General features: G+C 42.1%; 3 protein-coding genes across 6 annotated transcripts; all 3 read left to right on the top strand.

Annotated features, from left to right (window-relative positions):
* The first annotated feature begins 12347 nt into the window (after positions 1-12347).
* On the top strand, positions 12348-13064 carry sox14 (SRY-box transcription factor 14). The gene has a single exon (XM_070832545.1). The coding sequence runs from the start codon at positions 12348-12350 to the stop codon at positions 13062-13064; it is 717 nt and encodes a 238-aa protein (XP_070688646.1).
* Positions 13065-56945: 43881 nt separating this feature from the next.
* Positions 56946-60800, top strand: LOC139203057 (claudin-18-like). Its single transcript, XM_070832692.1, has 5 exons — positions 56946-57260; positions 59483-59647; positions 59739-59877; positions 59954-60067; positions 60616-60800. Exons 1-5 carry the CDS (start codon positions 57041-57043, stop codon positions 60755-60757), a joined length of 780 nt encoding a protein of 259 aa, XP_070688793.1. The 5' UTR covers positions 56946-57040; the 3' UTR covers positions 60758-60800.
* A 3784-nt stretch (positions 60801-64584) lies between these two features.
* Positions 64585-117513, top strand: LOC139202767 (LIM domain transcription factor LMO4). 4 transcript variants are annotated; one of them, XM_070832338.1, is made up of 7 exons: positions 64585-64933; positions 67207-67445; positions 70504-70589; positions 70990-71128; positions 71232-71329; positions 72738-72895; positions 73049-74236. In XM_070832338.1, exons 1-7 carry the CDS (start codon positions 64810-64812, stop codon positions 73273-73275), a joined length of 1071 nt encoding a protein of 356 aa, XP_070688439.1. In that variant the 5' UTR covers positions 64585-64809; the 3' UTR covers positions 73276-74236. The 4 variants fall into 4 exon arrangements, with proteins under 4 accessions (XP_070688439.1, XP_070688440.1, XP_070688442.1 ...); XM_070832339.1 differs by lacking the exons at positions 72738-72895; positions 73049-74236 and having other exon boundaries at positions 71232-71333; XM_070832341.1 differs by lacking the exons at positions 64585-64933; positions 70504-70589; positions 70990-71128; ... (1 more) ...; positions 72738-72895; positions 73049-74236 and adding exons at positions 108466-108706; positions 113386-113482; positions 114156-114311; positions 116545-117513 and having other exon boundaries at positions 67387-67445.
* Positions 117514-144179: the final 26666 nt, after the last annotated feature.

The following is a 144179-nucleotide window of genomic DNA, read 5'->3' as shown; positions in this document are numbered from 1 at the left end:
TCCGTTTGGTTGTAGCTGTTAGGCATCTGTTGGTTTCCATTAATGCTACTATAGTATTAAAATCCACTTGTAGAAACTTGAAACTTGCTCAAGATATTTGATCAACCATAGTGAATAGCCCAACTGTTGTAAGACTTCTACAAAACTCTGCCTTCGTGGCTCTTGGGAAGAAAAATGCATTCATGAAAATAAATATATATTCATAAAAATCTATGGCATGCCTTGAAAAAAAAACCCTACACCATTTTGGCTTTGCCCTTTGCAGTGATTCTTGAATTAGAGTCAGGTCAACCTGTGAAGTGTTTGGTATCAGCATCCTCACATTGAGGTGTAATACCACTCACCTGGACATTGTTACTGTGTTTCACTTCAAACCTTTTCAGCCACCTCATTTTTGTTCCATGAAAATATGCTTTAAGAACATTTGAGAATGGAATGCATTGCATAGACAGGTTATTGATTTTCTTGGGGTTGTCGAACGATCATTTTGAATGCTCAAGGATGTCCTGTAATAACATTATAATGGCATTCTTACAATTACTGATTGTAAGAGGCTTCTGGACATGGAAACGGACAGGGTTTGCTAAACTTTTCAATCAGCAAAGTAGTTGGTGAGCTTGTAAAGTTCTGCCTCTTCAACACTGAGGCAACGAAAATGTGTTAAGCTCTCCGAAAAGGTATGACTGATCTCACAAAGTATGTTGTAGCTAACAAGTGTTAGCAGCTACTGTAGTAATTCTGGTGAATTACCATCACTATGAAATTATCTGGACTAATGTTGGACAGAAGAAGAGTTTTGGTGGTTAGCACTGTTGCCTCACAGCAACAAGGTTAGAACCTGGGCTCTTTCTGTGTGGAGTCTGCATGTTCTTCCCACGTGGGGGGGCATGCAGGTTAGGTTAATTGGTGACTCTAAATTGCCTGTAGGTGTTAGTGTGTGTGGTTGTCTGTCTCTATGTGTTGGCCTCTCACTCAAAGTCAGCTGGGATTGCCTCCAGCCTCCCGCAACCCTGACGGATAAGCGGTATAGATAATGGACGGATGGATGGATGAATGTTGGACAGAAGGAGAGTTTTAAAAGTGACAATAAGACAGTGAAAGCAGCAAGTTTGGTGTAAGATGTGAAACGGGAAAGGGAAAAAGCTGAATCCCCCCCACAGTGTAGTTGCTGCCAATTGAGACCTCGCAGCTCATTTCACCCTGGGGCCCACAAACAGGTTACTCCGGCTTGAAAAGGGTAGAAACAACTATGTACCTCCACTGATACATACAGACCCAACAGTCACTTCCTTTCTTCTGGCAGAACTCTGTTTCTGAAGTGTTCTTGGCAGCTTGGCAAAAAAGCTGAATGATAAATGAATCTACTCATCCAATGACAAGAAGCCAAATAAAATCTTTTACAGTTTGATCATAGAAAAGACAAGTGGGTTTGGTTGATTTTCCTGCAGGCGCTTCTGAGCCCCTGGTCAGTCACTAGCCAACAGCAGGTGTAGTAGCATCAGTGCCTTAGATGATACAGCTTATACAGAGGATAAAAACTCCCAAGGCACAATTAGAAAATGAAACCACAAAGAACAAATAAATAAATGATAAATAACCAATTAGTAGAACTACAGTGAATAGTTGGTTAAAAGTGGAACTGAAGGGACTCCAATCACGACTTAGAGCTTTACATAAAATCATCTGTTTGCGTCCACAAAAGCTGGACTCGCAGAACGTACAGCTGCAGTGCACCTAAGGTACTGAATCATTTCACCCAACCGTGCTCATCCTATTGCAGCTACTGTCTGACTAACTAGATGGTAAATTATCGAAACTCCAGCAGCAGCAGTCCACGCTGCTCACACGGGGGCCGAGTCAGAGACGGGCGATATCAACCATCTTATCCAAGATTGCTTGATTCAAAAATGGGTGTTTTTCGATTGAGAATAAAAACCAGCCTCCTCATTAACATGAGACGTCATCTACATCAAAGTCACTTCCTCTGACTCCGCCACTTGAAAGAGTCTGGTTGGGACCAGGGTGCAATCCACTGCCCGGGAAAGGCCCTTTGTGCATCATGGTAATAGAGAACAAAGAAGGCCAAAACCTTATGCTATTAAAATAGATTCACCAAAACCAATTGTAGTATATTAGCTTGGAAATGACACAGAGGAACTGACGAGGGTTTTTAGTGGCAGATGGAGTTTCCCCATACCATGAAATTTGTATACTTGGCTACTAAGAAAACAATTCTTGCTGGTACGTTGAGCAGCCTTCCTGTTTTCACTGAGAAAGTGACACTGGGAGAGTGAGAGAGTGTGAAGCCTCTTTAATTGCCTTCGGTCACCCACAACGTTGAACCGGAGCGCCACGCAGCTTAGCAAAGGAACCGGGCAGAGGGCCTGATAGATATTTTATCGCCCAAGTTAACGGTTAATGAATTCCCAAAGTGAAATCTGTCACTTCAAAAATAAAGAGGAAGGCAAATTAAAGGGAGATAGAGAGAGACAGGGGAAGAAAGGGACTGGAGAGGGTGACACAGTTTTAAAATGCCCTATCTTTTGGCCATCCCCGGTTTTTCAATGGAATAAAGAAAACTCAGCCTCTTTCTTCTCATCTTTTCTTCCCCCACTTCTTTTTTTTCTCCCTCCCATCCTCCTATCTCTCACTCCGCTTTTCTCTGAAAAAATTCTCATGAATGATTTATATGTGTCTTGTTATCAGCAACGATTTCTATAGACCCCAACGCATTCACCAAGACATTTGTGGCGTAATTGTTAATTTTAATGCCATAATGGCTTCAGATGGGAGCCCTGATTAGACATTTATTACACAATTAAATGAAACATACTCAAGAATCACAAAAGCCTTCCGTAATTATTTCAGGCCATTAATAAAATGGGCATTAAATTATATTGGACACAAAAGAGAAGTGAAATAGATTTCCATTAGAGCAATAGAGGCAGAGAGGGGTAATAGATCCTGCCTGAATTCACTCTGAAATTAATTGTTGCCCAGCCTATTTCCACACACAGTGGAATAAATGAATGAGAAAAGAGAGGAAGAGAAGAACGAGTTGGTGGCCGTGAGAGTTGGGGGGTGGTGGGGGTGGGGGGGTTACATTAAGAGCCTCTGATAAAAACCTTTTGTTTGACGTACTACAATGGACCCTCAATTCAAGAGAGAGAGGAAGAGTCAGACCAATTTCAATCTTAGTCCACCCCTCCAGAGTTCTCAGTCGAGGTTATATCCTCTTTTCAAGTTTGGTTTGCTTTTGAATAAACAGCTATCAAAGATCTACCTGCCAAAGCATATATCTAAATGTGGCACCTAGTGGAAAGCACCATGTGGGTCATAACGCCGGCCGGAGACAACTGCTGTTTAAAAAGAAAAAGTGGAACAAATGCATATGACAGGAAATCAATCTTTCCTTTCATTAGTAAATGACCTGCCGGCTCCAAGGCAGATTCTTTGACTGTCTTTGACACCAAGTCACCTTCCAGTGACTCCAGTGCACTACAGTACAATGTATGTACAGTAATGCACACTAATCTGTACCTGATACTCTCTGTTCAGCACAAAATGAAAATTGGTAGCGTGACTGTGTGTAATAAACAAAAATCTAAGCTTTACGTTGATGCTCTTTTCACATTTTTGTGAAGTATCTTGAATGTAATGTGAAGTCAAGAAAAAAAAGGAGCACTCACAATGGAAAAATTAACCGAATTTATTTTCCCATCTCTGAATGGTAAGATTACGACAGTTAAAACACATCAAAGCCCAACGTATAGCAAAGACTTTCTGAAACCATTTCCATTGGGAACTCTAAATTGAACTGTCTTTTGAACTAGCCGTCTCTTGAGATCTTCTGTAAAAGTGTAAAAGAAATGGAAACTGATATCTCACAAGGCTAGAAAAGATCATTCAACAGAAATTAATTAATCATTCACTGATACAGATTTGTAGAATTGTATTTTCCCTCTCTCCACCAGTCTGTCTGGCTTCAAAAGCTTTTACATTCTTTAACAGGCTCTTTTTCATAAATTCACATTAGAGTTGTCTCCGGTTTTTGATTTTACAATACCTACAGTCCAGCTCGGATTTCACAAGCAGCAGTTTGTCCAACAAAGCTCTCCCTGCTTCAGAATTCAGGAGGCAAATTCTGTAAACAAAACAGACAGAAAAGGTACAAGAGGCAGTTGATTGATATGTATAATTCTGAGACATTCATGAGTAGCACTGTGGAATATTGATTTTCAGTTTTGCTATAGAATTCATCACCTGACTCACGGGAGCCTTGCACCATGTCTTGAGGCTCAGGTCGCTGGTGGGCCTATGGTGAGAGATTAAAAAAGGAGAGGTTGTGGAAAAAGAAAGCTATTAACAATTGGATGTTTGGATGTTTTTGTATCTAGTTGTATTGGGATTTTTGACCCATCCAAATAAACTTAAATTTGGCTCATTTTTGACTCTCATGTTGGTCTCACGGGGCAGCTGGCCAACAAGATGTGCTCTCCCAGTAAAAGCCATACTTGTTTTACCTCTGGTGCCTACTCTGTAATGTATCCCCCTCAATCCAATTAATCAAAACATTATATTTCACAATGTTCTGTGCTATATTTATTAAAAAGTATTTTTCCTATAATTAAAAAGGACTGTCAGAGCCTCAGTGTCAATGCTGGGCACGCACTCCAACAGACAAATTAAGGTCCACTGATGAGATATAGCTTCCGGCTATAATGAGAGGTAATGAGTGAGTATAAATGTGTCATAGGTGTTATCATGGATATTTTACTCAAAAAAGACAAGCTGTGATTTAATTTGAGAATTTCCCCAAATACAGAATCTAGTGCAACGGTGAATAACATCACAGCTAGCTGGTGTCAGAGGTGAGTCCTGCACATCACAGTGGTTGGCATCAATATTACCTCAAGCTTTGTGTGGCATTTAGAAAGTGGAACTTCTTTAAAATCACGTTTTTTTTTAATTTACAAGTTCAAACAGATTAATGCATGAATAAAATCTAATTTTAAAAAATAAAGATGAAAATTAAATTGAACGCAAACGATGAGCCAAGTTCTGTGTTAACATGAAACTGGACTCATCATGTAATCAAGATTTTGAGAGAGGTGCGTTCCTCACATTAGCAAGAATCACATATTCCCCTCAGATAAGCCCTTTTCTGTTGGTGTGTCTCCATGGGCTTACTGCCACCACTTAAACAACCATTTGTGAGCTCAGGAAGGACAAATGAGGACTCTAATATTTTGATAATCCTTTCACATCTTGTATATATTAAGGTACTATGGCACCTTAGGTAAAGTTAAGGGTCTTGGCACAGTCATGACAGGAACTCGTCTCTTCAGGTGTATTTCATACAAGCATCCTGATGTCCAGAGGTTATTCGGGTTGACTCCAATGGAAGTTGGTAGTAGTTCTGCATCCAAGATAGGCAAGCAAGCATCTGAGAGCACTCTTTGGGATCACTGGACAAGCTGGTGCTGCAGATGTTTGCCACAGCAGGGTGCTCTCAGCACACAGTGGACAGTGTAGGCTGGCTGATGAGGTGTGGGGGCAGTGTTGGAGTTCAACCAGATGATAGCAGGAGAACTCAAAAGGACAAACATTTGCCCCTTTGAAATATTCGGCTAATGGAGGAACACAGGAGGAAGATGTAAGAGTTCTCAGATCCCACAGCTGAATACTCCAAGCGGGAGGAAGGTATCCTCAAGGTCCTATTTGGCTACTGGAGCGGGAGGTTTGATTGGTGGAAGAGTTGGCAGAAGACTTGACAGAGCCGATACATGAACTGGGGGCCCATGTTGCATACACTGTCCTGAAGACAACGGTTCATTTTGAAGATGTGGCTGATCATGAGCTGGAGAGACTCTAGGGTGCTGGAGAAACTGGGCAGCCTTGGAGGAGATGATAATGGCACAAAACCAGTGTGGGACCATCATGGCTTCACATCAGGCAGAGGCAGAAGATGGTTTTGTCTCCATCGATTGCCACCAGGACGTTTGCTTTAAGGAATACATGCAACGGACGGAAGGATGACAGGTGAGGTTGGAGAAGTGGGCACGTTAGATGGTTTGTCCATGTGTGGATGAGGTGGGACTTGAAGGCTCGGTTCTGCAAATCCGAGTGGCTGATTTTAACGTTTTGAGTAGCAGAACTGAGGAAAAGAAGGAAGGTACGTGGGTGGGGCTTCTGGACCAAGAGAGACTGTTGGTAGAAGAGGACTCCTCATTCCACACTGGAGGATTCACCTCCAAGCATAAGACAATGAGGTGTTTAGGTGAACCAGTTACAGTGCATCATATACTCTTTCTGCCTCTCTGAGGCATCACGGGGTGCAGCAACAGAGACTGCCCTCAGAAAACACATAACCATTACAGAGACAGTGGTGACATGGAAGTTATGTCTCTAGTCCTTGAAATTAATCCTTTACATGAGACACTGCACTGCTGTCATAGCTGCTGGACATGCTGAGCTCCACTAAGCGATTAAGATGTCATTCATCAAGACAAAAAAATGTGTTGATCACACTCTCATCAGCCAGCCTGCTGTGGTTTTGGTGCCTACAGAAGTGAAAAGGACCCAAAATTAGACGAAGAATCATTCTTTAAGAAGAGCTAGGTCTTCTTGTACATGGTAGCTTAGTATGAGAGTGTTTCTACCAGAGGTGGGAGGTTATCCAACTTTTCTTATCACGTTCAACCTGTAAAGTTTGTTCTCCTATTTGTTTTCAATGAAGTATTGTGGCTAGAGGCCACAAGTGGACGAAGCAGCGCTCACAGACCGAAGCAACCATTCTGCATTGACTGACGGCAAACTTGTACTGTGTATGGCATAAAACTGCTCTGAAATAAATCCATTTCTATGAAAAAAAAAATATGAATGCGTATTCATTACATAATGCATATACACATGCATCACCGTTTACAGTTTTTTTTTTATTCTGAATATACATTCCATGTTTTTGTTTAATTGTAGTTCAGCCTCTCGTCTATGCTCTGTAAATGTTATCTAGTGAGTCACAGTCTCATGTGAAAGGCTCCAATCCCCCTGCAAGGAAGGCCAGCTCTAAATGAGTTTTTTTTCCCTCTTAATGAAGGTCAGGAGAGAGTCACATCTTTCCTTTTGTGATAATTTATCCCTATCTCCTGTTATCTCTTTTGCCCCTTTAATCCTAATTGTATTGTATAATTGTGTGATGTGGACCTCGTGGTCTTTGAAGTATTGCCCCTATCCTTTCATTATTACCTGATGCTTGAACCTTTGTTCATTTTTTTCTGCTGTACTATCCAGTGTTGCACAATAAAAGTGAGGACAGCTTAAGTTTAGTCATTTTAAAAGATTTTGTTCAGGTCTGATTTTATTTTGCTGAGAAAAAAATGTCACCTTACAGATATGATACATATATATCTATATGTATGTATATTTTCTGTAACATATGCCCCGTGGTGGCAGTACGTGTCACACAGTGCTCACTGCTGTTTTGATTGCTTCTCAGTGTCAGTGAATGGTATTTGTAAGGGGATCATGTAAAAAGGTCTACAGTATTCTGTGCTGGAAAAGACTTTGGAAATATTTCCATGTCTGTGAAAGAAAGCCTTTGTGTGAATGATATGGCATGAATAATTATCAACAATTCCAGCACACAGATGATTTTCTTCTTTTTTTTTTATCATTTCCAGGGACATGGTGACATCCTTGTGAAATGCAGACAAAGGCCTTGACCATGAACGCTCAGTATCTTACTGAGAAAACATAAACAAGGCAGATAGGATACATCACGTAAACATGGCTGAAAAAAGAAAAATGCAAAAAAATGAGAAATACGTACTGTAGCTCTTAAATGGCTCCATTTTCAAATTGAACATTTTCTTGTAGAGGGATCTGAGCGGTGACATGTGAGGGCGCTGGCACTATTCTGCTCAATGTGTGAAGTACAATGAACTTTATGTCGCGCCTTGAAAACTACATCATAGTTGTTGGGTTTTTTTTTTATTACACATCAGAAATCAGACTTGGTGACGATGAACACTGTGTCTGTCTGCGTCTGTGTTTGTACGCCGCATTTTTTTGGCTGTTCTAAGTTCATTCCGAGTTAGTTACAAGTGAAGATGCTGCAGAGTCATTTGAGAATTTCAAGGGGAGCGCTTGTCTCCATAGTCAAGACTGCACTGTTTAGAGTAGGTTCAGTGTGTGGAATTATTGAAGCAAAACTGTAAATAGCACTTGCTAAATGCTGGCACAGCATTGCCTTTAGAGCTGCCCTTCAACCTGAAGGCACATGGTTCAAGCACCTCTTTAAAAAAGCGATCTCACTGAGTTTGTTGTTGCTTTGATTTGTGTGCGTGTGTGTGTGCACGCACGTGTGTGTGTGTGTTTTCTTTTCACATCATTTGTTTCCTGTATTATCTCCATTAGTCCACAGTCTCCTAATCAAAAAGTCATCCATCTATCATAACAGTGCATCTTGTAAGGATTAATTAGGTAGAACAACATGCTATAATATGTTCTGCGTTGACAGGACGCTGTGCTTATTTGCACTGACTCCCTTGCTGATGCTAAAGTAAGGGACAGACAGTTGGGCATATTTTGACAACATAAAATGTGGTTTACGATCATTTATGCTGCTGTAATTTATTAGTTCCAAATGTGGTTTTAGAGCAGTTCTTCCACACTATGAAGAAAAATAGGCTTAAAAACATTCTGTGGAAAAAAAAAAAGTTAGGAAAGTTGTAGACCATGTGGGTTGTCTCAGTTTCTAATATTTTATTTTTACAGAGAACCATCACTAAATAGGATGGAAATACAATAAAAGGCATTGAAATGTCAACCCTAGCTTTTAAGAGTTTTTGAGGGAGGACGCAAGTGTGCAGTAAAGAAAACCTCTTACTGCTTCAGCACCATGGACAGTTACGGTAGGGGAGCTTACCTCAATGCTCTCCACGGGGGCCCAAGTTGGCTAATAGGCTCTCTGTGTGTCAGGCCGCTCCCCATTCACTTTTTTAGGCGAGATGGATGGACATGTGTCCTTAGATAATCCTAGTTTTGTATGTGTGTGTGTGTGGTGTGTGTGTGTGTGTGTGTGTGTGTGTGTGTGTGTGTGTTGGGGGTTGTGGTGGTGGGTGGGTGGGTGTTATTTTGCGCGCGCCTGTGCCAGTCTGTGTGTGCGCATTTTGTTTTAGATGTTTAAACAATCAGTAATTGTGACCTCTGACTCTTTAGAATGTAAAATAAACTTTGGCCAGTCCGTCATTTGATAATTATTAATGGTGACAGCTCTGACTGGCCCGTTTCTTTTACATGAACAGTCTTTTCTACACCAAATAAATCACCTATAAGCTCTGCACACACACACACAGAATATATTAGTTTATATTCTCCTTCTTAGACATTTTTTTTTACCTCAGTGTATGTTGTGACAAGCAGATCTTTTTCTCATTTCCAAAAGCCTGAAGTTTGCAGCTGGAGAGAAGTTTTCACGCGGTGACGCGCACCCGCAGCTATTTAATTTCTAAACTGTCGTTTCACCTTTTTCTTAATCTCAGACAGTGGACTGTGTCAGGCGCACTAACGATCATATTTGAGGAAAAAAACTGCGATGGAAAATAATAATAATAATAATAATAATCATCATCATGGCGATCCTTGACAAATTAAAACCTATTGCATTTCTCATTATCCCGTTAAATTGTCGAGGGAAGTTTCGGGCGTGCATTTATTAGACAATCCGTTTTTGAATAAGAAACATAGTTGACTTCTCCCTCGTGAGTGGGAGGCTCAGCCCCTAAAATAATTTCCTGTTATCTAATTCATTGATCTCCAAATGAAGCCCGGGCTGGCGGAGGTATGGCAGCCTGAACACTACATGTCAAATTGCATCTGCTCACTGAAAGATAGCACAACACAATTTAAAAGTTGAAAATAGGCTGAAATATGCGGTCCGTACTACCTCGTGGCTGCCGATGAACATCACAGGCTGCCGATTGGGAGGATTTGAGGAGCTTTTTCTCTTTGCGGGCATCCGGTCGGCGCGTGTGTTGAAAAAAGTCGGGGGCGTCCTCAGCTGTGGGCTGCATTGTTCTGCGGGTCGGGGTGAGGAGGATTTTTCTCCCCGAAACGGACCATTTTTGAACGATAATTTCAGGGTTTGTAAAGAAAGATGTGATGGAAATCTCGTTTGCCGCTTGACGCATGCGTATGTGGGGAGACGGAGAGCGGAGAGAGAGCGTGAGAAAGAGACACAGATGGTGCTGAAATATGGAATATCCAAAACCAAACTCCATCTTCTCCTGTTTTGGGGGTAAAAAAATAGAATAAAATAAAATGACTTCGGCCTGCGTAAGATAGTATTTCCCCTGCTTGTACTGGATAATCCCCTTAGTGTTAGCACTGAAAATATGGGCCCCATAAATGCATTTAAATTCAGGGCTTTTTTCCTCACCACATTTCTGAGGTGTAGTTTTTAAATTTAAATAATTTATTTGCCAGATTATTGGAGATGTCGGTGTGACAGTGTTGACATGCTAAAGAAAACAAACCATCTTTAAACTGGTGTTGACACACACACACACACACACACACACACACACAGTAGTGTTTGCAGTAGGACAGTATCCGCGTGTGGGTGTGGGCGCGCATGCATGTAGAGCCATATAGGCCGAAGACAACCTTAAATAAATCTACTTAGCGGTGTAACTAACCAGAGTGGACTCCTAAGGACTGTATCTCCAATCACAGCCCCGTGGACTGTGTGAAAAAAAGCAGCTGTCTGCGTTTGGTTTAATAATCACAGCTGAAGGAATCATATATCACGCGCATTAGCCCGAGGGCCATTAGGAAATGGTCCTCATTGAAATTTGCATTTTAAAACGATCACTCCGCGCCTCCTTAAAACCACACTGTCAAATTGATGTGAGCTAATGCAACAATTATAGAGTCACAATGGCGCTTTCCTAAACGTTTACAGTTGATGTAATATTTTCCTGCTGTTTGTAATTCTGTCACTACGCCGTCCGTGGGGCGCGCGGGTTGACGTGTGTGTGTGTGCTCGCGCGTGTCTGTGGCGGGCCTTCTTCCTCCAGAGGAAACGCTACTTTTTGGATGGTAGTTGTGGCGCACTTTAGAAAAGGTTCCACCTACTGGGACAGTGACGCTGAATTTGACACGCTTTCGTCCTCCCAGCTGGAGAACCTTCACGCCGGGGGCCTCGTGACCCCCAGAGCGACTGCGGGACAGGGGCTGAGGTCCTGCCGAAGGGTCCCTGAGCAAGACAGCAGGTACAGAGGGGCCGCCATCTTTGTTTTTGATATTCACGGGGAGGAAGGAGAATTTCTTTTAGAATGGGCCTGTATTTATTATTACTATTGTTACTTATAATTATTACTGCACATTCCCTCACTAAAATGAAGAAATGGGCACAAACAGCAGCTCTATGAAGTCTCATCCACCTTTGTGATTTGGGGACAAACCCCTGAAAAGAGCTCCCCTGTATTTCTGTGTGAAGCTCTTCAGAGCAGTTCCCTCTCTGGGTTGGTTTTAACTGGAAAAGAGGTTGAAGGTCCATGTTTGTTGCGATTCATTACATTAAATGGAATCAGGGAGGGATCCTGAGTATTACTACTACACCCCCCCCGTTCCGCCCCCCCTCCCAATGCAGACACACACACACACACACACACACACACACCCCTCTTTCCTTATTTTTTTTTCTTCTTGCCTACCACCAGCCGCTCTTTGTTTATGTTGTAATGTACATATATTTTTGGTGAAGGTATTATAATAGCCGGTCTTCGTGCTGATTGGGCGCTCAGGTTGGTGAGTGAACGCCCTGCAGATTATGTCAGATTGCGTGCAGAAACCAAACCAGCCCAGCCTTTGAACTTCACCGCTTTTGGCTCGTATTCACGCTCTTCCGCTCATTTCCAAGCCAGGTGCTTGACGACAAACCTCAGAGAGAGAGAGAGGAAGAGGGTGTCGCAGAAAAAATAACACTTTTACGACTCCTGCAAACTGACTGCGGAACATTGCTTTCACCTTTGAGGATTTTTTTTTTTTAACGTGTGTGCATCCTGCATGTATTTTTCTCCTGTATTGCCCGCCGCAGGTCTGACACAGAGTTGTAACCGGACTTGAACGAGCGCGCATCAGTGTTTTAAGTCGGGAAAAAGCAAACCGGGCGCTGGATTTTTATTTGATTCTGTTTTCTTGTTGCTGTTTTCGAGATTCCGAACATCCCAGACGTGGCATGACTGGTATCTGGCATCTAGACAGGTGAATAGTTTCCCTTCCTTCCGATCAGAACTTTTCCTCGTCTTTAACATTGGGGATAAAAGCACACTTTTTAAAACATGTCAAAGCCTGCCGATCACATCAAGAGACCCATGAACGCGTTCATGGTCTGGTCCCGGGGCCAGAGGAGGAAAATGGCACAGGAGAATCCCAAAATGCACAACTCGGAGATCAGCAAAAGACTGGGCGCCGAGTGGAAGCTGCTTTCCGAGTCCGAGAAGAGACCTTACATCGACGAGGCCAAGAGGCTGCGGGCTCAGCACATGAAGGAGCACCCCGACTACAAGTACAGACCCAGGCGCAAGCCCAAGAACCTGCTCAAGAAGGACAGGTACGTTTTCCCTTTGCCTTACCTCGGGGACACCGATCACTTGAAGGGACTTCCCATGTCGGCCGCGGACTCTCTTTTGACCTCCTCGGAGAAAGCCAGAGCGTTCCTGCCGCCGACGTCCGCCCCTTACTCCTTCCTCGACCCGAGCCAGTTCAGCTCCAGCGCCATCCAGAAGATGACAGAGATGCCCCACACGTTGAGCACCAGCACTTTGCCGTACGCGTCCTCGTTGGGATACCAGAACGGCGCGTTCGGCACCCTTGGGTGCCCCAGTCAGCACACCCACACCCACCCGTCGCCCACAAACCCGGGCTATGTCGTCCCGTGTAACTGCACAGCCTGGTCAGCGTCAAGTTTACAGCCCCCGGTGGCCTACATACTTTTTCCAGGTATGACCAAGACTGGGATAGACCCATATTCATCCGCACACGCCACTGCCATGTAACCCTCAAGACTCTGTTCTTTTTTAATTCACTTGAATACTGAAATGCATGTAAATATATTACGGACAGCGCGCCCCATTAAAAAGGCATGAACAGTATTAACTGCCTTGGACTTGTTATGGCAAAAAAAAAAAAAGAAAAAAAAACTTTTGCAGAAATCCAACAAGTTCCTGGCCTGAGCAGAGGAGCTGGTTTGGTGTAAAGGACGGTGCCCTGTGAACTGTAAGAAATGTAAATGTTATAACGTTTATGGCAACCAGAAAAAGGGAGGCCTTTAACTTTATTTATTGTGTACATTTCAATGCTGATATGCTGATTTGTGTTGATTATCGATAGGGTACTCTTTTATTTTGAAAAATTGGCTTGCACAATTAGCATTCTTATTTCCTGTATAGGCCTAAGTAGTCGACATTTTGGCACTCGTAATTTTATGATGTTCTGGATAGGGTCAAAATCAGGACCTATAGGCTGGATTATATACGGGTCATATTGTTTATATTTATCAAAAACTGGCACATAAAACTAGACGGTCTATTTAAGAACAAGAAAAAAAATCCTTTACATCCAAATGTTTTATTTTGCATTTTTCCTGTGGTTCAGTGCTAATATAGTCACACGCGTCATTTATTTTTGGTTTTTTTGTTATTTGAGGAAAATTTCTATTTGAATTCAAGGAGTTACATGTGTATTATCATCCAAGATGGTAATTTAAAACCTGTCATGTTATGGAAAGGATAATGTATCTAGAAGGTTGATACCTCCTGCTCTTTGTTCAATTGCTGAGCAAAGGCGTTTCGAATAAAGACAATCTGTCTTCAACGCTACTATTTTCTGTATTTGGAGGTGACTGGGTGCTCCAGGTGACACAGATAGTCAAACACATGGGTGGGTGCTGCGGGGAGGTGAAGCCAGGCGGAATCGAGGCCTAATTCATCCTTTTTCTAAAGTTCAAATAGGGAATATTCTCACTTAATAAATGCTTGGAACAGAAATAAGAATTCACTAAAAAACATTATTGATTTTAGCCCCTTATTGGATTCAAAAAAAGAAAGACTTTCTCCCACTGAAAATGTTAGACCCAACTTGACCCCACACTAATCGATGCAGCTGATCGGCTGCAGACTGAGCACGAACAAACTCTCCTCGCACTAGAACAACGGCATCAAAATCAATCCTCTTTTTCCTCCAATCGATCCCTCTCTGTCCGCCGTGGCTCTCTGAAGCTGTCAAACTCCTCCGCGCTGCAGCTCCTCAGCCGGGCCTGGCTGCCTGCTGCTTTTTATTTCCTATTTTTCCCGACTGTGGTGTGAAACAGGTTGCAGACGTGTTCACGGCGAAGGTGTGTTTGTGACACTGGGATGAACCGGTTGTGATCTTTTGATGTTTGACAGCTCAGGAGAGGCCTCCCCGGAGGGATTCCGCCCGTCCGACTTGTCTGACTGCTTAATCACTCCTAGCAGCCTTCTTCTTAATTATAGCCTCAACTAATGGAACCATCTCAGTGTGCGCTGATTTTTCTTTCTTCTTACTGCACCTTGCTGGCTGGCTGTGGAGCAGCCACCACCGCAGACCAGTGCGGTTTAAATATCTCTGCGTGTGTGTTTACTTTTCAAAAAGAAAAAAAAAAAAGTAGTGCTGCAGCCAAAAAGCTCAAACTTATTATCATCAAGTGCTTCACACGTGTTTAAACCTGCAGAAGCCCTGACTCATTAAGACAGTGGATGAAAACAGCTTCCAGGAGGAATTCCACAAGCATTTAAAGACTGAAACGCGCTTTTTTTTTTTCTTTTCTTTTTCTGTCTTTCTTTCTCTCTCCCTCCGCTCACACACTTCACGGAGAGCCTGGCCGCGGTGTGTATGGAGGCAGCACACACACACACACACACACACACACCCTCACATTAGACCACTGTAGTATTAATTAAAAAATGTCATTCCACATCCAAATTGTTTACTTATCTGCCAGGAACATATGCCGGCAGAAGTTAAAGATTCACGATTCTGCACTATTGCCCAAGGTGCAATTCAATCCTGGGGAGGGCAGGGGGAGGGAGAGGGGAGGAGGACGGAGGAGGCAGATTTTTATGACAGACTTGGTCCTTATCTGGAGCTGTAAATTAGGGTGATACTTCACTGAACCGAATGTGAAGTTTTACATCAAACCCCTAAAGCATCCTAATTCAACTTTGAAATTAGACAATTATAATTACTCTCAGGAGGACGTGGAAATTCTTTTTTTTCTGTGATGAAAATGAGGCGAATAACCTTCCTCTCTCTCTCTCTCCTTAAACACACACACACATATTTATATATGTGTGCCTATATGGCTGTTGTTTTAAATCACTGCTAAAATTATTTACCTTCACATTTCCTATATTTTATTAAAGCTGCTCCAACTTTGTCCGATTCACTCACTACCTGTAATTATCCAACTTAGTCACGGGAATTGACTGTGGTTGCAACGCCCTGAAATAAATAACCCTAACGATAAAAACGGCATCACAGAGGTATAATGGGAGGGAAATTATGATTTGAAATTATAGGAGGTGGGGGTTTAAATCTCTCTTTAACCCCCCACCCCTTTCCCAACCCCCCCTTGACGTTTTTATTGGAGCACAACAGAGAGAATTCAATCTGCCTTATCTCTCCAGGACTCCTTTTCAGCGCGAGATCAGAGAAAAAGGAGAGGATAATTGTTCTTTATTTTATTTAATTTAACGCGACAGCCGGCGCTTTCAGGTCATTTATATGCTTCATTTAGTGATAAAAGTCAACGAGGAGGGGGACACCGAGAGAAGCACGCGCCTTTACTTTACCCCTCCGCAACACTCAGAGAGCCAAAAAAAAAAAAAAAAAAGGAAAACTGATGAAACAAAAATATCGGGAGGAAGAGGAGGAGGAGGAGGAGGGGGGCATTTTTAATTAAAAGCCATGGGTCATTTACATTATTGTCTTTTAATGTTACCCTGAAATCATCTTCAGTAAATGGAGTTTGATAAGTGGCTGTTGAGAATGTGGATTTGTATTAAGGCGGACTAATTTCCTAAATCAAAAGGAGAAAGTCCCCTCGAGGAGAGTTTGAAGAAAAAAAACCACACAATTGATGCTGCTGCTGCTGATGGTGATGATGATGATGATGATGGTGGTGGTGATGGTGTCACTGTTGTTGCTGCTCCTGATGATGGCGGGGAGGAAAAGGGACGATTATATGCTAAACACAGGCTCGCTTATCAAAGATGCATTCACTTTGGCTCGAGCCAACGCCAGATTTATATATATACTGAGAAATTATTATTTTTTGGGTGGGGGGGGGATAAAAACTGATCTCATTTCAGCATATTAAATATTGTCTCCGAAAGACCAAAAAAAAAATCATCACTGGCTAAATCCTGGTCTATCTAAAATTGAATCTGGGATACCATTTTGACGGGAGAAAAAGTGAAACCGTACAGTTGTGTTGTTTGAAGACGCGGGGGCTTGAATTTGGGGGTCCCTGAATTCTCATTTGAAAGAAATGAAATCGTGAACGAGCTGATAAAGAAGAAAGGGAACGGATGAGCTGAGAGAAAAGGAATCACGCCACGGTTGTTTAATGTGCTGTGCCAGACGGAAAAGTGATTTACACCCAGACTTTATTCCCCCCCGACACACAGAAAGACGCTGCAGGTCTTTTTTATTTACCTTCGGGCGCTCTCACGCACGCACGTGGGCCTGCACGGTCCGTCCCGTGGAGCTGATCGCTTCATCGGCGGGACACCGTGACACACTCCACGGAGAGGCGCGCGGCTGCGCCCGTCTGCTGCAGGTTGCGCACCGGACAGCGCGCGGAGGAGTTCACTCTGCGCTTGTTTCAGCACTCTGAGCGACGGCCTCTGTCTCCTGCAATTTAACTTGAACTTTCTAAAACAAGTCCCGACTGTGCACGTGGGCAGCTTCCCGGGCCCTGAACCCCACAGACAGATGTGTGGTGCTGATGCTGATGTTTGCCATCAGCTTTAACAGGGCACAAATCAATCCGAGGTCTGACACACTTCTCTGATATTTAAATCTTTTTATTTCCTCACATTTAAAGTAACAGCTTGAAGAAAATACCACCAAATGTTATTTATTTCATTCTATTTTACTGAAGCAGACAGGCCTGTAATTAAAGACAGATATTAAATATAATTTCACCCCCAGGTGTGCTCTGTCAGCACGGAGATAAAGAACTGCTTGTCGCTTTGATTTTGATTTTGTTACTTTGCCACATATTGTTGGAAAAATCCCACATCCTCTAAACTAGTGTTGTGACCCCTTAAAATAAGGCAGTGTCTGCCTCTTTTATCTGCTCATAATATTAGTTTAATTTTTTTGAAGACACAAAGAGGTCAAAATTATCCTGTAGGATTGAACAAAAGTCATAAAAAAGCTGAATTATTTTGTACAGCATGACAAAGTATTTCCTCCCTATTTATCTTAACTATCTTGGGACCTTCTGATTTATCTTGTGAGCCCTTGGAGGGGTCCCGACCCCCAGGTTGGGACCCAGTGTTCTAATCACACGCCCTACATGTCTTAAACATTTAGACAAGATTAACATTTTATTTCTACGCCACCTAGCTGCCTCATTATGCAGCCCTGCTTTCTACTTTTTGAGGCACACACAGTATTTCAGAGTGAGGAGCTGCTGATTCAGAGCTGCTGTGTGATCACTCTCCCCTCCACAAGTGACCAGAGGCCACTTATCAGTCTGCTGGATTTCCTCATGCATATGGATCATTATGCACATCCTGCCTGCTCAGACACCTTCCATACATTAAGCTGCATGTCATAATTTACAGTAGGTGTGGGCGTGGGGGACGTCACACACGTGCGTCCGTGTACAGCGCATACTTTTGACTTATCGTGCTGTGTCTTTGTTGTTCGTGCACTCTCTGAATTTTCATGCGGCATAAACTTTCCATACATCACATCATGCGGATGAATGAGTTTTTGTCGCTGTCTTTGCTCATTAATACTCCTGATGCTTCTTGACTCATCAAGTTTTTTTTGCTACATGTATAAGTCCTCTGCTGCATTTGTGTCTTTGATTAAAAAAAAGACATTTGCAAAATTCTCAGTTTAGGTATGAGCTCCTAAACTCACTATGGTCAGTGATCCTTTAAATTAACTTCTCATCTGAGTTGAAGCTTCAGTCTAATAAGCTTCTTGTTGGCATTAAATTTTGTTTTGTGGTATTAGCTGCACCAGCCCTGCAGACCTGCACACATTCAGTACTATTATTTGAATTTCTTTATGATAAAGAGGCATTTTACTTGGGGAAACGATAATGATGAAGTGTGCTGCAGACATCAAGAGGTGTGATACAAAACTTCATATGACCACCGACCATCATCCATTTCTCTCAAATAAAGTTGCTTTTCTCAAAAAATCTATTGTTTTCTTCATGGGATATATTTTGGATATTGTTTAGACATTTGGGACGAGCACCTGATCAGCGCTGGGTGTGACGTGTGATTCATCTCTGTGGGTGTTTGGACCGAGGAGAGTTCCTCACACATTACGTTAACTGGGGCTGGAATCACTGGGATGCTGATTGAGCCTCTGTGCTGTATGAGCTCATGTGCTCTCTGATCACAGGCTCCCTCTTCAACCAAATCATCTCTTTAGGAAATCTTGACAAAAACCCTCTGAATGATTCATCATAGCAGAATCAGATACAACATGGTGGTGTGGCGAAGACAAAGATGGATAGAACTTGAGTGAATCCCTCCTTTTATGGCCACAGTGGAAACTCTGCCTTGCACTCACATGCACAGAAATGTTACTTGAACTGGAGCCAGTGCGCAGGGCCGTAGCTGCCACTGAGGACATAGTGATCTCGGCCCTGTTTCTGTGAGTTCAACGAGTTAGTTCAATGGCATGAAGAGGAGTTTATATTCTGTGTTTTTAAGGTGGATTCTGGTGTTGTTTTTAGATTAAATGCTCTATAATGTGACTCACTGACCAAATACATTAAAATAAAAGGGATTTACATTTTTTCACATAAACTAATGACAGACGCTAAATTGAACAATTATGTTATTTAGTAAATAATGTGAAATTTTGTGGGGGTTTTTTCTATTCAGAAGATTTCACAGAGTTTGGTTGGTGGCTAAGTTTTCATAGGTGGTCGGCCCTGACATTACAATCAGGCCATAGAATAAAGGAGTGAATGTGACATCACTTCAGCTGACATACTACAAAGAAGGTAAATAGATAACACACACATTCTCAATTCAATTCATTTATTTTATTTGATAATAAAACTACTAAATGTACCAGTGTTGGCCTAAAGGCTGTTGTCCCTCAGCCAGTAGTTAAGATAGCTACTGAAGAAAAAGACACACAAGTAATATAAGAACAGTAGAAAATAAGACACAAAGCAGCTGAAGCAGTAAAAGGCTTAGAGGAATGTGGCAGCATCACGCAGAGTCAGACTCCTTCTGATATCAAGCTGTCAGACACACACTTATGAAGGGTGGATGCAGAGGTGCACACACACACACACACACACACACACACACAAGAGCCACACACAGAACTACCTGGCTGATTTAGCGCCTTCAGCGACTCAGGTTGAGGGCAGCACTGGCAGTCCAAGCCAATGGAATCCCTTGGTAAAGAGGATGCTAATCGTAGCTTCTTGTGCCTGAGCATGTCTTCCTGGGCCAAATGAGATTAGAGGGAGTGGGATATGGCGAAGCGACGTGCGTGGGGTTCTGGAGGTGAAAGGTAAAGGCACTTATCAGGAGGGTTCCCCTCGGGGTCCTCGACGGCTGACTCAATCAAAACCCTGCACGCACTTCTCACTGGATTAGACTAATCAGGAAGGAGCAGGGGATGTATAGACCACTTATCTGAAAAAAAACATTGGGCTCTCTTTCCCTTTGAAAAGACCCTACAGAAATGTTTGTTAATTTTATTTATTACAGGATGCTTGTCGTCGTGGCAATCTTCCATGGAATCATTAAAAAGGGCTCTTCCACTCACTGAAGGCACGCACTGTTTACATGCTGCAAAGATAGAGGAGCCTTTGATGTTCCAAATTTCCCCCGTTCACTCATTGTCATTATTATTTATATATTTACTTAGATTTTTTTCTTAATTTATTTTCTCCATTTGTGTCTCTCGTGCCACAACAGATCAGACTGATGGAAGGTAGTCAACATAACAAAGACCCTGAAAGGTATATGAATATTTATTACCGAGACGACTTCAGAGCCAGACAGGCCGTTAGCAGTCAAAGGAATAGTGAGAAGATAACAGCAATTTTCACACTTATGATTACCTTCAAATTAATCTCTATTTCTTGAAGGAATATGGGGTAGTTGACTAGCATATCTTTCATTTCTCGATTAAAAAAGTTATTTAATCCAAGTTTCAGCTACTTGTTTGACAAAATAATCCAAAAACAATTGTAATTTTTAATGGGAGCACATGTGGAAAAGGGCAAAGTACTGGAAAAAATAATCAGGCTAATTTCTTTTTAACACCCAAAACTGTTATTGAAGGGAGACCGTTTCATATATCGGTTATGATTCCATAGTTTATCATTTACTGTTTGGCTACATGCGGCTTCTCAATGTATTCCGGTATTTTAAAGTAAGACTATGTAACTTTAGAGAGGAGAAATAACACATTATCACCCAAGCTGAGTTCAATCCACCCACAGCTTTACTTGGTCTGGTATGACCAGTAGCTAACGACGGCTAATGTTTAGCTAATGTTAGCAAACCTTCAGACAGATACGGCTGAGTAACTACCATTAGAGTCACTTCTGTGTGACTCTTTTCCACTCGTACTACCATTGGGCTATATAACTGTATTTGCCATCTATGGAAACAGTGACCACTGTTTAGCAAAATGTCTCAGCTTTAAAGTTCTAAACCGTTTATGTAAGCAAGCATTTATAGATATATATCAATCTAAATACATAGAACCATATTTAGTCATCATGTACTGTTGATAGTAACAGCTCAGTGAGTCTACTATATGTCTTATATATTAAGAATCAAATGTTTTGTGGCTGGATTATGTTTTCTAGTAACATAATGAGGAAACGCTGTTAACTAATGTATCAGTAAAATTTATACTGACAGCATATTTTCTGCCAAAGTATCTGATCTGGCGATATAATATCCATCTGTAGCAGCATTAGTAAACCTTGTTACGTTCAGGCACTCACAGCACTTAAAGTTAGGGAGACATCATGGTCTTGGATTCATGTAAGAAAAAATGTGGTGACTTTAAGCCACGTGTCCATCAACATTGAACTGAAACCACAGTCGTGAAACACAAAAGCAGCATTTTATAGACGGAAAAAAAAACTGATGCTGTAGCAGAATATTAAACATTACAATTAAATAAAAGGAAAGAGCCCTTCAGTAGCACTGGCCATGCTACTGTACTGTATGTAGCTTGTGGCTGTCCTTGCCTTTTTATGCCGTCCCCATGAATATACGTTATCAAGGCCTGACATGCCCTGAACTGAGCAGCTACAGAATCTGATGAAAGCAAAAGAACGGCCTTGAGTGCCTTACAGCCGTGGTTAATAATCTCTCTGATTGTTTTAAAATATCTTAAATATAATAGGCCTGAATTTGCTTGCCGTTTAGATGATTTGCAGGAAACCTTGTAAGCCAGCAACACAGTAATCTTTGTGTCTGCTGTATTGATTTACCTTGGCACAGGAACAGGAGTCTGAATGAGAGGTGCCCCCTTTACTCTCCATTCAGTCTATACAACACAAAATGATGTGCACTGTACAACACTGTTATCACCACAAAGCAGTACAGTGTTGATTATGCCAACTAATTACGCTGGCAAATACTTGAGGAAGCGCAGAGCAGCAGATGAATAAGATATCAGCCTTGTAGAGAGGCTTGATTCACCGTATTGTTGAATAATGTAAGATTCAGGTTCCTCCCAGTTCCTGACATGATAGTGAGCTTCACACGAGAGATGCTTGGTTAATTTCACATTGTTTCGATTGCCACATTGTTTTTAGAGGCCAAATCGTCACATTGCAACCTTCAAAGCTTATATAACACACGTGTCGTGCTAAATATGAATTCATATACTGCGCGTTGTCGTGCTGTCACTGAGCTGTGATACACACATGAGGCAGCTCCTTCACATGCAGATAATAAGATATAACTCAGTAGAGAATCTCTTACCTATAGTGTATCATAACAAAGATAGCTGTACTTCTCGTGAGGAAAAACAATCTACTTTTGAAATGAGAATGCGTTTCTTTAATGAAAATGCTGGTGCTAATAGTGAACACGTTCCCCCTTTAGATAAAGCAGAACTCATCCGGGTCGATCGCTGACAAATCCAGTATGTCACTTGCATTGGTGAGACACGTTATTGCAGCATGTTCTGTCAAAATGAGAACAGCAGTGTCATAAATGTTGTGTGTGACAAATGGAAGAACAAAAACATGCAGTGTTGTGCCAAATCAGTGTAAGTATGAATATTTCACAGTGATGTGATGAGATGCAACACTGGTATCGCTGATACCTGCAGCATGCACGGCGTACTGGTGGGCACACTGGGTGACACGAGCACACGGACGACGAGGGCATCGTAGGAACGTGAGCTAACCTGTGAATGCATACAAGAGCAACAAGCGAGCGGACATCACAAATAATGATATTAAGACTGAAAAGCTATTAAATGTGCTCACTAGTTATCTGTGACAGCTGTCACAGCACTTTCTACAAACAGGATTCTAGATGGCAAGGGGCACTTTCCACCAAAAGGGGCTTTGTAGCCTCACTTCTCCCTCCCGTTATGTTAGAGTCCATCTCAGTTTGGAGTGGCCCTCAGAAAAGAGGGCTTCAAGGGACAGAGGGAAAATAACCAGCACAGACTGTGAAACCCCACATGTGATAAAAGCACACCAACAGCTGGTGGAAAGGAAACCAGGTGGAAAAGCGACTTTTTTTTCTTCTTCATGTTGATCACATCAAGCTTAATGTTGCAATCTTCACCTGCTAAGCAATGCAGGATGGTGCTACGAGCAGGTGGCCCACATTATGAGATATGTTCTTCATAATCCAAAAGAGCACATGACAGATACGTTTCTCCAGTGCACCTTGCATGTAAACAAGGCTGCACAACCAGCTGGGCAAGGCAGGCAGCTGCCCCCTGGCCCAAGATACTGCAACAGTGAGATACAACATAACTACAACATTGCAATATGACTCCAGTATTTTAAAATCTGGACTTTTTTTTAAATACATTTTTACATATTGTGGATTGGAAATGACTGGGAGGTACAAAAGTCATGGAATCTGCCCAGAAGATCAGCTTAGCCGGCAGCCACAAACAGGCTACAATGGCTGTAATGTAATCCTTTGGGGCAATCTAAGTAGGTCTACTGAAAGTACTAACTAACCTGTTAAAGCACCACAGTCAAAGCAACTAGACCAGCAACTCCCCTGGTAAAATTAATATTTTTGTCAATGGAGTCTGGTGGCTTTGAACCAAGCATTATAACAAGTGTTTCTGGTTAAGTAAATCTGTAGGGATCCTTTCTGTATTGTCATTTAGAATAACAATCTGAGCTTGTCAATGGCAAAAACAGCCACTTTTAGTGGACACAGTTCGATGACATAACAGCAATTATAGCTTATTTGAAGGCTTCAAATGTGATCTTGTGGACCAATTCTGAACCTTTTTGTACGTACCAGTCATTTCAAACCCCAAATATGTAAAATAAAAATAAGGCCCAGGTGTAATAATATCAGAATGCAGTTTGAAAACACGCAAGAGCCTTGGTGACTCAGGGACTACTTGAAACCAGGACTGTAGCAGCAAGCTCATTGATTAAAGAGTAAATAAAGGAAAATAACAGTCCTCTGGTAACAATGTCACTGTCACTATATTTGTCCTGTATCTGTAACTTTTGTACCACAAAGCATGTGTTCTGTTGTTCCTTGCTGTGTAAGTGTTTCATACTGTACAGTCAGGACTTTCTCGTCATGTGTAGCACTTGTTTTCATCCCGCTACCATATGTGAGGAGCTTCCCTACCGCATGACGAGCATTTAGTCTGAACTGCCTGAGCTGAACTCGCTGTAACTCGGGCTTCAGGGGTCGGAAACGAGGGACTTGCAGGGCTACCGTGAGAATATAATGAATGGAGGAAAAAATGTTTGAGATCCTATGTGCATAAAGTTCAGGCTCAGACTCCCTGTTTGAAATGAAATAGGCCAAATAACCTGAATTCACAGCCAGGTTAGATAAAATATTTTGAGTTTATGGCAGAAATTCATCCTGTGGTTCTGTGATGTCTTACACATATTGGAAATTTTGATAAGTGAGAGTATGCATTCAGACACTTTCAATATGCAGTAGGAATATAGCTAAAGCCCAAAGTGTTGGTGACTTTTTAAGAGGCTGCAGTGGCCACAGCAGCACATCATCTGGGGGTATTATACGGGCCTCTTTTGTCTCTCTGGAAAATGTCAAGGCGTAATTGATATATTTCTCACTGCGCCCTTTATCTTTGTGCCATGTTTCAGGTTCTATGATCTGGGTTCACGCTGACCTTTACCAGTGCACTCTTTTCTCTCGCTTTTTTTTCCCTAGGCCTCACTGAAAATAGCTCAATAGGATTTCAATGGGGTGTCTTTCATTTGAGACAATCTTCTCTTCCCTTTCCTACCCGCAGCCCCTTTGACGGTGGCTATTTATTTTGAGATCCAACTTTTCAGCATGTTGTTTGATCTGAGATTTACTCCAGACGCTTTGTCCACTGAAGTCTGGAAAAAAAAAAAACGCCCTGCTCCTCGGCAGTGACGGAGGAGATGTGCTGGTGCCACTGTCCTCGGCTCTTCATCTCGCTAAATGTGGTGTTATCGCTCCGAACAAAGCTGAAATGGATTAAATAGAGCTTTGTTTTCAATAATGAATGAATCAGCTCTCAGTAAAAGTAGCGCAGTTAAAAAGTAAATGTGCAAAACATGAGAGCGTTTTGGCTCAGACACAGTCCAATCCACAAGGTCAAAAAGGCCAGAAATGATGTTCACTTGTCCCTGATGTCTATTATTTCTTCCTTTTTGTTTGTGGTAAATTGCCTCGCCGTTCCTGCTGTTTTCACCTGGATATGTCATTTTAATTAGTCTCTTCCACTGCCTTTACAACCACCTGACCAAGGACTTGAAACGGAAACTATATTTACTCCATGGTGCTGAGCTCGTCCATTGTTCACTAGGTTAATAGAGTTACACAGAAAAACACTGGCCTTCATGAGCCCGGTAGTATCACACTCACTCACTGATGTGTTTTTCAAGTTCTGCAAAGACTCAATTAAACAAGGCAATTACCCTCCACAACTGCAACTCTAACATCTCTGCTGTGGTTCAAACACAACCTGTGACAGCAGGCATGAACTTAGCTGTGTCTTAACTAAAAATGACTAGATCTTAATTTACATGAACAATAGGGTAGAGATGCATATTGTAGACTGGTTTTAAATTTGAACATTTTGTCTGATATGTTTTAGTGGCAACATGCCAGTATTTGGTTTGACTTGGACACATGGCGGTATTTATCTGTATCTGTAGGATTTATGCACTGAATCTGTGACCTGAAAGCAACATCACAACATCTGGCAGGTCCATGGATGAATTCATTTGAGACTCAGAAGGCTGTCAATCAATTTCCAAACAGAAAGAAAACCTTTGGTTTACTAATTGGCCAACCTTATATGAGACAAGCGGCAACTCAATCATTAGTCCTCATTTTGGGATCATAAATGTGTTTGAACCAGCATTCTGATTAAAGTGAGGAAACTTTCATTAGCCTGTCGGCATCCCCACCATGAATCTCCTCCGTGAAATCCAAATTGTAGCAACCACTTTTTACTGTATATGTGCACAGAGTTATACTTATATACTATACTAGACCCTGGCCATTTTCATACACAGTGTCTGACACATTGTGTAAGAACAGAAGGCCTAAAGACAACAAACAAGCTTTCCATACCATCAGTCAGTGCTGTCCTCGGCAGAATGAGTTTAACCGATTGAAGGTGCCGGTTTGACAGCATCTTTTATTGGCATTGTTATCACAGGCATGTTGAACTAACTGAAAAATAGGTAGCTAAAACAAAGAACAGGACACAGTAGCATGTTTGAGTTATATACCATGACCAAGACCATGCTGACTTGATCTGCATTGTTTAAGCTGACGCAGCTCCATCTACGACTCTAAAAGAAGATAGAAAAGACAAACAGGGAACTGTAGATGAGACAAATATAAATGGATCCGTCTCCTGGATGCTTTAGCATGCCATAGGTTAGGGGTAAATATTAAATGAATATGGACGACAATGAGATAACATACCACCTGCCACAGTCAGACACACTCTCATCACATTATGTCAACTCAGTTAGCTACACAGACTAATTTTATCGACACAAACTGTGGAGATCATGTACATTTACAATTAAAGGTTTATGTTTTGGTAAATGTGCTTTTTTCCAGTATCGAGTTAGCTTAGCTTAGCATAAAACATTATGGGGACATTCCTGCTGTGTCCACTCGTTACCTGGCAACTTCTCAGTGATGACAAGACTCTATGCCCAAGTGGTGCTGGTAGAAATGTTTTTTGTAAACTTCGGACAGCCAGGCTAGCTGTTTGCCCTTGTTTCCATCCTTTATGCTAAGCTAAGTTAAGCTAACCAGCTGCTGGCTGTAGCTCCATATTTAACACAAAAAGATGAGAGTGGTGTCAAACTGCTCATCTAACTCGGCAAGAAAACAATTAAGCTCATTTCCCAAAACTGCTACTTTTCTGTAACAAGTAATCTACATCACAGTCACCACTATCCTCGTCCCTCGCAGTAACGTTAATAGTAAGTTAGTGGAAAGCTCGCAGTTCAGTGATGCTGAATGCTCACTTGCTCCTTGTCCTCTCCCCTCCCTCCCAGCCCTTATCTCTTTGTCATCCTCACAGACTTTAGCTGTCCTGGATTCTCTCTACTGCAGCATTTCTTCTGCTCTGGTGACCTTTAGCTCAGGTCACCAGAAATTCCTTATTCAGGCAGCAGATAGGGAGCTTCAGCTCGCTCTTCTCTTTGTGGGGAAAAAAATCTACAGAGGTTGTGGCTGATATACCAGTAAGTCTGTAATGTTGTTCAATAAGCATATTCTCAACAGAGCAAGGTGAGGATATTTGGGAGTGAGTTGTTAAATCTGCGTATGAGATAAACTAATGTGCTGTTTAGGCATAAAGACTTGCTGAATAAGAATATGGTCTGGTCTAAGATCCTTGGATATGTTGCACATATTGATATTTGAACCCTCTTAGATGTTACAGTATAATTGTTAGCTTCAATACAGGTGCAACTATTTAAGGTTGAAATGAATGCCAGAGAATGTTAGAGAAAGTTAAATGACAAATGCATCATCACAAGCACCAGCAGTCACAGGATTAAGACCCTCAACATACAATGGCCTGTTTTCAATGCAGAGATAAAAAGTTGGGAAACTAACATTTTCTTTGGGGGTGCAGAGCGCGGTGCAGGCATCTCTACCTGGAGCTGGACCCCTCCTTTTTGTGGCCCATTACTGTGGCCTGTGCAAGATGAATGGAAGAGGTTAGTAACAGGATATAAACAAACATTTCTGCTACTCAAAATTATGTTTATTTGTTGTGTTGAAATCTTTGGCTTTTACCTGCCAACCCCCCTTTTCTCTCCAAAGAATCTGAGAAGAAATCTGAGAAGGAAAAATCCGTCTTTGGTGGAAACAGCTGAACCAGAAGTTATTAGTTAGGATTAAGTGTCAGTATATTCTGATATTAGGATTCGGTAAGTAGACGATGAGTGAATGAACAATTACACATACACGATCAGTTTAGATGAAGCGATGTGATACAAAGCTCCAGAACACTGAAGTGAGATTGTTTTCTCACCTCTGAGGTTCAACCTTTAACCTTTTTAAGACGTCCTGAATGTGCTCAGAGGAAATGGAAATTTGGACATCTATGAAACCATGACAACTGAGCAAAATCTGATGATGAAGATCATGGTTAATGATTGAGAGCTCCGACCAAATGGACCAGTAAGAAGGTTTTGACTATTCCCATTTATCATCAGCCAGCATTGTATACTGTAGCAAGTTATAAGAATACTAAAAAATCCAATGTTCATTTACTGACTTTTTCACACATGCATAACCTATTGACTAGTTATGGCCTTTTGTACGATGCCAACTTTGTCTGTTAAACAACACCAGATGTTATTTTTCCAATTTTACTTCCATTTTTTAAATACATTTTGTGTCTGCCAGCTGCCTATTATGTGTCGAACTCAAACATCCTGACCATATTTTTAGGTAACATGTAGAATATTCAAGGTAAATCTATACTGTGCGGTTAAAAGTATTGTCATTTGTTTGTATATTGATTTCGCAGCAGCAAAAATGGATATCGGCTGAATGAAATTAGATTCAGTAAGCAACACTGACAGATTCTTGTTCTAAGACGTGTGCAACTGTTGTCATTTCCACAAGGACTCATTGTGTGGTTGAATTTGTAATCCCTTTTGAAATGCAAAAATGTGCTTTATATATGATATGGTTGAATGCATCCAATTATGGCCTTTAGTTTTTAAATGATTTGCTCTTGAACCGTATTCCAGGCAAGTGTTCCTCACTAAAATTCTTATTTTCTTTATTCATACACAAATTGTGGAATGAAGAGAAAACTATACAGACTATACAGACCAAATATGGGCTTTCATAACTTAAGTGAAAATCACCCAACCTCACACAAGTGTTGGGCTGATGGCCTTGCAGTAGTGTGTCATTAGCATTCATTATAGTCCTATAAGCCAGAGTAATTACAGGCCCAAGTGCAGGGAGGAATAGCAGTTTACACTGCTAGTAATTTGATTTGCATCTACGCTAATAACTTCTTTTGTGTGTGTTTATGTGCCGTGTCAGAACACAAGTGCCATTTGGCTGCAGGCTGTATGAGGCAAAAAAAAGCCTTTTAAATTCTAAGATTGAGTTGCCTTTGCTTTCAGCACTCGAAGCTCTCAATCTGCTAAAGCGTTCAGATTAGCGTGATCACAGAAGAAGTGATACTGCATTTTTCTGAGAGTCGTTTTGATGGGTTTTGAAGGAAATGTGGGGCAGTGAAGGAACAGAAAAGCAGGCGAGCAGCTCAACGTTTTACAGTGCAGTTTTTTTTTGTGCAGCCTTCAAAATGTGTCTTTATTCTAATTGAAAAGTAAGGTGAAATGGTATCCCAGTTTCACATTTACACATGGTTTATGACCTGTTTAGAACATCATGGATTATCTAATTATTTCCATATAAAAGCATAACCCTGCACATGCATTTCTTTCACAAAGAGTTAGGTGTTTCTTTGTATCAAAACTGCTTCCTTTATCACGCCGTTGAAGGCCATTAAAGTAAGCGCCAGTGTTGCCACAAGTTGCAGTGCTTGCATCCTGTTGTGCAAGTGCACCAGCAGGCCCTGAGGGAACTAATACCTGTGGTGTCTGGACAGTGCCTTGAAAGGAGCCAGGCTCCCTCTTCTGATGACTGACTGAGAATAGAGAAGCATTCCCCAAAGCTGATGAGGTCACAGGGTTAAGACTATGCCTTTGTTGCGGGACAATGACATCCTATTTACCTGGCGGGGTCCTGCTTTCTTCTCCATGCAACTGTGACCTCGGTGTGAAAGGCAGACCTTTGTCTCCCTGACAAATAGAGGCTCAACGTTCAGATTCGCTTGGTTACACCTCAGTGGCCAGTGGCTGTGAGGCCTGCGGGCTCCTTATGTGCTCACAATGTTAGACTCTGCTGAAGATATACCTGGATTTTGGATCAGCTTTGCAGGTTCATGCCCTGAAGCCCATGTATACATTTATCATCTTAAAGATCTTTTTAATGGTGCTGAAATGCCAAAAACTACAGATAGACAGTCTATTGTACGGACCGTAAGTGTTCAACCAATCAATGGATCAGTTGGGTATGTCTTATGTAAAAGGTGTCGTTCATATTGATGCACCCACAGAGAAATATCACCCAACTTTGGAGTTCCCCTCAAGTCTTTGTGGCTTTGTAGCATCTTTAAACACGTTGTTTTGGTTTAACTCGCTCTCATTAGTGTCATTTCCACTCAAAGCAGGGAGATGATTTTAGCAAAAAAGATGGGATAAACCCTACTTGATGTTACCTTTTCATCGAACGTAGTGAAGGATTTAGTGGATAAACAGCCAGATATTTTCCTTAGGAGTTGGTGGAGACCAAAAGCAGAGCTAATAGAGAGTGAATGTTGTTCACCTGATCGCTAACATGTTATAATCATGCTAATATGATTTGTTAATGCAGGTTTGTTCATTTGGTTATCGATTTGTACATGCCAAATGTATGTTACTTAGCCACATAAAACCACACAGAGCGTTACCTTGTGAGTAATACAGTAGCAGTGCGTATGGATTATAGTTGCCATAAAAGTAGTAGTATAGTTGTTTTTTTTGGATCAAGCTCATTCATTTCTCACTTGTCTTCTTCGTTCAGACCTAACAATGTGCTTCGGCACGGAAATATTACAGAGCCTAAAGTGGCTCTAGCTGCTGTTTCACTGTGACTTTAAGGCTATCATTGTACCTACGTCTTCATGTGCTTACTTTTTTTGGCAGCTCCTCAAACAGGCTTCATCATTAATTCTTATCCCAAATGAATTCTTTCATAAAGCTTTCGATCATTCTTCCGATTAAAAGTATTTGAGCAATATTGGCTTGTTTACCAGCTGGTAGTGATAGAATCTCATGGCACCGTCCCAATTGCTTTTTTATTCCGAGAGCCAGTGAAATTGCAAGTGAGCCTGTGAAGAGTCTTAACTTGTTAAATAGGGCGATGCCATGACCATCAATTCATCCAGCCACTTTGCCTTCATGCACTGCTAATGTATCAGCTCTGTCGAGGCTGGGACAGAGGGGAAGAAGCTGTTCACTCTCAAACTGAGGAGCACCACCACCCTCTACTTTCTGTTTTTATCTGGTCTTTTAGCCTAAATTCTGACTGATCTCAATACGGTTTGATAAGCAAGTTTAAACCAAGAGCTGAGCTGGTTTCCAACCCTGGATGGTCATCTGAGGACGTCAGTTATGAAAGCCACCTGATAGCTGGCCCCCGGAGCCCTTCCTCTTCCGTTTACCCGCTCTCCTAATCCGCTGCTAATGGTTAGCAATGGAGGCCCAGAGGAAGATTCAACCGTTGGTGTGTGGAAATCCCTGCTGGAGTGGGAGTGTCGCGCTTGAGGAAGTGCTCAGCGAAGCGCGCCGGAGACAGCGACGGGACCCTCATGCCATGTGCACCAAAATGCTCAAGGTGACCCGGCAACACAAATTTACCAACCACACACTCACATACACACACAGAGACACACTTCTGATTGTGATCACAGGCAAAAGCTGTGCTGTAAAGAAGGGATCTTCTTTTCAGAAAATGTTCCAAATCTGGCACATTGTTGAAGGTGAATTTAATTTGTTGTGCCCTCTCGGTTGTTGTAGCCCTTATGAGTTCTCATGTATTCTGAAATGAGGACATCGGAGACAAGAATCAACTTTCAGTGTGACTTGGCAGTGAGACGGAGGCAGAACCCAGAAACAGGAACAGAAACAGAAGGCCTGGAAGGAGCCTTCAGTATCACACCTACTGAAAGCTGCTCCAGGCATTTAGGGCAATTGTAGAGAAGTGGTGGCAGAGATGTGATATATACGATAGGACATAGACTGCTAATTAAATGTTTCAGTGTTGCAGCCGTGTAATTTCCTTCATCAGCTGATAAGGGACTTAAATGTTTGTTTTCACGTGTTCCTTGCAGTGCTTTGGCCTCAGCTCTGTTAGCCCTTGATGGATGTCTTTATGTCATTATTTTACAGGGTAACTTTTCATACAGAATTATGAGAGACTCTAAGGGACCCAGCAGAGGCCGTGTTGTTTCACCTCATTGTTTTAGCCTCGGGGCCCAAGGTCACGTCTAGATGCCATTTGTTAGCGTCGGTGTAAGTGTTGGAGGTCTGAACTCTGACCCCGCTTATGTCTGAGTGGGATGCTGGTGTCAGTGCTGAACAATGGCAGGGTGACAGGACAGACTGATACGGTGTTGTCGAGGACGTTGCCACAGGCCTTTCGGCTTACATTGGGCCAGCAGTGCTGTGAATGCGGTGAAACACCGATCTGAAGCTGTCTTTTAGGTCAACCCTTGCTTGCCAATTTCATCTGTTTTTAATTGTTTGACATGGAAATTTCAAACAAAGCTATTGTTCAATCACGCCTTATTATCCCAGCATAATAAAATTAACTCTCTGTTTCGGCTGAGTGCTACAAGGAGAAATACTGTGCTGTCTGTAAATGTTTGTGTGTGTGAGCTTGTGTGTGTGTGTGTGTGTGTGAATGCGTGGGATAGAGTTGATTTGCATGGCATAAACTTATGTGAGCTTTATTTAGACATGTGTGCGCTCACAAAAATACCAATTTGGGATTTTATTCTTCTCCAGTAAAGTATGTTTCACACTGTCCTCCTCAGACCAAAATGAATGTCAGAATGGGGGGAAAGAGAGAGGTGCTAATCTCAATGAAGAGAAGGGTAAAAAGAGGATTGATATTAATATCAAATCAGGGCATGTGTGGGAGAGGCAGCGTAGCGCGAAATGCTCAATCTAAACCACGGGGACGTCGGTCGGGGAAGCACTAAATGTGGACTGACCTCCTTAACCCATCCACCAGGATCCTTTTTGCTGTAATAAATAATAGAGGATTGGTTGGGTCAAGCAAAGCACCAGTGGGTGCCCTCTCCCCCCACGTGCGGGGTCCATTGGCTGATCACCCCCTGAGGACACAATGCACAATGTGTCCCAGAAGCCTCAATCAATTATTGATGCTTGATGAGAGAGGAGCCAAGACAATCTCTTAACTTCTAACTTCTTGGTGATATGAAAGTGAGATTGAATGGTCCCAGGTACACGGCACACCCTCCAGGTTAATTGTGGTTAAGCATCATTTGTGTGCACGCAGCATGATTGCTGCCCAGCACAGCTGAGATGAGACTGACCCCAAAATGGGCGCTTTGAAATTGGTTCTGAGTACAGATTTTGTCTGGAGTCCTATTAAAATTGTGAATTTATTTGAGTTCAATCTAGGAAGTGTGCATGCTTGTGCTAAAATACCTCAGCATACCTGCAAGTATTCCTTTTTTTCTCCTTCCCTTCTCTCTCCAGCCGCCGTGTTCACTACTTCATCCCAGAAGCCAGCCGCTGCCTGATACAGATGCTGAGCAAACATGTACAGATCAAAAACAACTCCCATATAGTCTCACATTTCAGCCTAAATGCATGTAGTGTCCTAAACAGAGATTATCTGGGCAGCTGATCTTGATTGTCTTCCCCTTTTCGCTCCCAGGTGGCGGAGCGAGGTCCACATGTTTGCACAGGCACAGCAGCAGTCCCTTGGGGGCAATGCTACTGCAGCTAAACTCTCTGATGCCTCTGATTGCACATCACTCAGTGTGTGTGTGTGTGTGTATGTATGTGTGTGTGTTTATCTATCAATGCATACAACACACGGACACATAGACACACTGACGGTGCAGTTGATAGACTATATCACACCCTATTATGCCACAAAAAGATTGAGATAGCACCTGTTTCTACGATGCTAATCTCCTTCGTGGAAACACACTTTTACCTGAAACTCGTGAGATAATCAAACACGAGACTTCTTAATCTGGCTATTAGATATAATAGATATAATATTATGATGAAGTAATGAACAATAAAATTGCATTAGTGTCTTTGTGCTGGGAAAGCTGACTGATTTGCCATCACTTGGATCCATGACAGTTGTTTATTGATGCCTTGGGGCCAGACGACAAAATGATGAATAGAGAGGAAGTAATCAGAAGCACTCTTGAGATGCACCACAGATAGGCTCTCTCCACAGGCTCTGCTGCTGCAACATATAACAATTAGACTGCTGGATGATTTTATTAATAGTGTTATTCCCATTAAAATGTATCCTGTCAAGGAAAAAAATAACTCAGATTGGCCTGAATTTGCCTGCTTTCTTCAGTGCACAACACTGAAAACAATGTAGGAAAACCAGTTTATTTCCACTTAGCAAATTGCTATTTATTCTACTTCCTATTTTTCCATCTTTTATCTGGATGTCTCCTGCAGTCGTGGTTTATGTGGGGCTATTGGTGCCCAAGGTTAAACACATTACGTCTGCGTTCATCCAGCACTTTGCTCAGCTTTACACAATTAAAGAGAATTAAAGTCTGTTTTTTCCCCAAACATAATTACATGGTATGAAATGAGTCATAGTGCAGTGTTAGAGACTCGACAATGGTGGAGGAAAAACTTGTTCATCCGATTGTGACTGCCAGAACATTGCCCCGTGGAGACAGGAGGGAAACAAACATACACACACACATGCAGACAAAAAAAATCCAAATTCATATCCTCATTCTTTCATTCTTTTATTTGAATACAGATGTATTCACTCCTGTGTCAGTCAGTCTTTTAAAAATGCTCGTCTTGACTTTTTTACAGTAAAGCTGTATTGGGGCGTGCTGAAAGCCAAATATTTCGTCTTATTGTGACAAAGTGGCAGACTAAACTCTGCCCCCCCTCCCCACCCCTCCGCCAACTCTTCTTTTCTCGGGTAAATAGAAACACAAGGACACAAAGTGTGTTACTGTGTGTGTGTGTGTGTGTGTGTGTGTGTGTGTGTGTGTGTGGTAGGGTAGGGTAGGGTGGGGGGACAGCGAGAGGTTGCTCGCCCTGTGGGAGGATTTGCCCGAGAAGAAATTTAGCAATCAGGAATGAATCAAATAGATAATAAGTGTTTAAGAATCTGTGAACCCTATGGAGCGTGTTCCCTTCCTCTTTTATCTGATGCAACTATCGGTTGTCTTGTCTTTATCAGCTTACAGTATGGGATGCCACACAGCAGCAGCAGCAGCAGCAGCAGCAGCAGCACATGTGGAGGGTGGTGGTGGGAGGGGGGGGAGAAAAGCTTGGCTGCAGTGCCCTCTTGTGGCGGCCTGTGGCACTTCTTGTGTGGAAACTTGGGAGAAGTCTTCAAAGGGGAGTCGTGCCTAAAGTTGCGCTCAGCATGAGGCACTAACACAAACCAGTAATGACCTGCACTGTCGAGCTCTGCTACGGCAAAGAAACACCCATTTAAAGAGCGCGTTCTCTTCAGGGATCCCCACACGATGCTCAGACAGGACGAGCCACAAACAACACGAGTTTTACTGCTCAAGTTTCAAGTCTCTCTCAGAGCCAGAGCCCCGCGCCTCGTTTGGATCCCCCTTTTGTCCACCGGCTGCCCAAATGAGCCTCTCTCCCTGCCACGGGGATGAGAAGACAGGAGACAGGATTATGCGATGACTTGTGTTCGCCGATGATGAACAAGCCCTCGTTAGCGAGCACTTTAATGTGCGGACAGATAGCGCGCTCATTAGCTCTAGTAATGACCACTTCACAGTGTAGTGCTGCTCTAATTGCATGTTTTGTTCTCTCCGAGGCGGAGGGGAGCATCTCTCTCCTTCCCTTCCAAGAAGTGTGATGGGGCAGGGGGGGGGGGGGCTGTCGCTCTCTAACTTGGTGCCTTTTCTCCTCCTCTGCCTCAGCCCATCTATCACAGTTTTTTTTTTTTTTTTTTTTGGGGGTGGGGGGGGGGACGTGGTGCATTTGTGGTCACCGCTCCGTCTGAATGAGGCGCAGCAGATTAGAAGCTCCGAAAATCATGTCGACTAAATGGAACAGATGAGACTGGATGAAAACCCCGGTATTGTCCCTGTAGCTAGGGCAACAGAGGGCCCAACTCAATTGTACTTGTGTCGATTAATTCAGTTATGCGGCAGTAATAATTTTTGAAGATATTGAACGATACCGCGGAGCACTAGAAATAAGAAAAACTTAAGATCTCACCTTTTGATGCAGGAAAAATATGAGTAGCTTCCAGCATCAAAAGCCCTAATCACATCATATTTTCCGAACATAAAAGGCTCTCTACTTTTCCCATTTTATTTCCTCTGCTGTAGTGATATGTCATGTCAATCGTTATATTATGCACAAGTGCTGTCTTTTTTATTGTGAATTCCAGATCGGGGGGGACATTTGATATGGAGGCTCAGAGGATTCTGATGCCCTTCTATTTTCCTTGATTTCGTTACCAGTGGGACATTTTTGCCTCCACATTCTTTCATGTCCCTCCCTTCTCTGAAAGTAAGTTGTTTATTCTCCATGATGACTATCTCTGGCTCAAAAAATATCTTCTGAAAAGACTTCTGAGCAAATCTGTCCAGGCTTGGTCCCTTTTTAAATCTAAAGCTTGGGTAGAAGCCTACAATGGCTTAGAGTCCTTGGAGGAGGCAGCTTTCTTTTACTCTCTTTCTCCGTTCCCAGTCATCTTTGTGATACTTGTGAACACACAGCTTTATGACAAGGAGCTAACTTAAATCAATTTAAAACAGCTTTTGAAATGCCTTTCGATATGCCATTGTGTTTACTTGAAAAAGAATGAAAAGAAAATCTGAATTGTAACATCTGTCATATTGGGTGCCCCCCTCCCGTGCAGCTTTCGTCACACACACAATGAGGTATTGATCGATTCAAGTCCATTTAGGTTTTGAAATAAATATATATATATATAAAAAAAAAAAAAAAAAAAAGAAACGCATAATCTATCCGGGCTAGAAAGCAGAGAAAGCAGGGAGAAAGAATCGGAGGGCCTGCAGGCAAACAAACGCATTAAAGACATCCAGAGCACAGAGGCAGCCAAGCTATGCTAAGCCAGCAGGATGATTCATTTAAGCACATCTCTCGTCTCTGTAAGCGCCACAGTCATTGTTGCTCAGCTGTGTACACTGCAGTGAACAGCAGCTTTAAGTGGAGGAGAACTGCGGTGGTCATTCTTTGGAACAACAGTAAAAACTGTCAAAGTTTGCTGAATAAAGAGCTGCTCGCTCAGTTCATCTGGTTACTGTATTTCAGACCTAGGCTTGAGTGATTTTTCTCCCAGAGAGGATCAAGTGCCACTTGAAATCATAGGAGGCACTGACCATGAAAAAGACCTTAGCCTCATGTTCCACATTATATCTCATAGACCATCAGCCTGGCGCACAATGCGAGACCCTTCAAGTGACATCTTAGTACGAACCGAGCGGGAGAATTGCGCTGCAATACCTCTTTGCAGAAGCCAACCTGAGCTACAAGCAAATCCTTTTAATCCAGTACAGTATACTTAAGGACTGACCATTGGTAAACCCCAGAGAAGAGAGAAGTATTAATAAGCTGTCACAAGGCTTACTCATTCTGTGATTTCCACAGACACTTAACTGCCATGGTGAGAGGCAGGGGAGGGCTCGGGGATGAGTGCTCACCCCTGATCTTTACCCCTCTTAAAGCAGTAGGGAAAATGGAGGCAGGCAGGGGATTATGGAGTGCAGTAATTGTGGAGAGGTGTTGGAGTCAGGATGCAGCGTTTCTGCTGGATTAAGACAAGAAGACAGGCTAATCTTGGATTGGGAGAGGAGACACAAGGGTCGGAGTTGTTCTGGAGCCCCGAGGCCGTTTGGAAAGCTTAAGTGGCAAAAAAAAAAAAAGGGGGACTGCTTATCCATACCTCTCTTGTGCTGCGAGACGGCCGTCCTCAAAATCATCTTTTAGCATATGAAATGCCCCCATATGTTGTCATTTAGTATGACAGAGGCAGACTGGCGCTGAAGTCTAATTTCCTTGCTTCTAATGTTGCTAATGCAAAGGAAAGGATGAGATTTTGGAGAATGGTCACTTTCTTTCTCTGCGTTTCATGCTGCTGCTGACATTCAGCAGCCCTTGATGCTTATTAGCAATAATAATAATGATGGAAAATGCTGGCAAATTGCATTTTTTTCCCCTACTTTATTTCCCCTCTTTGCCTTCGCCTCGATGCCTTTGTGCCGCCACAGTCCCCGGTGCTCCCTCACTCCAGTTTGTTGTTGTGCTTCCATTGTCTCCCTGAGGGGAGGTGACCCCGTGTCTGTTGGTTGTATCAGCAGCCCTGCATTGTACTCAGGGGGGGATTTAGACTCTCAAAGCATCTTCCCGCTGCAGCTTTCCCAGCAAACACCCAAAGTGGTATCTCGCCTTTTCTCTCGCTCAGACATTAATCTTGCTCTACCCTTCTACATCAAAAATGCTTGTATTGTCAGGGAGCGCTAATGTTTGCCTCCTATTCACTATATATACACATATATGTATTTTTGTGTCTGAGGGAATCAGTCGAATGCATTGTTCCCAAATCATTGTAATATCTATTTAGAGTGGCAACAGCACTGGCTGCCGATGCTCAGTATTCATGGAGCATAAACCAGCCTTAAGACTTAGAAAAGCTGAAAGGGCTTATCCCTATATTCTTAAACTCCCCTCTTTTATGTTGGTCTTAGGCATTAAGGATAGGATTGTGAATAGCAATTGTTCAACTGCTGCACTGAGAGTGAGTGTGTATACGTGGGTGGGGGTGTTTTATTCCCTGGCAAAATCCTTTCCCTTTCTCCCATTTTTTTCAACTGTAAATATTAACTGTGTTCTTAACTCTTAACGGTGTATGGGACAGAGTAATGTGCTTTTAAGGATATATTATGTGAAAGATTTTCCACTGCATACACTGCTGCTTGAAATAAGAAAAGGCTATTTTCTGGAGCCTGAAAACAAATTTGCTACGGCAGAAGAAAAAGAAGAAGAAGGGGAAGAAAAAAATAGATAGAACTTTGCAGTATCAAGTCGTCAGCAAACAATGAGGGAGAGATCTCAAGGGGGCTGGGCGAATCTTTCAAAAATGATTGCATCCTGCTTTTATTTTCTTTCTCTCTTTCTTTCTTCCTCTTTTTTTTGTTCCGCCGCTGTGTTTCAAATCCGTGCTTGGTCTTTCTTCAGAAAGTGTGTAGTGCTAATGCATTTCAAAAGCCCTTTTTCAAAGCACAATAGAATATCGCCATAGAAGTTTAGTGGTTCCGCTAAAGAAAGTGGCTCAGTCATTGAGAGCTGTACTCCATTGTGCCAGAGCCTAAGACATTCTTGCTGAAAAGTCGCCATCATTTTTCCGTTTTCATAGCTGGGGCTGGAGTTAAAAGGTTGTCGAAAAAGCTTACATATTGCTGTGTTGCCTTATGACCTGTTATAATAATTACCGTTGTTAATCTAATTGTGTGGGGCATTACTGTGCGGCAGAATGAGATCTGGCATATAAAGAAGAAGCAAAGAAACACAGATTTCAAGTTAAGTTGTGCCCAAGGCTGAATCAGTGTCCTGAGGGCCGAGTTATTTCTCAAAACTTGACTTAATCTACCTTAGCATAGCTTGTGTAAACATGTTTCATTTAGGTGTAAGAGAAACTCTGAGGAAACCATGACTTGTACTGTAAAGTGCAGTCAAGTGTGTACAATGAAAATAGAGAGTGGCACTATGGGGATTGTGACAGCTGCTGCCACTCCTGTTGATATCAAATAAGACCTTCTGAAACCTTAAGGATGAGTTAGCATGAAACAAATTGCTCCTAATTGTCAGGAGGATAAATTGTGACTGTGAGCGTTTGTAATTCTGTCAGCTACCATTCACCCCCTCATCTCCATTCATCTGGGCCCAAGCTCTTTAATTGAGAGGGTCTGGACTGGCTGAGTGAATTGGTAATAGAAATAAGGACCCAGTGTGGATATTTTAATCAGCATTGACTTCTGTACTGGGGCAGAAATGAGCCAGCGTGCCATGGAGCGGCAGCCCATCCATCTCCAGAGCCTCAGGTGGAGATGGAGGAGTGGCCTCTCCATTGGATGTGACAGTCACTCAGGGGTGCTAATGGCTCAGCACTCACTGCTGATAGTTACTGGGATTTATGTTCCCCATCAAAAACAATAAAGTTACCCCTCTGATTCAGCACGGGCAGCCCTCAGGGAGCTACTCGCGGTGAGACACAAGCGGTTACTGATGTGCTAATGCTACCCAGTGGTGTAACGTTTCTACGCACAAAGCATGTAGTTGGCACATAAAATATGATGCATTGTTACAGATTCAAGTACCCAACAGTACATGAAGTAGTTTTGTTAAAATAATGCATCGGTAATAATATTCCAATAATAGAATATATGATATTTTATCTCCTAACTGAACCATTCTGCAGGATAATAAAGTTCTTACTTGACTCTGAACATTTCACTGGTGCAACTGAACAGTTTTGGGAAATACACATATTTGCTCTCTTGATGAAAAGAATGATAACACTCTCACGGTCGTATGCAAAATATGAAGCTAAGGCAGTTAGCCTAGCTTAGCATAAAGACTGGGAACAGGGGATAACAGGTAGCCCAGCTGTGTCCAAAGTGACAGTAAAAACAGTATCTCCAACATCAGCAAGCTCACATGTTATTGTCATGGCAAAAGCCAAAGTGTAAGAATGACAGTTCTGAGGTGATGACATGACTGCAGGGAGCCAAGGAATAAGTACACACTGTAAACCACAGCATGTTTCACCTTTCTACTCTTGTATTAAACAAACTAGACAGTATGTGTTAATTAGTGAGCTTTATAGGTCCTGATGCTTGGTTTTTACCATTAGGCTGAGTCAGGGGAGCTGTTTATCAGTGCCATGTCATTGTATCAATGGTCCATTATTTCAAAACTCCAGTAGTCTGAAAAATATCCCATTGGACACTGAGCCCATTTGTCCAACAGCCCATCATGTAGCCATCAACCCCACAGCAACCATACAGCAGCGTAGCCTTACCGTGCAGCCTACATCTAAGCAGTTGGATGGGCAAGCTGCATGATTTTATTCTGACACTAGAAATTTGTCTGTAATAGTAAAAGTGTTTGAAATGTCACTTGTTTCTAAGGCCAGAACGATTCTATTCTATTCTATTCTATTCTATTAAGGACACCCGCCCCAACATTCAGCACCATGGACAGGGCCTGCAGGGACAGTGTGGATTTTCTGAGCCACGGCCTTCGGAGCAGGGGCCATTTGTTTCTGGGACAACAGACGTTTTTCGGAATATTGGGTTTATGGAATAATTGGGCCATCGGACGTTAATGGACAGACATGAGTGGTATTCTCATCTAACTCTGTACAGGTATATTTCCAAATATTAAACTGTGATATTAGTACTTTTACTGTAGTGCTGGATCCGAGTTCTTCCTCTACTACTGCGAGCTCGGTTTTGGTTTGGTGGCACTGACGGCCGGATGTGTGATGCTAATCATTCATTCCATGTCTGCAACAGTATTACACATGACAGCTGAAGCTTTTGTCCATATATAAACACATAGTCTAGTAGTTCATAAATAGGCCGACAGGGCTATTTATAAAATTGGACAACGGGGAACAGATCAGAATAGATGTCTATTTATTTAGCTCGGGGATATTTGGTGTGGCCTTCACATGCTAACTTCTACATATTCTAATTTGTCCTTGTCATGTTTATCATTAATCTTTGGCCCTGGTTTGCTTGAGACATAGTGATTTGTTGAGATGTCCCCTGGGAGAACTAAAAACATTCTCCAATATGATAATGGCATTATGCCCGCCTCAGTGAAAATGTGTCATATAAATTATACATTATCAGTGACTACATGCATCGTATGGTGATATGACAGTCCTCATTCTACGGAAAAACACTTGGATGTGTCACTTATAATGCATTTTCACGGTCCCTGGGCTCCAGTTAGGTCACCTATCAAAGCTCAAGAGCGGTCTTTGATTATAAATCATGTGTACAGTTCATATTTATTCATTGAAGAATCTACAGGACTCTGTACTGGCAACTGACAATGCAAAAAACATAAAATAATACACTTCAAGATTGACTTAGTTGTTTTTTATCAAACAGTATACAGGATTTCGATTGCTTTAAAAGGGGTGCACACTCATAATTTTACCATTATGCGGTGGACAAATTGATAACAAGTATGCATTAAGTTTTGGGGGTTGTTGGTAACAAAAACATGATCCTGTTTGACGTGATATTAGCTTCCTTTTCATTAATCATTCATTTGACAGATGCATAAACTGTGTTAGGCTGTCGCTTGACAAAACTCATCAATCAAATGATACAGTACAGCACACTTGATATTATTGGGCATTATTCACCATTGTCCTTCAGTGACTACACTTTTTGAACACTGTGGGCCTATATATCAATCACGCGCATTATTAACGATTGATTATTTTAACCAGGCGGAATCACAAGATTAAGAAGAAATGATTAATCATGAGAATTTTCTTGTTGTTGTTGTCTGATGCACTTTTTTTTTTTTTCTTGTTGTCGTCAGTGTTTTTGCATTAAAAAAAAAAAAAGCCACGAGGCTGATGTCTGGGTGAATCAGTGGACTTTTAGGCCTCATTTTGGTGCAGCAGGGAAGAAAAGGAAAGTAGAGACATGCTGCTGGCAGAGATGAATTAGAGCTGTGGAAAAGCACTCTGATACTAGCAGGTGACATTTCTCGCCCTGCCTCTCTGTTCCCTCTCTCTTCCATTTTCTCTCCACCAAAGAAGGGAACAGAGGGTAAAAAGGGCTGCATTGTGCAAAATGGGACAAAGTATAAAACATATTCAAAGAAAGTATGAAATTCCCCAACTTCAGAAAGCCATTTAGATCATCCGTCCAAGTGACGTAAGGGAAAATAATATACTTGACCCTTTTGTCTGTGCACTTTGAGAAGTTTGTTATAATGGCAAGCCCTGTAATAATTCACTGTACCTCATGTATATTAAGTAGAAATTCACTGGCTTTTATGATAAATTGCCAGGGTAACGCCAGGACACCTCTTTTGCATTTCAATGCGAGAGAGTGTCAGATTCTTATTTCATTACCAGGCGACACATTAGCTGATGGATTTTAATTTTCTTTTTTCTTTTTTTTTTTTTCAAGCAAGAATCCACAGAGACTGGGTGGAAACAGAAAGGGTTTGAATACGAGGATAGGTGGGAAATGAAATAAATAAATACAAATCAGTGTCAAGAAGCCTTTATTGCAATTTTGAGGTCATCACCGGAAAAAAAAAAGAGGAAAGTCAGTTTATGTTCCTTTGCATACCTTTGCGGATTGCCTGTCCACAGTGTGAAATGATGTATCCCCAGTATCACTGGTGGAGCTCTCTTGCTGAGTGGACAGAAAATCACAGTTTAATTCATATTGTGATAAAAATCTGGATGTGGTTGAATCTAAGACATGCTGAGCAGGGCAATGTGGTGCAGACGTGAGAGCGTAGCCTTTTCAGAGCGTCACACAGCAGGGTGCTGAGCTGCTCCTCTCTGCCTTCACCACGAAGCTGAAACTCTGCTGAGGGATTCTTTCCGCTCGGCTACAGGGAGACAAGCACAAAACACAGGTGCCAAAAGCAATTATCAAATTACCTAAGCCTTTCTTGTTCCTGTTTAATCTGTTTGTAGTAAATCCAGCTAATAATACATAAGGGTATTAAATGTGGCCCTCTATAGGGGTAATAATTACAGGAGCTTGAGTGTTCAATGAAAGGAAAAGAATGAACAAAACTAGGTCAGTGTGAAAACTCTCCTGTAACATAACTTTTTTTTTTCCCAGGTCTTGGCCTTTCTGGTGTTTGGAGGAATTTTGCTGGCAGAGGAAAGTAAATGAGAACTGCTTTAAAACTCTATCGGCATGTGTGTCCTTAAATAAGGCACATAACCTTCAGTGGGTCTATTTGCATTGCAGTAAATAGTAGTGTTCTGGCCTTATGCAGTAGCTTCCAGCATTTGTATGGCTCTTTATTAGGGACTGGCTACAGTATGCACACATACAGTCTGTATGGGCAGCATATGAATTCCTAATCATCATATATCTAAAGTTGCTTCTCTGTATTCAAAAGTATGAAGTAAGGTCTCACTCATATGTGAGAAATTCAAATGAATTTTTGAATTAGAAATCTATTTTGAAAGAACAGTCTCAGCACTTACTAGCTGTTCCCGAGCTTTTGATCATACAACATGATCTTCGCCAGCAAATGAGGTTTGTCATTCTTTTTTTTCCCTTTTGTTTTACCAAGCTTTATTAAATTCTTGGCCTCTTAATATCACCTCACATACTGACCAGGATTGGAACGCACCAGCTCTTTGTGAAACTGTTGGTTCGTAGTTAGTACATTCTTGGTAACTACTAGCTAGTGTCAAACTAGTAATCAGGCTGCACCATTAAAACTTAAGAAATGTCTTAAAGACTCAAGTCTTAACTAGCCAAATCTGAGTCACTAGCTAACTGAAGGGGGCCTATTTAAAAGAATGTAATCTACCATAAAAACAGCTACGTCACTGTAGCATCACGAGCTGTAACATAACTGTAGCGGTTTATTAAACTTAACTGCCAAACAGTTTATTAATGCACACATGAAGGAATTTGTGTTTCAGAATTAGAAATATTCATGTGGCTTACAATGACAGCAAAACATCGGATTATGCTAACCTAGCCAACGCTATTTAGGCCAAAGTTATTGCCATAATGTTTTGTCATTTGAGGTGTGTTATTTGTGTGAACTGTAAATTAAAGTGTCAGACGTGTCGACCAGATTTCATAGTACTAAGTCTTCAATGTCAGTGGACAGCTGCCAAGCTAATGTTCAGTGAGCTCGGTTAGCAACCGCTGTAGCTGATGGTGACTGGGTGTAAATATTTGGTAACATTTATTCTCTAGTTTTTGTGGTGCACCCTGTCTTAATTCAGTGATGTGTGAATTTCCATTTGAACATTTATATTATAACTTGGTTAAGTTTGGTGCAGCTGGCTCCAGGTGCCACAGTTTATTATTTTTAACTGGGTTAGTCCAGTGGGCCCCCATCAGCTCCATGTATTTGGCTGTTGGTGTTTGGCCCAAACCAGCTCTGTATGTTGAATATTTCCACAGACGAGCAGCACTGTAGCCTTTCTGCCTCCCACATCAGACTATATTCACACTCGGTGACAACGAGAACCTCCCTCCTTTCATACCCAGTCCACCGTCTGTGGAGCGCGTTCCTACCATCCATTGTCACCACATTAACCGTAGGCTAGCATAAAAGTAATTGGAAACTGATGCAAGCCAAAGCTTCAATTAATGCACCACCAAAGTCCCCGTTCTGTGTAATCGGCAATAATGGTTTCATGTTTGGGAGGGCGTTTGGTCACTCGCATTCAGCACTCACCTCCTGACAGAGACTGTTAAACCCTGCTCAAAATCCCCACTCCACAGTAATCTCCATTTCAGTCATTTTCCTTCTTTTTCCATCTCTGATGACAGCTCCAGTGTCTTCGCATTGCTTGCAGTCAGATCGTGCGCCCGAGTGAACAGGAGGTGTAATTGACTACTGACAACTCAGCGACAGGATTCTTAATTATTACTCTAGGGTATGGTGGCTGGCTGGCCTGGGTTCAGCTCTCTTACTGAGTATGCTAACAGAGTCATTTTCCTATTCTCTGTGAATATTGAAATGCAGTTTTGTTCGCTACATTTCCGCGTCAGACCCCGAGACTTTGAATTTAGGGGATGATTGCAAATGAAATGCATGTGCTGTCAGTTTAATGCTGCACAGATTCTGCAGAAGTGCACTGCAGGCTACAGAAGTGGGTCTCTGGCACTACAACTGTATCAATTACTGACCCTATCAGTGCTGCTACCACCCAGTGTATTAACAAGATATTACAGTTCTCCTTTGTGAGAACTCCTAGTCTGATATACATGTCTGATTAGAGACTGTTATTTAAAAATATATCAGTTTTAGGCTTCAAACGTGAGACTACGCCGTACCTTTTTGCTTCCTTTGCCTTTGTGTGTCAATACTTCATCTGCCCTTACTGTGATAAGACGTTACACTGACGCTCCTGCTGCTGCTAGTGCTCCACAAGAACATAATTCCTCTGGTCCTTGCCTGTTTGTGCCTGCACTGGGCCTGCTCGGTGTGATAGAGCAGAGTAAAGCGGGTGAGCATCGCTTTGTGCTGCAGTCTGTATCTTTTGTGCGGGTGGATATGGAAGAGGGCGTGAAACAATTGGACAAAATGGCCCTAATGTGCTTAAAGAATCTTCTGTCTTTAATCAAAGCTCACACACATGCACCACAAAGGCAGACAGAGCAAACCCAATTCTCCGCTGCTTCTGCTGAGTGACTGTTCCTCTCCTGGCTTCAGTGCTTCTCTTCTTTGTGCTGGAAATCAGGATCAGGTTGGCTTTATGGGGTTTTTTTTTTTTTTTTTCATCTGTCATTCTCACAGATTCATTGCCTCATCTCTTAAGGAAGGGACAACAGGGATTTGGCTTGAAGACCAGACAGCAAACTGTAACTTTGTATATGTGTTGTCGTGATTATATTGCACTGTTTGATAGCTTGATCCACCAGGAAGTCATAAAATGCCGGCCAACTATTTCACATATTCATCATGTCCCCAAACAGTAGCTGGAAAGAAAAGGAAATCCAGCCGTAATTAAAAGTCAGCTGACCTTTAGCTGAAACCTCTCCTCCAAACAGTGACTGTCCGGTCATAGCTTAGCAATGGTAACTGAGCGCTGAAGGCTGTCCAGCTTAGGATTTGTCCATGTGGTCGTTTGAAAGTTAGTGTGAACCTTTCTAAAACCAAACGCACAAGAGAAAAAGAGTAAGAAATGGATAAAACGTTGTATTTGTCTGCTTTTAAACCATTAGCATGTCTGGCTAAGTAGCCTACTATCGACAGAAGCAGGTGCTACCGCCAAGGCCAAAGAACTTTTCATTAACATTAGATAAGATTAGTTTGCAGGGTTACAGTTTATTGTATTAAAAATACCATTTGTGACCAACACATGGGCTCTTTGTATTTCCCCACAGTGTGGAAGCCGGTCCTGGATGCCCTCAGACTTTAAGCCAATGCTAGCGTTCATCTTGTTATTGGATCGGGGGAAGTCTGTCCTCCAGCAACCCCAGACAACATTACATGAGGTACCATTATGTTTCCCAGTCATCATCCTTTTTTTCTTGAAACGTTAACATACGATTTGAGAAGGTGCAAATGTGTAAAGTATATAGCAAAACATCACGCTAATACGGAATAACAGTCCAAGCTTTAGCCTCAAACTTTTCACCTTTTTTCTGTAGCAATCAAGTGCATAAGTAAGACTTGTTTTAAAATGAGTCAACTAAGATGATTGAAAAGTCAGTCAAAGACAGCGTTTTAGCAAATCCTGGGGCTGTCATAGCTAGCTAGCTAGCTTATAGCTGATCAAATCTTCTAGCAACAGTTAGTGCTTTTATAGTCTAAGTCTGTCGGAGATGAAAAATGACTAAGAGGTAAGTAATTGTCATTACAACGTGCACATTGACTTTTAAATGTGTTCAACCTTTGTTTATGATCATCGGGCACAGTTCATGTGGTTACAGTGATTACCAGATGGCCCTGTGACACCACATTTATTCCCGCCACTGCCTATCCGGCACAGTTAAGAGATCAAGAGAGTGATCAGAAATGGCAGCTCATCTCATCTGTAATTTGATGATGAAATAGATGGGTGTGAAAGGAAAAAAAGAGCATACCTGGGAGCGTAAAAAGCATGATGGTTGCTTCATGACCGCTCCTCTTGCCCTTAGTGTAACATTCAGGGGAAGAGTGTCCCTTTGTTATCGCCCCCCTCTCCCTGGCAATTATCACAAACTCCACTTCCCCTGCCCTCCGGAGCCCAGAGAACTGAGCGGCCGGAGTGGGAGAATAGCTACATTTATAATTTTTTTCTTCTCTTTCCATAGATTAATTTTCTAGGAAGCCCTGTCACTGCTGTACAGGAAAGCGGAGAGAGAGGAATGGAGTGTAAAAGGGGGGGAGATGGGGGGGCGGGTGGGTGGAGAGATTGGGGCTACAGTGCACAAGCCTTCTCGCTTTTTCGTTTTCGTTTTTTTTTTTTTTTTTTTCCCTTCCTTGACAGATCATTTTCCATGCAGGGGTATCAGGGGGTCTGGCCGATAATTGGCATGCAGATTGCAGCTGATGGCGTCCCGCAACAGAAGAAAAGAACTGGCTAGTTAGAATAATGAGCCAGCCTGCCTGATGGATGGGCGAGGGAGGAGGTCATACAAAATGTTTCAGACACAATTCGTAACCCCCCCCCCCCCCCACCTCCTCCTCCCCCCCAGCTGCACTGCTACCTGCACCTCCCATTTTTATTTTTCTATTTTTCACAAAGCCCTGATATTTCATTATTTCCCCCTCTCTCTACCCTTCTAGGGCAATGAAAGCGTCCCATCTTCCTCTTTCTTCCTCTCTCCTTTATTTTTTTTTCCCCCTCCGTCCGAGCCCAGGCGTGAACACACTTCCACTGTGCTGTGCGGAGTCGTCTGCGTATGTAGGTAGCGCACGGTGACAGTACAGTTTTGGGTACGCTGAGTCTCTAAAATGTCACAATTCATTAGGAGCCCGACACCCTTAAGAGACTTCAGTGTTTTAATTACAGCAAAGGAGTTAATTACTGGCCTCTCAATGGATTTCTGTTTCTCACCCTCTGCTCGCTCGGAGAGTCCAAGTTTCAAATACAGGAAGTAGGCCTGAATCTAAGACTCTGACATGCTCACAAATGTAAGGAACAGACTTTTGTGTTGTAAACTTGTAATAGGATTTGCAGGTGGGATGAGGATGGATCCATCTTGCTTTTACTTTGTTTAGTTGTTAGTCTCACTGTACTCAACTGTAAAGTAGTTAACTGTACATACTTATGTATATATATATATATATATATATGTGTGTGTGTGTGTGTGTGTGTGTGTGTGCATTTCTTATGTATGTATTTCTCTACACATGTATACTTACTTCTGTGAAGTATGCTGCTGCTGCACTTTTATTTAATTTTTAATTTTAGTTCTTTCTATTCTGTTATTTCTCTATATTGTAAACTGCAGCTGGACGGAGTCCAGGAAAAAGTTCCCCACGGGGAAAATAAGGTATATCTTATCTTATCTTAACTAAACATGATCTCTTATTGGTTGATAAAGACCACTGATTGAGATTTATGGGGGACTTTAAACACAGCACCCTCTGTAAGAATTAGATCCCAGGCATGTTTCACCTCTCCACCACCCTCAGTGTTGCATTTTATTGTGAAATCCTCTAATCCTTGCAGCTTTACAGATAATTAACCCAGACTGTCATTTTACCCTGCACATCACCACGCTTTTGATCTGCCTCCCAGGTCAGGTAGCTGGGTAAACAGAGGAATTATAACAGCCTGTAAGTGTCATTAAGCAGCTCGTCGTGCTTGAGAGGATCAAGCACTTTTGCTTGTTTTGTTTGTTTCTCTGCCACATTTTGCTTTGTTTTGCTGACTGATCTCTGCCTGCACCACCCAGCAGTGCACTGGGGTGAAAGTATGGAGTCAAAGTCAGAGTGCAGGTGTGAGCAAACCACAGGTGTGTTACTACAGTGATCACGGAATGAATATGTCTCAATACATCAATCAATCAATCAATCAATATACTTTATTAATCCCAAAGGGGAAATTCCGTAATTCCATGCAAATTCCATGCAATGCTTTTTATGAAAATACTTTACTTTTACTTTTAGAGATAAATATAATACTTTTGACTTCTTTGCATTTTATTTAACAGCCATAGGTACATTGCAGATTAATTATATTTTGAAAAAAAAACCATATAATGATATATAATATGATGCATTGTTACAGATGAAACTACCCATTAGCTTCACATGACGCATAAACAACATTAAAATGCTGCCTGCACCACTTACTGCATAAGTAGTTTAAAGTTAATTCTGCTTCTTTCACATTGGTAAAATTTGTGCAAGACTATTAGATGTATTGGGTTATTTTTACAGAGAGGTACAGTAGTGCTACTTCACTAAACCAATTAGATATCTCTTTCACCACTGATGATCATTTATTGTATATCTTCTTGCTACTGAATCACAGTAGATGATATAGTTTTTAAAATTACAGGAGATTTTCTGACAATAATTATCTGACCAAAAGTGTTTTGTGTATCTGATTCATTTATTATTGTTACTTAATTACTACATACTGATTATTGGAAAGAGTAAATTGCAACCAACAGATCTGATCCGGTCCTTATTTTTTAGAGCAAAATATTTTTGCCCTAAAAATAGAATGTGTTCATTCTATGAACATGAAATGAAGATGGTGTATAAACACGTACCTGTGCTGTCCTGTGTGGTTTGGGTTTCCACGTTGCACTGAAGAGTGTTTTGTATGACTTTACTGACGCAAACTAAGGTGGCAACTCCACCAACAGTCAGTTATAATATAATCTGACTATTAGTAGAAGTCAAATCAGCAGACTTACTCCTGATGATGGAATATGCACACCAGTGGATTGCAACTCAGTTCAACCATTTGCAATCGATTCAGTACAACTTTATTTACCCCTCCTGTTTATTCCTTCAACCCAAATGCATGCAGCAGCTTGTCACATAGGTCAAACACACACACACACACGCACACACACACACACACACGCACACGTAATAGAAATTAAAAAAAAAACAAAACTACAATCATAGGCTTAAAAACTATTTGTAGAATTGGTAAGAAATGTATCAATGAATCAGAATCAATCTCCAAGTCCACTTTGACACCTCCCATTTAAACTCAACAAATAGAAAGTCAATTGATTTAATACTTCGTTATTTTGTTTTCTACGATGTATTTGGAGCCGTCTCTCATCGGTATATTTTTATTTTTGGCCACTGTAAGTAACTTTTCTATTTCCATCATGCATTGCATCATGGGACAATAAGGTCCATGAACAGCACACAGTTTATTCCCAATAGACTTTTGAGTATACTTAATGTTGTCGGTGTGAATGCAACACTTACACTTGCTTGCGCTTGTGTAGAATTGCTACACAGTATGGAATTGGGAACACAGCTACAGGTTGGTTCTTTCAAACTGGTTTCTAAATGTTCTCAGGCTGGCAAACTGCTTCACAACATGGCAGTTTTAGAAATGCCTAATACTGGCTAGTGATCGTCAGTGGTGCACTGAGCGCGAGCAGCTCCTGACTGCGGATGAACCAAAAAGTTTGACGCTGGAAAGAACGAAAAAAATCTCGTCAATGTTTGACCAAGTTCTGCGGCTGCAGCAGCTCCCCCAGCAGCTCTGCAAGCTTAATCTCACTTGCACCCTCATCAACACAACACAGAAGGGAACAAATTTACTGTTTCATCCTCATTCTTCCATGCACGCTAAGGAGCTGTATACAGTACACACCAGATCAAAGCCTTAATTGAAAAATAATTATAGGTACTTAATCATAGAAAGCACTGGGCTAATTGAAGTGAAAACAAGGAGGCAAACGCAGACCCTCAGAATCGTGGCAGAAAGAGGATATTGTAAAAGCTTCTTCTTCAATCCCCATTGTCTTCCAGATTAAATAGGAGAGGGCTATTAGCAGAGTTAATTGGCTCTCTAATTTAGATCTCGCCCCACTGAAAGCATAACGGATGCGAGCCTGTCGACCAATGATGTGTGCACTCTGTCACACTGTCCTGCTGGACTGTGATTGGTTAATTGCTCAGGGATTTTTGAAGTTTTCTCTCATTCTTCAAATGTAACAGATTTGTGGTGGTGGTGGTGGTGGGCGGGGGGGGGGGGGGGGCTTCGTGTCCCTGGCTGCACAGGTAGAGTTCATTGTTTGGAGGTTTGAAGTGGGTGAGAGTGAGACTCATTTACCACAACTCAGCTCTGCCTTCTGGCTCACATTAAAGCCGGTTTTGTCTTTTTTCAAACCAAATGCAATAACAGTGTAACGCTAATTCAGACTGATTTCTGTCACATGCACCCTTGTGCACAGGAGGAAATGCGCACTGAAGTCCTGACTGTCCTCCTACTGACCTGCTCGCATTTTGTGGAACTTCCTGATGCCCACAGAGAAATGGCACATTCACTCCAGGCCTCGCTACGTGAAAGGCCTCCTTATCACACTCCCAGCAAGTTTGCACCCTGCTGCGACAGGCGGCCATGTTCTCTGCACTCACTCTGCCCTCTAGTGTCCACCACGCAGCAGTGCACCGGCTGCTGAATAGAAATCCATTTAGACACCCAAAAGGTGGAAGAAAGTAAATGGGCCATTTTTCTACCATTTTCCGAGACAGCCTTTCATCATTTCAGCACATCTCTTTCTAGTGTTTTCTTATTGTCGCCTGAGTGGTAATGGAGCTCTTGACTGGAGTTCAAGATAGAAGTTGCTGTGGAAATTATCTTTCAAGGTCTGTCAACTTTTTTTCTTTCTTTTTTTTTCAACCAAAGTCAGAGAAAATGAGAGGAGACTATTCCACACGCCTTCCTATATGACAAAGGGAGGACTCATTATCAAGTTTTCACCTTTGATATACGGTTTTCCCTTTTTGTTTCCTCTGAATTAGCTTTAAAGCTGCTCCATTCATTATTTTCAGCTATACAAGACTCTAGATTGGTTGGTTGGTGCACTACTTTGCTCGAAACCTGGGTATTTTCACAGTGACTGGATGGATTTGCATGAATTTCTGTACAGACATTCATGGTCCCCAGATGATGAATTCTAATAACTGCTTATCCCCTGACGTGTCCTCCTGTGCCAGTCAACATGTATGTTTTTTAGTTAAGTTTCTTAACAAATGTTGGACAGATTTCAATGAAATTAGCTGCACCCATTTATTCCCCCTTCAGAATAAATCTTTCTCCTGACTTTCCATGTGGCTTCACTGAGCCACTACTGTGGCTATAGACTTACAGCCCTGTTATAATAAAAATGGATGAAAAGTCTGTGAGAAGGGCTTCTTGTAATGACAAACCCACAGATAATTATTACCTGAATGCAGCTACAGAGCCACATGTGTCCTGACTGCTACGCCCTGCAGGGCGGGGGTTACATAACCCTTAGAGACAGCTGATGGCGGCAGTGTTAGCACTTTTCAGAAGTAACTTTGCTAGTTTGTCACCTTGGATTGTAAGTATGAAATCAGTGAAAAAGCACATAACCCCACTCAGTAAAACACTAATGCTGTAGTCTGCTTGTTACCCTGCCATGTTTCTTGGTTCTTTCACTTCATAGATTTGAAAAAATACTGCCACATTTTCAAATATGAAAATGAATATTAGAATAGTAAATATTATTCTATTTTATTATTTTATTTAACACAGATGACAAACACCATTTTTAGTCATCTGAAACAATGTTTTTTATAAAAAAAAAACTAATTTCAGATGTAGTTTGACTGCATACAAAGTCAATGGAAAGATACAATCGGATAGAAACGGGCTAGAGGCTGAACATGAACACACACAGTTGACGTGTCTGTTGCTAGCTAGTCTACAGCTAATGAACAGTTGGCACACTGGATAAATGATGACACAAGCCAGCGGTCAGTTCAGAAAATTCCCTCTGAACACACTTTACAATAACGACCACCAAACCCACGGTGGGGGGGTCTCTGAAGTAACATCTAATAATAGCTTGTCAGTTGGCAGTAAACATGCTATGCCCCCGTCGGCCATGTGACCCTGTCCTTGCATATTGTGCCAGTGTGCTTGGAGTTGCTGGAGACCAAAACGGAGCCAAAAGAGTGAGTATTGGACTAATATCAGGTGGACACAAACTGATCTGCTTGACATGTCGATAAGGTAAGTGTTTGCTAATACATTCACCGTGTCATTTTCATAAGATGATAATATGTTAGTGTTGTTTACAGCTTGTTGTGCTGCCCTCAAGTGGCCAGAAAATGAATCATGCAGGGTTAATGTTGCTAAAGTTTCATATTCTGCATCAGACTCCACGTGTTAATATGGCTGCACCACTTTTCCAAAGGAAATGTGCCAGATTTTTTATACATTTTAATCCCCAGAATAAAGAGATTTGATTTAAACAATGTTTGGGTGCAAAGCATGAGTTTGTATTGACTGGCCTGTCACTTGTTAAGAGGGTAGTACAGCACTCAGCGCTGATTTACTGCTTCTTAAATTTGAAAAAATGTATTTGAGAAAAGTAAAACCGACATCTTTCCAGTGACTAGATCTTATTATTAGAGCTACTTGGCAAATACTTGTGTGTGAAGTAGCTTCTCTTTTCATGTGTATTTGTAAGGGCAGCTCATGATAAGTAAACAGGAGCTCCTACTGATGCTGGAAAAGTTGTTTGCTCAAGGTTCAGCCTGGTGGGGGACAAATGGCTTTGCGCAGCAGACAGCAGAAATCATTAGCACAGCACGCAGAATGTTAATGTTAATGTTATTTCTATAGACAGTGATCAAATCAGGTCGCCTGTGTGAGTGTGTGGGAGAGAGAGTAGTGTGTGCTTCACTGGGTGGGTCATTCCAACTACTTTCACAATACTTTCATCCGTGATTTATTGTGCAGAGATTGACCTGAGAGGCCAAGTCTGCCTTTAGACATATTTATTTAACCTTATTCACAGCTCATGCAGATTTTCCTCTCAGCAGCATGATTCACTATTCAGCTGTTGTTACTATCAAGGTGTACATACATTTATGTATCATTCTCAAATGGTTAAATAATGATTTGATAATTAGTGTCTTTAATGTGAAATAAGAAAGCTTAATGTGTGAATAATTTGTCTCTGGCAACGCTTCTTTTTCAATACTTCTTTTCAGAAACATTGCTAACTTCATTAGGATGGAATGAAAAAAAAATAGGTGCTCATAATTAACAGTTACATAAATAGGTTATTGGTCGTGTATAAAAGGCAAGAGCACTAAAGGAAGAAGGAAAAATATCCAGACCTATAACAACAACTCCTACGCACGTCTTGAGACACTTGACATTGACTCTTGAGTTTGCGAAACGTACAATTCCGTATGATTATTTTTTTTCAAATAATACAGGCTGTGTTTTCCTCTGAGCAGGGCCCCAACCCAGTTTCGATTAAGTCCCGGTGTCTCACATGTTCTCCACATATCAGCCACAGGCAAATTGGTTTCAGTTCACTACAATCATATCAGTGTTTGCTTTGGCCTGACTGGCTGCTGGTGCCACAACGATACAGAGCACCCACCCCAACAACGGTGTCAACTAGTATCGCTGAACACAGCCTGATATGTACTGTACGACTATATTCAGTCTGATGTTGAGCTTCAAAACAACACAATTTCAGTTCAAACCACAAATTTGTGACACTGAAATGACTTTTGTACTCTAATGAGAGTTTATCACTATTTAATGTATCACGATGCTGCAAACAAAGATATTAATGGCATGAACTAAACCAACTGAGCTAATAAAGGCACACATTTTTGTGGTTTCAAGCTCATATTAAGGCCTCATTTTAGTGTGTTTTCCATATATCTTATCCTGGAAGGTTACCGCGGACCTATATGGGATCAAATATTTACATGTCTGAGTATCCTGGCTTGCTATTGCCCCATCGCTGCCCAGTCCATTGCATTAAGGTTTCCCATCATTAAGCCAGAACTCAACCAAGATGCTGCAAACAGGATACAGTATGTTGGATGTACATGGCAGAAAATGAGACTGAATGTTTTACGTGAGGGGATAAAGAGACACAAATGGAAACATCAGATATTCATGACTGAATAAAGTAGGAAAAATGATTTTGTTGTTAAAGGTATAGTTTGACATTTTGAGGACACTTTCTGGAGGAGAGCTCAATAAAAAGATTGATTTTCTTCTCATATCTGTCCGTTACATGTAGAGCTACAGCCTGCTCTTTGTTAGCGTAGCTTAGCACAAACAGCAGAAACAAGGGGTCCTGGTCCTGTCTTAGGGTAATAAAATCTGCCTACCTCCAACTCTAACGCTCACATTCATGTCATCTCATTTGTTTAACCTCTAAAGACCTGGCGTACACATGCGTGGACATCACATTTTGGGTTATATTACCATAGTAGTTCATTCTGCTTAGCTGGGGCCGTATGGACATGTATGTGGGCAAAATTGTTGATATTTCATATTGATTTTTGCACCGTGATTTTCAAAACATGTTCAAAATGTGTTTTGTATGTGTTATAAATACATGCAAAAGCAGTCAGGAAAAAAAAACTGCTATGTTCAGGGTGGAAATAAAGAGTTTTGCACAAAGGTGACTTTATTGTGTTTTCTGGTAATTAAGACCGATAATTATTAAGACCGTTAATTTTTCTCTAAAACTACACCATGTAAAAAGATGATGCTTAGGTTTTATACTTATCAGGGTCCAATAAGCCCAAATAGCAAAGAGAAATAAAAAATGCATATCAAGCAAGAGCTCGGGTCTTAAGAGGTTAATATGTTTAATTCACGCAAAAACAGAAGAAACGGCAAAACGTTTGTCTCCATACTTCAGTTTTCGCACAGGTTGAACAAATGGCATGGAACCAGGCTAGCTTTTTATAAAAAATAAGCTAAACACATGACCATGTCCTCCTGTCACAATGATATTATGATATATTGACATATGACATAATGATGTTATCCTAAAGTCCTGATTGATTATAAGTTAGTTTTCAAGCCCTTTAAATTTGGCGGCTCAAATTTAAAAACAGTTTGAATTAAATCTGAAATTGTAATCTGGGACATTTCTATAGAAATCTGCCAGCCGTACACATTAGCAGCAGCTGTACAGTCTGTCCAGACTCAGGTGATGGTCGGACTGATGACGGCTGCTTGATGTTGGTGGCGGCCAACTGAATTCTATTTTTTTTGACACTATTTGCATTAAAAAAAACTTTAAAGTGACTGTATTTAGCAGCTAGAGTACCACATCATGTTCACCCTTCACCATTTTATTGACAGTCATACGCTCCACCCAGCTTCTTCTGTGTTGACTGGCCTGTGTGCAAACAAGCAGGGTCACTGGCCCTGAGTACTTTTTGACTTCACACCAGCTCATATCATATTCAAACACACAGCCGCAGGTCTGAGGAGCGGCCGGTAGCTTTTGGGTCCAGTGTGAGCGTTTGAGAAAAGAGAGCAGGATGGCGGCCACTATCTGTCAGGTGATGGGCTTCATGCTGAGTTTGATAGGGGTGGCGGGAATAATTGCAGCGACGGGAATGGACCAGTGGGGGACCCAGGACCTTTTTGACAACCCTGTGACGGCCGTGTACTCGTACTCGGGCCTGTGGAGGTCGTGTGTCCGGCAGAGCTCCGGATTCACCGAGTGCCGACCGTATTTTACCATTCTGGGACTGCCAGGTATGTCTTCATGTGTACGTAACACGGACCAAAACTCTTCAGGGAAACACAAAAGAAAACACATTTTAACTCTTCAGAGTCTCGGACCGCCCGTCGGCGTCAAAGACACAAACACAAAGAAAGCGAGCTAAACAGTTTTAATGGGAAACACAAAGGTAAAATGAAAAGTAGTAAAAAACGGCCATTTTACCCCCAAGACTCTGGAGGGTTAAAAAAATCAATGATTTATTCGTTGAGCGCAGAAAATCACCAAATTGAACCATGTTGTTAAATCTACAGAATTTATAGCAAACAGGTCAACGTGGCTGCATTTTTCTGTTCTAATATTATCAAAATATGATTAGAAAATCATTATCGAGTTGCTTGTTCACGTTAAACGGGGAAATTGGTTGATTGTTGCGGGAGAAATTAAAATAAGCCGTTCGTTCGTCAAGTTGACATTGGTCAAAAACGAATGAACTGAGAGGAGTAATTTGTGGAACCATCTCAGTTCTGTTTCCTTACAATGATGGAAAACTAATGCTGAAAGGTCAAACCACACCCTTTGTTGCTAAGGGGGTGGGGTGGGGTGGGGGGGGTTTCTCATCACCACCGTTTCCTGAAACTGGGACAAAAGCCCATGAAAATTTTAGGTAAACATCTGATAAGACCTGTTCCTCATCCAGGCGTACATAGTGATAAGTGGGAGCTCAGGCGCTGCCATTTCATGACTCCGTGACATTGGCGGTTACTTGGTTTGAGCGGGACATCTAAAATGGCCGCCTCAATGTTTCAGTTAATAGGATTCATGTTGTCCGCGTTGGGGCAATTCTTAATATCAGCTGCAACAGCAATGGACATGCTTGCAAGACCGATCTTTTACAGTCGTAACAAATGTTTACACCTATTCTGGGCTGTGGAAGTCGTGTGTAGGGACAGCGTACGGTGCAGCACAGTGCAGGCCTTATTTCACCATACTAGGACTGCCAGGTAAGAGAATTACACTCACAGAGAAAAAGACGTTTATCGAATATTTCTCCACATGTTGGATTAAGGAGAACGTTTTCCAAAGGGCCCTGCAAGGTATTTTAGAATATTTGGGAGGTTTTAGGGCAGATTTCCTCAATTCCCCCCCCCTCCTCTCCCTCCCCTGCACGAAAATGCAGACGACTGCAGAAAAGATGGTGTCTCTCCGGAATCAAATGGAAATTTGATGAGACATCCAAAGCTTAGCTGAGCAAGCACAAGCTTTACTGGAGTGTCACACAATGTAAAGTACATTTCCACACTCTGTACTTAACAGCTGAATGTAGTGTAGAGCATATTGTATATAAGGTCTTAAAGGCTTAAGTCTAGAATAATACAGGTACAATATCTGCGGCCATTGAAGGATGGCATTTAGGTCAATGTCTTTACACACTTGTTCTTCTATTGCTGCTGCTGAAGAGAAAAAAAAACATTACAATTTTTTACATTGACTCTTTTTTTACTTTAAGTGCAAACAAATGCAGTGATGGATGAGCTCTGTCAGCTCTTTTAGCAATTTAGTCGTTTACTTTTATCTTTGCATTGGTGTTCTTGTTCGCATGTATCAGGATCTGTGTGTCTGAGGGTGGATGCGTGCACAGCCTATGTACCTGTAAGGCTCCCTGAACTGCAGTTGTATTAACGGTGCTTTGCAAACCATAACTGGTGGAAATACAGAAGCTGCTGCTGTATCATGTGATTTTTGTAGTAGATGAAAATATTAATTAAAGAAATAATTTGTAGCACTGTGTGATTTGCAGCACATCGGCAGTAGAGGAAGAAGTCCTCGGATCAAATAATAGTCGTGAAAGCAGTGAAAAAACACTCCTGCAGGTCCTGCACAGAATTATCAGGAGAAGAACTGTGTTTTATTACTGCGTTTAATCACTGTGATGCATTAACGTGAAGACAGAACTGCTGCAGATGGAGCTTCGTATTCTGTTGGGTAGTTTTGTGTATTAAAACGCATCATGATAGAAAATCCTAACCAGCAACGTAACTATTAACGAAAGCTGTCAAATAAATGTAACAGAGCAAATATATTTTCTTCTGTAATGCGGCACAGCTGACGTATAAAGCAGAATAACAAATACTCAAGGAAAAGTGAGTCCAAGCACGTCGAAGGTTCGGCCCTTCTGTTCTCCTCTGGCTGTACGTTGTGACGGCATGACGTGATGAAACATGTTGTTGAGTCTCTGTGTGACTTTGACTTCCAGCTCTGCTCCAAGCCGTGCGGGCCTTGATGATCGTTGCTATTGTTCTCGGAGCCATCGGCTGCCTGATTGCAATATTTGCGCTCAAGTGCTTGAAAATGGGGAACATGGAGGACAACATCAAAGCCACAATGACTCTGACATCGGGGATCATGTTCCTTCTTGCAGGTACAGTGACCGCTTTGTTTCACCAAACATTGGGTCTGGTTCTGTTATCACAGCTCAGCCGCTTCACACCATGTCCATTGTTCGTTTTTAGGTGTCTGTGGTATTGCCGGGGTGTCGGCCTTCGCCAACCTGATTGTGCAAAGCTTTCGGTTCACTACGTATGCTGATGGTGGGTTCGGCATGATGGGAGGAGGGGGTGTTGGTGGACTCACAGGGACTCTGACACCAAGGTAAAGTCAAAACACAATAATGTTTGTCTTCCACAGTATTCTGCGATGGGTTACTACAATCACTGTCTTCTGTCAGGTACACCTTTGGCCCGGCTCTTTTCGTGGGATGGATCGGCGCAGCTATCCTGGTCATTGGAGGCATCATGATGTGTCTGGCCTGCCGTGGAATGGCTTCAGACAGTAAGCAACGGTACGTTCCACCACGGAGGGAAGCACTAACTAACCTGTGACCGTTAACTGGACCGGTGGGGAACCAACAAAAATGTCCAGCAAGCAGGCGCCTGTAATCTACGGGTGCAGACTGAGAGGTCACTGCTGTAAAGCGAAAGCACTTAAAGACAGAAATCTTGACAAAAGCTGAAGAACGATAGAAAGCCCCCCCCCCCCCGGATGTATTTTGTTATGCTGTGGGGCAGTAAAAATCTTAGTTCCTTTGAAATTTAAGGACACATGCTCAGCAAAATGTAAATGCGAGTCCTTTAGTGTGTTTTCTTCTCTGCATATATAATGCACAGTTGCAAATGCTTACGAGGCTGCCGGCAAAAAGGTTCACAACAGGCCTCAAGTTATTCTCCTGGTCACACTTGTCCCTCTGTAATGTGTTTTCTGTCATATTGTTTTTGTCTCTTTGATTCGGGACGTGATTGGAGTTCTAATGGATGTTAGAATTCACTCCAGCAGCTCGAAACACTAAAGACTTTTTGTTCTTTCATTTAAATCTCTTCTGATGTTGCTCAGGTACGATGGGATGGCCTACAAAGCCGCCTCTCAGCACACTATCTACAGGTCTGACACCAGACCCCGCACGGCCTACAATGACTCCTACAAAGCCCACAGTATGGATGGAAGGCAGTCCAACCAGAGGTTCGACTACGTGTAGAATCAGATACCTCCCTTTGATATCCTGCTGCTCTGTGATGATCCGTGACTTCCTCACCATCTTTTGCCAGCTTTAATGGGCAGACTTTTTTGCCCTTATATTTCTCTTCACTTTAGTTTGGCAGAACTGCTAAGATATTATTTTTTTTATCATTTTTTCACAACGTCATATAATCCTAATTATCGAAGGCCGTTTAGTGATTTGTATCGTGTCATTGTTTTGTTTTTGTGTCAAATAAAGAACGTGTGATTCCTATTTGGTGTCATTCAAACTTTACCACCAGAACATTTCACATCAAAATCGACTCATTGACAAGATGGAGATTTATGCATCACATGATTAAACTTTCATCTAACTCTCATCCAGAGATCAGCTTTTACTAAATATCTACACCCAGTAATTTCCAGCTGTAGCTGTGTAGCCATATGTGTACATCCGTGCATGAATGGGTGAATGTGAAGGTAATAATATTAAGATTTTCTTATATAATTCAAGTGTATGACAGATATTTTTCACAGAAACATTATTTATTAGTTTTTTTTAAATGATAAAATATCCTTAGTTTCGTTACTTAAACCAAACTGACTGAAAACTGAATTTTAATCAGAAATAAAATTCATAAACCAACTAAGTCCAGAAATAAAAGATCAGCACTGACATTTGGTTTCACGTGGGATGTGGACACTGATCTCTTGTATGAAAGTCCTGCATCTCATGGAAATAGAAGCCGTCAGGCTACAGAAATCTGTTTAAGGCATCTTTGGCTCCTTTATTTTTGCAGCTGTGTTGCTACAGCTCAAGCCTTTGTTTCTCACTTTTAATGGTTCAACACAATTTACTAAAGTTTGAAACTAGCCAGTTGTTCCTAAGAACCTGAGTAGGACTGAACACAGTAACTTAGAGAAGGATTTAGGAATAGCGCCTGCAACCCCTTCAATAATAATAAGACTGTGTAATGTTTCCTAGCTGACAGAGACGTCCATCCACTGCTTGGCAGAAAAAGGTAATTTAATTTGTATGTGTCCTGTCATAAAAGAGAGGATCAGAACGTGTGAAACAAATAACCATATTGATTATTGTGTTGTTGTTTATCCTATTAGTGTTATCAATAGAAAATGCAGGTGTCATCAGTTTATCCATAGCCGTTACCTGTTATCTCCAGCCCTGCAGCACCATATGATAAATACAATAATTCTCACATTGTTTCAGGGTAATTGAATAAAGTAAATGGTTCCCTTCAGACAGACACTGCGTCTTTAATGTAAGCCTTGTTCATTGGTCAGACGCCGCGCTCTCTGTGTATCTGGGATAGCGAGGCAGCGCGGCCCCTGTTGCTCCTTTGGGATGTGTCTTTATGTCCCAGGGAGCGGGCAGAAAAGGGTTTAGATGATTTGCATGAAATCACATTTCTTGAGAATACAATTAATGGCAGTAATAAGTAGGTGGTAACATTTAATCACACCAAAAGCGAGTCATTAATTGTTTTAATTAAATCGTAGCAAAGTAGTGGCTCTGCGTTAAGACAATGTGACAGACCTTTTTAAGCTGCTTTCTCAGAGCCTCCTCTGTGTTTGACGAGGCCTGACTTGGCCTGCAGTGAACACACTCTAATATCTCCTGTCTGGCTCTGCTGCACTGGATTATCAAAGGACAGTCCTGTAGACATTTTCTAATGCGTCACAAATAAACACATCACAAATCTGATTATGACTTCTTGTCCTCTTATGGACGTGAGCTGGTCCACGTGGGGGGGATGTATGAGGACGGATCAATGAGGAAAGTCCAGATACAAGTCCAGATGTTAATGATGAACAGCTGCTAAATATTTGTTTGCTTAAATCTAAACCTGTTGTCAAGTATACGTCGTCGTAGTTAGTCCTCTTTTAACTTTTTAACTCTTTAATGATCTCCCAGAAATTAAACTATAGGATTATTATTATCTTATTACTGTTTATCTGTGGCGAGATGGAGCAAAAAACAGATGAACCATCATGATGTGTAATTGTTTCAACACATGTTGGACTGATCTTTACCACGGCCAAACCTCGGGGCTGTGACCTCTTAGACTTTATGACCTGAGTCAGTTCCACTCACCTCAGATGAAAAACAGTCCTTTCTTTCTCGGTGAGGAAGTTTGGAACATGTAGTCAGCTGGTTGATCCTCATCATAGAACTCTGGCCCCGCCTACTGGCTGAGAGATGCATCACTGCCCTGTTAGTTAGTGGCTCAGTCCTCCTGTAGGAAGAGCTGCACAGAGCCCAGAGAAATATACTGAGGTCACTCACTTACACTTGGTTAGCCTGATGATGACTAGCCCTCACCTGTATAAAGTTGACAGGTAGAGTCTGTTCCCTGGCTGAAATAAACTCAGACATCAACCAGATAACATAACATATCTGAAGTGATAAGGTTTGATTCTATTGCAGTAACAGACTAAAAGTGATTTATGGAAAAACAGAAGACAACACACAGCACTCTGACTGGGTCGAGGGTTCGATGTGTACCAGAAGGGAGACGAGAGGCCTAAACAAAGTGAAGGTTCTGCTTCTTATCAGGTAAATACACAAAGATAAATCTAGAAATGCTGTGCCAATCAAAACTAAAGCTTTGTGTGCAATAAAACTATATTATCAGACCCACAGTTAGTTGCATGTTTAATTTGTATTCAAACATTTAAATTAATTCTCTCCTTCTGAAATGTTTGGAGCGTTTGCAGACTTGCTAAATACACACACACACACACATTACATACATACACACCTCTGACACCACGCTGTAGGATTCAGGCTCACACCGCTGATGATCAGAGGCAGGGGCCAAGAGGAGAACTTGTGGTCACCTGATACATCCCCAATTTTCTGACAATGTGGTCGGGTATCTAAACACACTTCCCTCTGCGCCATAGGTGAGGAAGCAGACTAAAGAGACGACAACACACCTGTAATCAGTTGTGGAGATGGTGGAGTTCAGCCTTCTCTTCTTCCTCTCACTGGTCTGCTCACAGATGAAAAATGCTCAGCCACATTAATGTCAATAAATTCAGAGGAATGGAATTTCCGGACACCACAGTTAGATAGATTGATGTATTGATTGACTGACTGATTGAGTTACATTTGTCATTTCCTCTGGTCTGTGCCTGCTGACCACCAGACTGTGCTGTTAGACAGGAATGATTTATATAAACATCATTATTTAAGGCTCGGGCTTGTTGAATGCCAACACTGTATTTAATTGGAAAGAGTCCTTCAAATCAGCGCTGTAACGTACTGGGAGACTGAGAGCATGCTCTGCATTCTAATAAATACACAGATGGAGAAATGAGGAAAGGTTAATGGGGCCGGATATTGATGGATGTTATAATACAGATGAAATAAGGAGCGAGCTAACATTATTTGTTTATTTTTATTTATTCTTAAATCTATGTTTTATATTTTAGATGGTGTTATTTTCTCATTTTTTCATCCATTTCATCAGAGTGCCGTTGCGCGCACACTCCGGCCCACTAGGTGGCGGTAAGCACATTTAACATTAGTTTGTGATCCTCCGGTAAAGAAGAAGAAGAAGAAAGAAGAAGAAGAAGAAGAAGAAGTGATGATGCTACTTGCTGCATCAATCCTCTTCACAACTCTGTTTCTCGCCGTGTTGACCGTTTCTCTTCCCTCTGCCTTGTGTCGGGTTGAATTAAATGGAGTGTCATGGACTCGGTAAAAGAAGACAGAGCCGTGTTAACGAGGCCCGGTGAAGACTGCTGTCTCCATCCGTGAAGGCGACGTTAGCATGAGCTCTAAGTGGCTTTATAATGACAGTTAGCAGAGGAGCTAGCTAAGCTATCGGTGGCTTGTTTGGCTGACAGTCAGTTAACCCTTTAGGCTGCTGAGCACCAACTAATGGCGCCGAACAACTAACTGAGTCTAGTTTGACTTGCCTCAAGTGACTCAACCTGTGTCCGTAGCTGGGCAGCGGAGGCTTTGCTGGGTTAGCCTTTAGCACTGGGTGTGAGACTTGTCACTGCAGTCAGCTGTGTCCGCGGCATGATTCATCTGGCTGTTTGATGGGGCTTTTAAGGATCATGATGCCGCCCAAGTTCCAGCTTTTGGCTGTTTTGGCGTTTGGAGTGGCCATGCTCTTTATTGAGAACCAGATCCAGAAACTGGACGAGTCCAGAGCCAGACTAGGTAAGACCAAAACCAGGGTGCCTAACCTAGTTAGCTAAGATTATGAATATTGTGGCTGCGTTCATGCAAAGTGTGAATGTTTCAGCTCCAGTAAAGAAGGAGCAGTCTGAGCCCTCACTGCACAGACAGGACGCAGTTAGTTGAGGGAAGCCACCAAGGGTTAACACAAATGCTAGTAGATTATTTAAATGACTCTTGATTGAGTTTTTTCAGTTACATTCCCCTCTGCAACTGTTTTGACAGATAAATTCAGCCATCTATTTTTAACATGAATCTTTTTGGTTTTCCTCCTAATACATCATCATCAACACGCTCAAAACTTTATAAAAATATATATAAAATACTCAAAGAACTAATGTCAGAGAGCAAATGAGTGCTTGTGAGAGCCTTTATGAATACTAATGTAAAGTACTGTATAAACTTGTATGAATATTCTACTCTTTGCTGTCCAAATGTCATTTACATGTGAAAACTGAATGCATTCAGCATGTCTGTTCAGGTTTGAAGGATTTTTGGATGAAGATGCAGGTCCGTCCACACAGGCCTAGTAAACCCACAGTCCTGCAGTGAATTACGGGGACTGGCTTCAAACCGAAAATCCCTGGAATCCTAGAGGTGGACTATAAGTCAGACCTGTAGCGCTTCTTCTAAATCCTATGAGTCACAAATGGTTCACTATGGACTGGGAAGAATTGTTTACTTGTGGCCAAATTTCCTTTTAGTGAATTCAGCTTCTCCCTTTAAATGAATCCCACGGGTCTCCTGCTGCCTCAAGACTGCCAGCTGTCCCACTCCATCTCCACGGGTTTAGACTGAGGCGGACAAACCAGGGCAAGTCTGCAAATAAGAGCGCCGGACCTGAACCACTGACCGACATTTGAATATTGAACATGGAAACATCTGCGGCAACAGTGTCGGCTCCAAATGGAATCATTTTAGAGATGAGCTGATGTTGGCGTAATACTGGCATGCTGCACAACAGGAAAAACAGTCCAGCACACACTTGCTGTTGGCCGATAATAGAAATAGATTGCTTTACACTCAGCACTGTGTCGTCCTTTTGGAGTAAAATGTTTGCGTTTGCTGTGGAAAGATGAGGGGTTGATGAAGGATCATGGAGGCCGACACATAGACACACGGGAGACCCAGATGGCTTACGTTGTAGTAAAGTTTACTGATCAGGAGAAGTGACATCAGCAGAGCAGCAGTTCATACAAGCAGTGCCAACATCAATTCTGAGGATCCTCTGCTTCCGTTAGGTATATATTGTCCAGATTACAGACCAATCCGAAGACAGCTAGTCTGCTCAGTATTGTCAACAATAAACAGAACTCAACCTTGACTAGTACAGAGAGCTCCAGCATATCTTGTAGTGTCTGTCCGTCTGAAAGCCATATTAGGGCAAGATAAGGCCTTAACATGGAGACAGGACTCAGACCTGTGGAGGGTAAAGTGACCTGCACTTGAACCTATGGCATCATTTAGGGTGTCGTCAGCTTATGGCTGACAGGAGACATCTTCTCTAGGGGAAAGGACAATTTTCCCTCACAAATCCCTCCTTTTTGATCGTAAGATCAAAATTTCCTTAACTGCGTTGAACCAAATTTACTGTACAGTGACTTGAAGAAGAGGAAAATTAAAAATCGGCTGACATGGTGCCGACACATGGCTTCTCTCTCCTCGCGGTGTCACGCTCTGAAGGTCTGCCACGGCAGCAGGATGCCTGCGTTGCATCGAGCGACACACAGCTGGTCCAAGAGATACTCGCAAGGCCATTCCTGTAATTGGTTTTAATTAAGATTGCAGTGGAGAAAAGAAGTGGGAGAAAACACTTTTAATTATGCCTCCTGTCAATATTATCATCAAAAGCTTAATTACTTGTTTCGATGTTGTTGTGTTTTGAAGGCCTATGTTGTTTTTCTTAATTAAGGCATGCTAACAAGCTTCGCTGGCCTTAATTTTGAAACTACTTGTTCATTTATAGAACAGATGTACCCTGGTCTTTGTCTTTATTGTTGTGTTGGTGGCCTCACACCTGCTGTGTGTGCTGCCAAATGAGAACAACAACAAGCATCAACTAACTTTGGTTCATTAAAATCCAGGCAGCAGAGAGTGCCAGCCACTCCATAATCATATAAATTGAAGATTATATTGATTCAGTGTAGAAACACTTGCCACAAACAAAGGAGACAATCAAAGGTTGCTGTGTTTGATGTCTTTTCAGAGGCGAGTGTCTGATCGTTAATTTTAAAAGGCCTATTTTCCGCCCACAGAGCGTACCATTGCCAGACACGAGGTGGCTGAAGTTGAGCAGCGTCACAGTGAAGATGTTGGACGGGAATCGTCACCACTGGCGGGAGAAGATGACACGGTCATCATCTACAACAGAGTGCCCAAGACGGCCAGCACGTCCTTCACTAACATCGCCTATGACCTGTGTGGGAAGAACCGCTTCCACGTCCTGCACATCAACACAACCAAGAACAACCCAGTCATGTCTTTACAGGACCAGGTAAGACCAGCCGCCATTATTAGCTCTGCCGAGGAGGTCGGCATTTTGATGCTGTTTGTCTGTCAGCAGGATCACGGAAAAACTGCTGGCCCCATTCTAATGAAGCTTGTTGTAGGAGCGTAGAATGAGCTGAGGAAGAAGTGGTTATATTGTCTATGGCAAAGCGAATGGTGTGATGTGTCTAAACATACAACAAAGCATTACTTCAGCATCATTTTAATGGTTCTGCAAATAATCCAGACATTGGACGTGGTTGCGCCTGCAGATTTACATATGATAGTAGACTGGACTCTCCTGGTAGTGAGAACTGAATCTACATCATGTGGATGTCAAACATTCAAACCCATTCAAGACTCAAAAGTCAGAATTCATTCCAGCAGTTAAACTAGTTTCACTGCATTTACTTCACTGTCTTGTACAGAGTTTGGCAAAGCTGCCGGACAGAAACCGATCAGCATATTTCTGTCATAATAGTAATAACGCTGTGTTTATTACAGCAAAGAAGCAAAGACAGAAGAGTCCTTTGTTGGCACAACACATGCTCAGCTTACGACAGGCTTGTGGGCACTTTGATCGTCACAATTGGAAATCTGGAATTAAAAAGTAGGCCACTGTTGTGGCCAGAGTTGCGCTGGTGGTTGTAACATGAAACATTCTCACATGAAAGTGCCTTTTAATTCTCTGAAAGCTTACAGAGGCTTTGAGTTAAATCTGTTAACGGCCTCACCTCACATCTGTGCAGTGTCGCCCTCCACCAGCAGTGTTTGCTAGTTAAGTTCTATTTCTGTGATGTTCTCAATAGCATCTGCTTATTGTTCAAATCTGTCAGCGGCCTGTGCAGAAGAATGGACCCGTTGGTAGACACGTCTCGCATGTGTTGCTGCTTGTCTTCCATAACTAGAAAGTTCACCACAGACGCTCAGTGATGCTCTGCCAGGCCCACGCTGCACCCACAGTGACTTACTTGCCTCCAGTCTGGTGTGCAGCAGTGGAACACAGGGTCATTTGGGGTGACTTCATGTGATGCACTTGGCCTCTGAGGAACATTTCCTTTCCCCAAAACAAGTGGACTGCTGTGCGTGTAAAAATGGCTACAAGACCAACACTGATCATCCATTATGTATCTGAGCCTCAGAGTTTTCATCTCATGTTTCATTTGAAATCCAGTCCTGCTGCAGATGGACAACACGATGGTAGACACATAACCAGGGCCGACCGGCCTTACAGGCTGAATATGCCAATAATGTTGTCTGGAGGTCACTCTCAAAACGAGCGGAGGCTGAATCCCACACGTTTTGGGAAAGGTTTAGGAGAGCCGAGGCAGATCTGTTGGGCTCCCAGTGCACACGCCGGTTCTAAGGAGGCCTTCTTGTTCCGCTGATTCCTCTCCTTTCAGTGCCCATGCAGGAGGAGGGGTCGCTGTCATTCTGCTGCCTTCAGAACGGTTCCCAACAATGATCAAGCTGCGATTGGGGAAACCATGGCAACTTCCATGGCCCAGAGAGGCATGTTCATCAGACCGCATGGTTCTCTTATATTGTGTCTGGGTATTTACAGGATATTGACATGAGTCGTTGAGAGCCCATTAAGCATTATTAAATCCCTCCAGTCACTCTGGCAGCTCCACTTAAAGGACATTAGAAAGCTCTTTTCTGTGCACTGAAAAATGTAAAATATTCTGCTCAAGGCCGTTGGAAAACCATCTTACTGGAGGAATTACAGACAATATCTGCGTATAATAGAATGTTAGTTGCTTTCATGTTGTCACATCAGCAGCATTCACTCTTCCCTGCGCTGGCTGAGCTTCGTGGTCGTTGTCGTTTTGAATTGTATGACAGCATCAGCCGGGTTCTTTTTCTGCCAACATGCCTGTCAGATGGGTTTTGTGTACGTTTCATGCAGGGATCACGCCCACTTTACAGATTGCAGGAATGTTTTTGCCACTTTGTGGTTGCACAATATCAAAAGGTTGTCCTCATAAAACAAACAGTTAATACGTATAGTTAAACTATACATATATATATATATATATATATATATATACACTTTACAGTTTTCTTTTATAGTTCTTGGCTCCAGGCAAACGAAGGAGGCCCCCTGATGAAAAGTGATGATATTTTGGTTGGAGATTTGTGGGCTGGGTGTGTTTATAAGCCCTTGTTTTCCTTCTGATGAACTGGATGTAAGAAACCACACACTTGGTGGTACTAGTTAAGGGACCCATAACGAGTTGGGGTTAGTCAGCAGTTAGTGTCTTTCTCTCCTATAGACACTGTGCATGTTTTAAGGGCTCAGGACACATCGTGGAAATGCCTCAGAGTTGTACTAGTATTATTTTTGGCTGCTGGTGCTAGCGCCAAGGTAATATCCTGTCTGCCATCTCACAACTTCAGCATTAAAACGTCCTGTGAATTGAGGTAGCGTGATTTTAGTTTTCTGTACTAGCAAGATTTTCTGACTAAAGCCCTCTGAACATTGACCTCTTACTGTGCTGCCACCGTAAGCCAGATGAAAGATGCTCTGAGTTGAAAAGAAACTGGATACACTCATCCCAGGCGCCCTCGCTTGTTACCGTACGCTCAGTTTTTTTGGCCAGTCCACCCTGCCTCTCTGATGGACGTTGTTGTATGCAGGTTGACGGAGGCACCACTCCGAGCTTAAAAGGAATTTCTACCTCAGACATCATCTCTTACTAGGTATCAGCACTAGAGCCTAGTTTGATCGGCTAACACGTCTGAGCTAAACTCAGCCTGGCTGTCTTTTGAGCTGCTAAACACAACGAGCAGCCTCTTAATAACGGTCCACTGTTGTTTCCGTGCCAAGAATTCTCACTAAAACTATCCAACAATGCGGACTGCAAACACTCACTACCTTAAAACGACCGCACGACGTGTCAGGTTGGAACATCTTAAGAGCAGAGAAGAAATAGAAATGCACCAGTCCTCAGCAAAGCCAGCCACTCTTACTCCCAGTGTTGTTTTGTTGTTGCTCTGTTTTTTTCCATTTGCTTGAGTTTCCCTGCTGCTCTGTAATTAGTTTCCATTATCTTTGGCTACAGGTGCGCTTTGTCAGGAATGTCACCTCATGGAGAGAGATGAAGCCCGGCTTCTACCACGGCCATGTAGCTTATCTGGACTTCTCAAAGTAAAGCCCTTCATTTCCTGTAATACCATTAATATCCAGATTAGTTACAAACAGTTAGCAGAGCAGATAACAGGAGGTCATGTATTGATTGCTAACGTGTGCTTTAGTGTTGATTAATAGCATTGTTGTCCTTATCTCCCCTGGCACTATCCATCCCCTGATCTCAGGTAATTATCCTAATGGTGCAAGTGTTCCTCAGTAAGAGAGAGCCCCTGTTAACTTCTCCCCGGTGCAGCAGATGGAAAAGCTAATTCTTTAGTGCAGTAAACACTGTTAGTTAGGTGTAGAAATGTGGCAGCTCCATGATCTGATGTCTGTGGGATTTGAAACCTGTCCGCAAAAGTCTGTTTGATGCTAATAAAACCATTAAAAACATGCCCACCCCTTTCTTTTTGTCTAGATATGGAGCGACGGGAAAGCCGACGTACATTAATGTGGTGCGGGACCCCATAGAGCGCCTGGTGTCGTACTACTACTTCTTACGTTTTGGAGACGACTACAGACCTGGACTACGACGGAGGAAACAAGGGGACAAAAAGGTCTTTATTTCTAGCTCGTGTCATCTCTAATAAGTGTTTCGGTTCAAGGACTGTTGCTTGTCCACGCACGTGTATGACAGCAAGTGACTGCGTTGTCTTTCAGACCTTTGATGAGTGCGTGTCATCGGGGGGGTCTGATTGTGCTCCGGAGAAACTCTGGCTGCAGATCCCCTTCTTCTGCGGCCACCACTCAGAGTGCTGGTGAGTGGGCTGCACCATCCTGCTAAATGTTTCCGATCACTAGAGCAGCAGCCTGTGAACGTGTAAGCAGGTGACTGTTGATTCCATGTCATTACGTTTACTTTTGGCCAAAGATGGTTTTATGGAAGGACAAACATCACTCTGTATCGTGTTTTAATGTTTGAAAATGAAGGAACGGCAGAAACAACACAGGTAGCAGGTAGTCCAGTGTAAATGACAGACTGCTGGGATGTCTTAGCTAAACTTTTTACCATCGCTTCAGGTTTCTCACCTTCTTCTAGAGTGCATCGTATGAGACTGTTAGACTCAGTGACAACAAAAGAGACCTCTCCCTTTATTCCACACATTCTTCTTCCTTGTCAAAATCCAGTGCCTACATTAATCCAAAATTCAACTCGACCACCAACACACTTGGATGTGTTCTATAGGTGGAGATATTCAGAGCTGTGATGTTAGCACAAGCAACCAACTGTGCAGAACCACATGCAGGTTGCTCGTATAAGTGTGGCTGTTGCGAATAAATAATTGTTATTGATTATGATTAGATTTGAATTACAGTGAGTAATGTTAAGTACAGCCCTGGCTTTTCTTCAAACCAACAATAACTGATATTGTTGTGGCCACTTGGGGGCAGCGGAAGCAAGTCTTGAACACAACATAGCCACAACGTCACCTTTTGTTTTACTGAACTTGTCGCAGGCAGTTATTTATCTACACGCCCAGCAGTTACAGAGCCACGTTGGCATTCATTTGGAGTCGTCGTCCTGGCCAATATTCACTCTCTTTTAGCTTAGTTTTTGGTCTCTGCCAACTCCTGAGGGAAATACGTGGCTCATTAGCTGCTAAATGTTCCACTTTGTCCACCCACCAGCCTCTAACGGTGTCTGTCGGCTGTTTGGTTGTGTTCAGTGGGATTTTAGAGCTTCTCCTCGCTGCTGAAACGGCAGTAAAGCAGAGGGGAGCTGCAGATTCAGGCGATGGTTCTCTGTAGGTTCATCACCACGAACGAGCCCTTTAACACTGCCACGTTGTTATAATAGAAATAACAATTATAGCTGCTTTAACTGACTGGTTTTAAAAAAGATCCTAGAAACGCTGTCCACTAAAAGCAACAGCATCATCAGATTCTATGAATGTAGAAACAAGACAAGTCTGGGATAATGTTTGGTACAATCATGTTTAATGTAGACCACAAATATAGAAACTGAAAATAATTACAGCAGGAAATCTGGAAACTTCCAATCCTGGTCTTGACCTGGAAAATCATAATTGGATATTTTCCTTGAACAGTTCAGCCCCACAGAACACAGAGAAATTCCATCAGTGAAACTACATTAGGGCAGACAGCAGAAACACCAAGTGACTGATCTCACTTTGGTCGATGATTTATCTGCCGTGTTGTGTGCAGGAATGCGGGCAGCAGGTGGGCTCTGGAACAGGCCAAGTACAACCTGGTGAATGAGTACCTGCTGGTTGGAGTAACCGAGGAGCTGGAGGACTTCATAATGATCCTGGAGGCAGCACTGCCGCGCTTCTTCAAGGGGGCCACAGATCTCTACAGAACAGGTGCACACATGGGCTCGCTGTCAGCCTGTCCAGTTCAGCTTTTTTATTGAATATTGTTGCTGTTGTGTTGTGTAGTGAAATCGTCACGCGGTCCGCAGTGACCCTGCGCTGTCTAGACCGACAGACTCATTAAACCTTTACATGCTCCTCCAGGAAAGAAGTCCCATCTGCGAAAGACCACCGAAAAGAAGCCCCCCACCAAAGAGACGATAGCCAAGCTGCAGCAGTCCGACATCTGGAAAATCGAAAACGAGTTTTACGAGTTTGCACTGGAACAGTTTCAGTTTGTGCGTGCCCACGCCGTCAGGGAAAAGGACGGAGAACTTTATGTCCTGGCTCAGAGCTTCTTCTATGAGAAGATCTACCCCAAAGTGAACTGAGCGCGTGGCCAGAAGAGGGCGAACAAGGGCTGCACGGGGACATTTACTATGACTCTATTAGAAGTCACGTACGCTGGGAGGAAAAGACAAGAGTTCACCAGGTGATGCTGGTGAAGCTTTCTTCCAGGACTCGTATTCTGACCCTGTTACACTACAGAAAATCCCTTTCAGATGGTACAGCAGAATCTCTACAAGGAATGTGTATTTTTTTTTTTTTTTTTTGCTGGTGCAGCTGTTGAGAGAACTTAATATGGATAAACTGTCAGCCTGAGCAGCGAGAAAGAATCCAGCCCCACATAGAGGGTGTAATCATCACGTCACCCAAACACAAGCAGCCTTTGATTTACAAAGCTCTGTGTTGGTCCAGACAGCTGATCAGCTCCATGTTGTATTATTAGTTTTTTATGTACACTACATTGTAGGGTCACAAATTCCTGTTTACAAGTTACAGAAGATAAAACTTAAAACCAGTACAAACCTGAGCTGCATCTGTACATACCGTGTTAACATGCAGTGACCTTTTTTTTGGACCAAGTGGTAGCAAAAGAAAATAGATTGGACCATAGCATCCTTTGGTGCGTGACTAGTAGTTTTTTATCCCGCTGAGATTTTCTCAATTTTTTAGACCTGTTTAACACATCATACCAGTATTTTATCACAGAGATAGTTGAGGTGCATCTTTCATATAACTCGTGGCTGCTGTTTTAGCCTGTGATGGAGCACAGGTGGAGCAGTGGGGAGGTACTAATCAAAAACAAAGCAAATGTTCTGAGCACAGGGTTTACCAGAGCTTGGACTTGGTTACAGGGTGTTTTCCAGCAGGAAGAGACGGGCCAGAGGAGGAACTGACAGTGCCTTTATTACAGTATTTTTTTTCTAGCATTCATTTTCCAGTGATCCCACAATCACTTTTGCTCTTTTTGTGTTCTCCTCTGTACTGTGATTCCTGTTTCTCCTCTGTCTGCACAGAATAAATGCAAATTTCTGTCTCGTTTCATTCTCATTTTGTGTTTGCGTCATTTTATTCATGGTGATACTGATGAGCAGGAAGTAGCTTTGGACATTGATGTGTTGTGTGAGTTATCACTGTGAGGCAGTTTTAAAGGCAACACTGCTGCCACTCTGTGTGCTGTTTTTAAATACTGAATAACTGTTTCGGGATCTGTTAACAGAGACACACATTGGTCAAAACTGTAGCAGCAGAGACTTTTAGTCCCTAGTATGTAATATGGACCGTATATAAAGATAATCAAGCTCCAAAATCCCTGGTTCCTACATTTCCCATAATGCAACTCCATAGCGTCTTTTGTCAGACCCTCCCTGCCTGAAGTTGGCTCCACCACATGGTTGTTCAGCATGAATATTACACATTAATATTCATGTCCAAACACAGCTATGGCAGAACCTCCACAGATGGCTGTCACTTAATTATACAAGATCTTAGACGAGACTGACAAGAAGCCAATATTAAACATACCGTGTGTGTTTTTATTGATCATTTTGAGGAATATGTTCCATAAACTTATCAGACAGAACCTTTCAAAGTAATCACATATGTATTTTACATACAGCAGGCCTATAGTCTTCTAGATAAATCAATGTACTTTCTTTACTATTTTGGTCCCTGACATTTGATCATAGTAAGAACACTGTATGGGTCATCTTATGCTAGCAGCTTTGTGTGTGTGCACCAACATTAGCTAAATGCTAATGTCAGCATGCTACAGTAACATGCTGATGCCAAGCAGATGTGATGTTGAATATATCGATCTGAATTTAGCATGTTAGCATGCTAATATTTGCCGTGTACTTAACTGATGGAAACATCAGAAATCAACAGATTTGGACTTACTGAAATTTTGACCTGATGATGGAGCTAGATGAAAACTTAAAGGATCACCATGGTGATTTTAGTTCATTCTGAGGGGGCATGAAACTATAAACAGTTGCTTTAACATTTCACTCAAAACCACAAATTCAGAGAATCAATAAAACCGACAGGATTCATCCTCTTGGGATCATGAATGTCTGTGTTCACCCATTCGCTTTCTTTTATTATCATTTTATTAGTATTTTTGCTTTGTTGGGATAAAACATCCTGAATGTTAGTCCTTAAATGGGTCAGTCTCCACACACCTATACTTCCCATAACTGTTTTCATAAGCTGAGTTTGAACTGCCTTTAATTTGAACTGCACTACTCTGATCGGGGATGTTTCAGTGGAGGCTGAATAATTTTAACCTTTTGACTCAGTTCTTTAAAGTTGACTATGTCTAGCTAGGAGATTTTATTTCATACAGTACATGGGGGTGACGACTGCTCCCTTATGTGAACGATCGGTCTTGTTTTTGCACCCTTTGTGGATCTCTTGCAGTAATTTACATGAGCCCAGTCACTCTTGACTCCATTTCTCGTCTTTTGGCTCCATAATTAAAGAATAATTGCCTCGCTATATCTTACTCAACAGGGAGTACTTAACCACTGAAACCGTGAAATAACAGACTGGGACGGGACGATCTGCTGAAGTCAGCAGTATTACCGACTCTTGCCTCCTCTCTGATGGGAGAATAGACAGGAGGGAGGGAGAGTGTCTGCAGGGAGAAGCGCTTGCATGCTCCACCAGCCCACAGCCTGTTCTTGTGTCTACACAGAGACGAGCACAAAGGCCCCAACCCATATTTGATGCTTTGTGGCCATGGACACAAGGAGAGGCTGTCTCAGAAAATAGAACTCAATTAACAGTTTAGCTGCAGGCATATTGGAACATTGTTTCATTAATGAGATGAATACAGTCTGATAATTACTTCATCTCAATTAGAAAAAACAGCTACACTCTATATTGATTGTGGTTGATGAGCTTGAAGGTTAATTAGGAACACAATATTTCAAAAGTCTATCCTGCTTTGTTGTTGTGGGAACTCTTTGTTGATGGCTTTTTGCTTTCGTGCAGTTTTTTAAGACTTCTATTCAGCGAAGGGTCTGTCTTTTGTTTCTGCAAAATAACTTGGTTCCCTCCTAACCTTGACTCCAGCTTGTTTTTGAAGTGCACAGTTTTGGCATCAGTTCCTGTCTTGCTGTTCCCCCCTGAGCCAGTAGAGGGAGCCGTGGTCCTTCTGAAAGCCTCCCACGGTTTACCAAGCCCCCATTAATGCACCTGTGCAAAGCCAAATGGAACAAACTAATAGTGCATTACCATTAACAATACAAATTACACCATTAGGCACACTTGGCTCTCAGGCCTTGTGATAGCTATAAATAGTTTCACTTGGTCTTGGACAATTTGTGCTGTACTTGCATAATGACAGCACTCAAATTAATTCAGGGTGTGCAAATGGAGTACCCATATTGCTGCATGTTGTGAAAAGGGACATTTTGGGCTTTTTTTTTTTTTTTAATGATGTGCCTTTTCCCGCACAACCACCTTTGCAAGAGGAATTGATCAGCAGGGCCAGCAGCCCTAACATACGTAAAGTGTCTCCATTACAAGCCATCCAGAGCATTTGATCCTGTTACTGCTGAAGCCGTACACAGAGTAATGACCTCTTTTTGTCAATGAAAGTTGGCTGGACTACTAGAAATGGCCCTCTGGATTGGTTTTGGACCCCTTTTCAGCGGACCATAGGAGACCCAGCACAGTTTTTGCAGCTAGCTGACCTCAAAGTGGTTTCACTACTGCTCCATAAAACAAACAGAGCAGAGCAGAGGCAGCTTGACTGCCCCTCACTGGGACTGTGGACAGGACCTTAAAGCGCTTGGCCAAAGGGGATCAGTGTGTGTACTACTTTTCCCTGTGTTTTATGTAAATGCGCCACGCTGAAATGGAAGGTAAAATTAAGCCAGCATGTCAGAGGCAGTGGGCCAAGAAAACCGTAAGTGTTCCTGATATTCCCATTTTACTGGAGCCTGGTGCAGATGATGGATTGCAGTTGATGGGGGGAGAAAACGATGGAAGCCATCACCATCATAAAGCCTTGCCAGATTCATTCATTAATGGTTTCCTTCCTTCTATCCTGTTACACATCGACATTTGATGATGTGAATGGGATAGTTGAACAAGACAAAGAGTCTACAGCCATGCTAGCAGCTCTGTGGGGCTGTACTTGGACACAATGTGGCCTCAGTTTGTGCCTGTCATGTATTAGTGTTACAGTCGAGTCACAGAGATAAATACTTCAGAAGGTCATTTAAAAAGATTTACTGCTGTCCTCAAAGCTTTCCTGGAATCCTCAAAGACTTTTCTAACATATTCTGTCCGCTGCACGATAAAAAAGAAAACTCTCAACCCTAAAATTCCAAACAAAGATGGTAGCTGGTGGTTATCTGGATAGTAAACAGAGTTGCACCTTGGGAAATATTTTTTTTTCAGCGTGCAGCGGATGATAATCACCAAAGTGATTACAATTCATTCCGATAGCTGTCGGACATTTCACTCAGAACCACAAATGTGAACCTATGTGGTGAGGGGACAGCAATAATCTGTAGGATTCATCCTCTGGGAGCCATGAATGTCTGTACAAAAATATATGACAGCCAATGATGATGAAATGTTGATGTCAATGTTGAGATATTTCACCGGATAAGTAAAACTTGTGAGCTGGTGGCACTGGATGAAAAGTGGGGATTCATCATCTGGGGACCTTGAATGTCTGTCAAATTTTAATGCCAATCCATCTAATGGCTCTCGAGACATTTCACTAAAAACCAAACATGTTCACCTCATGCTGGTGCTTGAGGAGAAGTCAGGGCATCATCCAAGTCATTACAATTAATCCTCTGGGGACCATGAACGGCAATCCGTCAAACTGTCGCTGAAATATGTCACTTTGGACCGAAGTGGTGGACGGACCGACACGCAGACTGATTGACATTGCTATCCCGAGAGCCATGCCTCTAGCATGGCTGAAGCACAAATCACAGACAGCACTTTTCCCGAGCAGAGATCCATGCAAACACACCGCTGGTCACACAGATACACTCTCATCAATTAAAAAGAACACGGACATGATGTAATACATAATGGACAATATGAGCCTGTGAGCACAACAGGGAGGTTGACCCTGCACAGGAAACTCTCTGATACTCTTAATTAGATTGCTGTATTGTAGTTTGACCTTGGTGGAAGACACTCTACACTACTCTGTCTCCCTCTCTCTCTGTCTTTCTCTTGCTCTTGGTTGCTCTGGCAGGCTGAGAGCACATAGTGGTGCATGGGCATTTTCTCCTGGAGGGTAGGAGAGAAATGCAATCAGCAATTCAATCGTGGCCATTGTGTAGCAGTGCTGATGAGCTTTGCAGAGTAGATAATGGATTAAATTATTTATCCCCCCACCCTCCTCCTCCTCAGTGCTTATTGTTGCCTCCTCTTTGTGCTGCTACAGCGGTACACAGACGTAGGTTGAAGGCCTAGATCACTAGCTGCCTTTCATAGATCTAATTTTTCTAATTAGCGCCTGAATGCAGAACGCTCTCTCCCCCTTTACCCCCTGCCTCCGCCGCAGCGTTCATTGTCAGATACGTTCCATGAGGTGAGCATGTGAACCTATCAGCGTCCAATTCAGTGACAGAGAGCACCGCTGAACCACCACATCGACTTCACTCCTCCCCGTACTTCTCTTGTTGAAACACTAAATGATCATGATAATAACCTAATCAAGGACAGTTTATTCTAATTAATGCTATTAAGCTGCAGCAGCTGTGTAGAGGACTGGCTGGTCTTGGATCAGGAACACCGTGACCAAAATGTCACTCCTCTAAGTGTTTTCAATTATTCGGTGACCATATGGAGGAAATGGGAACCAGATTATCTACAAATTGAAACATGGACGATCCATACGTGATATTGATCATGGAGGCCATCAGCCAGGAGCTCCACTTACAGTATGACGGAGATCTTTGACGCTCTGCATTCATGCGGCTGCAGCAGCTGTCAACATCGTTATCAGCAGCTCAGCAGCAGTTCTATTTTTTTTTCGTTATCACATTATTTGAACCCAAAGAGATGTAGACACACAATCAGCAATACAGCAGTGAATCAAAATAAGAAAACAAAACGCTGATTTTCGCTAGTGACTGGTCAGTAAGGTATGACAGTAATTTGACAGGCCCACAAGGAGCGCACATATAAAACCACTAGAATAGTTGCAAACAAATATACACCCACAGACATACAGACATATGTATACACATGCATACACCTGCACATACAGTAGTGTACCCCAATCTACCCTAAAAATAGTTAACATCATACATATCTACATAAACACACACATACAGTAAATCCATACGTGTGTATCAAGGAACATGGTGTTAACCAGTAATGTAAATGGTATTGACATAAGCAGCTGTCTTCAGCCCTCATACACCGAGCCAGTTGTTCTGTAACTGATTTAGCAAAAAGAGGAAAGAGGAAAGAGGAAACAGACCCCCTGCAGAGAAATAATACAAATTATTAGCATGTGCCATATACAGTCTGAAGGATAAAAGGAAAGAAAAACAGTACCATACACATGGCACCATAAACACTGTTTACACTGTCAGTGGATTGTTAAGTGAAAAAAGGCGACCCAGTAGCTGAAGCAAGTGAGAAGTTTCAGCTTGAACAAAAAAAAAACAAATATAACTTAATTCCAACAACAGGAGGCAGTTAAAGGTTATCAGATGAGTCAAAGTGTCACTGAGTGTGATGAATAACACTCTACTATATACTTTTGCTTTAACCTCTAATCAGTTGGTAAAAAAAAGCATCTGACTTTTGAAGTGAAAGAGTGATATACAGGATGGATAAATAAATGAAATAATTTGATTTACTCACTTTACTGATGGGTGATGAATGAAAGATGCAAAACTTTATTTCTTTTCACATCATTTTTAACTATCTAACTTTTACATATTCTGTTATATTTTGGATTTGTCAGAAAAACCTTTTACTACCCTTTGACAGCATTGGGGCTCTGTATTCAATCAATCAGTCAATCAACCTTTGTTAATACAGCACCAGTTCACCAGTTTAACAAATGTTATCTCAAGAGCAGGTCTGGACCAAACTCTGGCGACAGTGGCGGGAAAAACTCCCCTTTAACAGAAGCGGGCTCAGAGGTGGGCGGCTATATTCAGCATCATTTGCTCAGTAGTAGTCTTAAGGTTACAAGTCGTCTTATTCTGCTTCACCTCCTCAGTGAAGCTGTGTGACGTTTCCACTGTTTGAAACACCAAGATGTTGTTTTTATGGTTGCACCATTCCATCACATGAAAATATTATTGAGGGCTAGTACATCATTTCTCTAATCTTTGTCAAATGTTTCTTAAAGGATGTGTCTGTCAATATTCTAATTTCTTTAGCAATTTGCTAAAACAGCAGAAAATAGTGGAAACAGAAGTAAATAGTGGATTTGTTTGGGACTATTTTCAGCTGCGTATTAAGAGCTATGGAATATTCACAGCCGCAGGTCAGCGTATGTGTCTGACTCAGAATAAACCACAGTGTGTGTGTGTGTGTGTGTGTGTGTGTGTGTGTGTGCTGGTGGTAATGAAGGGACAGGTCACCCAGTGCATCAGTGTGGCTCACTGACATGTTAGTTTCTGGACAAAGGCTCTGGATTAATAAAAATATGCATCAGGCAGTGGAAACACAGACAATACTTGCTTGTAAAATCACTTCTTTGTTGGTTTTGGTCTAGATTGAATATGACCAGACCCGTCTTTTAGGATTAGCGGAGCAGCTGTGGCTCCGAGGTAGAGTAGGTCGTCCCTCAATCAGAAGGTCGGTGCTTCGATCCCTGGCTGCTATGGGTCAGCATGATGAATGGGCATGCTCCTTCAGCATGTGAATGTGTGTTAAAGAATAGTCTCCTCCAACTTAGATTCCTCCTGTGTGAATGAGGATGTGATGTAAAAGCACTTTGAGTGGTTGAAATGACTAGAAAGGTGCAAATACAGACCATTTACCATACGTTTATAGTCAGAGGCAAGGATGTGTAAGAGTCACTATTCATTTATCAATCAAGAGGGTTTCATCTGGTAATGTGTTTTAATCAAACAAATGTGTATCACTGTTATTAGTAGTATCAGTAGTAGTACGGTCCTTTGTGTCCACATTTGCATTTATACATTTGTCTCAGTGCAAACAAGCAAATTCGCCTTTCCACACAGTTGGTGTCAGGTCTGTGTGGCAGCGCGCTCCTCTCCCCTAACCGCTCATACTGGCCCATTTTAGAGTGTTGACAGATGATGCAACTGTTGTGGTCACATCCCAAAAAAAAAAAAAAGGTGCCACCAGTGTCTCGCATGCAGACCGGAGTGATGCAGACTCTGTGTCTACAAACACTGCCTATTATTCTTGTTGTGGCCGGTGGAGGCTTGCATGTACTGTAAGTTCCACAGCAATGTGGCCTGCTTGTGTTACATACTTTTGTGGGCCGCCTCCCTGACAACTGGCAACAAAGGATCCATTGAGCAGAGGCAGCGACGAGGAGCTTTGATGGGTAATCTGCATGCGTTTGTAGAGGGAAACTAGAGCCGGGTTAAAGGAAACAGGTGCAACTAATTACAATATCCCCAGTCCACTTTTCCTCTGGATTTCCTCCTGCTTTCACTCCTTCTTTCATTTTCTTTATCATCCTTGTTTTCCTTATTGCGAAAGCTTTCGCTGGGGTAAAATTCCCTAATGAGACTCTACTATATACACACACACACACACTGAAATAACATGGAGAGTGCAGTTTCATTCACTTCTTCCTCACAGGTCAGACATCAAAGTGGCGAGGTGAAATCTACGAGAGAAGTAACAGGAAGACGGTTTAATTTAATACTTCACACCCCACGTGTTGCGGCTTTGTTCTTTGCATGTCATCAACACGCTTTCCACCCTTTGATAAACTGAAAGCAGGGCGACATACTCCTCAGTACAATTTTGGTCTCTCTTTGTCCAACCGCATGTTTTCTGTGTGAACAACTGTGCGTTTGCAGCCACAGTATCCAGTGCAAAGCAGTGGAAATCTGAGAGGTTTCTAAAGCACCTGGCAGTAGATGTGATTTCCAATATTTCAAGTATCAGGCCCCACTTCTGAGTCTAGCACCGCGCTCTAATACATGAGAGGCCATTCTGTGTAGACACACTAGATATAAATTTAAAACCTGATCCAAGGTCAAACCTTTCGCTTCCAAATGTCTCCTTTCCTCCATTTTCCTCAGAGCTTTGAGCAGAGGCCATTGGCCAAATCCATACAGATAAATCATAAAAATAAGCTGCTCAATATATGTATTACATTATGTGTTTGGCATCATCTGTTTCAAAATTATAAGCAGATTTTTTAAAGGAGTTGTAGGCCGATCTTAAATTTGGCAGCATGTACGGCAGGAGGGATTTCAATGTTCATGTTGAGCCTGACATGAAATTGTCATAAATTGACCATTCATTGGATAGCCTAACTGTAATTAGGCAAGGCAGGGCTGTCAAGTTTTGGATTTGTTCACATGCTGTCAGAACAAAATAACAGTCTGATCTTAAAATTTCCCTCATTATACAGAACCATCTGGGAAGTCGTCCATAGAAACAGTTAAAAACCTGTAAAGTGTAAATAAGTAGTTGTCAGGTGATTGGATGAACCATCTGTCTACCAATGAGCCATATAAAGTAGTTAAAGCAAAAAATGCTGTTGTTTGCTCTTCTTTCTGTTAAGAAATACTCTCCAGTGCAAATATGAGTGATGCATTTAGGAGCTGCTTCTCGCTGTCGTCACACCCAAGCCCCGCCCATGGCTTACCATGATTGGACGAGGAGCCTGGCAAGACGGATTCTCATTTAATGGTGATCTTGCAAATTCAGCTGCCTCACAAGGTAATTGTCAAACTGCTGACTTCTAAGTGGAACAGCTGACTTTTTCCGTGGCACTTGCAGCTTCACCCTCAGGCTTCTCGAACAGTATCATGTACGTTGCCATTAAGTGCATATTTCAGATCCTTGTGCAGGGTTTTTATTTCAGTAGCTAGTCAATGGCTGGGCCAGCTAGCCTCCATAAACATGGTAGTCGGAGTTGTCATTTTAAACGACAGCATTGTGTGCAATGCCACTGATGTGCTAAGTGGGTGAAACTGAAGGAACAGAACATCAAACAGAACAGAACTTTTGAGATGTAATTAATGACATTGAACATAAAGTCAAAAGGCTTGTGGTCATTAAAGGAAGGGTCTGTAGCATTGGAGAAACTAGTAGCTAGACAAGGACAAAAGAGACGAGGACTGCCTGACTAACGTCGCTACTGGAGAACGAGTCCACAGGAGTGATGAGAAGATCGTCCACCGTCATCGTCACGATCTCTAGTTCATTCTGGACACAACCGCTGACTGATGGCCTCTTTTAGCTTTTCAGTCTATCAAACAAGCAACTCTGTCAAATGTCGTAATATGAATAAATACACACTTATCAATATATATGTATACGAATTAATATAGATATCATATAAACACAAAACAGTCATCTCAAACGTAATGTTAGCTTTAGCTCAGAGTTACTGCTCACTGGGCTCAGAGGCTGTGCGTTGTGCTAACGTGTTAGCTCCACTGATTAGCCTGGTTAGCTAACTCAACAGCGTCTGTCCGCGGCCCAGTGGGCGTTCACTTTGTGCTGGATAACTGCTGCTCACATGGTGGCTGAACTGTCTCTGCCATTCTTGTGCAACTAGCTCGCTAGCTTTAGCACTAAGTCCGCCTAGCCGTATGGAAGACACAATGCACGCAATGTACTGGTAGGCCACCCAATCATTTCATTCGATTCTTTCAAACGATTGGTTCATTACAGTCCTGTGACTTTTTTTTTTTTAAATCAAATAATTTCATTCATTGATTGCTGCTGTCAGGCAGCAATATATATAATATAAATATGACAAAAACTGTCTCTAAAATAAGTTGCCTTGCCTTTAACATAGTCAATATGACTCTGTGTCAGTGCATCTGAAAAATGAGTCGGACATGTTTTTTACACTGCAGTCTATTCGACATAAAAGCTGGATCAGGCTCTTAATTGATGTCCTTAGATCTCTGTCTTTTGTTCTCCTTTATCTCTTATGTCTAGTCCTTTAGCTCGCCTTCCTATCAAGGCACCATCAAAATATGTCATTAATTTGCAGTTCCATGTCATGTGGTTTCACTTGCCACAAATACAGTCAAAGACATTCAGTGAAACAAGGTGCTGAACCCATGTGGTTTTCTGTGTGTGTGTGTGTGTGTGTGTGTGTGTGTGTGAGCTTCCCTTTCTTCCCTTTCCAATGAGTCATTACAATGTTGGCGGATGCAGAAAGGTGACTCCCCAAAGAGGAAAAAAAGCTGTTATTTAATGACACAGATCCATTCAGCTCATGATGAGCGAGTCACATTAAGACGATTCAAAGCCTGCAACAACACATTCCAAAGGCTGTGTTTCATGCAGGGTGCAACATCTTCTCCTGCGTCGCCACACCTCCTGCACAGATCAGCTCCATCTATGTGTGTGTGAGGGAGGAAAGGAAAACAATCTTACACTAACAAAACCATTATTAGTTCATTATGAATTAGAGAGCCACATCTGCAACTAATACATGGCCAGGTGGGATTTGTAAAGAGAGTACAGTGTAGAGTTTGTTCCACTAATGCATTATAAACACTGCGAGAACATGTGGCCTTTGAGGTTATGGTTACACTGAATATGGAGCTTGATGTTGCTCGCATATAATGTTTCTCACATGGCTCAACGTTTTTCAATTAAACAACCTGGGATGAAACCAAGCGGGGCTCTCGTTTCTGCTCACTTTTATTTCAGTGCTTCAGTCTCACTTTGTCCACCTTTTATGGAATTTCGGGACTTGAATTTCTACCTTTATTTTCGGTGCACTTTTTGCAGCGAACTCTGTCCATTCGCAGATGAATAACACATGAATCAAATCCAGTGATAAAGACAAAGGCATGAGCACAGCTAAAAGGCTCCCAATGAATGCTTTATCCTGCATAACAAGATGGAAAATAAAGCCATCAGGAGCCGATTCATTGAGACTAGTATTAAGACACGGGTGGTTTATTTAGTCTCGACATTCATCTAAATTCCCTTTAGCTCTTAGTTGTCCTGTCAACCCCGTGGCTTGGAAGGTGGGTAACAGGCCATTTTCCCAGGCTGCTCAAACAGATTTTGGCTTGAAAGAGAAGCACCGCAATGAGAGAAAAGGGACATCAAAATTGGCCTCTTGTCATCAGGCCCCGGTATGATCCCCATTTGCCTTTCTCCGGGCGATCCGTCAGCAGGCCGTGATCAAAAAGGGATACGTCTTCGAGCATTCCCCCTTTCCAAGAGATGAGTGTCCCTCACTGTCCCGCTGCAATCACTTCCTGTGAGCCAGGAAGCCCCAAACAAAGGCCTGACTCTTTCTCCCCACCAGCGTGAGTGCAGAAAAAGAAATACAACACATATTTATGAGATTATCTGGCATCTCGTGTTTCATTATCATGAAAGAAAGAATTGTTTCAGCCTCCCAGAGTTGAAACATGTGACACCAGGAAATGGTTTGGTGCCGTTACTCTCTTGTCTGAGAGGAGGAGTGGTTTTTTTTTGGCATGAGGGGCCAGTGATGATGCTATTCAGACACTGGTTGGACAGTTTGGAATCAGCAGGGGAGAAAAGCATCATGCTGTTTGAAGAACTATAATAAGAACAATAGTAGTATTATGTTACTGGCCTCATTCACTAACATTTTAAGACACACAAAGTGTATTTGAACTTTTACCGGGGCAGCGGTAGCCTGAAAGTGAGAGAAGTAGGTTTGTATAAGTTGGACTCTCCACACCAGCTGGGAAAACCTCAGTGCTGAAAAGGAATGAGTAATGTTTTCGGCTCCAAAAGCAACCACTTTGCTCCCATTTGTTCCGCTAATCCTGCGCAGAGGCCAAAAAAACTAGATGTCTGCGGTTACAGGAACAAGAAAAGAACATGCACACTTAGCAAAACCTTTCCCATGATAAATAAAGGCCCAATAAAGCATCAGCAGCCACAGGGACAGCTGCCCTGCCTGAGTTTGCTCCGGGTGCCCGAGTGACACAGGACTCAGGTTCAGTGGGATCATCTGAGGCAAAAAACTCAAAGCTACGGGGAAATGGAATGGCTGAAGGTCTAAAGGAAATGTTCTTATTTCAGCTTTGCTCTTCACTTCACATTTAGAGACGACTAGCACCTACAGTATGTGTTGATGCTGCTAAAAGGGAATATCTTTGAATTAACTTTATAAACTTTCCTTACCATAATAGTGAATAAAGTGACCTCCACACTTCCACATGTACTTTGAATGTTACCAAAATGGGTTAGAAGCACTGATGTCATGAACTTTAAAGGAAAACTACAAATACATCACAAAGCAGCATAGTATTATAATTATTATAACCTTAATATAAATACACACGTTCCACACCTGGAAAAACTTTTCAGACCAATTTCAGAACTTCAAGTCTCATGACTTGAAAAGTTGATTTGAGTGAATGTAATGATGAGTTTTTCACGATGCCCATTAAATTAGGTTTCTAAATGAACACCATTAGCATACTTTCCACTACACGTTACTTTCCACTACGTGTTGTTTAGGGGCTAAAACTTGCTACCTTGCTGCAACACAGGTGACGACATCACTAAAAATAGGTGCAAGATGGCACGAAACCCAAGCGGACAGACAGGCGGTCAGCAGTTCAGCCAGATTAGTCACCACCTCATTTAGACGTAAAACTAAAAAATGAAGGTAAATGTGTCCATGTTTAATTGTGGTGATGTAAGATTAAATAAAGCTGGTGCACATATTTTCTATATGTGCTTTGGGAGGAGAAGCGGGCTGACCTATAGGGAGGCTCCATTCGGTGTGTTGAGGTAAGATGTTTACTTTCTGTAATCAAAAGCTTTCACTCAGTGCTGCATTATGAGTCTCCTCTTGTGACTCTGACGTGGTGCTCATAAGGTCTCCTCATGTCCACTGAGCACGCTCTCAGAAGGGTTTCCTCAGCTCGGAGCAAATGAACTAAAGGTTTACGGTACATACAGGGCTGAGATTTAAATGGAACAGAGTTCAGAATGGACTGACTGGATTTACAACACTGAAACAATACGTGCACACTTCTCTGCAGCCGTACGCAGAAAAGACTTATGGGTAACCATCAGCCAGCCACAGCTTTGAATGGAAAATATTTGCACAAATACTCTACTTTTTCCACTTTTTTACATTTACTGTAACTTCATATTTCAACTCCGCTGCATTTTAAATAAATATGGAAGTTTTTACTCCCCTAAATGTATTTGACACTTATAGTTGGGACTACAAGTTACACTGCAGGTTAACACTCAACAGAATAGTCCAACATTTTGGGAAATATGCTTATTTGTATTCTTGTTGAAAGTTAAATGACAAGATTGATGCCACTCTCACATTCCTGTTGTAAAAATGAAGCTACTGCTAGCAGTTGGTTAGCTTAGCTTAGCACAAAGAGTGGAACCAGGACAGCCAGCACATAACTTCCCATAAAACTGAAAAGTTATTGTTTTTAATACATATTAAACAAATGAGACGTAACGTGTTGATTAGTGAGCTGTAGAACAGGATATTTGTCACCTTTGCACAGAGCCAGACTGGCTGTTTCCCCCTGTCTTTATGCTAAGCTAAGCTAACTGGCTGCTGAGCAGTAGCTCAGTATTTACTACACAGGCATTAGAGTGGTATCATCTTCTTAGCTAACTCTCCACAAGAAAGAGTGTATTTCCCAACATGTCAGTCTCTTCCTTTAACATAGAAAACATACGACCATCTTTTAGAACATGTGTTTTTTATCAGATACAGTTGCCAATAACAGAAAATGAGGTAGTTTCAGTTAGCTCCACCTCCAACAGCTAAAGTATCAAGATGCTACTTGCATGTTAACTTACCGATAATGATAATAGTAATAATATGATTTGTATAAACAATGGGAAAGGGACATAACAAGGACTTTTGATACTTAAGTACATTTGATACTGATTTGATACTTCCTTACTTTTACAGAGGAATATCCTTACATTGCCTTAGCCTATTATAACTATTGCTTTAGGAAAGGATTTGTGTACTTTATCCAAAATGGGTCACAGGGGCTCTGCAAAGACCCAACACCCACACTTCTGACATCACAACAGCGCGTTGCTGGGTCCCACCTGTCCACTGAGCTGATTGTGTGTGAATTTTCGTCGTTCCAATGTGAATTAGAAAAACAAAAGGCTTATTTCTCATCATCCAGTTATTTACCTGTAATTCACATGACCAGTAATATTATCGATTGGGTCTTTAAGTGGAGCATAACCACTTCATCCTCGAGGATTCTCAGACATGCCTTTATATCTAACACATTTGGGCCAGTTATGCTGCACAGCATTATTTCAAGTTTTCGTCATTTTAATTGCAAGTCAGACATCGGTTGGTAGTTCTAATCTAAACAAGTCTGTCTGTGCCTCTATGTAGAGGGAGGAGTATTGTTTTCTTGACATTTCTAACATCTATTGCTGTGTGTGTGTGTGTGTGTGTGTGTGTGTGTGTGTGTGCCCAGCTCAAATCATCTTGGGTACAAATTCACAACACAAAAGAGCATGTTTTTCCCTCCACTCATTGATTTTTTTTTTCAAAGCATTAATCTTGCTGCACTTATCCCCATCAGAAATCACACAGACGATAGAATACTCTCTTAGTGACTAATTGCACTTTCAGACACGTCGTCTGATTTTCCCACAAATCTGATCGAGCATTCATTTTTGATGTGACACAAAAAATATTAGTCCAAGGTCCCCAGAGGATGTTTTCCCTCCATCTAAGGAAGGAGGTGGAGGTGTTATCTGCCTTTCATCACAAGCAACCTAAGCGGCTATAAATGAGCCAGGGCAGTAGAGCTTTGCAATGGTAAATAGGGTGTCTGATTGAAAGATTGGCCCACCTGGCCGTGACTGTCAGGAGGCCTCACCCGAATGCAGGCAACCACAAAGCTCAGCCGGCATCCTCCAGCACCCTCTTCCCACTCTGTGTCGCCCAAATAGCCTGGGACGGGACCCGTGTCTGAGGAGATTGCTTTCGGTGCGCAGTGGCTGGACCCCGATAGAGGAACACTTATCTCTGGGTAATTACCCTCTGTGCACAATGAATAAAATGAGAGACAGCTCCATAATCTAAGGTCTGGCAAGCCTGAAGATTACACAGCCACTCATATTATTCACCAAGACTAATATGCAAAGATGATAAGCAAGTGAGGTTATCTTTGGCTTGTCTTGATATAGAGTGGGAGTTGTTGAGATTTATTTTACAATGAAATATATTTCATTTTAATTAGTGGAACACATTTTGAAAACGGCTCTATTACTGGCTCTCCAGCGTTCCCTTGGAAACATAAAATGACTTTGGTATGCGTACCACGGGGAATTGAACCTGCAAGCTTGTTTTGAGTCTGAAGTCCGCCAATTTGGGCCACACGCACACAAAAAAAGAATGCATATTTGATTTCACTTCTTTGGAAGGTGAGTGTTTTTCGCAAAGTCACTCCATGCTTATGGATATTTTAAGCTCTCCATAGTCTCTCGTCTTTGTGGAGGGTATAAGACTTCAAGACTCTATTGTTGAGCTTTGTAATTGGCTGTGTGTTCATGACAAAAGAGGCTCATGGAGGGACCCTGATGAGAAACTGCCTCAATCCAGCTCCTCTGTTTCTGGATGGGCTTAATTAGAATTGCTGCAAAGACCCTAAGGGCCAGAGAGAGGGCCTATTTCATTTTCCTGTTGTCTTTTGTCATCCTCACATCGTTTTCCCTAATTATTTCAGAGCCAAGAAAATCTGCTCGAAGGATTGGGTAAGTGTCTGAAGAGGTCAGTTTCTTAGATTACCCAGAAGTGTATCATTAGAATTGCGAGAGAAGAAAAGTTTGGGGTGAAAAGACACAAATTTCAATAAGATGCAGCACAGAATCATTATCTGTCATGCTTAATCATATAGCATGTGCATGGTTGTTATGATGGTGTGCATCACAGTACAATCAATAGAATTTAGGGCCGAATCTATTAATTGTATACAAGGTTAAAGGAATAGTTCAACATTTTGAGAACTATGCTTTCTTGAGTTAGATAAGACTGATACCACTGTCTAGTCTGCACAAAAAGCTACAACCAGCAGCTGGTTAGCTTAGCCTAGCACAAACAGCAGTGACATGCTGAAGTCGCAACTGGTAACTGGCCGTGATAGTCCCCCACATACGTACCAGTCAAACCACCACGTGTTGTTTTTACACCACAGTTTCTGAGATGTATCGGGTGAATTATTGAGCTTTAAAGGTGCTGGTAGGTGGACTGTGTTACCTGTTTCTTATTATTGTGCTAAGCTAAGCTACGCTAAAAGGCTACTGCTTGTAGCTTGTAGCATTTATATATATGTATACACATATACATATATATATAGGCTATATACATGTATAACACACACATATACACACACACACACATATATACATATATATATATATATATAAATATATTAAAATACTGTTTACTGATGTTGTAAACTGTGATTTAAAACACATTTCACAGAAATACTCCAATTAATGTTATTCTTGGGTTCTACGGTCCATAGAGCTTACTGGGGCAAAACTGTATACATCCACCCAAGGTGAAAAGAGGGCGGACAGCAGTCAGTACAAAACCAGTCGCATATGTGCTGCAACTGCATTTGTGGGGTAAAAATGTGTCCTGGCATGAAGAAATACCGAGCAATCTGAATCACAGGATTTCACATTTAATGAAAGGTGTGCAAGAGGCCGCAGTGCCATTACTGTACACAGTATGAGTCATTCAGTGAAACAGTTAGTTGATCAGTTAATCACTTGACATAAATAGCCTTAAGAGTAACAATTTACCTGTCGAATTTTACATGTAAAGTCAATCACATTCACTCCTACTGCACATACTGACTGTACTGTAGTAGAACGCTATTTAGCGGGGATGTTGCGCTGTATGAGGGTGATAGGAGTAATCAAGGAGGGGAGGGGGCTTCTCCATAGGAACTTCCTGCAAACAGAGTGCACCCACTTTTTAAACCCCATTTGTCTTGTTAATGCTCCCCTCTGATTACCTGATTGCACTGGATGACTGTGGAGAAATCTGATTGCGTAAAATTATATAGAGCAAACTTTTGATTGGGGAGGGATCTGGCGAGCCTGCTGCCACCATTGACAGGCTTTGTGAAATTTGGCCTCGCTGATTTGAAATCAGCTAAGTGTCACGTCCCATAATTGTAATCAGAACTTAATTTTTTATCCTTGTTCTCTCTTTCACAGCACAACTTTTCTCACGCAAACTTTTAAAGCTTGAACAATACTGCAGCTCTGTTCTATATACAATAGTGCAAAATACACTCATCCATTTGCGAAGTGATCTTTCACCGAGGCATACTTCATTACCTCTACGTGGGTCATTGACAATGGATACTCATCACATTCAGTGTGTGCATAGCTCTATCTTAAACATAGCACATAATGAATTCATTCACTTCCTCTCCTGTTTAAACTTATTGCTTTAACCATATATACTGTAAATCTTCCTGCCCACTATTACTTCATTTTGCACTTTGAAGCACTGAGCAAAAAAACTGAACCCATACTTTTATCCCTTTTATCCTCTGGATCAAAACTGTTTAAATGTCAGGGATGTAATTGAATGCTAAATACAGGAGATACCTTTACCTTTATGCATAGTCAGCACTTGAATCTTGAATAGAACTTTGTAAACAGATGTAGCTGTGCGGACATGGCTGAAAATGATGTGGTCCTGCTCATTTGTCTCTTCAAGCCTCAGTCATAGATTTAATACAGCACAGTTCAGACATGGCATGCTTCATTCAGTCATTCATTTCCTCACTCACAAGTCAACTCACAAAAAAGCCTGTATTCAATGTGAGACGTTGGTTGGAGGCAGAGCTTTTTTTTTTTTCCTTTACCAGTTTAGAAATTCAAGGTAAATTCAAGGTAGGTTGATTTTTTTTTTTCTCCAGATGTAAAGCTGGTGACATTTCAGTGATTGGAGCACAATCATAGGCAATCGTAAATCCATACTTCACAACATATAGACTCTCCATTAATTAACTTCCTATTGATTGCTGCCACTTCAACTTACTTCCATTTCACACTTGAGCTTACAATTCAGCCAACTTGTGTTCTGGTAAAATGCCGTGCATGAGCAAGAGGACGTGGTGAGGGCAGGAGGAAATTAATTTAACGTCATTATGTTCAGAGTAGTGTTATTTTAATTTTAGCCTGACCTGTCCCCCATTTGCAGATTTCAAATGCTTGCTTTCATTAAAACAGTCGGTTGGTTCATCTTGTTGATAATGGGTTTTTGGAATTTTAAAGTGCAGGCTTTAAACTTAAGCTCAAGGACCCACCCAACTGTGGGCTCAAGAGGCTGGAGGACCTCATGAATTCTTTGCAGGGCTGACACTATCTGTGTTTTTCACTCATGATCTCACTCATTTTCAAGCTGAAATGTTGAATTCTGTTTAATCAAAAGTCTAACCTGAGAATTTCAGGTGATGGCACATGGCTAAAAGCACAACAGAAAAGGAAAGGAAAATATGATTCTAATCATAAGCTATGACACTCTGTGATCCTCCTCTCAAAGAAAATGGTTGAACATACAGTGTGGGACTCTTTCCACAAGCAGACATCATATTGATCAGAGCAACAGTGAGTCAAGCGCTGAATGTGATGAAGGTGATGTTTCCACTTGTGCGTACCGAAGTACATCTAACAAAACCATTTGGCAAAAGCAGAAAAACAAACAACATAGTCAGTGTCGCAAAGTGATTTCAATTCTCACTTTCATTAACCATTCAAGCTGTGTGCATTCTTGTCATTGCTTCTTGACATAGTTTTGTTTGAGTCCGCCTTTCCCAAGAGGGATTCACAGGGGACGTCACATGCACATGAATGGAGCACTGGGATCTGAATGACTCAAATGCACGTTCTGTTATCACTAGTAACCACATATCAGCCAGGACTAAAAGTCACACAGAAATCACATTTGGTCGGCCCTTTTTGTGGTTAGAAATAACTTTACTACATTTCCAAATGTATTGTTAATAGTTTTTTTTATTGTCAAAAGGAAGAAAAAAGGTCTTTGGGGAAATATCAGGCGTGCTCCTTTTCGTCTCAGCCGACTGAAGGCGCGTCTGTGTTTGTATTTGTGATTGACAGCAGCTGGCAGGCAGCCAGAGTGTCAGTGTTACGCTGTAGGGCACGAAAGATGAAGTAAACTAACTTGCAAGATGTGTGTTCACGTTTGTTTGTTGGCTAAGAAGAAGACGTTAGCAGGAAAGCTATTGTGGGCAGAGCATGTGGCTCCAGTGTTGTGCAGCAGGCTGCTGTCCACCTCAGTATGACTGACTCTGTTGGCTGAATGGAAACTAGTCTCCGTCGATATAGACGGATGGTAACCTGGGAACGCCATCACGATACCTAACAATATTAATTTCTCCATCTTTGTTGTGGATTTTTTCTGAAAGGAGCATTTTCCAGAGCAGATATTTATGCTGTAGCTATTTAATTTCAGTTGCAATTTAAAGCTGCATTGAAATTGCAACCGCATTTAAAGCCACATTAGCTGCACATATTTTTTTTATTATTTATTATATCATATATATATTATGTTGATTTTTGGTTTTTGATATGCTGGTTGTACAGCCCTTTAGGCCATATGCTGTTGCTTTTAAATGTGCTTTATAAATAAAGTTGGATTGAATTGGAACTGGAAACAGGGTTGATAATAGTGGAGAGGGAGAACCAAAACAGTAAAGTTCAGTTTATAACTACAAAAATATGGAGCACTGCAGCTTTAAGACCATATCTTTAAAGTAAACAACACCTGTTCTATACATACTGAACCATAGTCAATAACTTAGTAAATGAAAAAGATGTATCACTAAAATCGAAAGATCACTTTTCAAATCTCAGAATAAGGGCAGCTTGTAGATGTTTTGTAGAAATTCTTGGAATGCCAAAAGGCACTAAAGCTGCTTGCTGTGAGTCCCAAACTACACTGTGGATAGTGTGGCAGCATGTGCAATTTCCTGTATTTAGGATGGAGTTAGTTCAGGCTTAGGCAAAGTCGCAGCCTTGGAGCCTTTTAATCTGGGTTTGTTCACACCTTAAACATCTCAAATCAAACACCATCGCTGAGCAGACTGCAGCATAGTGGGAGGCACACTGTGGGAGGACAAAAACTTAGCTCGCTTCGTCCGGCCTGCCTTTTCAGGTATTAATAGTATGTTAGTTGAGAGTGTCCTGAGTGCAGTGACAGCCATACTGCACCGAGGAAACACCATTATAAACTCAACAGCTCCTCAACATTTTGGACCATCTCCATGCAGCATTCTTTTTGGCAGCTGAGCCTCCAGCCACCTGCACAACTTGTAATAAAACTGTCACAAATGAATGAAAGTCGGGAGGAGGAGGAGAGGGAGGGGGCTAGGGGGTTAACACAGATGTCCAAATAAAGTGTGAATGATTCATTTTGCCAAGATTAGTGGCATTCTCCAGCAGAAACTTTCCCATGGCAAAGGAACTCCGCTGCTTTCATTACTGCCTGTGGATTGTCATCATAAATTGATTTTCTCTCTGAAAGACAAATTAAATTGCATATGAAATACAACAGAAAGAACAAGAAAGTGTCTGTTTCTCCATTTTCTTCCACAGCTCCCGTTCCCTCCCTTCTCTTTGTTGTCCCCTTTTTGTCAATTTCCCATGTCTCTCACATCTAAGTGATCCAGAGTGTTCAAACTTAAATTAAGATCTCTGGCAAGATAAACAGTTAAAACCAGTTCCCATAGTTACGGCTCACACAGCGTGGTGATTGCATTATAATCCGACAGCAATCAACTCTAAATGAAGCAGGGATGATAAGGGTGCTATTTTCTGTGTGTGTGTGTGCGTGTGTGTGCGTGCATGCTTGAATGTAGCTTATTTCTTTCCTTTGTTCAACATAGACTTTTTATTACCTTCCAATCAGGTCAGCACAACAGAGGAGGCTTTTTGGGCAAACACGACCATGATGTGGGCAGAATGAGACTGAGACACCACAGCAAGGCCTCGGTGAAGCAAAGGCCCTCTGCTGTTGTGGAAAATTCCCCCCCGTCCCCTGATAACTCAGAAAACTGACACCAAGTATGAAAGGGAGGATGCGCTTCAACTTTAAGCAGTGAATCTTATCATGAAACTAATTAAAAGATATGTGTTTAACTATTCATTAAAGCATTTTATCACAATTCCCCTGTGTGGTTAGTTATTGGTAGTCAGTGTGCACAACATTTAAACTAAAGGAAAATATGAATCTGATTGTTTGTGAGAGTTTTAAGGCCATGTTCAGATTAATTTAGCCCTGTGAGGAAAAAAAATGCAGCATTCAGTCATTTGACTGAAGCCACTCCATTGTGGTGCCAGTGGTGCCAACTAAGACTCCATCCAATGATTATTTTTGATACCAAGTAATCTACTGATTATTTTCTGTATTTAATCGATTAATCGTTAGATCAAATGTCCTGTTTTGTCTAGCCGATAGTCTAAAACACAAAAATATCTATTATGATTTAACCAAGAAAAGCATAAAATTTTGAAATTTGAATTTTTCCATGAAAATGACTTGAACGATTAGTTGCGGATTAGTTTTCTGTTGTTTGACTAATTTATTAATTGGCTAATCGTTGCAGCGCTAATACAGGGCCTAAGCAAAAAAATAGTACAATTAGAAAACTACTGCTCAATTCAGGGCAAGATTGTGCTTTGGGTTAAAATGAGTTAGATGAAGCTTGTGTTCATAGTTAAAAGAAGGTAACGTTGACTGTTGGTAGGAAATGTGTCTGCCGTGTTAAAGCCACTCACTTTACTGACCAGCCCATCCACAGACTTCCTCCCACAGAGGTTTTATAGTGGTGCTATAACAAGACAGACGGACCGCATGATCCAAACAGCCACAAAAGCTCCTTTTCAAGTGAACATGGGTCGCTTTTAGGCATTTGACCAGACAACCAATGCTGTCCTGTTTCTGAAAAAATGAGGCCCAACTGCTAACAAACCGAGACTGCTCAAAAAAAGTGTGGAAGAAAATAGCACAACAGTCAGACTCACATCCGCTCTGGGTCCCTAATCTTCACATCTTGAAAGAGTAAAACTCCTGAACTACCACTGAGTGCTACTCGCCACCATCACTTTCTCATGGCCTCCACACTAAACAGAGAGACTTTCCTGTTCATTCTTCCACGTCTGAGACTTGGTGTCTCTGTGGGAAGAATGCCGCTCATCTGAGATGTCTGCAGGTTGTCAGAGCAAAGAGGGAAAGGAGCGAGGGTAAGGCGGACCCCGAGGCAGCCCCTAGACAAACAAGAGAGGGATCTGTGAGTGGAAAGCCATCATCAGTCATCCTAAAGAAATTATCCCCTCCGCCGTGTGCCACTGATCAACAAGGAGCTGCATGCTCAGACCACAGCCTCCTCGCAAAAAGACAAAACCCTCTTTCATTATTGCCTTGTTTTAATCAACATTAAAGGGAGCAGATATCACTGCTTCTTACCACTTCTTTCATTTGAAGTTTTAGACGAATCAATAAAAGATGGACCAGGTAGATGTAGACTATTGAAAGACAAATGAGCAAATTCTGAGAAGTAGAAAGAATGCCATTTCTGGAATAAACAGCCTGGTTTAAACAAAGGAACACATCGTCTCCCACACTGTTGTACTGCATCGTATGAACAGTATGCAACACAGAGCACATCGCTGTAAATAAAAAAGGGAAAGAGCAGTCATTCAGTAAAGTGGGGTTAGAGCCAAATGAAATATGCTCCCAATTATGGCAATGGGTGTAAGGAGCTAATAAAGTGAATGTCCCTACAAGACACTGAACCCTAATGGATCCCAACTAATTTGCTTTGACTGATGAATTTCCCACTCCACTTGTGTGGGGTTGAATAATTATGAAATTTATCACACGACATTGAAACTCATTAAGGATTCACGACATTTCATTAAAGCAATGTTGTTAGAGGCAGCACATGGTGTTCTGTTTGTGTTTGTACGTGTGCACACGCAGAGAGTCTGCGATAGTGTGTAGAAGCAATTATCTGACGATTAAAGCACTTAACCCTTATGCACCCCTCGGTACATTTTTTGCATTTTTCAACTAAAAATACTCAATAATTTTGCCAATTTTAATGATAATGAGACAAAATTTTGCAGGGATGTCAGTCTTTTACCACATTTTAAGATTTCAACTTTGAATGTATTAATAGAATTATAATACACTGTGGAGAGAAGAAAGTTCCTCTCGTCACCCTTAAAACATTTTTTGCACCATTGACTCCCATTAAAACATCACTTTTTGATCCTACTTTAATTACACCATAAAATAATGTTTTACTTATGACTACCTTTTCAATCTAAGCTTTTGGCTTGAAAATTGTAGTTTTTTTCATTATCCATCATTTGACATCTTTTTCCACTATATGGCTGAGGGCTCCATTATATGCAGTTTCAGTGAATCCTACTTCCGTTGCATTTCTCACTATTGCTCCCCAGCAGAATGCATGATTCCAACTAAAATGGTCTGAGTGTGTTGGCAGTGATGTAAAAGTGTGGTATGAATGTGTGTTTTGACAAATTATTTGATGAGTGTGTGTGTGTGTGTGTGTTTGTGTACAGGGAGTTAGAAAGTCATTTTTGCTCACCACATTTTGCACATCCCTATCGCTATCTTTCTTATGACTACAGACCACATGCACCCACTCACCCCCCCGCCCACAAACACACACCTACACACACACACACACCTATTCGAAGCCCCCAGACACACTACAGCACTTGTAAAAAGCAATCAAGGTCAAAAGGTCAAAAGGTCAAAAGGTCAAAGAATCTAAGGAGGAGCACCCTAGCTTTTTTTTTGCCTGGAAACGTTTTTTTTTTTTTTTTTTTGACCAAAGCAGTCTTTTTATTGTTTTGGTTTACAGTGCAGCATGTTTATACAGGTGCTGTGTCTGCAAACCTCAAGCTGCACCTAGCTGGTGCTGGCTGGTCATTTCCTCAGTGACAATGAAGAGACACTTTTGTGTTAGAGGAGGCTCTGACTGCTGTCCTGCAGTCGCCTGAGAACGAGGAGGAGATGTCCGGCACAGACACAGGCACTGAGGACATATCAGGGGAGGCTTCACCTGAAATTCATCCAGATGGGTCTCCAGCTCAAGTGAGGACATCCATGTCCTCACTTGAGCTGGAGCTGGAAGACCCATTTCCTCCCTTGAGCTGGAGCTGGAAGACCCACTAGTGCGGCTGCTGCTTGGACCAGCAGCAGCCACACTAGTGGATCATGTCAGAGGAAATGGAAGAGCCAGCAGGAGAAGCCAGGCCCTCAAAGAGGTACAGGCAGTGCACATTTTGCATGGGACAGAGAAAGGTCTGGACCCATTGTGCCAAGTACAGCAAGTATGGATGCCAAGTACAGCAAGTATGGATGCAAAGTATACGACAGTGATCTGCAGGTCCTGCTCCACTGAGTGACCTTTCTCATCATTTGTCAATATATTCCCAAAATACCATTAAAGGGTTAAAATTAATTCATAAATCCATGTAAATTGAATAGTTATGATCTGGACTGAGGTTGTTCAAAAGATTTAATGCATTGAAAGTGAAAAAAATATTAATGTATAATATTTTTAGAGCACTTTTTTAGAGCACTTTCAGCACAAACTGCTCAAAAAATAATGATGGATTCAAATCAATGTTGTTGTCAATTATTGACATACCCAAGGGTGTAATACCCCCCCAAAAAAATTCCAGTTTGCAATTAGTATATGGAAAATATTTCATATTTTGTGTTTTACCTCATTTGAAATTTTTGGTTTTATATTCCCAAAATGGCACTAAAAAGTTAAAAATACTTAATAAATCCATGAAAATGGAATAGTTATGATCAGGACTGAGGTTTTTCAGAAGATTTAATGCAATAAAAGTGAAAAGAATATTAATTATAATATTTTTATAGCACTTTTTAGGAACAAAACATTTTTTTGCACAAAGCATAAAAGGTGGCATTTTTTGTACATAAAGTCAAACTGCTCAAAAAATAATAATGCATTCAAATCAATGTTGTTGTCAATTATTGACACATCCAAGGATGTAATTGCCCCCCCAAAAAAATTCCAGTTTGCAATTAGTATATGAAAAATATTTCATATTTTGTGTTTTTCTCATTTGAAATTTTTGGTTTTATATTCCGAAAATGGCACTAAAAAGTTACAAATGTTTAATAAATCCATGAAAACTTAATAGTTATGATTAGGGCTGAAGTTGGTCAAAAGATTTCATGCATTGAAAGTGAAAAAAAATATGAATGTATAATATTTTTATAGCACTTTTTAGGAACAGAACATTTTTTGCATCGAGGGTAAAAGGTGGCACATTTTTACATAAAGTCAAACTGCTCAAAAAATAATAATGCATTCAAATCAATGTTATTGTCAATTATTGACATATCCAAGACTGTAATACCCCCCCCAAAAAATTCCAGTTTGCAATTAGTATATGAAAAATATTTCAGATTTTGTGTTTTTCTCATTTGAAATTTTTGGTTTTATATTCCGAAAATGGCACTAAAAAGTTACAAATGTTTAATAAATCCATGAAAACTTAATAGTTATGATTAGGACTGAAGTTGGTCAAAAGATTTAATGCATTGAAAGTGAAAAAAAATATGAATGTATAATATTTTTATAGCACTTTTTAGGAACAGAACATTTTTTGCATCGAGGGTAAAAGGTGGCACATTTTTACATAAACTCAAACTGCTCAAAAAATAATAATGCATTCAAATCAATGTTATTGTCAATTATTGACATATCCAAGACTGTAATACCCCCCCAAAAAAATTCCAGTTTGCAATTAGTATATGAAAAATATTTCAGATTTTGTGTTTTTCTCATTTGAAATTTTTGGTTTTATATTCCCAAAATGGCACTAAAAAGTTAAAAATATGTAATAAATCCATGAAAACTTAATAGTTATGATTAGGACTGAAGTTGGTCAAAAGATTTAATGCATTGAAAGTGAAAAAAAATATGAATGTATAATATTTTTATAGCACTTTTTAGGAACAGAACATTTTTTGCATCGAGGGTAAAAGGTGGCACATTTTTACATAAACTCAAACTGCTCAAAAAATAATAATGCATTCAAATCAATGTTGTTGTCAATTATTGACATATCCAAGACTGTAATACCCCCCCCAAAAAATTCCAGTTTGCTATTAGTATATGAAAAATATTTCATATTTTGTGTTTTTCTCATTTGAAATTTTTGGTTTTATATTCCCAAAATGGCACTAAAAAGTTAAAAATATGTAATAAATCCATGAAAACTTAATAGTTATGATTAGGGCTGAAGTTGGTCAAAAGATTTAATGCATTGAAAGTGGAAAAAAATATGAATGTATAATATTTTTATAGCACTTTTTAGGAACAGAACATTTTTTGCATCGAGGGTAAAAGGTGGCACATTTTTACATAAACTCAAACTGCTCAAAAAATAATAATGCATTCAAATCAATGTTGTTGTCAATTATTGACATATCCAAGACTGTAATACCCCCCCCCCAAAATTCCAGTTTGCAATTAGTATATGAAAAATATTTCATATTTTGTGTTTTTCTCATTAATTAATTGTAGTTTTATATTGCAAAAATGGCATTAAAGGGTTAAAAATATTTGACAAATACATGAAAACTTAATAGTTATGATTAGGACTGAAGTTGGTCGAAAGATTTAATGCATTGAAAGTGAAAAAAAATATGAATGTATAATATTTTTATAGCACTTTTTAGGAACAGAACATTTTTTGCATCGAGGGTAAAACGTCATTATTTTTTTAAGGGGTGCACAAGGGTTAAAGGAAGGCCTGTTTTTGCTTCTCTGTCATTTCACTTCTGACTTCCATCATTCCGCATCTCTTTTTTTTTTTTTTTCCATCCCTGAGATGTTTTCTGGCTCTGTTATGAATATTCATTATTATCAAGGGCTTCTGGTTCGTTTGAGAATGTGCACCCTGATCCATCAAAAACCTACAAAATCCATTACATTCATGTGAAAATGTTACGAGAGACTAGATGGGTTCATTACAGACTTTGTGTGCCAAAAGGTTTGCTTGTGAAGCCCACATCCTGTGCAGACATGAGCTTAAAGCACAGGTAATTTGGGGGAAGTTGGGGGCTGACAAAAGTCCCTTCTTGTTTAGAACAGTATCAAATGAGAAAAGCTTTGTGGGATTAAAGTTACACTTTTAAATATAGCATACGGCTGTGACAGTGACAAACTAAAAATGAGACCAAATATGGAAAAAAGAAACTGGTATGACCCGCAATTCTGCTACCCTCTGATCTCATGATGTCTTTGTGTTGAGTATGGAGCTGGAGATGGGACATGGTTAGCCTAGCTTAGCATAAAGACTGGAGGCGGGGAACTGGCTAGCCTTTGTCCAAAGTGTCATTTAGAATTCTAAAACCGAGTGAACAAGCTGTAAACACAACACTGCTCGCCTTTTAAGTTGATATGGAAAACTAGCAAACACAAATCCGCCAGACCAGAGCAACATTAGCATTCATCTGGAGACGTTAGAGTCCACTTAATGAATGGAAGTCCAACCTTTCCTTGCCTCTAACCTGGTTTTAATTCCCATCCTCTCCTGAGGGAAGTGTCCAGCTGTCACCAGCTAGTTGCTAACTTTGGGTCTGACGTTTAAAATGCTAAATAGGTAAAGATTTAAAAATGTTCTGCCTGCTGTGACAAACAGTACCGATGAGAGCCGTGAGACTGAACCAAAACAATGAGCTGAAAGATGCCAAAACGAACTTCGGTGTGAGGTCACGCAGAACGATCTGTGGGGTCATCACTAAGGGTAACAGCTTTAATGTTAGTCTTACTTATTTAATCCTTTTCTATAAGAAAAGATCACTGTACGTTTTGTGATCACATTGACTTTGCCAAGTTTGGTCTCATTGTGTCTGCACAGAGACCAAAACCAAACCGTGCGCTTCCCAGCTATTTCTGACAACTCCATGTTATAACTAAAGCTGCTGTTTGTCCATTAATAGCTCCAGCATGTAACTCTCCTTAATAAGATTATATATTTTAGATTTCTATTTATGTGCAGGTTTTCCAAGTGAAACACACTCTGTAAATGCCGCAGCTTTAGTGGTGTTTTTGGATGTGTCTTTGAACTTTGGACGGAGCCAGGCTAGCTGTTTCAAGTCTTTATGCTAAGCTAAGCTGAAGATATCATCTTGATATCACTCCCTCACTCTCAGAAGGAAAGCAAATGAGTAGGTTTCAAAAAATGTTCAACAATACCTTTTTTATGACCAAGGAATACTGCTGGTACCAGTGCTCTCTGCTATCGTGGCACTCACATATCACTCTAAGTGCAACATTTGGAGTTTATTTTTTTATCTCTTGATAACTTCAGGCCACTGTATTGGTCCTGACACATTTTTTCAGAGTTGTTGCTCTGCCTGGAGCTGATGAAATCAAGAAGTATGAGCACAGGCTTTAAAGCAACTCAGTGACATACTGGGGGTATTTATTGAGTTGTTGCTTTCTTCTCACTTAAGCTCACTTGTTCACTGTTTAATTACAAACAATAAATGGACTGGATCAATACCACCACATAAACAAAGTGAGGCATATTTTGAGATTGGAAAATTGAGCAAAACGCTCCTGATTGTTTCATTGTTTCGTGACCCAAGTCGAGCTGGAACCACACGGGAGAGAGTGGAAAGAGTGCAGAGAACTTACCACAAGACAAAGCAACAAAGTCATGAACTCAGATTGAGAGCTTTGATTACACTAATTTAGTCATTCTGAATGTGCTTATTTTCATGCCATTTCAACTACGCATCGCATGACTGTCACTTCCCATTACCATGAACTAGAGTGTATTGATTCGCCATGTGTGGTCTTACAGTGTCCCACAAGCGCACCATAAATGTTCTTTTGCGTTTGTTTTTTGTCATCAGACATACCGCCAGACTTCCACATGTAAACTGCCACAGTTTAACAGCTTAAGGAGTTAAATGAACACATAGTTTGACATTTCGGGGAACTTTCTTGCCAAATAACCCAGAGTTAGATGAGAGGATGGATACTACTCCCATGTCTGTATGCTACATATTAAGCTATTACGCAGGTGGCTAGCTTTGTTTAGCATAAAGGCTGGAAACAGGGGGAAACAGCTAGCCTGGCTCTGTCCAAAGGCGACAAAATCTGCCTGGCAGCACCTCTAAAGCTCAATAATTAACATGTTCCGTCTTGTTTGTTTAGTCCGTACAGAACCCGAAGCAGAATAAGACAGAGCCATGCTAGCTGTTTCCATTACTAATGCTAAGCTACAGGCTAACCAACACTGATGCGTGAAATTGCTATTGAACTAATTCCCCCTCTTTATGCTAAGCTAAGCTAACTGGCCGTGGAGTGTAGTGTCATATTTAGCATACAGACATATGAGTGGTACATATCCTCTCGTCTAACTCTCAGCAAGAAAGCGAATGAGTGGAATTTCCAAAATGTCGGACTACTAATGTGTTTTTAGGTAAGTAGCCAGTTACTTAGGAGATTTCATTTGGAGATCTCTCTGCCGAGTCCGCCATCCTCCGTTCAGTCATGGAGCGGGTCCTGTCTATCTGTAGATAATCTCAGCTCTAATCTTCTCCTCATCAGTTGGCTCAGCTAACTGAATATCATTCTCTCTAAAAGACAGCGCACACACACACACACACACACACACAGGGAAGAGAGTGTGATGCTGTATCACAAACAGAGGACATGGCCACTCTTTGCTGTGGTAAACAATCCAATGTGATCTTGTGAAATGAATGTGAGAGAAAGTTATGGTGACCTGCGCCGTGTTTAGTTAGAAGATTGCCTGTGGTGTGTAAACTCTCAGATTGAAGCCTCCCTGTGCCTCAGTGTCATGTTAATTGAATATAACACAGAGTGAATCCCAATCTGAAGTTAACCACCATGTTGAATGTGGCTCTCTTGCTTTTTCCCACAGGACAAGCAGCTTCATTATGAAGCACCGTGGTCTCCTTTTCATCTCGGTGAGATCACCCCTGTGGGGAGTATCAACACAGCCGGCCACATCTGAAGCTCTCTTGTCCCTGTTTAAACATTGAAATAGTGTTCTGCCATATTGTTGTGTGCCGCTGTTTTTTTTTTTTTCATCTGGGCTGCTTCATAATGCAGCTGCTTGGAAACTGCCACAGGACTGAAAGATCTCAGCGGAGTAAGGAGATGATCAATTTCTGAGGGAACCCCCTCCTCCTTCCCCCACTTTTCCTCCTCATCTCCAAACCCCGTCTCCCCCCGACACCGACAGCTCCCTGACCCCTCCGCCTCCTCATCCTCACTTCAACTAGCCATAATTATTTTGCAAAAGAGCTCCAGAAAAAGAGCAGGCAGAGTAATTTCTCTTGCCCAGTTATGAAAACCTCATTAAAATAGGCCTGGAACAAACAAAGCTTTTCCTGTGAGGCCCCTTTTCAAATTCAGTTCATAATTTCCCTCTGTTTTAATCATTTATATCAATTAATCATTCCTTGGTGGAAAAGATATTCTTTGCCATCTTCTGTGGTTTTTTGTTCTAGTGAGTGAGTGGCTTGATGAGAATGTCAAGAGAATGTGGCTCAAACCAAGGTGGAGTAACACTGGCTTTGCCAAGGGGAAATCAGCTTGATGCAGCACAATCTCTTTGGAGCTGCAAGAATAATTAAACAATTAAAGTCAAGAAAAAGATCATCTTTATACATCTGATGTCTTTCTAATGAAGCCAGGGGCATCTTATAATGAAGCTGTTTTGTCATGTAAAACCACTCCACCAATCTCAGGCAACTTTTCTGCGAGGCAACTTTTCTCCATTAGAAACACTTTTCTTTTTTTTTTTTCAGTTAAACCGCAGATTGTCACTTGTTTTTCCCTGAGCACCTTTTATTGAGGCTTCTATGCTGCAGCACTCGGGCTTCTGTCCTGGTGAAAGCTGCATATGAAAGAGGAGGAATTCCCTTCTCTTTCAACACTGTGTTAGAAAACATGTCAGCAGCACATTAGTTTAATTAAAAGGTGTTGCCATTGCCTCCAATTTATCTTGTCTTTGAAGTGTCGCATGATGGCGGAAAAACTAAAACTGCAAGACAGAGTGAATCCAAAGATCTCAGCCAATTCGAGGTCTTGCAGATTAGCCTTAATGGGTGCTGAAACCAATGACCTGAGGCCTAATGACGTTGTAAACGACAGCAGGCCTTGCTGCGATTATTTTCAGTGACAGACGATGGCGCCACCACGCAGCTATTAGGCCCTGATATTTCCCAGAAGTTGGAGTCACCTCCGTAAACTAAGTACTTATTGAATGTCAACTAATTAAACTCAGACGTGACGTGAATGTGGCTTCCTTAATGTTGCTGATGCGGGTGGTCTTTGGAAAAATGCTCAGCCTGCTCTGGTGTGAAAGAGGAGATCCGTCAGATTTAGGATGATATTCAGCCATCGCAGTCAGTCAGCCCCTTCTATACTGTTATAGAGGATTAATTAAGATATTAAACAGCACCGTTTATTCTGGCAGCCGATCCCAAAGAGGACACCCACTAAGAATCGGGCTCTTATGATGGCTTTCCTCGGTGGCTTGCAGCCTCTGTCCCTGTCACTGTTTGTCAGTGTGTACATTTCACACTCGTGTCTTTCTTCGCCGCTCCTTTCGCACCTCTTCGCTCCGTCTCCGCCGCGCACCTCCGTCTGCATCCTCCTCTGCGTGCCCGCGTCCGCGTCGCCTCCCTCTGATTGGCTGCGTTTGTTATTCTTCTTAAATCGACTGCACGCCGATTGGCTGCGGCGGCACCGTCGTCACGCGGCTAAAAGGGGTTTTTACTGGAGGTTTCTTCCTGTCAGCGACACATGTAGAGCAGGCAGCTGACGGGACCCAGCGAGCAGACCGGAGGACAGTCAACTACAGCCTCTCCGCCAGCCTCGTCATTCCTTCTTCCTCTCTTCTGCCGAAACACGCACCTCTTCTCGCTCTGGGGAAATTACGGCATGCGCAGACCTGTAATTAAGGCTTGAGATGGACTCCTTTTGTTCCGGCGATAGAAACAGCAGCAAAGCAGCAACAGTGAGACGGGAACCATCCAGTGGAAATACTATCTGATAACTCCATTTGCTCGGCGCTCCGCTTGTTGCCAGCGCAGACTCGAGCTCAAGTCCTCACTCAGGTCCGCTGTCGCGCGGAGCTGGAGGCCGACCGCGCGCGCTAGTGAGTCCGCGGTCTACCTGTACTTTGTGGGACTGCTGTCGCCTACCTGTTCACCCCCCACCCCCCCTGCCCGTCTGCTCAGTAACTTTTCAGCCATTACTCTTAAAAGAGACCAACGAGGTGGGTGTTCGTCGACATTTCCGCTGTGTTTCATGGTGACTCGTTAAAAATGTCTGTTTTAATTCTCCGTAATTGTGGCCAGTTTGCGCAGGAACTAGCCTCCTCGGCTCTACTTGTGTCTTTCTCCTGAGAATGCCAGCGGTGATATTTGATAGCCTGTGTTGTTTTCGCGACGTTATCCTCCTCCTCATGCCCTGTTCACGCTTTTCACCCGCAATAACGCCAATGTGATGCTACATTTGTTTCATTTTCCATTAAGAAGCAGCGGCAGCAGCAGCAGCAGCCACCGGACAGGACCTTTTCAGCACATGGCTGCCTGATATGTTTCCCCCTCTCTCCCCCCTCTCTCCCTCTCTCTCCTATTTCCATGACTTGGTCTCTGCGCCTAAATTGCCTGCCCGTGTAATTACTTGAGTTAGCCCATTTAAGTTAAAAGCCACCCCCCTCCCTCTCTCCCCGTCCCCCTCCTGTCCCCTCCATCCCTCAGCGGAAAAAAAGAGAGACTCCTCTCTGAATGAAACTTGACGATGGTCCGTCTTGTTTATTCAGGGAGTCACTTTCAGGTCGGCCTTTTGATTCATCTCCTTTTAGATTTAATCAGCACTAAGGTACGCTGTGGTTTGTCCCTAAGAGCCATCGCTAATGGGCTTACTGAATGCTTTTCTGTGTGCACTCCCCCCCCTCCTCCTCCTCCTCCTCCTCCTCACCCCCCTGTCTCTCCCTCCCCAACTCTAATTAGCCTACCTGCCTTTCAACAAAGATTTGGCTTTATCCATGTGTTCTGCCTGGCCAAATTGGAGAGGATTACATTTGAAAGAACCCACATTAATTTTGTGGGTGAAACAAATGCCTGCGCTGCATTAGATTAGATCATTGCAGCAGGCCTGTGGTCCATCAGGGCTATGTGTCCTATTAAGGAGCTGTTAAATGTTGGTTTTTAGTTGCAACACGGATCGTATATATGGCTCGGGTCAGAGGCTTAGCGAGCATCAAGTGTTGCTGAACACAGACCCAACGAGCCAAACTGTTTCACATGTCAGTTTGAAGCCACTTCTGTGTCAGCCTCTTCATACAGTATCCCTTTGTGTTTTGCAATAACGCCTCCTCCCAGCTATTCAAACTGCAACAGAGTGAGGAATAGTCTGATGAAGTATTGTGCTATTTAGAATTTCTTAGGACAGCTTTACAAAAGCCCATGCTGCATAATTGTTCCTCTGGCTCCCGGTGTTATCAGTTAACAGACATTCATCATGAGAGAGGTCCAATGAAGCAACAGCATGAGGATGAGACAGAGATCAAGGGCAGATTAGTTCACTAAATGACTCGTGGCTCTCTTGGAGCAGAACAGTACTCAGAACTGTTCCCTGTATGAGATCGGCTATTGTGCTCTAGTGCGATTTGCAGCCTGCAGTCGTTTAGAGAGCACGCTGATGCAACAAGATGTTCAAGGCGATGGAATTTTAAATTTGGTAATTGATGAATTCACTTGTGTGTGTGTGTGTGTGTGGTATACATGATCCTATTACCCTGTTGTATCGGGATCCAAAGTAGCTGTGTGACCCTCCCCAGGTCCTGACCTGGTTGTATACAAAACAAAACTTGCCTGGTAAAAAGATGAACAGCAACCCTGTGGGTGTGACAACCAGTGGACTGTTAACATGATCTCCTCTGTGTGTGTGTGTGTGTGTGTGTTTTAGGGACAATGGTGAATCCCGGAGGCAGCAGCCAGCCACCACCGGTGGGCACAGGTTCTCTGTCCTGGAAGCGGTGTGCAGGCTGCGGGGGGAAAATCGCTGACCGTTTCCTCCTTTACACCATGGACAGCTACTGGCACAGCCGATGCCTCAAATGCTCCTGCTGCCAGGCCCAGCTGGGCGAAATCGGCACGTCGTGCTACACAAAAAGCGGCATGATCCTCTGTAGAAACGACTACATCAGGTGAGAAAAAGACTTAATGTATGTGTTAGGGTTAGGATAAGCACACACTTTAAGGAGACTGTCACTGATCGTTATTACCACAGATCATCTCAAGTAATTGTCGCTCTATTGTCACCATATAAGTTAGATAATTTATTTCACATTTTGCAATGGATTTTTAAGAAAGTTTTGTTTCTCAGAAACCAGACAACTTCCAAAAGTCCTGAAAAGGACATTAAATCAAGTTAGAAACTTAGAAAGAACAGGGCTGAACTCACTCAGATCAACACACACAACCTTGCTGATCATTGCATGACCAGCAAGGTTGCGTGTGTTTCTGCAGAGCATGTGTCTCAGATTGTACTAACATCATTGGTGTTCATTAAAATGTCCTGGTTGAAGTCTCCCTGGTTTACCCTGAAGGAGGTCAAGCATGCTGGCATGTTGACAGAGCGCAAAGCAAAAGAGTTGTTCTGCAGACCATCTGCATGTCTGTCCTGTTAACTGTTCATGGTCAACTGAAGGACAGAAAATTGGTCCTGTAAGATTTATGTTTGATCTGCAAAACACATGCACACTGTTCATGTTGGGCACCGATTTTACTCTTTTTTTTTTCTGTCTTATTTATATAACAGAAAAGCACCATTTAATTAGCAAAGAGAGCCTTTTTAAATATTCTAGTAGGTGTGCCAGACACCCAACCAGAGCTTATTGATGACACTCTCATCCTGGTAATGTAGAGCAGTCTGATGTGACGGCACAGGGCACAGTTAACTGAAAGTTCAGATACTTTCTTGCATCACCTTAGGGCCCAAGAATGAGATCGATTTTAAGCCTATTAATTAACTGTTTTGACTATTATACTCCAACGCTTCAGATTGCTGTTATATCTATGTAAGATGTGTTTTCGTGGTGAACTTTTCTGTTTTTAATAAGTTAAAATACATGTAAATTCATGTACCCGAGTTCAGCTACAGTTAACTTCTTTTAGCATTAATAATCTAAAAGACGGACCTGCACTGCAGTCAACATGAACATGCAACACTGCTATTAAATCTGCATGGATAATTCAAAATCTAAAGTGTGCCCGTGTGCTCTCACACCCACCTCATAAAAAGGATGAGGAAGTCAATGGGGTGCTTCATTCATAATGGGACTATAACGTAATTAAAATTGGAAAGGGGGAAAACGTGGATCCACCTTTCCACTTGTAATGAGAGCATGCTCGGTGGAAGAGCTAAAACGCATATTATGGAACTGTGAGATCTCTGTAGAGATAAAGATAGGAGCGGGGGAAAAAAACATCTGACAGTGAGTCTACACAATTAAATGCTTTAATTATAGTCCCCCTCCATTTCCTTTAGTCCTGATGGGTTTTATCTAATGAGATCTGGTCCCTGGCTTGTATCCGCTCCCAATGACGTGTCCGAAATGAATGAGAGCCACACTGCAAACAAAACATTTAATTAACCAAATTGGCTTTTGAGAGAGCAAGAGAGAAAGACAGATAGAGAAGAGGGATTATTGCGAAGGCCATTTGCCGCTGTTTTTTTCCCCTCATCTTAAAGGGGCAGACTCATTTTTGTAACAGACTGCTAAACTCTCCACACGACAAGCATTTGAAGCTGTAGCTCCAAACGTATATTAATACAGCTGATGTGAAAATGCTCATCTGATTGATCACGAGTCGAAATGCATCACATCACAGCATTAATGGGACGTATGCCTGGCCTGGGATGGTACCCATCAGTCACGTAGGAGTATTCCCAAACGTCTCTGCTCCTCATGCAGAGCTGCCACCAAAAGCTTGAATATCAGAGTTAAACCCAAAGTTGCGTATGCTGTGGGGATCATGTTGTTTTAAGCTGGAGGTGATATTATTTCTGTGGGCTGCTAGTAGAGGGAGAATTAATTTACTTGTGGTTGCTGGATTCAGGGAGAATGCTGTCCCCTTAATTGAATAAGCCTAGGTAATTAAATGGCACTTTTCCAATAGAACGTGTGAGGTAAATCTAATAGTTGGTTATTTAATATCACTTTGAAGTCTGCCCACTCAAGCACTATGACAGCACAAGAGAATGTGAACTATTAGGCCAGGAAAAAACCGGGATCTCAGAAATTAATTAAATCGCATGCAATTTAGGGGAAACGTTTATCTTGATTTGTCATAACAGAATTAATTCAAGGCCTTCAATTCACTTGGGGCCAGATCTGTTACTCTGAATTAACCAAGTGTAATTTGGCTGATCCCCCACCACCACCACCACCACCACCACCACCACCCTTCACACACGCGCACGCACGCACACACGCGCACACACACACACACTCCTCCCCATCCCCCTCTTCCCAAAACACATGCACATACACAACACAGAGCCACGCGCCCTCCCTCATCCTCACAATCTCCCCACCCCACCCCACCCCACCCCGTCCCCGTCCCCGGCCCCTCCACCCTTTTCTCTAATGCAGCTCTTGCCATTATGCAAAGCCCCGCTTCAGTATCAATATGGCCTAGTGCTTTTAAGGTGCTTTGGCTGCTGATGCAGAGAGGCATTTTTAATGGACTGTGTTGCAGAAATCATTGTTGTGGGGTAATTTTACCCTACTCAAAGGCCTTGGTGAATGAGGTCTGCATTTACCAGACAGCCTAGCAGCAAGCCATGCTATATTTCACCTGGCAGTCAGCGCTGAAATGAAATCCAATAGTCATTGCCTGTATAGACAACTGACGGCACCAAATGTGTTTTTTCGTTTGTTATTTAATTTAATCAGACACGTTGGTTGTAGCAGAGTCAGATCCACGGGGGAAGAAAGCAGATAAATCAAGATAAAGTCGTCCTCCAGAAACGGAACGCGAGCCACTGATTTCTTTAGGAGGACAAAAGCTGAAACCAGATGTGTCATTGCAATTAAAGAGTCCCTTGGCCTTAATTATACTGACCTGGGGTGTCTACTTCGCCTCAGCGCTGTAGGTCACTAGCAGAGGAGGCCATTAGAGCCCAAGTTCAAACCCATATAGCAACTTAATTGAGCACCTAAAGGCTTTGGCTCCTTAAATCAAACACTATCAAGAGCTGTCCCCTTGGTAAAATAATTAACCTGGTATGAGTTCCACACTGTGGTGAAATATTAAAGGCTGTGGTGAAAACGTCCTGTAGCCTTTGTTTCGACACCTCTCAAAGCATTCACGCAGAGGAAACTCCTCGAGGAATATATTCAGCAGGAACACGGGGAACATATTTCCAGCTCGAGCAAAGTTTGAATTTCAGAGCGAGGAGGCTTTGATATGCAGAAACATCTTTGCTGGAGAAGTGTAGTTTTGCTTTTCCACACATTGCACGAGCATAAGAGTCTTAAAGCAGGGCCTATATGTTCATTTCCACTGCCGTGTTTGTCCCAGTGAAAGCAGAGAATTGGCAGTGTTGTGACGACAGTCTCCAGTTAATTAGTTTCTGAAATTGAGTTTTGATGGAGCCTTTCCAAATGATGCCAAGACAAAATTTGCTTCCGCTTAGCTGTCTTATTGAAAGCCATTTCTGTGTCCCTTCTGCAAAGAGCTCTGGCTTGTTTGTTCGTCAGTATATCTAACAACTGCTTGGGTTATGGTCGGGATGGTAGAAGCATTTATTCCCTCGCTCCGTCTCAGCATGAATTTGTTAAATACTTTCATAAGATTGTCCTCAAGAATGTCTGAACAGAAAAAAACTTTTCCAAGGCTTTCTACTTGTTTTCTGCTCTTCTTACTAATTTTTTTTTCTTAAGCCAAACAAGTTTATCTGATGCACACACACCAGCGTTAACCACTCCCCCTATCCCTTTCTCTCTCCATCCCTCTCTCCCCTTCTCTCCGGAGCATGTCAGATGCCGTGGTCTTATTTGATTGCTTAGGAAAAGTGCAGTGATAGAGCAAACACCCGGTGAGATATGATGACAAATGGGTCCAGATCCCAGTAAATTACTTTCTGCTCAAATCGAAATTTCATTCAGTTTGCTGCTCACCGAGATGAAGTAATCTAAATTGTGGACTCAGAAGGAAGATAGAAGGGAAGCTGGAGCAAGCATTTCATTATCAAGAGGCAGAGAGAGAGAGGGGGGGGGGGAGAGAGAGAGAGAGAGAGAGAGAGAGAAGGTTAGGGACGAAAGAGATGAGCAGAAGCAAATCTAAAGTGTTGACACCATGATTGAAAAGGTTAACCCATGCACATTATATATCAACCCGAGTAGCTACGGGTTTCTAATGGAAACACGGCACTGACAGAGCATTCACAGGAGTCCTAATGGCAAAAGCACTATGTCTCCGCCTGGATGTACAATCAAATCCTCTTAGGTCCTGATTGCTTATGTTCCAGGTTATTATTAGGTTGCAAAAAATGTGCACCAAAAGTAATATGCAGTTTCAGTGCTAGATGCTTGTGGGGAGCAGAGTGTGCTGGAGGACTCATTTTTCCGTCGATATTGTGATGAGTTTCTATTTCTTCAATCTGTGTTTTTTTTTTTTTTTTTTTTTTTGTGCCTGTATGTTTTCCCTCCTCGTTGGAAATGGAGCTGGGGAACAGTGAACTCAGCACTTAACGTGGTTCTCAGTCACACACTCGATGGACAGAAGTGTGGATGCCACAGTTCGTCACACAAGGCCAAATGAATGTGCATGCAGACAGTGGCTGCGTAGTAACACTTGCTCTTCTCCTCTCTGTCAGATTATTCGGAAACAGTGGAGCATGCAGCGCCTGCGGTCAGTCCATTCCAGCCAGTGAACTGGTGATGAGGGCGCAGGGCAACGTGTACCATCTCAAGGTAAACTCCAGTCTCCTCCTTGAAGCTCTGAGTGGGCTAAAGTAAGAAAGCTACCATCAAAGAAGAGCAGGCTAATGATAGGTTGTAGCAGTTATTAATAAAACACACTGTTAAGTCCCTGAATGCAACACGATGGACAAAACATTAAAGCAAGAATTTTGTTTTGTTTTCAAATGTAGCTCCTAAAACATGCAGGAAAATAATTCACTTGCTGTGGGGCTAAAATAATTAACCAGAACGTTAACAGAAATTTAATCATCATCTATTTTGCTTGATTTTTTTTTTTTTTTTTTTTTTTGCTCCAGCTTCTCCATTGTGAGAATCACTTGAATAGTGTGATAGTAATTGAATGTCTGGAGTTTTGGGCTGCTTTTGGCCACAATATTGGGCTTCAGTAAATAGTGATGGGCATGTTTATTATTGTGTGCCAGTTTATAGACCAAACCATTAATCAGTTCGTCAAGAAGAGCTCTAAACTACTGTTCATTACTTGTGTATGAGCACCTGCACACACACACACACACACACACACACACCTGTGACCAAATGTCTGCATTCGCAAGCGTGTGTGTTTGCTCCGAGGTGTTGTTGCATAATAGGATTGAACTGAGCGCTGCTTTGTGGTCCTCGGGCCCCGTTGTCATCGGTTCTCTTTCTGCCCCCCCTCCTGCAGTGTTTCACATGTTCCACCTGCCGGAACCGACTGGTCCCCGGGGATCGGTTCCACTACATCAATGGTAGCCTGTTCTGCGAACACGACAGACCCACAGCACTCATCAACGGCCATTTGAGTTCACTGCAGACGAACCCACTACTGCCCGACCAGAAGGTAAGACCCCCACCCCACCCCACCCCTGCTCTGTGCACCAGTGGAACACGACAGGGGCCTTCTGATGGGTCCGCCGTTCTTTGCGTGCTCATTTCAAAGTGTTAAAAGCAGCAGAAGGCTGATAACTTCAAAGTAAAGTACAAGTCAGTAAGACCTTGTCATCCGTCAGTTGGAGTCATTAGCAGGAAAAGAAAAACATCTGTAATTTTCACGCCAACATTTTTCACTCTGCTTATATTGATGTTGTCGATTCAACTTCACTGCAAGGCATGCGGTGGATATTAAATCTTACAGAGCAGAGATGAATTTTACTTTTACACAGCCAATGGATTTTTCCATCATTCTTGTTGGAGGACACGCACTCAGAAAATCTGTAGTAACCGTCAGCACAAAACATGTGAAAGTGATGTTTTTGTACTGCTGTCCTCGCTCCCGCCTTGTTACGAGCAGATACATATTTGACTCATCTTAGATTTATTTGCTGTACCGAGCCACGCTTCCAATTTTGCTGAAAAATGACACTTCCTGCCATTAACCGAGTGTTTAAAACAGCATTTGACCACGGCGTCAACACGACTGGGATCACCTGGGCTAAGTTATAACTCCTACGCCTAAAATCTGTATCCAGGGCCCGATTTTGAACACAGACGGCAAGCTGCAGCAGCCAGTATATCATGAAAGCTGTCATCATGGCTTTCTCTGATTTGATCTTGATGCCTCCAGTGAAAGCAAAACAGAAGGCCTAATCATATACGAGGGATAACTTCATTCTTCAGGATGGCTTCATTCTGCCCGCAGGAGATAGAATCATTTTTGCCTCCCAACAAGGAGCTTTATTGATACCTTGTCTGCACACACAGCACACAGAGAGATATGGGAGGTGTTTGGAGTGTGTCACACTCTGACTGAAAGAGGAATTATATTGTTGGGAGCATGCATTTCACCTTGAGTGGTTTTGTGAGTAGAGGAGAGGTAGAACTCCATTAAGCCCCCCCCCCCCACCCCCGCCTCCCTCCCTCCCTCCACGTCACAGGCCTTTTAAGGGCTTGTCACTTCTACAAATCAGCTCTTAGAGCTCTTAGAGCTCCTCACATTTAAATTGAAAGCAGTTGCATTATCTAGCTTAATTTTAAATGTCTGTTTAAGTCCTCACTCCCACCTCCAGTGTCTCTTGTAGCATGGCTGGTGTAGTAAATATGAGGCCTCATTGTTTATTTATGCGCTAACATCAATTGTAGTGAAAACTGCTGAATTATTGATGCTAAAATGCAATCTGAATATTGGCCCTGGTGCTTTAATTAGAGCAGAGAGAGAATTATTAAATAAACAGCGACATCGCTCAGTGGGAGCAGTCTCAGGACGCTTTTGTTATCTCTGAGTGAAATAAGGAGAATTATCCTGCTGCTGGAGCACTTTATCACACAAACACTCTCGTTCCTTTTGCTCAAACAGAATTTGGTCGGCCTCAAACAGCACAGACATGCAGTAGGATAACAGCTCTCCAAATCAATATACCTCATGTATCCTCAGCAGCACAACACAGGCCCAAAGTGGGAACACAGGCTGGCTCATAGAGAGAAAATGAAGCAGTCAGTGCTCACACAGAGACACGGCCTTATCTACTGACCATTGTTTTGATTATGTGCGATTTTGCTGCAACATAATTGGTGTTGTCTGCGTTCGTGGCGTAGGACATTTGATGCTCAGCTATTAAGCTTTCTTCCCAGCTTCTTCCTAATCTCTTTGTTCAGAACAGACAAATTACCTCTCTCATACGGAGCTGCTTTGACCCAGGGGAGTGAGACCCTCGCAGCGTCAGTCACTTTAATTAGCCCCCAAGTAGGAGTTTGCAATTACTAATAGACTGGAGCCCTCCTAGTGATTTGAGGGATGAAGGGAAAAGTAAATTGCCCCTTAGAACCATAAAGGAAAGAAAAAAAGCAAAAAGGAAAAAAAAAAAACATTTCTCTGTTTCACAGGACTGAACACCTCCTGCAGTTATGTCGGAGCGTGGTTATAATTACACCAAAGAGAATCGCTTCATGGATGCACTTTTAACTTAATGCAAAGTAAATGGGACACCAGATGGTTTTCAAAGCCTGGCTGATCAATAAATTAAACACACGAGCTGGTGGAAAGTTGATTTATCAGGATGAAACATTTATGGCGTTTTGTGAACTGATGCTCTTAGTGACGGCCCACGTGTTAAACCTGCTTTATTTTCCCTGTCCAGGTGTGTTAGGCTGGAGCCGTGCAGGAAGCAGGATGTGTGCCTTCATTTTAGCCCTTAGTCATCATCACCCGAGACAGCGTGGATCAGCAGCACCCCGGCCTTTTTAGCTGTGCTCCCAGGCCCTTCGCCCCGCAGCACTCCTCTGCCCATCTTCCCAGTGACCTGACTTTAAGTTCTGCAGCCCGTGCCCAACGCTCAGCCTTCCACCTTGGCTTTTCCCCAAATATGGGTGGATACTTGCACTTAACGCACCTGAATTCGGACGCTGAGGATTCTGCGACCTTGAATATTTTTTTTTTTTTTTTTTTTTTTTTTTAAAAGGAGACGGATCAGAATCCAAGGGGACTCTTCAGGAAGAGAACATGAAATGCCACACAAGAGGATGTTGTGACTGAAGTGAGGGCAAGAGAATAAGACTAATGAGGTTTAAGAGATGCAGGCTTTTCAACTCTGCATATTTGTTTAAAGACATCTGGGGGGAAAACCGGGACCTTTTCATTTTTCCTCTCTTCCTTTTCTATCCTCATTTCCCAACAACATGGTGTTTCCACTTTATATATTTTAAGTGTTGTCCAAGGGGAATGTGTTTTTTTTCTTTTCTTTGGTGGTATATATATATATAGCTATATATATAAAAAAAGATGGGGTTTTAAAAAAATCTGTGGCTTTTTGTGGAAAACAAATCATGAACACTCTCTTGGTGTATTTGTAAAACTACCATGTATGTACAGTATGCATGTAAATGTCGTTGTCCAGGCGTGGCTACAGTACATCTGACCCTCTGCACTCAGCTCCAGTCCTGCCCCCTCCCCTCCCCTGACCCCCCCTTCCTCCTCCTCTCCCCACCTGAACCCATGGCGAACTGAAGAAATCTGCTCATAGTCAGTAATGTAGAGACCATCACCAACATATAAATGCTGAATGAAAGAGAAATTTATTTGTGATATTTTCCGAGACATTTGCTCCAGTATGGTGTATTTAATTAATAAAAATATTGAAGATTTAAAAGCCTCCTTAAATTCATTGTAAAGCCTCACAATCTGCACTCAAAGGTACTATTTACTAAACGTGGGTTTATACATTTCTTCATTCCTCCTCATTGATATTGAAGCAGTTCAGAGGCGTCTTTATGTCTGAATTACATTATTACTACAAGATCTCACTCGCCAAGTGCCCAAGAATTTATCTTTGATGCAACAGCCTGATATTTAGTGCATGACTCGTCTGTCTTTCCATTAAGAATCCCGCAGTTCTGCCATTCAATTCCCGGCCTAGCAATCATCAAGGCGCATGATGAGCGTCTAGCTGAAAATGGATAAACATGTATCCTCTCTTTCTGTTCAAATGACCGTTTGCTATTCATCACTCTAATACCTGACAGAAATAGAGGAAAATGTCCCTTTGAAGATTCAATTACTGCAGAGAGGGAGAGAGGTGCCTCTCTTTGGCAGGCACAAATTGAATGGGCTATTTGCAGAACAAATTGGTGTTTGAAGTCCTTGCAAGACCTAATAGGTCTGAAGGAGGAACCCGGTAATGGCTGATGCGCTTATCTGTGGAGTCTGGGCCCCTCATGAGCCCGCCGCCGCTGAAACAATGCTGCTGCACAGGAGAAGACTTTCATACCAAAATCAGCAGGAACAGAACAGGGAATGGGCCTGAAGACCGAACAGCTGAACTGAAATGCTACAAACGTTTAGCTAAGCTAGAAGAATCTGATCTATTCTGTATGCGAGTGTGTCTGAAACCTTCTCCCAAAGCGTGACCCTTAGCAACAAATCTTGAAACACGAGTCTTGGAAGTCCTTTCAGTTTGTCGAGCTTGGAGGAAACTGAACGTGGGCTACAGCTCACGAAATCTACGTAGATTTAGCAAAATTATCGGCTATTTCATCTGCATTGTTTGGGTGCTTTTCATCTGAGTCAGTATACAGTAGGTTTATTGTAAAGGACTGACACAAGACATTTGACATGTCACAGAAGAGCACAGGTGTAAATAAGAATATGAGTGATGGCTGGCATCTGCATAACAGAAATACACTTTGGTTACAGTTGGAACAGTCAGCTTTGGTTTGAGAGCTTTGAGACAAATGCAAAGATTCACTTTTCGCGATCATGTCTGGACAAGAGTCTCCTTAATCTAGCGATATTAAAAGGCTGAGGCTGTATCTGATTTATTATGACTACTATTGTTCAGATCTAAGTCCAAGACAACGCCCAGACTTCTGGCCTGACTCACAGTTGTTACAGGTGTGCAAAAAGGCTGAGCTCAGCACCTCTGAAAACAAGGGCACCAACATAAAGGAAACAACTATTTTAATTTAGCAAATTTACAATAGGAGTTTGGTTGATACATGCCATTTTGTTTTTACAGTAAAATAATACGATAAATATTGTTTCGTTTTGACACACGAACCCACGCTCGCCTTCCACGGGGCAGGGGAAACATTAGTGTTGTCCAAGTGAACGTCAAAACCTCCCTCTTGGAACTGAATGTCATTGCAAATACACAACAGCAATATGGTCAGATTTACAAAAAATGAAGACAATCTCACGGGATAATTCTGCTTTTCACGTGACATTTAAATGGAGCTTTGGCCGGAGCTTCCGTGAACCACTTAAATCTGGAATTTTAGGGGGATAGCTGTGTAAACACCATCAAAATGTAGACGGCATTAATATTTAGATGGCTGCAAAACGCTTCATCCTCATCCTCATCACGCTCATCCTCATTTAGCTTAACCGCTGCATTTGATTTAAGGTCTTTGAGTCTACAGTCGTCAGCCATGGCTGATGTTTGGGAGGTGATAACCAGAGAATCAGATCATGCATTCCACTTTCACCTGCTTATTAAATGACTGTCAGGCCAAAGAAGCCCTTTGAGTATCAGATTTTTGAAAATGAATTATCCTTTAAGTTGATTTTGGGTTTGATTTTGCTTTTAAGTGACCTCAGTAATCCACAGCATAACAACACTATTCCGTGCTACACTAACGTCGCCCTGTTCCATTATGAAATCCGCTTGGTTCCATTAAGCTGTTTACTCACTCACACACACACACGCACAATATACACAGAAATATACGTAAGCTGTACACACGTGATGCGCACACACATTTCAAGATCAACTTATTGAACAAGTCCAAAAGCTCAGTTCCAGACTCGCAGAAATCATTTAAAAAAAAAAAAAAAAACTCTCCTTACACATAATCCATATGTGAGAATTTGCTTTGATGTGGCAAACCAGAGTGAGGGCTAATGGATCTCACCCACAACAATGGAGCACACTTAAATGGCATGTCTGCCTGAGGGAAATCACTTGGCTTCAGCTCCAGCTCCTTCCTGCTCTCACTGGGGAGCCTGCTGATGCACCACAACTGGATTACTTCTGATTAGTCACCTTGTATTTATTTCTAATTAGTTCATGTCTTCATTTTGCCACAAGTTCTCTGTGATCATGGCTCTCGGTGTGATGGGGAGATTTTTTATGAAGGAGGGGATGTTGTGTTCTGAGCGACCAAGGAACGTCATTCAGAAACCTGCCAAACTAGTATTTTCTCTTTTTATTTACTGTGATAGATAGAAACAATACACACAAAAGACCTCCCAGATGCTTCATGATAATAACTTCAACACGTTTATAGATAATTTATTGGACAACGTAAAAGGTTTCTGACCTGGGGAGATGCAGAGTTTCTGTCGAAAACTCTAAAAATCTTGACTTGTGTAATACAGATTGAACCCTCAATATTAAGCCGTCATAGGGGAAGGGGCAGATGACCCATATCCTTCTAGCCTTCAAACAAAACAAAAAGTAATAATATAATATAATATAACGCAAAAAAGGTGCAGAATGTGACTGACAAATATGTTCAAACGCTAATTAAAAGAGTTAGTTGGCTTTCAGTGAACCTGCATGAGTCATAAGTTTCACGGTTTCGAGTTCAAAAGTCATTCTAACTATAAAAAACACAGCTAATGAAATATAGTTTGTTCAGAACCAGGGAATAAAAAACACACCACACAAAATGAAGGCCCCTGAATTCTTGGTTTCAAACCTGATATTTTATTTTGCAACATAAAACATTTATGACTAAATATACTAAATATCAAAATAAAAGTTTGGACATGAATATCCATTTATTAAAGGTTAACCCTAAAAACCCATCTAGTCAGTGGCCTGGCAGCACAAGCAAACAGCCCCACAGCTGTCGTCAGATTCCAATTCAAATCTAAACCACGAGTGGCCCACGGACATGCATGACATCACCTTTTTCCAACCAAACACCCCCACCCCCCCCTCCAGCCTAGTTTGTGTTCATGTGAGACTCAGTCAGAAGAAGAAATTACCTTTAAAGTGAGTGTAAAACTACCTGGATCTTCTGCAGGTTGGCCCTCCAATAATCTGAACAGGTATAAAATGATTTAATCATGCAGCTCTTCTAAACTTTCCAAATGTTATTGGACTGAATAGTTCAAATTCTGTTGATGAAAGGAGTCATTTTGTGGGTTGCGACTCACAGACTTCTCTTTCACAAGGTAAATCAATGGAAGAAAAGTCTTTTTGGGCCCAATAGCGTCCTGTGAGGTACACCATTATTGTAATTACATGCTTTTGCCACTATGTCAAACTGGCTACAAAGCCTGGCACACTTTGTAGGCTTGAGTCTTGATACTTAATCAGTAAATAACACACAACCTGCCCACCAGATGTTTTACCCCTCAGATCACTGGTTTCTGGCGCCTGTCTGAGGCTGTTTATCGTGCTAACAGCTATAGAGAGGCTAAAGCACAAAGCTGCCTTAGCTTGGTTTGTGCTAGCTGTGTACTGACATACTAAAAAACATAAATTATTACAATGGTGCAGCCTTACAGGATGGTTAACTGTTAATTTTACGTCACCTTATGCTTCCTATAGCTATAATAAATACATGCTGTATTAGCCCATTCCTGTGTTTCTTAAAAAGAACTCCCTCCATGCCTTCATTCAACTTTCATTTCTTTATTTGTTCCTTCATTAGCTCATCCGTCCATCTGCTTTCTTGGCCAGTCTTGAACAGATTTTGCCAAAACCTGTGAAAATTATGCATCTCACCATTGCGTTCCAGCATTTCTGTAATTACACTGATTAGGTCCAAGGGGTTTTGTCTGTTCCTTTGTTCATTTGTATCTCATAAACCATTTATCAGGCTTTGACAAAGCTTGGGCAAGTGAAGCATCTCATCACCACACTCCAGTTTTCCCAGATTATAATGATTTTAGGCCGCAAACATTATAATACAAAGGTCTTTACTGCTGACTGGCCAGAGTAAGGAGGGGTACTCCTATTTTTCACTGTTGAGTCATTCAAATGGTTGACTACTCCTCTCTCTAACATATCAAACAATACATGATGCATTGTAATCTCCTTTCCAGAAAGAGTTAACATCAGTCAGGTCTAGATTGTCCTTGGATGCTGGTACATGAGCGTGGCATTCAGTAGGCCACAATCCAAGCTTTCAATGAAACCCGAGGCCCCTTAAAACACCATAATGGTGTGAAATGTGGTTCATAATTGTCTTGTTTCAGCTCACCATGGAATCAGCAAACAACTTAAAATAGTGCCTGCATCAGGGTGCTGGGTTACTCAGCAGGGTGTTCAATAACACAGAGAGGGACATGCAAATATTGGTCGGGCAATTATTGGCAGTCGTGTTTGGCCTAAAGTAGCAGGTAACTCTATCCTCTCCATTATGTATGCTGTGAACTCTGGTGCAAGGAGCACTGTTAAAGCTTCACTTTTTACTGTTAAAAGGCTTACCTCCTGACGAAAAGAGGCTCACTTTACGCTCAGATGTCCTTCGCAGTGGAAATGCACTCGTAATGCAACAAGAGAAACAAAGCACCTCCTCCCCTCAGGATCCTTATCTCCTTAAAGCCACATTTACTCAGTGGAAACTGTTTACATTTCACATAGGAAACTTTATCTCACATTCCTAAAAAATGTCCCAAAATATCACTTTTCCTTTTTTCTGAAAGAAAACGTCCATATGATGATGACATCAGGAACAGCTATTATACGATAAAGAGGCTTAATCGGTTTATAATCAAGTAACAGTATCATCTTTTTCGCTGCAAAAATAAATATGCTGAAGGAATGGGAGCCACTCTTTCTCCATTGACATAAATGTTTATTTCACTAGAGAATATTACAAACATGACATCTGGGCTCAGACAGCTTTTATGAGACCTTATTGAAAAAAATGAGCATAAATTCAAAAGGAATGAGATAGTCAACGCTCATGTTATGTTTACCTCGCCGCACGCACGCACACACACACACACACACACACAAACTCTTCCCCTTTTACTGGTTTGACTCCTGAAAAGCATTCCTTGTTCCATTTTCCCCCATTCTCCTCAAGAATGTAGTAACAATAATAATGCATTAAGTGGGCTGAGTACTCTAAACACTCAGAGCTTCCTCTCACAGTAAGTGCAGAACCAGTTTGCCTGCTGTTGAAAGCATCTTACACAGAGTCCTACAGAGAGTGAAGAGTTCTCCCCCTCCTCTCTTTCCGTCTCCCTCACACACACACACACAAACACACAAACACACACAATAGCCTCCTACACACTGTCTGTGGCTCTGGATGATGAGCCGAAAACAGCGCCAGACTGCGGGTCTCTCGCTGTCCGGTGAGTCAGAGGACCACAACGTGTGATATCATCAGTTTTTTGCTCAGGCGTCCTGTGATGCCTGCAGAAAAAAGTCCCATCTGAGTTCCAGCGCGCATCATGCTCCTGTCTGCTGGAGCCACCAGCATGGTGCAGCTCTGAGCAGGGGGTTAAATCCCCCATAAGAACACCAAAAGGTCACCAAATGCTGTTGTTTATCAGCCATCCTAAAACGAAGCTCTGAGCGCGCATCCTGTGGATTGATTTTAGCACCTCCAGGTCTGCAGCGTCGCACATACACCATAATGATGATTGCAGTGCTCCTTTTAACACAGATACTGTTTAAGAAACAAAGGGGAGGTAAGGTCTTAATGCATTTCACTAATTGATTATTGTTAACAATCAGCACTGGTTAATGTTAAAGAATGGCATAATATACAGACCACTACACCTACTAGTACACAACATGACATGACTCATAATTGCTACAAAATATACAGAGAGAAATACCATAACATGAATACAAAGCATAATGGCTCTATAGCGCCGTATGTGGTGATAGCGATAACTGCAGTATAAGCAGTTAGCATAATAACTGCACCAGTAACATACGGTATTGGAAAAAATCGGTTGTAGCAGCAGCTTGGCATCCGCTGCTCTACTTAGCTCTACTTATCGATTTCTGCATCATTCTGCAGATGAGTCCCTGTTAACTGCACCTAAACGCACTTATTTATCTCATGTATAAAGGCTTTAAAATGGGTTTGTTTTCAATAATGCTGAGATTTATCAAAGGTATCTCTTTGAAATGGTATTCAACATAACGTAAGGTGATGGGAAAATGGCGGTAAAAATGGCGAGGAATGTTCATTTAACAACAAATTCTCCTCTTCTCATGAAGATTCACAGATACAGTGAGGCCTGTTGTAAATTGGGTCGTGATAGTTTGTCATTTTTAAAAAGTGGGTCTGCTTCACACAGCTGTCTAACACACGATAATGTCTGAAATCAGCACATTTCCCCTTTAAGATAACAGGCCGTAGCCGATTGGTCGTTCGGTCTGTTTGTAGCTACTCCAGCTGCTGAAAACACCTGCCCAGGTGCAAGAGATGTTCCGCTGTGTAAACAAAGACTGACATTTAACTTTACCACCACGAGAAAGCTCTCCTTATTTCACTTCCACCAGTAAATTTGGATTTACACGCTGAGGAGAAGCAACGTGTTCGGACGCTGTTGGGAATCAGCGTGACAGCAGCGTCGCTCTCCGGCTGTTAGCTGCTTCTGTTGAAGCTGCTAGTTTGGCATTAGCATCTAAACTGGAGAGCTTTCAGACAAAAACAAGTAGGATTCACTGTCTTTTGTGACAACTTTTCATTCACTGCTTTCACCCTTGGAAAAAGGAAATCATACTTTTCAGTCCTCTCCAGCCCAGATGAGCAGCTCGACTGGAAAAGTAGAAATGAGGAATTTTGGAGTCTTCAAAGTTGGAGCCATTAAAGAGCACTAAATCAAGTTGCCAGTTGTCTCAGCAAAGGACTGTGTGATTTGGCATTATCTTTGCAATTACAAGGAGGGGAGCAGGATCTGCATAAGATCTCTCTGTCTATGCCCTTTGCACACACACACACACACACACACACACACACACACACACAGAGGAAGTGAGAACGACGAGCACTCCAGGCACAGAAAATATACCTAAGGGATATCCACTGTCTTTGATTTCTGCTCTGCACTGCCTAAGTCCTAAATTCACTTAAATATCATAGTAATATAATAAAAGAGTGGGGTGGGGGTGGTGGGTTGTGTTTGAGGGTGGGGCCACTTTGCACCCATATAAGTTGGGCCCGTTAATCATTGCTAAAGTTGCCCAAAGTATAATGTCTTTCTGCTGCAGTTGTCATATTATATTAAAGGTAGCACATCATGAACGTAAAGAACAGATTACACAAATACCCGAAGACAAAAATGCAAAGCAAAAGACCTGAGAGTGAAATTTCTATTCATCCCCCGGTCAATGACCTATACGTGTAATTATGGGACCAGTTCAAGCAGCTTCAAATATACCCTGAAGAATGTCCTGAACCATCTCTTCATCGCCTCAGAGCTGATGTTTTTTTTTTTAAAGGCATTACAGTTCGCTGTTTCTTCATATGTCACAAAGATTCAGAGTCTGTGACCTGAAACAGCCTGAGGGGAGCGACTTCACAGGCAGTTTCCTCGGGGACTAATGTGTTTTCAGAGCGGCGACCATCTTTTTCGCTGTTTAATGAGCTCGGTCATAAATAAATGCATGGCCTTAATTAGCCTGCGTGTGGCGGGGGCACTGGAATTAGTGTGGAGCTTTGGAGATGGAGGCTCCGTGCCTGCCCGAGTTCTTCTGGAGATGGTGATCCCGGCGTGGGGAGGTGGCCTTTGAGCAGATGCTCTCGCTCTCTGCTGGTTGAGGCTTCCATGATTCCGTCCTTTCATCTAAATCTATTAAGCTGCTCCTCACCGAGCTCTCCTTGGCCGGTGGAGGGGCTTATATCGGACAGTGGGCCAAGCCTGGGCCAAACACTAATCTGTTTTTTAAGATGATTAGTCCAGTAAGATGAAGTTTAAAGGAAACTTCCACTATTTTTGGATTTTGATCAGGTATTTTATTTTTGTAGCTGATGAAATGCAAGTAAAAGTGAACAATATAATCTGCCTGTTCAAAGCTTTTATTGCCCTTTAAATTATTTTTTGATCCACCATATGGTGTTCAAAGCACACACTTTAGTATGATTTGGATGATTAGAACCAACATTTAAGATGTATGAATGGCTAAAATTGCACAACATCGCTCTCTATATGCTGCCCGTTGGAGCACACGTCACACATTTCATTTGATTGTTTAAATTCTCAGCAATGGTCTGCTGAGATGCAATCAATGGCTTGTGTGAAAATTACAGTAGTGTGACACAGTAGCAGAATGACGCAATGGTGATAATGATTCATATGGGAGCTAAATCTCACCAGTAAACTACAACACACACACATACAAAATATACAAAGTTTCTTTAGCTCTAGTTTCTTGTCACTTGTTAACCAACAGAAGGCAGCATTAATGCCTGTCTAACTGCTCAAGCAGTGTCTATTTTTCATTGTAAAGCTGTGTGTACAGCTGTCATCCCATTTTTATGTCTTAATAATAAGCTGGTAAATAAAACATGACCACAACAACGGCTGGATTTATCAACTCGTAGGGACCCAGCTCCTAAAAAACGCTACCTTCCTCCGACAACACCAGAGGTAGAGTCAAACTAACAGATACACACTATTAGCTGTTTGTTAGCTGGGACTGTTCAAGCTGAAGTGTCATTTATGGACAAGAAAAGTTAGTGTGCTTGACAATGGAGGCGAAACAACAGTGCGAGGGGGAAATAAATCGGTTCACTGTTATAATCCTCGCCTCAAGCTAGCATGTTAGCTTCCTGACTGGCTGCACCAAGCAATGCCATGATGTCGAGACGCAGGTCATTTAGGCAACGTTAGGACTCTGTACGTCCTACACAGACAGACTGACATTTGTCTTCACATTGAATGCACACAGTCTAGCTTGCTGTTTCAATTGCTTTGTGTCAAAGCACTGGAAATTACCCAGTATGTCAGTGAGTCACATGCTGCTTTATGAAAAGTGTAGAATGTAGGAGAGATCCTTCAGGACAAATGAGTGATTGGAGAATTGATTGATTGTGTTTGACCAAAGGTCCTGATGAGTATGAGATGAGTATGATAGCAGCAGCAGAGCAGGTGGGCAGCTGCAGTGAGAGACAGGCAGGTGGTGACAGAGACATTACTGTAGTGGGCGAATGCCTGTCGGCGATGTGGTGACTAATTCAACTCTCATATTGCATTCTAAGTTACAGTGCAACTATATGAGAAGGCTGGGGGCTCCTCTGCTCCGGCCAAAACCTGAACACACACACACACACACACACACACAGGGATGGCTAACCTGCCTCGCTCTGATGAAAGCAGAGAGGGGCCTATCATCTCTGTTGACCAGTGTCCACTACATTACCGCTCCTGATCATGTAAACAGCTCGAGCGCAGCACACGTTACCATCTCACCACACATCAACATTTGTTCAAAACAATTTGTGGAGAGTGGCCCTGGATCAGGATTGTAAAAATACATTAGGAACAGACATTAGTAATATTGCCGGGCCATATGTGTGGCAGACCACTGAGGTCACCTGACACTGAGGGTCACCTTTTTCAGTTCAAATTATTAAGTGCTTCCCTCCTAATCAGATGAGACGTCCCACATAGTGCCCACGCACACAGCAACCAGTTTATTTATAGGCTCCAAACTGAAATGACCAGTTGGTTTAATTTAATAGTGAGCAATAGGATTATACATGGAAACAAATTACCTAAGTGGGGGTACACGCTACCAAAATCTTTTAACAATGATGGAAACCACGGACATGATGTCTCCCAGTATTATTTCATTATTGGGTTTAGCCCCTGCATCTGTCAGCTAGGCCTGGCTTCTGGATGGGCCCAGCTTGTGTCCAGACTGGCGCACAGCTGCTAGCAGCTCACATAGACCCACGGCCCGGCCATCCCACACTCCAGGGTCACGAAGGGGAAGGGCAGCAGCCCATCCCACCAGCAACCACAGAGGCAGGCCTATTACCCAATTACAATTCAATTTCGTAGCCCGCTGTGGTCGAAAGAGACGAGTCAGACGTGAAGGTTTGACAGGTTGTCTCCCGTATATGAGGAGAGATGTTTGTCCAGCCAATAATGGCTTTATCTGCACATCACGATGTCTGTTATTGTGTCTCCTGCTAGCGAGCAGAGCATCCGTTGTGACGTTGAAGCTCTTTAAATGTGAGTAAGCGCAGACGTTATTTAATGTGGTGGAGTACAAGGGGAGAACATCAGCATATGAGCAGAAAGCTTAAAGACGTTGTAGTAAACCATTTCTCCTCTCAAAGAGTTGTGCTGGTGACAAGATTTTTTTTTTCATTATCAAGGAATGCAATTAGACTTCAGCTTTAATATCTCAGAGGCTGTCTCATTCTCAAACTCCTCTGCTATGCTTGCCAACTGCAATCAGAAATAACTCTGTCCCTTCAACTTAATGAAAAACAAGTACTTGGCTATAAACTTGTAGTCATCCGCTATCCAATCACATTGTCTTGAGTAATTAAAATGATTAGCTTAATTAGCTTAATTAACTAAATTTGACTACAGGACATGGCCATATGGTGAAGAAAAACAAAGATGGGAGCTAATTAAAGTTAAAATAATGCAGGTTTTAATTAACTCAACCCTTAGGCATCAACATTTTCAAATTTATCCAAGCTGATAATTAAAAAGTCCTCTTGCCCAAGCAACATTTCTTCTCTGAGCTAATTAAATCTGGAAATAAATTAGCAACATGACGCTCCAAATATTAATTCCTGCTAGAAGATGACTTCACTTTCTAATGAAATTAATTAGCTGCACTGGACCCTCAATCAGATGCCAGGCGCTGTCCGTGAGCATAGACCTCATGTAATCTAGCGCCGGGCTAAGGGCCCGGGGGCAGAAATTTACAATTGTAATGAACACTCTTTAACTGTGTGTCTCTCTTAATACACCAAATGAACATGTAAATCTATTTATGCCAAGGGCTTCCTCATTTATAAAGGAGCGGTAAGACCAGCTAGTTAAAACTTTCTTTTTTCAGAAAGAATGTGTAGTGCGAGAGAGCACATAACCACATAGCTGCCAAAAGCAATGCCAAGACCAGCTTCAGCAGCCTGTAAGGTTCCACAGGCTGTGCCTGTGTGTGTGCCAGCCTATTACAGAAGACCCTCATGAATTCACCCCCCTACACTCACTTGGCAGCTTAAGGGGATGACACTGTGGACGGGGAAGATGCAGTAAAATGTATCCGTCTGCATTTTCTGGTCCTTTCTGTCCCTGTTGCCGATGCATAGGATTTACTGTATATACAGGGGCTGTGGTGTAAAACAAACTTCATTATGGGCCATTATGGCCCTCTTTAAACAAATGTCTGCAGAGTGCGACACCTTAAAAAGTCAGCAGCAGCTTGATTTTACATGTATTTTAGGAGACTTTGAGCAGTGAGCATGAAATAGACACAGTTTACTGCATCAGCGGAAAAGCAGGTTACAACAGATTCAAACAGATTTTTGGGATTATGATTAAGAAGATAAGATCAAGATGAAATTTTAATGATCCCCAAAGGGAAAGTGCATAAAAATTAAATAACTACAGCTAAATCCAAAAGTTCTAGTATGCAGAGCCACTTTGAGTCAGGTATGATACTTTTGTGATTTTCAAAAATATGTCACAGTTTTATAATGTTTCACTACAGCTGTAGTAAAATGACATTTTAGGCCAGCTTGATAACACAGGCGTCATTTAAATGCACAGGAATAATTCGTAAACATGTCTTGTGTTTATCGCACAGGCACAACAATGTCCTTCTGTGCCGTCCTCGGTGCATTTAAGTTAATAATGTGGAGCCAAACAACAGTAAAGAAACTACCTGGTGCTACCTGGAATGAACGAGCATGACAATCAGCAGTGCTTTGTCCACTTCCCTGTTAGCGCACTGCTCTCTTTTCAATAATTAAGTCAGAACAAGTCTCGAGCTCAATGTCACTGATCAATATGATGCACTTTCTATTATTCAGAGGCTGCTAAGCACATCAGCAGCCTGACACACAAACAAAGACGCAGACAGTGGTACAGTGTACAGTAGGTGGCTCCCCAGAGGCTACACCACCACGCTTGTTACAGCTCATCGGGGAAGTGCTGCATGAGGGCAAACCTCCATTGTAGTGCGGCGACAGAAGACGCTGTGGCCTTTGTGTCGAGCGCGGTCTCTCAAAACAGCCCGCGATGTCTTTAAAATTGAGATAATTGTGTTTACTGGGCGAAGAGTGTCTTTCCGTCTGTGCAGACAACAAACTATGAAGAGGAAAAAGCTGCTCTTTTGATTCTGTCAGTTTTTCAATAATTAATGCTCTCCTCTGGCAATTTTGATCTGATATGTAAATAGTATCTCATCCCATTATGCAGAGCACTGATGAATATGACAAAATTCCAAGAGATGACAGTCCAGCTCACACAGTTGTGGGCAAACGTTACAATACACTAATGACCCGGGCTTTTAATGTCATCCCATCTGAGACATTAGAGAATTTGAAATTAAAGGTACAGTTGGCTCACACGACAAAGTGGCCCTCATCTAAGTGGAATACCCACATCAGTCAGGATGCAGCCATGATGCGCCTGAGCTGAGCTTAAAGCTAGTTATAGCTCACATCAAAGGAACGTCATCATGCCCAACAGCTACCCTTGCCATTTGGATCCCACTGAATCCGATCCTTTAGTTACATTTTTCAAGCTATCTCTCCTCCAGCTTCCACGCTTAAACACCATTAAAATGGAAAATATAGTGTTTTCTGCATCAGCCCCGGCCTTCGTTATTTCACAGACTTGTCCTTGTTATCTTGATCGCAGTAAACAAGCAGCATATACTCCTCTGAATTCTCAGCTCTAGTGCGGCGTTGTCTGACAAAGTGGTCAAGAATGTAGACACAATTAGTGCTTCAAAGAAATGTCTAGATATCAACGAGGTGGTGCGATGACCTTTAAAACAAAGGATTATAAACACTGGGATCATAGCAATGCACTGCCTACTGCCATGAGGGTCCAACTCATTTATTTCAGGTGGTTTTCATATGTTCTGCTTTGAGGAATAATAAATCTCAGTGCTCTAATCATGCTGCTCGGGGCTGTGATTCTTCTCTTAGATATCAATAACACAAAAAAATATACAGAGGGATCAGAGACTGGGTCAGAAACACACAGAGCTTTTATACAAAGATGAAGTCTCTGATGGTGATTGTTAATTTGATGTTCAGAGAGCTACTTTCCTGGTTATCGTGCTGTGGATTATATAACGAGAGACATTCTCCCTTTTTTTGCCCGTTTTTGGCGCAGATTCTCTTTAAAGCAGCTGAACAGAGCATGACTGTGATTAACTTTAAAAGGTCATTTAAAATAGCTTTCAGGAAGCATGTGATGGAACCTGGTTGAACGTTTCTAAATGATGTAGTCGGAGATGAAGACACTACACCAGTCTCTTGCTCAGCGAGCCCAAAAATACACTTTATGCTTTGATAACCCCTGACAGCGTACAGAAGTCATTTCCAGACCTCCTGGCACATGTACCTGCAGAAAAAACAAGCCGTCTTCCAACAATAATACATCAAGATTCCCTTAAATGAGTCTTAACATGTCTCCAACTGCACCTTTCGTGACCTACCTCAGACATGAGAGGTTAATCCATGACAGGGTTAAAAACTTATCTGCCCTTTCTGGTCACATAACATCCCAATTACTTTAACAATCTCACTGTGAATGGGGGAGGGGGGGAGAGAGAGAGAAAGGGAACGAAAGGGATGGGAGAGAAGAAAAATACAATAGATAAAAGTCTGTCTCAGAGTAAAAGATAAGTTCTTATCTTAATCTAATGACTCCACAGCCTTAATTTGTCAGACCTGGCTTGCCTGGGAGGAAGAAAAAACGAGAGTTTCTTGTACACAGTGTTAATAAGGGACATCTCTCATGTCTCAGTGTCTGCGGGGAGAGGAGAGAGGAACATCGGCGGAACGCTCGGCGGCAACGGGAGAGATGTGCTTCATTCTGTGGATGTAGTTCTTTACTTCTGCTAACAGTTGCTAATTAGCACCTTATCACCCTCCAAGTAGCTCCATACTGTGGAGACGCCAAGCACAGAGTATTTATAACCCAACTCCAGCGACGGAGGAGATAAACAGCTCACTGTGGCCGAGGGCCAGATCAAACATTTTGCTGGTGTTATGAAACTATTTAGCTGCATTATTCTCGACAAAATGCGGGCTTCATGGGGAAAACATTGACTTTTCTATCACATGAACTCACTACTCCAAAGAGCGCTCCGTTTTAATGTACGGACATGCAAACTACAACGCCAGCAATTAAATTCAATTAATCATGCTGAAAATCAGGTAATCAGCATTCACATCTTAACTTAAATGAGTCTAAGATGTTGTTTTTATAGCCACGGCGTCTTGCTAATACTACAAGCGTATTCAGCTACTGCATAGATGAGTCTCTTTGGAACCAAACCGCTAAACCTGGCAATGCTAGAGACATGCTTTGCTAACGGAGCTACACCGAACCAGACTGACATAAATGACACAAAAAACAAACAAACAAACACACACAAAAAAGAAAACCCAGCATGCCTCTCGAGCTGCAATGTCTTTGATGAGACAAAGAAAGTAGAATGTGAGCAATGTGTGAGAGCAAATCTCAATGGATTAATTTGAAGTGTTCACTGAATTGTGATTCCTTTTAATTAATGATAGAATTAACTGCTTTGTTAATGCGTTCCTGGAGGAAATGAGCTGCTGGCAAATTCTGCAGAGAACAAAAGGAGGACACATCTCTCTTGACATTTATACAAGTCTAACTTTGCCAGTGTCAGGGTGCAACAGCTCATGTTGGATGAAATCAATCTTGAAGGAATATTTTCCTGCGCTGTAACGAGACAATGATTCCGAACCGCGACTGTGTGTGAACACAATAAAGGAAGCGCTGCTTAGACTAACTGAGAACTGTCGTTTTCACGGTAGCTGAAGGTGAAACGTCTTACAGGGGAATAATATTATTACCGCACACATGTTGGTTAATTATCAGATGCCCATTATCAGCTAAAGTCCAACCATTCATTAATTCAGGCAACTTTCCCAAGCACCTCCCTGTATAATTGATCATTATGGTTCAGTACAACATGAGTCTTATTTTAGTTTTCCCTGTTGGTGATAACCACACTGTACACGTCAAGTTAAATGACGGAACCTGCTAACATGACGACGTTACTACAAAGAGTTATACCTCCAGTCAGCATGGTCGACATCATCTTTCATTCAAAATTCAAAACTTCCGTTTGGATGTGGGGGAAAAAAATAAATATTCAAGATGTGAATTAATTGATTAATTGTGAACATTCCCAGTGTGTAAGAGCAGCAGGCTGCGTGTTGCACTCCTGAGGAGGGCACTGTCGCCCTGACGTGTCATCAGTAAACTCAAAGCCAAAGCATCATTAAGGAGGCGGTATGCTCAAAACGAACTAGTTTGTACAATGTGCCGTCCAACACTGGAGGGCGAAACTGTTCATAGCTGTTCTGAATGGACTCAGTCCAGGGTGGAGGGAAAAGCTGGCTGTCTAACACAATGCATGCACAGCCTGCGTAATGACAGCAGCATGTTAGCAGAGCAGCTGCATCGGAGTCAGTTCTCCATCTGCGTCTGTGCAGGATGCGTTCAGGCACAGTGTTGAGTCCAGGTTTAGTGGCGCTCAGGGCCAAACACACAATCGCTGTACTTAATATATTAAACAATATTATTTAAACAGATTCGTATCTGTTCTGTCAGATGTGCACGTGAAATGGTCCCCGTAGAGACGAACAGCTCGAGCAGCGTGAGGCGTGGTGGAGCTTCAAACTGGGATAGTGGTGAATGCTTTCACCAACTTCTGACAGTTTAACCCGGAATTCATCAGACGCTGTTTGACTGCCTGACAAGCTCTCCAGGTGAAGCATACTGATGCCTTCACTGTACCACAGGACAGCTCTAAACTCACTTGTTTGCTCGTGTGGGCCACGAATGAAGAGAATAATGTCAGTTCTAAAGTATATCTTACAATTGGCTCATGTGGGTTGCACTGGACTGAATTCAAATGAATGACGTGTTGACACAACCCGTGTCTCTTGCCGTGTCAGACTTCTTCCCACGTATCAACAGCTAAATTGGTCAGGTCAATATTATTGTAACAAATAGGAAAATTAACACCTGAATTATCCTTTAACTTTCTCCCCATTGACTTCAATAGAAAAGGACACAGGCAATTTGCACTTTTCCTCAACACATGTAGCTGTGTGAACAAAAATCGATCTCACACCAAAAGGCTGTTGAGAGCCCCCACCACCTTGCCCACCACACCCCCGCCGACGCACTGTTTACTTAAACCAAACACTTCCTTCGCAGCAAATGGCTTCAGCTACTGTTCCATGTTGAGATGTGCTTCTGACATCTGAAGGTCTTCATTTACTAAGGAGAGAAACAATTAAAGGACAACTCAGTATAACTTTAAAAAATATATTTCCGGTTTGATATGACTGGTAGCTACAAAGATATCTGGAATGGGTGCCGTAGATCGCCTCTTCTGACAGCCAAGAACTGACGGCAAACAAGCCGTAATAGCTGCCACACCATCCTTTGGGGCAAGTAGATCCAAGTACGTCCACTAAAATGTCCACTTGTTCTTGACAAGATTTGATTTTGACAGTTATTCGTGGTGTCTGACAATATTATGGAAAGGATCCGCACAGATAAAGACCTGGAAGATCCTTTTTGTTCAGATAGATTGATAGATTGATAGGTAGATAGATAGATAGATAGATAGATAGATTGATAGATTGTAGTCATTGTTGCTCATTTGCCGGCCTTTATTCATTCAGTCATTAATATGCAAAAATAAGCTCCAGCTTTAAAAATCCCAGATTTGCCCTTTAACACTCCGTGGACCTTAAAGAAAGATGGGTGTCTCCACATGTATAGAGAGGAATTATGGATGTTTCCAAACACCAGAGCTGCTTGTGTAAGAAAAGGAGGAGAACAACAGGCCGTATGTCTTATTACTAACTATGAAGAACCTGCATGGTGAAATCTATTGTATTAAAACAACAACAAGCAAATCAGCACAACTTCCTGTTTGATTCACGTGTACAAGGCTTCACAAAAGCCTCCAAAATGCAAAGGAGTTTCTCACAGAACAACTACAGGCTTAATCTTGCATCAATATAACACTTTGATAACATTAGAACACCGCGTGCTCCCCGTCAACAGCATCAAGGTATGCTTGGAGTGGATTCCATGTTTCAGAACATTTTGTTTTTTTGACAGTGTACTTTGTGATGATTTTGTGTTCAGCAAGACATGGAGACAGAAAATCACTAAGATTTGAGGAACAGCAATATTGGGAGTGGAATTGAGTGAATATTGCGGGCTACATCCCTGCAGCGGCTTTTAACACATAGTAAATTACTCTGCATCCACGCCCATACTCGATATAAATCCATCAAAAGCAAGAGGCAGAAAAAGAGAATGCGTGTGAGAAGTGAACACAGCGCTATATCTTTTCATCCAGTCATTCTAGGCTTTTAATGAGCTATTTGTAACGTGTCTCTCCAGCGAGTTCAGATATGCATCCTTTAGTAAGAGCAGATTTCAAATAGGTGTTAATTCAGCAACAGCAGCAGCCTCCTGTACCACTGGGTAGACTGTGACGGTACATGTCCAAATTAAAAACAAGCCTTGGTGCGGGATTTTAAGGAAAGCCCCTTTGGGACCACGCTTTCAAGATGGTTCACCTATCAGGATAAGAGCAGCACATGTTCACGCAAATGTCACCTTGTGTGAGTGGTGCTACCCCCACCGACCCTCCCAAAAACAAACAACAGCTGCATATTCTATTCAAGAGCAGGGCAGCGGGGCATCCACACGAGCATAATATCACCGAGCAGGCCGTTCCCTGCACAGGCCTGTCGAGCATGATGTACGTAGCGGACCGGTATCTTCCCCACCAGAGCTCAGATTGTTTTGATATTTTTATTAACATGTCCTCAATCATAAATCACCCCAGGGGAAGTGAGGCTGATCCCTCCTCTCTGCGCAGCATCAGATTACAGGTAGAAGACAAAGTTATCGGACACCTTGCCACGTGTCTCGCGTTTATGCTACAACACTTCCTCCTGCGCTCGTGCATAAAGACTTGAATTCAGTTTACATTCAAACATTAGAATGGAGCGGAATACAATATACATAATATTATGCAAATGGACTTTCCCCATATAGTGGCTGGGACTCAAAAACAGCCTTCTATCCTTCATCTGGTTTTATCAAAGCTGGAGACAAAACCAGTTGGACAGCCAGTAAGCACTTCTTGCAATGTCAGGATTTGATGTCATATCGCTTTAAATAACCTCGGCGGACATCATTTTGTGTTATTGTGCATCTTGTGATGTTATCTGCTCAAAAGGGGTGTATTAATGCATTGTTTAAGCACAATACTGTGTCCATTTGCATCACAATAAGACTCCGCGCTCTTCAGTTTTTTGTTTTTTTCCTCAGACTTCTCAGCAAGCCAACCGCTCAGTGCCCCCACCTCGACTCGGGCCAAGCAGCAGCCGAGCCGTTCTGCAGCCACACACATTTTCATGTCATACTAACTTGCCAGCGTACGCAAAACTGTCAGACTCTCTTAAAGGCTCTGGATGCTATGTGTAATTCCTTTAACACAAGGCCATGCAGATATCCTTATCATTGTTGTAATGGCGTGCGCATGCCACCCTGCATCCTGCGAGCTTGCACAAGGCAGCTGGTAATTCATTTAATTTATTCAACTCGACCCGCAGTGGATCAGACCGCGCTCACGTTGTGTTGACGGCCAGAATACATGGCGGGACACTCAGCAGCCTTCGTCCTTCAGAGGTGATCTCAGGGTCATATGTGATTCTATCACAGGGCAGAAAAAACATCATTCATGACTTCCTATCTGCAGCCAGGGACTCATGAGCGAGGGGAGAAAAGTCTTCACAACTGTGGTGATTTATGAAAAGGTACTGAATTGCAGCCATTCTGTTATTTTCCACTTTTAAGTGCGACCTCTGTTGATGAAAGCATCAGAACAGAGATTGCCTTTGTTTGTTTAATATGTAAACACCATCTGCATTTTGTTTAATCCTCCTCAACAGGTAGCCAACTCTAAAGCGGATCCCCTGTCACTCACAACCTAGGACATTTGGCACTCTGACTCGCCGATTCAAATCTGTGCATCGGTGCTTCAAAGCTAATTTCTTGTTCATATGTGGTCTGAAGCACCGCGGGTGTGTTCAACTGGATCTCAGTCAGCGCAGAGCAGGAGATTTATCTCTCCTGATGGATCAGGCCACTCATTATGAGGTGGACTTGGCTAATGAGCTCTGATTTCACAAAGGCCTTGGCTTGAGTTCAATCTAATATGAGTGTGGGACATTATTAAGTTGAGGTTTGTGAGCAAGCTCCATGCAAAATGTAATTTAGTTTTCTTCCATTTTACATATAAACTTAACAATTTGTAGATACACCTTCTTGACTGTAACACAGTGTTATCAGTGTCATGATGCTGGTACATGTATGTAGAGATGATGAGCTCATTACTGAATCAAATGACATGATTTCAATCATATGCAAATGTGAAACACAGGTGGTTCATTCTGCCTGAGAGGAAATCTCCTCCTGCCTTTCCCACCTTCAAAGTACCGCTGGTCAGTGCGAGGGAATGGACATCTGATAGTTACAATCCTCATCATTTACAGAGTCACACCATTGCTGATGCTCTTAATCGTCTGTCTAAATCTAGTTATTTCTTATCTTTATAACTGGTTTGGTGTAATTTTACTTCACTGACATCACCGTCACTGTCATGTTAAAGCTGCTTTAGGTTACTCAGGCAAACTAAACATCTCTTACTGCTGGTTACATAAACATGGGCTGGATTTTATCGTACAGTCACAGAAAATAGAATTTATTTGTTGTTATTGATAAATCTGTTGGCTACATTTCCATTTATTGGTTTGTCGCTTAGTTTATATGTCAGAAAATAGAGAAAGATATTTGTCATGATTGCTCAGAGTGGAAGGTGAGCGCTTTCAAAACAGTCTGAGACACAAAGATATTCAATTTATCTTAATATAAAATAGAGAGAAGCAACAAATCCTCACATTTAAGAGGTGGAACCAGCTAACATTTGGTGTTTTTACTTGATAAATTCATTAAAGCTGCACAATCCAATATCTATATATCAACTATGTTTGAAATCACTGTCTCTTAGAGATGAACTTACATAGAATTAGCATTAGCTCTGCAGTCACTCTCAGCTCTGCGGAGCATTTTAGATTCTTTCAGCTCGTTGTTTTGGCTGGACGGCCCACACTTTACTGTTTGATCCACCTTGTTTCCAGCAGGCAGCTGGTGAGTGTGATGCCTGCGTGGCACCAAACAGCACGAGGACAGTGTTTGCAACTGGCCGGCGAGCAGCAGCTAAAGACACAGACGTTTCTCTGAGGAGCTGACAAAGGAGAGCTGAGAGGAGAGCGAATATAAGACTTAAAACCATCAGATGGACACAAACAGCTCCAAATGAATGCTAATGTCCTCGTATATGTATGAGGAGTAAGCAGGCAACTTGTTTGCCTCATCAACTGTACAAGGTGATAATATGCCACTGTTGTGTCTATAGCCTGGTGTGCATTGAGAATACTGCCTAAAATAATGAATCAAATATCAAAATTGCTATGGATAATTTTTTTGTTGATTGACTGAACAAGGTTTCGACTGACTGCTTCAGCGCTGGCTGTACAGCGTTACCTTCCATCGTCTGCCTGCTGCATTGTCATACGATCTGCTTGTTTGACCAAGTGATGAACACCAACGACCATGAATGAGAACATAATGTGATTATGTGGTGATGGTGGTGGTATGTTCATATTATGGGCAGCTGTAGCTCAGGTGGTAGGCCATTAATCAAAGGAGTGGCGGCCCAATCCTCCTCTTGTCCACATTACAGTGTGTCCTTGAGCAAGACACTGAACCCCAACTTGCTCCCAATGTGCACGTATGGGACAAAAAGCACCTGCCAAATAAGGGAAACGTAAGCAGTGAGCAGTTGCTGTCAGACAGGAAGCTGAGGCCAGCAGAGCACATGATGTTTGCCAGGATCCACAGAAGCATTTGTCTTGCAGCATCACCGAGTAACCTTTCGGTCTGCCATTTGCGGTGATGCCCTGTCGGTGGCTATAGATGTAAGAGAGCCCACTGGAGGGGCCCTCCCCACGTGCCCACCTGCCTCTCTTACTGCAGTCTGCTGTACCATGTGGAGCCCCAGATGTAGCCGGCAGAATAATCCACACTCATACACTCATGAAAGTGTCCATCTGGCCCCACACGCACACATTAAGCCCCCAGAACCACACAGGCATGGGGACACTGGGAAGCCTCTGCAGTCCTGTTGTTGTGGCATTTAGCAGATACAGCACTGTGAGCTACTGCTGCACTCCTTCTATTCTGTCCACAGAAAGGGCCGAGCTGAGGTGGTGCACAGCTGAGAGTCACTTGGCTGTGACCGAGAGGTGAAACGGAGAGGGGCTGAGCGGGATAAGCCTGCAGAGCTCACTGCTAGCCGAGCAGAGCAGAGTGAGGAGGATCTTTTTACATTAGCTGTGCCTCAGGCACATGCAGATAACAACAAAGCTCCTGCCTGGCAGGAGAGGCACCAACATTACAGCCCTGCATCACAGCTGGCAATGTTTATCCAATCAAAATAAAAGACTTTATATTTCAAGCTTTTCTTTGCAGATCTAAAAAATACCTTATTTATTTTCCTTTGACTAAATGCAGGTAGACCTGAAAAGTATTCAATGTAAACATCAGATCGAGGCCTGCCTCAGTCGTTCTTTGTTTCCGCAAATAAAACATTTCAGTAATTCACTTCTTTACAGTAACACAACATTCACTTATTCGTTTAATAGTTTCCTTTACAAGAGTTTCCTGTGCGATACATCGACACAGGAGCATTCATTACTGTACATGTAGAACAAACATTTTGCCTTTGAGGGGAACTCACAAAACAGCTGTATGTCCTCTGTGGCTTTGACAGTAACCTGGATGACCTCATCAGGGTTATTTTGGTGCCGTCCTCAGCGGTATCTTGGCTTGGCTTGTAGATCACTAATAACAGGACGCCTACAGGACAAGCTGGAGGACATGAACATTTACCAAGAAAGGGTCTAACAAAAAGGTGCTACTGATTGCATCATGGGAAACGAAGGACCCAGTGTTTTGGGAACTTACCCCACACTAAATTGCTGGAGTAACCCTTTAAAATCTGATTTCTCCATAAGAATTGTGTTTGGAGCCTTGTCAAACTGCCTGAAGGAGAGCTCTTAGCCATCATAACTCACCCAAACTAAGTAATGAGAAATTCCTTCATATTTTGGTGACCAAAAGTATGAAATAATTTCCTTTAACTATGTTTAAAGGATCGGGGTGGTGATATTCTTTATTTTTCTTACTGTCAACAAATCCCATGAAAAGGCCAAAACCAACAATAAATTCATTGGACTAATAAGTATTGTTTGTATATCAAAGCCCGATGTATCCGATTCCTGTGTGCCACAGAGGTCCATTGTTGTCCAAAAACTATTAAAAACATATCACTGAGCCACACTGGTGCACTGGGTGACCCGTTCCTTTATTACCATGGACACACACACTGTAGTTTATTTTGACTCAATGCCACACACACCATCCTGCTGCTGTAAACAGTCACCAAATGTGTATTAATCCGGAATGAAAATACTTCCCAAGAAAAAACAACTTACTTTTTCAAACAAAATTAAACTGTATATCAGTGACTTGTTCTCCGAGATTTATAGCCTCAGTACTATTGGGTCTGGGGCAGGGGGGGGGGGGTCAGTACGTACTCAGAGACAGACTACAGACTGGTTTTAGTCTTTTAGAATGGAACAGACAAGAGTGAGTGGAGTGATTGTCTTTGGCTTACAAAAACATACAAACAGCATAAGCAGGTAAAAAAAATCTAACTAATGACTTATGAAACAAGATATGAAAAAGAACTTTAAACCATGATACAAAACACTTTGGAGCAAGATTTGATTAGTTTTAAACGTCCGCTGCACTGCAATTACAAAGTTCAGTGTCAAACTGAGCAAATAACGGCTGAGCCCGTCTGTCTGAACGCTGTCAGAATGCTTGAGGCTTTATCTCTCGTCCTGACGGCATTCAGCTACCTCAGCACCGTCAGCCAGCTTAGTCCTGCTGTTCAGCTGACCAAACCATGAAGCCGAGTGGATTGTTAAAACCAGGGCCGCTTGTTATGTGCCGACTATGCGGTTGCAGACGTGCCCTCGGAGCCACCGGGGGGCTGCCAACCTGCCAACCATTTTTGCCTTAAAAATTGTTGAATGGAGATTTGGAGAGATAAGAGCTCGAGCTAGGAGAATATTTGACAATAAAGAACTTGATTTTGTTGGTCACAACTGGTTTGCCATCGTGATGCGAATCACCACTAATTACCCACACTGGAGATGAACCTTCTAACCGCGTACACTGGAGGCCCCGTACCGTATCACATCTGTAGTGATTTAAAACACACACTAACTAAAACTTATGTCAGTAGATTCCTTAACAAATCTGTGCCTAACATTTAAAATACATATTTTAAGGAAGATATTATTTCAGCACATTTGGTTTTTGCTGTAGGGGAGCCTCAGCATTTATTATTGCTTTCCGTTGGTTTAAATTGCTGGCATCAACCTGAGACGTTTGATTTGTATTTGAAATGATAAAAAAGATTTTAGAGTTTTCCACGGGTCAGGTCTCTTAAAGTGTACCAGACTGATGCATTTAAATGTTAAATGCATTCCTCGTGACCCCCTTAGATGGTTTGGAATCCGCTAACCCCAATTTCACAAAGTTGGACCGCGTAAACAACATTTTGCAGAAACGGCCCTGCCTAAAACAACAGGTTAAACAATCAGGATTTAGTAAACACTTTCTAAGATTGACTGAATCAAGATATGTGACACTTCAGTTTCAACAAACACGCTCCGCTGTGAGATCCTGCATGGCACAAATAATCATTTCTTTAGATTCCAACGTTGATCTCCAAATAGCCACTTTTGCACCGTGCCTGATGAGTGTGTTTGGGCCACAGAGGAAGTTAGGTGAGTAGTCAGAACCCTCTCCAGCTTTCCAAAAGACAGAGAGGTCGGCTCTTGGTCAAAAGTCATTCCGCATACTTGCTTTTGTCTTTTTGGGCTCAGGTTTAATGACTGAGAGTTTCCACGATTTAGGCACTGTGCACGTGTTTAACAAGTACTAGAATAACCTTGTAAAGACTCCTTTTAATTGGGGAGCACAGTCTTTAAGGACATGTGCCTTAAGTCTGTCTGGGCCAGTGGCCTTTTTTGGCTCCAGTTTGGAAAGACCAGCAGCAGTGTCTTCCTCTTTCAACACTTAGTGAGAGTCTGTCACTTTCTCCGCTGCCATCCACAGTCAGATCTACTCTAATAAACATTTAGCTCATTAGCAAAGGACTAACTGTTACGGACACAGCCTCCTTCCTTCTCTCTGGCCATCCCCATTAGTGATTTAAGCCCTCCCATGTTTGTGTTATGTTACCAGTTAATCTATTTTAGCTTTCAAGGTCTTCTCGTCTCATCTCTGATGATAATTCAATGTCACTGCTGCAAAAGGCCTTTTTCTTTACATTTAGATGTCCCACACGATGCCCCCTAAATGGCCTCAGTTCCTCAGACCACACTTGTACTACTTTGGTGACAGGTGTTTCACTGGTGCCTCATATTTGAGCAAAGGGTGAATAACATTGTGGTCTGGTCTCCTCAGGAGCGGTCTGCAGTCAGTCGGTTCCCAAAGCACAGATCAGGAGTGCAGGTAAAGCGTGTAGGACAGCATGCTGGTAAATACTCACAGAGTAACTCACATGTGCTAACCCTAACCCAGGTCTGCTGAGAGAGGGGGGGTCACTGTAACTCTCCACTATCCTCCCTGCTGCATCTGCATTATTCAGATCAGACACAGGAGTGACAATGAGAGTGATTTGTCCAGATTCACACTGAGGACAGACATTTTTTGCAGCTGCGTCTTTGTAGCTGCTCTCTGGCGCCCCCCCTTGTGCCCCCCCCCAGTGGCCCTATTTCTTAATTCACCAGAGTCTGATGGTGAACTCTGAGCTGAACTGAACATCATACTGATATTGTTTCATTATTTCACTGTTTCATTTTTGATTTTTTTACTTATTTTATGTATTCTTATTGTATTTTATCTATTTATGCGTACGTTTTCTAATCTATTGTTCGATCCTTTACTTTATCTATTTGATTTGTTCTGGAGCTAGACAAAATTAGCTCACTACATTTTGTACTCTGCATGAATGTGTATGTGACAATAAAACTATGAGCAGCAGAGCCGTGCCCCCGATTTAATCTAACATCATCATCTTTTCATGGGATTTGTCGAAAGACATAATAACGCAAGCCTTATCCTTACATCAGATTCTCTAGTTTCCTAACCTTGATGGAGTACTTTAAATGTTGTCATCTGACTGAGTCAGGCTAGTGTTCTCCTGTTTCCAGTCTTTGTGCTCGGCTAAGCTAACTGGCTGTAGCCTTACATTGTATATAACAGACAGATGTGTGAGTACCATCAATTTTCTCATCCAATTGTTGATAAGAAAGCAAGCAAGATTATTTCCAGAAACGCAGACAATTTGCTTTAACCACACGACAGTTGGCATGTGCAGCTACACCCGTAAACCATTAGCGAGTGTCTTACGTCTACGTCCAATAGAAACACTCCCTCTGATACACTGAACAAATGGGTTGTTACCTCCTCCTCTAAACATCCAGTAGATGCTAATTCAAAGCTGTTATATGTGAACATAATCTGTCGACGATATGATGGCAATCTAACACGAGCACTACTTGTTAGCACTTTTTCTATCTATATGATAATGGTTTATGTTTTAAGAGCAACAGTAGTGTCTCACTGGGAGGCGCTCATTTCTGAAGCAGCAGCGGGACAGACGCTGCTCTCGCCCCCGTCTCCGTCACCACTTCACAGGCTATTCAATTAGCAGGAGAAGCATGGGAGATGGGGCCATAATAGAGCTGATGAGATGCACAAGGACAGGTGACACTAATCAGAGCGGCGCCCCATTGTCTCTGTGTGGACATCATTAAGGAAAGAGAATGATTTCAGGCTTCTCCTTTTTTCTCTCCGAGCACAAGC

The sequence above is a fragment of the Pempheris klunzingeri genome, chromosome 6 (genome assembly GCF_042242105.1).
Source record: "Pempheris klunzingeri isolate RE-2024b chromosome 6, fPemKlu1.hap1, whole genome shotgun sequence".
Classification (NCBI taxonomy): domain Eukaryota; kingdom Metazoa; phylum Chordata; class Actinopteri; order Acropomatiformes; family Pempheridae; genus Pempheris; species Pempheris klunzingeri.
The sequence above is the reverse complement of the archived record's forward strand: the minus strand, read 5'-3'. Positions and strand labels throughout refer to the sequence as shown.

Excerpts from the sequence above, each read along its gene's own strand:
- sox14 (XM_070832545.1), top strand. The coding sequence starts at position 12,348 with ATGTCAAAGCCTGCCGATCACATCAAGAGACCCATGAACGCGTTCATG.
- LOC139203057 (XM_070832692.1), top strand. The coding sequence starts at position 57,041 with ATGGCGGCCACTATCTGTCAGGTGATGGGCTTCATGCTGAGTTTGATA. Across the intron at positions 59,648-59,738 it reads GATCATGTTCCTTCTTGCAG|GTGTCTGTGGTATTGCCGGG; the intron begins GTACAGTGACCG and ends GTTCGTTTTTAG. Across the intron at positions 60,068-60,615 it reads GCTTCAGACAGTAAGCAACG|GTACGATGGGATGGCCTACA; the intron begins GTACGTTCCACC and ends GATGTTGCTCAG.
- LOC139202767 (XM_070832338.1), top strand. The coding sequence starts at position 64,810 with ATGGGGCTTTTAAGGATCATGATGCCGCCCAAGTTCCAGCTTTTGGCT. Across the intron at positions 70,590-70,989 it reads GCTTATCTGGACTTCTCAAA|ATATGGAGCGACGGGAAAGC; the intron begins GTAAAGCCCTTC and ends CTTTTTGTCTAG. Across the intron at positions 71,330-72,737 it reads GGCCACCACTCAGAGTGCTG|GAATGCGGGCAGCAGGTGGG; the intron begins GTGAGTGGGCTG and ends TGTTGTGTGCAG.